This window comes from Myotis yumanensis, unplaced genomic scaffold, assembly GCF_028538775.1.
Source record: "Myotis yumanensis isolate MYYU_CA2020_CCGP unplaced genomic scaffold, mMyoYum1.0.hap1 SCAF_6, whole genome shotgun sequence".
NCBI lineage: Eukaryota > Metazoa > Chordata > Mammalia > Chiroptera > Vespertilionidae > Myotis > Myotis yumanensis.
Window position 1 is genome coordinate 95,137,670 of NW_027223757.1, and position 144,179 is coordinate 95,281,848.

The 144,179-nt window shown below is 41.8% G+C and overlaps 1 protein-coding gene across 8 annotated transcripts; it reads left to right on the forward strand.

Annotated features, from left to right (window-relative positions):
- The first annotated feature begins 9,650 nt into the window (after positions 1-9,650).
- On the forward strand, positions 9,651-70,155 carry LOC139012656 (butyrophilin subfamily 1 member A1-like). Of its 8 annotated transcripts, XM_070418830.1 has the most exons (13): positions 9,651-9,779; positions 9,991-10,067; positions 14,266-14,458; positions 54,598-54,711; positions 58,394-58,411; positions 61,017-61,064; positions 61,368-61,388; positions 62,121-62,141; positions 66,969-66,989; positions 67,804-67,830; positions 68,310-68,336; positions 68,897-68,923; positions 69,100-70,155. In XM_070418830.1, the coding sequence occupies exons 2-13, from the start codon at positions 10,065-10,067 to the stop codon at positions 69,669-69,671; spliced, it is 1,092 nt and encodes a 363-aa protein (XP_070274931.1). In that variant the 5' UTR covers positions 9,651-9,779; positions 9,991-10,064; the 3' UTR covers positions 69,672-70,155. The 8 variants fall into 8 exon arrangements, with proteins under 8 accessions (XP_070274931.1, XP_070274934.1, XP_070274930.1 ...); XM_070418833.1 differs by lacking the exon at positions 9,991-10,067; XM_070418829.1 differs by lacking the exons at positions 9,651-9,779; positions 9,991-10,067 and adding an exon at positions 13,999-14,081.
- Positions 70,156-144,179: the final 74,024 nt, after the last annotated feature.

Genomic DNA, 144,179 nt, shown 5'->3' on the forward strand with positions numbered 1-144,179 from the left:
GGGGTAATGGGGAGATGAGGACAAATATCCTTAATCAATATAGAAATTAAAACAAAAAAAATTTTTAAAAAGAACTTTGGTAATAAAATGAAGAGATGGATTTGGAATACAGTTCAGGGGTGTGGCAGGGAGGAAGTCTGTTAAATCCTCAGGTAATGGATGTAGAGATCCAGAAGGTCTGTGTATTACGTTAGTGCATTAGAAAAGCTTGGCAGATCCTGTTAGCTGTCCATTTGTAGCCAAGCTGAGACTTCCTCACATTGTCCAGGTTCTTCCCAATTGGTAATTCTCCCTCAGTTCTTTACTTATACAGCCACCAATGGGTTATTTTGGGATGAATAAAAGTGTGCAAAGGTAATCATTTTTAAACTTAGCTCAACGTCTGCAGAAATTATATATAGTGATTTATATATAAAAAGTAGTAGCAGCTGATAGGGTTCTAAACCAAGAAATAGGTTCACCCGTGGTTCACAGCTTCAAAGCCAGTAGCCTTACTACATAGGAGAGGCTGGAGAAGACTGTGGAGAAGTCATGGAAGATGGGATGTTCAAGGAACCATGACAATTCACTTTATTTTCAGAAGATCCAAATGGTATTTGTATCTATTTTACAAGTACCCTTCTCACAATTAGTAATCCAAATCATAATTAAGACTGAGTAATTTTTAAAAAGCCAAATTGACATTATACAAAGTTTCATACACGGTATTTCATTAAATCTTACAATACCATGTGAATTTCATATTATCCCCATTTTAATGATGAGGAACGTGAGGCAAAACGGATAAACTAGAACATAGATAAACTAGACTTCACCCTCCAATCTGTTTAGCTCCAGCACTTCCTATGTCTACAGAAAGGGTTAGGAACACAACCTTCCTGGCACTAGTAAATTCAAATGTGTGAGTGCCCTGTAGATAAACATCCTTTGGCCATTGCCATGCCATGACCTTGCATCTCAGTCCTCTTCACTGGGGCTTCATCTCATGGCAAGCTGTCACACTGATGCTCTCTCACACACACTCCTTATGGAATCTACACTAATGAAAGAGAAACATGCAAATTAACCATCCCGCCCCAATGTCCACAAGCCACGCCCACCAGCCAATCAAGAGTGAGTATGCAAATTAGTGGGACAAAGATGGCCATGGCCACAGAGCCAATCAGAGCAGTGGGAAGCTTGGGTCGCCCCAGCAAAAAAGGGAGCCAAGCTTCCCCTCCTGCCCTGGCTGGGGCTGAAGGGGGGGCCTGTGAGCACAGGAGGCTTGGGTCACCAGGGCCGGTTGCTAAGGGAGGGACCTGCAAATAGCCCTCAGCCCTCACCCAGGCTGGCCAGGCCCCCCAGCGGGGACCCCCACCCTGAAGGAGGTGTGGCCAGCCTGAAAACGGCCCTCAGCCTCTCACCCAGACTGGACAGGCTCCCCAGCAGGGATCCTCACCCTAGGGGGCATGACTGGCTTGCAAACCACCACAGGCCCCTTGCCCAGGCCGCCCCGCCCCCTAAGGGAACCCCCCACCCTGATCTGAGACACCCTTCAGGGCAAACCAGCTGCCCCCCACCCTTGCACCAAGTCTCTATCTATACTAATAAAAGGGTAATATGCTAATTAGACTGGGAGACCTTCCAGGAGACCTTCTGGACAAAGCCATAGTGGCAGGGCCGAGGTAGAGGCAGTTAGGATCCAAGAGGGGAGGGCAGTTGTGGGTGATCAGGCCAGTGGGTGACCAGGCCAGCAGGGGGGGAGGGGCACGTGGGCATCAGCAGGCAAGCAGGGGCGGCCAGTTGTGGGTGAGCAAGCCATCAGTGGGGGTCAGTTGGGGGCAATCAGGCTGGTGGGGGGGCGCAATTGGGGGTGAGCAGGCCGGCAGGGAGGGAAGGTGGGGGCAAGCAGGCCAACAGGAGGGGCAGTTGGTGGTGATCAGGCTGGTGGGGTGGGGGGCAGTTGGGGGCGAGCAGGCCGACAGACAGAGTGGTTAGGGGCAATCAGGCAGACAGCCAAGTGGTTAGGAGCCAGCAGTCCCAAATTGTGAGAGGGATGTCTGACTGCCGATTTAGGCCTGATCTCATGGGGACCCCTCAAGGGGTCCCAGATTGAAAAGGGTGCAGGCCGGGCTGAGGGACCACCCCCCTCACCCCCCGCCACATGAATTTCATGCTCCAGGCCACTAGTCTATATATATATATATATGGCTAAGCAACCATCCAACCATCCAACCAGTAGCTATGGTGCACAATGACCACCATGGGGTAGATGCTCAATGCAGGAGCTTCCAAGCTGCGGTGACTTGGAAGTGGCGGTTCTCAGGTGATGCACCTGGAACCAGAGAGGAGAGAGCCCAATTCCAGGTGTGTCACCTGAGAACTGCCTTCTCACAATCCATGACCTCTCAGGGGATGTCAGAGAGCTGGTTTCAGCCCAATCCCCACAGGCCAGACTGAGGGACTCGACTTGCTGGAGGGATCCCGTTGACTCCACAGACACCCTTCATGCCACGGCGTCACCCCAGGTATGGTCATTAAGGGAGGGACCATGGGAGGTTGGCTCCAGGGTATGTCCTGCCCATCTGGCCCAGTTCCATCCCACCTGCCACCTTCTAATTAATTTCCTTTCAATGTGCACAAATCCGTACACTGGGGCACTAGTATTAAACATAGAATGAAACAAAACAAAAACCCCACAAGAAGTCACCTCTTATTAAGAGACTGAGGCTAAACTTATGGTTTTGGAAAATCCACAGGGCATAAAAGTCAAGCGCTTTGTTTTGGAGATTTTTTAAATGTCACAAAATCCAGTAACTTCATAGGATGAGCACTTAGACATTACTCGCCTGGCTGGAGTTAAAAGAATTTCTCCTTTTGTTTTGATGAAATGCTTCTGCAATCTCACAGACAGACACATGAGGGACATTTAAACTGTTCAGCAGGCTATACTTTACACCACAAAATACCTACTCAGTCAAGAGTAATGCAATGGTAGGGGGGAAAGGCCAACCCTTAAAATCACATAATTTTGACACAGACTTGAAATTTTAATGATTATCAATAAATCTAAGATCATGGGAAAGTTTAAAGGTTGAGATAAAAATTATATAACCTACATACAGAGATTTTCTGAATAATTCAAGACAGAAGTAATGAATATAGCAGCAAATATTTAATAAAATCAGGTCTGAGAGAAGGTTCTGGGCAGATGATTCTACAGAATCCTATATAATAAAAGGCTAATAAGCAAATTGTCCCCTCAACCAGGAGTTTAAATGGGAATTCAACCATAAGTTCAACCAGGGGCCAGGGCTGGCCAGCCAACCCCCTATGGCCCTTCCCCCAGTTGGTGCTGCCCCCAATTGGCCCCTCCCCCCAATCAGGGGCAGGGCTGGCCAGCCTGGCCCAATCAGCACCAAATGGGGCTGGCCAGCAGGACCCCACCCATGCATTAATTCGTGCTCTGGGCCTCTAGTTAATTCATAAACTCTCACATGCTAGAATGAAAGGTAGAGCTCACCATCCTCTAAGTCTACCTGAGAACAATGCAGAAAAAAGTGAAAATAGACTGTTAGTATAACAGATACAAGGAACTCTGGGCTGGCTTCTCTACATTTACAAGGTGGCTACAAGTTTTATTTGGTGCAGCCACAGAGTAATGACCTTCAATTTTTTCACAAGCAAGCTCTTATTTTTTATTATCTTATTTCAAAGATGACTTTATATATTCTTTAAAGTCAGAGTATTTAAAAAATAAGTAAAATAAAATATCTTCAGATAGAATCACAGGACTCTGCCATAGCTCTACTCAAAGAGCAACCACACTCTAGCTGCCCTCATGGCTTTTAGTGGCACAGAACAAAGGACACAAGTGAGGCTCCACAGTACCTTCGCCCATGAAGATGGTGATATGTATCATAAAATTTCAGTTAATTGTGGGTGAAACTCTAAATGAGAAGAACAGAGTTCAGAATATTTCCTGTCTGGTCACGGTGAGGCTGGTGTGATAAGAGGGTCCTTGAACAATGCACTCCCATCCACCTCACCTTCCTTGAAGGCTCAGCTTAAGCTGATAGATAAGGAGCAGGAGGCATGTAGATGGCGGCCTGGCCCTGTGCTCCTCAATCCTAGGTCAAGTATAAATTGAAAAAAAATTTAAATTACTGGTTCATAGCCCTACCTTCACTTCTTCCCCTCCTCCCTACCCCCGAGAAATTTATATTTGACTGGTCTGAGGTGGGACATTTGCATTGATACTTCTGGTGCCTCTCTTGGGTAGCTGGGGTTGAGAACTATTTATCTAGAAATAGGGTTAATATTTTAAAGCAGTTGAATAGCCAAATGGACTGAGATGCCATACCTCCTTGAACTGCATAACTCAAAATATGTGTTTCTTAGCAATCACAATGAAGATTGATTCTTAGCTGGTTGGTTAGGCAGAATTTGAAGCTTTTTGTACCCTCCCTCAGCAAGTTTTGGGATTAATTTTATACTCTGTGATGGTTGTGACATGGAAGAAGTCTGCTCATGTGGCTGGCAGTGAGGGGAAGTTGGAGGCAATCAGGCTGGTCGAGGGGGGCAATTGGGAGTGAGCAGGCTGGTGGGCAGAGTTGCGGGCAAGCAGGCCAGCAGGTAGAGTGGTTAGGGGTGATCAGAAAGGCAGGCAGGGGAGCGGTTAAGAGCCAGCGGTCCCGGATTGCAAGAGGGATGACCAACTTCTGGATCAGGCCTAATCCGGCAATCGGACATCCCCTGAGGGGTCCCAGATTGGAGAGTGTACAGGCCGAGCTGAGGGACAACTCCCCATCCCCGCATGAATTCCTGCACCGGGCCACTAGTTGAGATATAAAACTGCAACTCATAGTCACAGATAGCAGTGTGGGGTTGTCAGAGGGAAGGAGTTGATGGGAGATGATTTGACTTTGTGTGGTGGACACACCATGCAATATACAGATCCTATATCATAGAAATGTAGACTTGAAACATATATAATCCTATTAACCAATGTCACCTCAATATATTTCATAATAAAAAGATAGGAAACAAGGAAAAACACAACCACAGTTCATAGCTGACTTGTATTTTAAAGTTGAATGTGGTGGCTAAACAGCAAGATAATACTCATGACCCAACAACTTTAAAAAATGACTAAATTGAAAAAGAATCACATATTTAAAGAAGTAAAAAATCAAAGGAAGAAATATTGACTTGATGAACTAGATGAGCTGATTCCCTGGCAATATCACACCCTCACCCGCTCTGATTAGGGCAAGGGGCAGGGCCCAAACACAGGGATGACCCTGGGAACAGGACAACTACAGAGCAGTGGGCAGGTGAATGTGGAACAATAAGTTAGAAGCTGGAGGCTCCCAAATTCAGGATTATATTTTCCCAAGGGACATTTACTAACTAACTGTTGGGGCAGTGAAGGAGGCTAGCAGGGGAGGGCAGGGAGAAGAGGGGGACAGAGTAAATTTTCTAAAGTTTTTAGATGCTTGGAGAAAAAATAACCCTGGAAAGAAAGGGCCATCAACAATACATATTTGCCAGCTTTGAAACATGTTTTCCAACATAGCAGTATTTTAAACATGTAAGAAAATGAGTATTTGCACTTTTATGACTATGGCAGTATCAGGTTGAGTAGATAGGATTAAAATAACAAGCAAACCTACTCATATTCCCAGCAAAAACACTCTGAAATTACAATAAAAATGTTAAAGTCTATTGTAAATTTTAAAAGTAAAAATAAAACTGTCCCTGTTATTAAAATGCTTCCTCGACATAATCATGCTCAGTAAGAATGGAAAGTGAGAAATAGCATATGAGTGGAAGACTTGACATTCTCTGATAATGGGATAACAGCCACAGGAGAACTTGGAGGAGAGACCATGCATTCAGCTTTGCATGTGCTGAATTTGAGCTACAAGTAAGATGACCATGAGGAGACCTGCTTGAAGAAGTTAACATACCTCTCAAAAGCTCAGCAGCAAAGCCTAACACATTCACATAGGTTATTACTACAATCAGGAGACTGGTTAACATTAACAACGTAAATCACAGGGTGAGAGAAGTAAAGAACAAGCTTGCAGGCCCAGGTCAGAGGACGTGAGGTGTGGGGAGGAGAGTAAGGACGGGGCTGAAGAGAAAGACCCTGTGACTGGCCCATGGAGACCCAGAGAGGCTGAAAAGTGCACTCTTTCTGGGAAATCTAACAGGACCAGAGTGGCATAAACTGAATGACCATGTATGTCAATGCTGTGGAAGTTCAAGGCTAAAAAATGTGGGAGTGGAACATGAAGGAACTGGCTGAGGCACTTTCAGCAGGCTTGCGGGTGGGAGTGAGAATGGATATTAGGTAAGTGAAGAGGCTGAGGGCACCACACTTCCTAAGATATACTGGCTTAAAGGGAAGAAAGAGCAGAATCTAGTAGAGAATAAAGGAAGAAATTTAGTTTGTGACTCTTCTCAATTATTTGTTAATTATGTTCTGTTTTAAAATGGGAGATGACAACACATATGCTTATGTAGAAAGGAGAGCAGAGAGTGAGAGACAGAAGTTACAGGAAAGGTGTCACCTGCAGCGCTTATGGCTGGGGAGGAACGGATGTGATATCTGAGCCCAGGACTGAAGCCAGCACAGAGCATGCTTGGTGGAGAAGACCTGCGAGGCAGAACACCACCGTCACATCTGTGGGTAACAGGTTCACTTGGGCTGCAGTTATGATGACTAATCTGCACACAGAATGTTATATATCGATTATATCCCAATTTATATAGGTGATTACCTCTGGAGAGTGTTTGCCTCTGGAGGCCAAATCCCTAAAACCTGGGAGCAACATCCTGAGAGCAGCGGGTCTGGAGAAGAGGGACGTCCCTGAGTGTCTGGGATGATGAAAGAGTGTGAGGAACCGTGGAATTATTTGGGCAGGCAGACTGTAGAAATTGTTCCAGTGCGATTTAGCCTCTCCTTATGGTCTGTGTTTGTCACCATTTGGCTTTTATGAAAGGGGAGCTCACATACTGCCATATCCCATGAAGTTTGTGTCTAATTGTCACAACCCCAGACTGAGCCCAGAGTCGCCTGTTATCTGTTCAGTTATTAACAAAGGCCATAGCCAATGTTATACATATCAATGCTGAAATCATCTCCCAACATTGTGTCGGCTCTCCCCAAATATATGCTCTTCAGTCTTTCTGAAAGTCCCTCGAACCTGTGTATTCATTGGTTACATTCTTTTCAAGTCTCCTTTTCTCTAATTGTACTTGTGTGCCATTTCCATCTCTGAAATGTACTAATATTTTATCTTAAAACCCTAAAAGATTTTCTCATTTTTCAATACTAAAACACATAAAAAGTGTCTGCCTCAAATTGCTCTCCCAACATGTAAAACAATATCTCTGATTTCTCAACCCCATAGACTAAATAACAAAGGTTAACCAATTCATAACCATATATCTTTACTAAGGTATTGGTTGTGGAAAATTTATTGCTATGATAATTCATGTTCAGGTAATAAAAACATTAACGTTTTTCACATTATCTAATGCAATATGTTCAAAGATCAACAATATCTCAAGAAGGGTGTGAAAAGTGAGAGAACAACAGGAGACAGGCCCCTTATTATCCTCAGCAGAGAATTCACGGAGAGCAAATGGCGATAAAAATTAGCAAACTTTGGGAAATGAAGATGTATGGGTTATTATGAATTACTTTGAAAATGTAGGTGACAATAGAGTGATATAACAATAAGTATAAGGGAACAAGAAATTCATGTGTTCGACTCCTCATTTGTTCAAAATGCATTTACCAGGTTTTTACCCTGTCTCACACTGTGTGAACAGTATAAACTCACACATTTCAAACAAGCTTGCTATCAAGGCAGTGCTCTCTGAGAATTACAAGAGACAATTCCTGGCTTCCTGATTAAATGTGGATTTAATTCTCCTGTTGGAAATAGGTTTTATGAGAAACACTATGTACCCGGAGAACTCAGGGTTGGCATCTCCTGCCCCACTGAGAGGTGTGAGGACTCAACTGCAGGTCTGGCACCAACAGGTGGGACCATGGAGTTCACACTGAAGGCAACACAAACACAAACTCAATGTCTCAAAAGAAAACATAACTCAGCAGGTGCCAACAACTGCAATTCAAGGAAAGCTGCACAGAGAATTGATGCATCTGATGAGGCTCAGGCTCAAATTCGGGAATCTGTCGCCATTGTCTTTTCCAGGCAAGGTCAGGATGTACAGTAAGGAACTCCAGAAATGCCTTTCTCATTACTGACCCTTTCTCAGCCTCCATAAATGTTCATGGCAGAGAATCCAACCCCCACTCCTTCAGTTAGTAATGGCCAAGGCTCCCACCTGAGCAGCTCAATTACAGCCGGTTTACTTGTTAGCAATGCCACATCCTTTTAATGGTTGTTACTTTTTGGTTTATTTTATTTATTATTTAAATTTTTTTATGTTAGCCCTGGAGCTGTCAATTTGGCCAGTAGTAAGACTTATTAGCAATTATTAGGCTCACGGACTCAGAGATGTGGAAAACAGCATCTGGGCATCCTGCTGTCTGTGCAGCTGAAGGCCATAATTTCCTTCAAGTCCCTGAAATTCCCCACAGCAGGAAAGAAGTTTGGGGAGCAACTTCCCCTTCTGATTTCCTTTTGCATGCAAGATGCTCCAATTCTGTTCCTAATCTTGCCCATCAATGCAAAATAACAGCCTCCAAACAGTACAGTTCTGCATTTTTCACCTGCAGAGCGTTTTTGTACCCATGTTTTCTTAAATCTGAGGGATGGGAAGAGGGGTGGGTTTGGTAACTTTTTCTCCCTAAGTAATCCGAATTTTCCAACCTGAGAATGAGGCTCATGTCCGGTATTCCCAGACATGAAACAAACTTCTTTAAGACCAAAGAAGTGCATGATGCTGGCATCTGTGTGGGGGACCAAGAGCCATGAGGGTCAGCTGGGGCCTCAATCAGACACCAAATCCATGGCATCAGGAGATCGATCAGGAGATCTCTGGTAAATTCCAGTTATTTTCCTAGGATTTAGTTCGTCTCCTAAATCAGAGGTAAAACTGAGTGCAAATGACCTAACAGCAAATCAGTGCGGGTGTCTCCTGTGCTCTCACCTAGAGCCCCCAGTAAAGTTCCCATTCGGCTCTGTGGGCACTCAGTGCACAGTGTCCAGGAGAAAGCCTGCTCTCCAAGACTGTGAGTATCTGCATGAGGTTTTGCACGGACAGACCGCAATCATGGGGCTGGAGATGTAAAAGCAAACGTCAGCTCCCCTCAGTACTCTGGGTATATTTTCCATAAACTATAGGACCAATCAGTCTGGATTATAAAACACTGTGGAGGTAGCGTGTACACACATCCCTTACGCTGAACAAGATAAATGCATAAATCTGGGAAGTTGGTATGAGAATGTTTCACTTAAATCTCTACTATATACTGTCATCTTGAAAATGAAAGGAGAAGAAATAAAAGCAGGCAGAAGGGCCACCATTCTTCAGAGAGGTGTGTTTTCCTATCAGCAGATAAATAATATGCAGATTGAACACCTGGCTTTATGGTCATGAGAGGTTCACCATCACATGAACAAAGAGGAACAAAGTGCAAGCTAGAGTCCCCTTTCCTGTGCTTCTCTCCACCTGCTGGTCACGGCACAGGGAGGAAGACAACGGGTCTGACTGAAGCCTCCACTCCAGGTGACAAGCTTCAGTGTTTCAGAGGAGAAGAAATATGTCGGATTTACCCTGAGAAACTGATATTTTTCTATTAATGGTTCAGCCAGGTAAGTTTAAGATGAAATTTTTGTCATGGGATAAAGAGCAGTGCTGGTGTGTGTGTGTGTGTGTGTGTGTGTGTGTGTGTGTGTGTGTGTGTTTATGAAGACTCTGGGAAGGGTCAGTAGAAATAACATAGAATCTAGGGAAATGTCTTAAATTTAGCATCTTTTATGCTCATAATTTGCCTTTTTTGCTCTAATTTATTTCTCTCCCTAGAAAACCTTAAGAATTCTTTTGAAAAGCTGTAATCCTCTTGTTGGGTCACCAAAGGAGGAAAGCAGGAGGCCAGAATGGTGAGGGATTACAAATGTATTCGATCATCCACACATCAGGTGGCTGAGCCTGGATGGCTCCAGCACCCAGTGACAGGAGTCAGCAGATTAAAGGACTTTTGGTGGGCTTTTTCTGGGCAGAGACTTCTTTATGCAGACCCAGAGGGGAGATAATGGAATGTGGTCACAAGTGAAATGTGGTGAATGGGAAATGACCTGAAAAGCCAGTTCCTGGGAGAGAGGTATCAATTCAATTGCTCAATCAAAGCCAACATTCCAGCCTTTTTGTTTTATGGAATAGGGACAAAGGTCATATCTTTTGTAACTACTTCCTGCTGAGTCTGGACTTCAAGATCACAGGGGAATGGACTTTGATAGTAGTGTGCTGGTCAAGGGGTTCAGCAGCATGATTTCCCCCAGTGATTGGTTGGTGCCGCCTCAAGGGCAGTTCTGTTGAGTGAGTTGGGAGGTAAAAGATGGTCCTGAGGCTGTCACAGTGTCACTGGTCGAGCCTGGAGCTGAAATACAACTGAGACCTAGATGTTACCTTTAGAAGGAAAAAGATTAGGGGTCTCAGTTGCCTGACTAGTGACATGAAAGGGGAGAATAGGTTACCCTGGGGGTGAGGTTCTTGTTTTCCCAGTTTTGCCCCTTGCTGGGCACCCACAGTGTTTTGCAGGTCCTGATGCAGGATTTGACAATAGGTAGAGCAGTGGCTAAGCTGCCTATGGCAGTCCCACCCCTGCTGTGATGCCCAGGGTCATTAGGAGAGGGATTATCTGGAGGTTATCCTGGGGATGGGGTTCTTGTTTCCCCAGTTTTGCCCCTTGCTGTTTTTACTTTTAAACCTTAAATTGTTACATTAAAGACTTTTACTTTCTTTCAAACTGAGCAACCATCTAGGTTGCTGCCCAGAAAAACAGGTAGGAGAGAGACATGCTTGTCAATATTGCAATGCATACATCTCAAGTAAAAGTAACTATCTTTTTACTTATAGTGTCTCATTAATGGTGAGATTTAATGCTTGAATAATGACTTTTCGTTTATTCTGTAAATAGTACTGGAAGAGATTTTTGAATTCCTTCTTTTTAAGCTTAAATTTACTTCCAAACAGCATTCTTTTTGGCTACTGCTCATTTGCATATGTATGCAAATTTTACTTTGGACCTTACTAGAACCAGTTGCTCATAAAATATTGGCTTCTCAAATGAATGAGTTTATATGAGATCTTGATTATATTGTGAAAAGCTAACTTACCAAGTAATTAAAGTCTGCTCCTTTATTGAAAAGCAAAGCAAGCAAACCTATACATGTGACCCATGAAGTACAGATGCCACCTCCTCCCCACAAGCCAATCTGAAGAGCAGGCTGGGTCAGGGGGTCTGAGGCATTATGTGCGCTCCTGTCTTAAAATTCTGCTGCTGAATATTCTGGTTAAGCTTAAGAAGTATTCAGCAACCTTGTCCTGCGGAGCTTAGGTGCTGAAACCTCAGGCTTTCTTGCTCAGAGTAAAATAGCCCTTTTACAATTCTTGTAAATAGTTAACTTTAGAACTAATTTTTTTCTTGCAACATTTCTCATTACATACTCAATCTTCACAAATTTCACACTTTCAAATTAGCCTTCAAACCTTCTTTCTATGTCCTTCAAAAATGCATAACCATGCCTCAGACCTTTCATTAAGTACCTTCAGCAATTTGTACAGACCTGTTCTTTCTTTTTTCTTTAAAATGTATTAGAATTCTTCACTCTTAGAAACCTTAATTTTTCAGTGATCACCAAAAAGTAAACAGCCAACATTTCTTAGATCCACATTTATTATCACACTTTAAGCACACTCTTACTTTCAAGAAAATATACATTCAATAAAGTATAAGAGAATTTCTGTAATAAAAACTAAGAGCAGGCGAATGAAAACATGTCTAGAAATCAATGTTTCAATGTGCTTTTTTAAAATATTTAAATGTTTAACATTTAACCAAGCAATGCTTCAAAGTCTTTAAGCATTTAGACTTTAGGTGCTGTGGCTAATGGCTGTGAGACTAATCCATCAACCCCCATAATAGAGACTGAGGAGTGGACAAGGTTTCCAATAAAGACTTTGGAAAATTACGTATAGGTATATGAGGCTGGAGAAAAGGCAGGGGGAGGAGGGAGCAGGCCCCACAGCCTGTTCCCAGGCCTCTACCTGCTTGTATTCAAAGCTGCCAGATTTTTTCCTTAGAGATAACATGCTAAGCTTTGGAAGATAATAAGTTCAGCTTCTGATAATAGCCAGACTGTTAAGAAAGCATGTGCAGTAAAGAAGTTGTTCTGTGGGAAGGGTGGAGTGAAGGGTGGGGAGTGAGAAGGTGCTGAGGTCAGAACAGTTTTCAGAGCATTAAAGGGGAGAGAATGGTTTTCGGATCTAAAGGCTCAGTGAGGGGGTCCCTTCACCATGTCATGTCATAGAGGAGCTTTGCAAGAAGACTAAAATTGTGAACCCGGAGGCGAGAGTACCCTTGCAGTGAGCCTGAGGAAGGAGAAAATTTTTGTTCAGATAAGGGGATAGTCATGGAAGAGAATAGGCATTTACAGCCCCAGGAATGGCTCTGACTTGTGGGGTGAGACAGTGAAACTGAGATAGGTGACTGTGGTTTGGGACAACTGGATTTTATGAGGGAATGCATAGTAGCCCTGGCCAGGCACCGAGGTAGAATGAGAAGAGTGAATGGGGGTAGTTAGTAAGATGCAGTATAGAGGAGAGGTGGCCAATGGCTGTGAGACTAATCCATCAACCCCCATAATAAAGACTGAGGAGTGGACAAGGGTCCGAAAGAATTTGGAGAGGGCAGAATAAGTGACCCCAGTGTCAACTAAAAAGGAGATCGGTTTACCTGTCATCACATTCCTTACCCGAGGCTCTGTCCTGGTGATGTAAGTCTGTGGGGGCCCTGTCAGGGCCTGGGCAACTTCTTCAGTGTCCAGTTCCAGGAGGTTTGGGAGCTCCAAACCTGATCCAGAAGGCAGCCTTGCTGGCCTAGCTGAGGTCTGACCCAGAAAGGCCAGACTGCAGTCTGATTTTCAGTGGTCTTCCCTTCAGCACTTCGGTCAGGGCCCAGGCTGAGGTCCCTATCTTCCTGGAACCCTCCCAGGTTTCCAGCATCAAATGTGTCTTCTCTGAAGGAGGAACGCAGGAGACCAGAATGGTGGGGGATTACGAATTTATTCAATCATCCCCACATCAGGTTCAGGCTCAGCACCCAGTGACGAGTCAGCGGCTTTTAAAGAACTTTTGGCGGGCATTTTCTGGACGGAGACTTCTTTATGCATACCTGGTGGGGAGATAATGGAATGTGGTCACCTCAAGTGAAATGTGGTCTCAGCAAAGGGAACGCCCACAGTGAAATGACCGGAAAAGCCAGTTCCCAGGGGAGGGGTATCAATTCAATGGCTAGATCAAACCTAACACCTCTCCAATCTGAAATATGAGGCTGTAATCTTAGTCTGATCCTGAGAACTTGCCTGGCTCAGTCACTATTGGTTCTGGATCCCTTTTTTGTCCTTCTATCATTCCTACATTCCTCAGTTCTCCTTCCATCAGGGACATTTATTTCCTGTTAGATGAGAACACCCTGCACCCCATTCTCTTTTTTGTTGTTGTTTTATTGATTATTTCACAGAGAGGAAGGGAGAGGGAAAGAGAGTTAGAAACATTGATGAGAGAGAAACATCGACCAGCTGCCTCCTGCACACTCCCTACTGGGGATGTGCCCGCAACCAAGGTACATGCCCTTGACCGGAATCGAACCTGGGACCCTTGAGTCTGCAGGCCGACGCTCTATCCACTGAGCCAAACCAGCTAGGGCCCCATTCTTGATTTCAATCACTCACCCAAAACCCATGGAAGAATTCATTCAGACAGACCTTCTAAAGATCTGAAATCTTCCCTATTATTTCCAGATTCTTATACCTCCTTCAGGAAGAAAGACGAGGATGAGAGCAGGCCTGTGATCAGACAGGGCTTCTCTCACTGCCATGGGCTGGTGCTGCCAGGTGAGGTCACCTTGCCCAAAGCCCACACTTGAGCCAAGGGCGCAGCTCCTCCCACCCCAATGCAGTTCTCCATTCCCCATTGCAGACCAAGCCCAGGCAGCATCTTCCCCTGTGTCCCAGGCAATGGTGGGCGTAACTTCTGAGGAAAACGGATCTGGGTGTTGATTCTCCTGTTTTCTTGCAGAAAAGAAGTGAAGAAAAACGCTATTTTCATCAAAGTGGGAGTCAGGAAAAACTTCTCAAGATTCTGTTTTCCACATTTTACATCATAATGACTAAGTTACACAAGAACAAGTTAGCTGCCCTTCTACTAATCATGGGGATCATGTTGACAACTTTGTTTTACCAAGTAACTTCTGAGAATCCCGAAGAAAGAGGTAAGTTTGAAAATGAGTGAAGTGAGTATTGGCCAGGTAACTCAGTTGGTGAGAGATTTCTCTTGGTACACCAAGCTTTTAGGTTTGATCCCTGATCAGGGCACAGGCAAGAATCTACCAATGAATGCATAGATATGTGGGAAAATAAATGGATCTCTCTCTCTGTCTCTCTCTCTCTCTCTGTCTCTCTCTCTCTCTCTCTCTCTCTCCAATGTAAAATGCTTATTTTAAAAATTGAGTGAAGTGTTAGAGTTGGATATTTTGGGCACTGAACTTGTGAATAGAGCCAACAACACTTTTAGACCATGTTTTAGTGTGTCTGGAAAGATAGTAATTTCCACAGAAGTGATCATATAATCTCTTTCTTATACCCAGCAATTCACTGTGCACAGCAAATCTGTATTAACGCTGGGAATCAACATTTGTAAGGTATAATCTCCAGAATCTGCAGGATCCCCAAACTCTAATTCAGGAAAAATGATTCAATATATAGGAGATGTTTAGGTAATGGGAAGGAAACCTTTGCAAGATGTAGTGGCTGTTTTGCTTTGAAATACATCATGGACTATCAATGCTGATGAGATGTCTGAATGGATTAATTAGGCAGAGTTAGAACTAATCTGTATGAGCTTTAAACAGTCCAACTGCAAAAGACCCTTCTCATGATTGTGATGATGAAGAATTATTGTGCCTAAAGTGCACGCACCCACAGGGGGGAATGTTGTCTCACTCACTGGGGCATCCTGCACAGGAAAGATCACATGTGCAAGAAGTTACTGAGGAGATGCCAGGACCAGACAAATGGTGGGAATCAGGGCCTTAAAATGATTATTTTCTGCCCCTTTCACTGCCAAGGATAATACTTCTTGGAAAAACCACACATTTCTATTCACCCATCACCACCTTCCTTCAGTTCCCTGCTTTCAGAAGTTGGTGTCATGCTGCCCTCCCTTAGTCTCCTGGTTGGGTTTCCTTTCCCATCCCCGTCCCTCCTGACAGCAGTGTGCGCTTTCTCCCAGGGGCCCATGCAGAATAAACTATTTAGTTAGGAAAGTTACCAAGAATAAACTGAAGTCTCATCCCATTCTTTTCCAAAGATACTTTGGTTCTTAAAAACTAGATTACAAATAAAATTGAATGTTATTTCACATTTCCCTAATAATGAGTTGTTTCATCCTTCTGATAAATTAATCAGTATTCAGAATTTGATATATAGACTTTTTAATTTATTTTATTTTCTTCCTTTTTTTCTTTATTGATTAAGGTATTACATCTGTGTCCTTATACCCCCTTCCCCCACCCGCACTCATGCCCTCACCCTCCTGGTGTCAGTGTCCATTGGTTAGGTTTATATGCATGCATACAAGTCCTTTGGTTGATCTCTCCCCCTCACCCCCACCCTCACCTACCTTCCCTCTCAGGTTTCATAGTCTGATCCATGTTTCTCTGTCTCTGGATCTGTTTTTGTTCATCAGTTTATGGTGTTCATTATATTTCACGAATGAGTGAGATCATGTCATATTGATCTTTCTCTGACTGACTTATTTTGCTTAGCTTAATGCTCTCCGGGTCCATCTTTGCTGTTGCAAACAGTAGGAGTTCCTTCCATTTTGGAGTAGCATAGTATTCCATTGTGTAGATGTGCCACAGTTTTTTAATCCACTCATCTGCTGATGGGCACTTAGGCTGTTTCCAATTCTTGGCTGTTGTAAATCGTGCTGCTATGAACACAGGGGTGCATATATCCTTTCTGATTGGTGTTTCTAGTTTCTTGGGATATATTCCCAGAAGTGGCATCACTAGATCAAATGGGAATGCCATTTTCAATTTTTTGAGGAAACTCCATACTGTTCTCCATATTGGCTGCATCAATCTGCACTCCCACTGCCCTGCAAAGATGGTTCCTTTTTCTCAGCATCCTCGCCAGCACTTGTCATTTGTTGATTTGTTGATGATAGCTATTCTGACAGGTGTGAGATGGTACCTCATTGTTGTTTAGATTTGCTTCTCTCAGATGATTAGTGACTTTGAGCAGGTTTTCATATGGCTCTTGGCCTTCTGTATGTTGTCTTTCGAAAAGTACTATTTAGGTCCTTTGCCCATTTAATAATTGGATTGTTTGTCTTACTTTTGTTGATTTGTGTGATTACTTTATATATTTTGGATATTAACCCCTTATCAGATATACCACTGACAAATATGTTCTCCCATAGAGAGAGTTCCTTTTTCATTTTGGTGGTGGTCTCTTTTGCTGTGAAAAAGCTTTTTAGTTTGATGTAGTCCCTTTTGTTTATTTTCTCTTTAGTTTTCATTGCCCTAGGAGCTGTATCAGTGAAGATACAGCATATGTCTGAGATTTTGCTGCCTGTGGATTCCTCTAAGATCTTTATGGTTTCCCACTTTACGTTTAAGTCCTTTATCCATTTTGAGTTTATTCTTGTATACGGTGTAAGTTGGTGATCTAGTTTCAACCTTTTTGCAAGTGTCTGTCCAATTTTCACAACACCATTTGTTGAAAATTGAATATCTAGATTCCACTGTATGCTCTTGCATCCTTTGTCAAGAATTAATTGAGCATAATGGCTAGGGTCAATTTCTGGGTTCTCTGTTCTCTTCCATTGATCTATATACCTACTCTTGTGCCAGTAACAGGCTGTTTTGAACACAATGGCTTTGTTGTATAACTTGATATTTGGTATTGTGATTCCTCCAACTTATTCTTTCTCAGGGTTGCTGCAGCTATTCAAGTCTTTTATGGCTCCATATAAATTTTTGGAGCATTTGTTCTGGTTCAGTGAAGCATGCCATTGGTATTCTAATAGAGATATCATTGAAGCTATAGATTGCTTTGAGTAGTGTAGACATTTTAATGATGTTAATTCTTCCAATCCATGAACATGAATACTCTCCCATTTGTTTGTGTCTCCTTTTATTTCTTTGTTTTATTGTCCTATAGTTTTCCAAGTAAAGGTATTTTACCTTCTTGATTAAGGTTATTCCTACATATCTTTTTGTTCTTGTTGTTGCAATGATAAATGGGATTATTTTATTTGTTTGTTTTTTGTTTCTCTGAGAGTTCATTATTGATTTATAAAAATGCAACTAATTTCTGGATATTGATTTTCTATCCTGCTACATTGCTTAATTCATTTATAAGGTCTAGTAGTTTCCTGGTAGAGTCTTTAGAGTTTTCTATGTACAATATCATGTCATCTGTGAATTCAATTTTACTTCCTCCTTTGCATTTTGGATACCTTTTATCTCCTTATCTGAATACCATAGCTAGGACTTCCAGTACTATGTTGAATAAGAGTGGTGAAAGCAGACATCCTTGTCTTGTTTTTATTCTTAAGGGAAACACTTTTAGTTTTTGCTTATACTATATAATAAAAGCCTACTATGCTAAGTGTCTGATCATCCAGTTAGACGTTCAACCAATCAAAGCTTAATATGCTAATGATATGGTAAGGTCGCTCAACCATTCGCTATGACATGCACTGACCGCCAGAGGGCTGACTTTTTGACCTGTAGGTTAGCTTGCTGCTGGGATCAGGCTGATCCGGGACTGAGCGAGACTGGCTGGACACATCCTGGAGCCCTCCTGCAGTTCCTCCCATCTGGCCAACCTCCCGTGTCCCTCCCTGGCCCCGATCATGCACTGGTGGGGTCCCTTGGCCTGGCCTGCAGCCTCTCACAATCCCGGACCCCTCAGTAAATGTCGGAGAGCCAGTTTTGGCCCCATGGCAGAATAACTGGTCACTATGATGCCCCCTGACCACCAGAGGGCAGACACTCAATGCAGAAGCTGCCTCCTGGTGGTCAATGCACTCCAACAGGGGGAGCCCCACTCAGCCACAAGTCAGGCTGATGGCTGGCAAGCGAAGTGGTGGTGAGACAAGCCTCTCCTGCCTCCACAGCAGAAATAAGAATGTCCGACTGCAGCTTAGGCCCATTTCCCCTAAGGAGCAGGCCTAAGTTGTCAGTCGGACATTCTCCAAGGGCTCCCTGACTGCGAGAGGGCATAGACCAGGCTGAGGGACCCCGCCCCCTCCCCGAGAACACGAATATCCTGCACCGGGACTCTAGTTGAGTATGATGTTGGCTGTAGGTTTGTCATATACGGCCTTTTTTATGTTGAGGCATGATACCTGTACTCCCACTTTGTTGAGAGTTTCTCTCAAAAAAGGGTGCTGGATTTTGTCAAATGTTTTTTCCACATCTACATTTATTGGTATGTGATTTTCATCTTTCATTTTGTTTATGTGATGTATCATACTAATTGATTTGCGAATATTGCACCAGGCTTGCATCCCCAGAATAAAACCCATTTGATCATGGTGTATGATTTTTTTAATATATTGCTGGATCCGATTTGCTAACATTTTGTTGAAGATTTTAGCATCTGTGTTCATTGGGGATACTAGCCTATAACTTTCTTTCTTTGTAGTGTCTTTATCAGGTTTTGGAATAGAATAATGCAGGTTTCACAAACAGGGCTTGAAAGTGTTCCTTTCTCTTGAATTTTTTGAAATAGTTTGAGGAGGATAAGTGTTAGTTCTTCTTTGCATGTTTGGTAAAATTTTCCTATAAATCCGCCCACTCCAGGACTTTTGTTTACTGAGAGTTTTTGAATTACTGCTTCGATTCCATCAGTTGTTATTGGCCTATTCTGGTTTTCTGATTCTTCCTGGTTGAGTTTTGGAAGATTTTATGTTTCCAGAAATTCTTCCATTTTGCCAAGGTTGTCCTGTTTGTTGGCATATAGTTGTTACAATCCATTGTATTTCTGTGGTGTCCATTGTTATATCACTCTTTTTATTTCTGATTTTATTTATTTTAGTCCCCTCTCTTTGTTTCTTGATGAGTCTAGCTAAGGGTTCATCAATCTTGTTTATCTTTTCAAAGAACAAGCTCTTGGATTCATTGATTCTTTCTACTGTTTGGGATTTTTTTTTTAGTTTCTATGTCATTTATTTCCACTCTAATTTTTATTATTTTCTTCCCTTTACTTCCTCTGGGCTCTTTTTGTTCTTCTCTTTTTAATTAATATAGTTATGTGATTAGATAGTTTATTAGTGCTTTTTCTTGTTTCTTGAGGTAGGCCTGTAATGCTATGAATTTCCAACTCAGGACAGCTTTCGCAGTGTCCCATCAGTTTTTGGTGGTTGTGTGTTCATTTTCATTTGTTTCCAGGAAGTTTTTAATTTCTTGCTTGATCTCATTGGTAATACATTCATTGTTTAATAACATGCTCTATAGCCTTGATATATTTGGGTGCTTTAGGGTTATTTTTACTGTAGTTGATTTCTAATTTCATTTCACTGTGATCTGAGAAAATGCTTGATATGATTTCAATTTTCTTGAACTTGTAGAGGCTTGTTTTGCATCCTAACCTGTGGTCTATCTTTGATAATGTTCCATGTGTGCTTGAGAAGAATGTATATTCTGTTGATTTGAGATGAAATGTTCTGTAAATATCAGTTAGGTCCATCTAATCTAGTGTGTAATTTAAGGCCTCTATTTTCTGGTTGATTTTTTTGTCTGGAATATCTATCCAGGGAAGTTGGTGGATTATTAAACTCTCTTACTATGACTGTATTGCTGTTTTGTCTGTCCCTTAAAGTCCATGAAGAGTTTCTTTTTTATATTTTGTTGCTCCTGTATTGGGTACATATATGTTTACAAGGGCTATATTTTCTTATTGAATCATTCCATTTTCTATTATATAATGGCCTTCTTTGTCTCTTGTGATGGCCTTCATTTTGAAGTCTATTTTGACTCATATGAGTATTGTTACACCAGCTTATTTCTTTTCTTTCCATTTACGTGGAATAATTTTTCCCATTCTTTCACTTTAAGTCTGTGTGTATCTTTTGTTCAGAGTTGGGTCTCTTGTAGACAGCATATGTATGGGTTATGTTTTCTTATACAGACAGTCACCCTATGTCTTTTGTCTGGGGCACTTAATCCATTTACATTTAAGGTTATTATTGAAAGGTATTTATTTATTGCCAATTTTTTTTCCTTTATGCCTATGATTATCTCTCTCTCTCTCTCTCTCTCTCTCTCTCTCTCTGTCTCTCTCTTTTCTTCTCCTTAAAGCAGTCCCTAAACATTTCTTGCATTACTGGTTTGGAGGTAATGTACTACTTTAACTTTTTTTTTCCTAGAAATTTTTTTTTTATTTCACCTTCAATTTTTAATGATAATTATACTGGATGCAGTAGTCTTGGATTTATTCTCTTGCTTTTCATTACTTTGAATACTTTGTGCCACTCCTTTCTTAAGTGTTTCTATTGAGGAGTCAGCTGACATTCTAATGAAATCTCATTTGTAGGTAATTTTCTTTCTCTCTTGCTGCCTTTAAGACTCTTTCTTTGTCTTTAACATTCTCCATTTAATTCTGATGTGTCTAGGTGTGGTTCTCTTTGGGTTCACCTTGATTGGGACTCTCTGTGTCTCCAGAACTTGTGTGACATTTTCTGTCACCAGGTTGGGGAAGTTTTCTGTCATTATATCTTCAATCAGGTTCTCTGTTCATTGCTTGCATTCTTTCCTTTTGGTATTCCTATGACCTGTATGTTGTTGCTTTTTATGGTGTCCCAGAGCTCCCTTAGGCTATCTTCCAGCTTTTTTATTATTTTTTCTATTTGCTGCTTTAATTTGGTATTTATTTCTACCTTGTCTTCCAAATTTGCTTTGATCCTCTGTTTCAGCCAACAAGGACCTGATTCTGCTTATGCCTTTAGATCATCAATGAGCTTGATATTTTTCTTTATAATATTAAGATTTTTCCTCTACTTGTGATGATGTGTTAATCCACATGAAGCAAGTCTCATTTATCAGAGTGCATGTCCCTCCTACTTCTGCTATTAGTATGTTTAGGACCTGTTGATTCTGAAGGACCATGGATGCTAAGGGGTTTAGTGATTCCTATTGGGCTTCAATTGCCCCTACCATAGCCTTCCAAAACTGGTAGATTAGAGGGTAAGGTTAAGGACAGACCTTTCAAGCAGGAAAATCCCAGCAAACCAAAGTAAGCCTGGCACAATGGAATGACCAAGAGCTGGTCTCTGAAGAAGGGGGTTGTCATGGGTGTATTTGACCCAACCCCAATCTTCAAATCCTGAAGTGAGGCTGGGGTGGGGGGGTGGGAGGACTCTATCTCTCTCTTTTTCCTTGAAAAAGTTGTTAATGACTGTTCAAGAAAGGATCCCAAACTAGAAAAGGTGCCTGATGATATCATTTCTGTGGTTTTAAGAAATGTCACCAATGGGCCCTAACCGGCTTGGCTCAGTGGATAGAGCTTCCACCTGCAGACTAAAGGGTCCCGGGTTTGATTCCGGTCAAGGGCATGTACCTTGGTTGCAAGCACATCCCCAGTAGGGGATGTACAGGAGGCAGCTGATCAATGTTTCTCTCTCATCGATATTTCTAACTCTCTATCCCTCTCCCTTCCTCTCTGTAAAAAATTAGTAAAATATATTAAAAAAAAAAAAAAAGAAATGTCACCAATGGGACTGCTGCTACAATGATACATAAGCCCTACCAATTCCTGGGAAATGTAAGATATAGCCATTCACTAAAAAGGAAATAAAATCCAGTTCCTATGAGAGAGAGCTCCCCACATATGTCAAAAGGAAAAAAAGTGGAGTAGTTAAATCCTGAGGACATGAAGTGGGAGTTGTTAGGGGAAAGGTAATAAACTCCCAGCTAGTTTCTATCATAAGTTCTAGTTCCACCAAATTTGGTAGTCCCACAGGCTAGATGTTTGGGAGAGAGACTACATATGGTGCTTCTAAATATTTTTTATAAAATATTGCTAGGATGGGTTAACAATTGTGATTGATTGTGGGGATGATCACAGGCCCTGTGATCCCACAACGTAATAAAGAATAACCTGCTGGACTAGTCAGTTTGTTTCAGAAGTCCTTGACCCACTTATTTGGGTATTCCCATGAGACATTGTGTCTCTCATAGAAATGACTACCTCCTTGAGGTTACCAGAAAAAGCTTCCCCAAATGGTGGCATTTCGCATATCAGATGAGCTAGAGATAATTGAAAGGAAAAAAAATTCTAAAGACTATGGTGTGATTGCAATACTCCCAGGAAATCCATTGCCATAAGGGACCTGTTGAATCATATGACTTAAAGCAAAATAAATAGAAGTATTTTCCATTATTGCGGATATTGCCCCTACCCTATACATGTGTGAGTGTGTCTCCTTGCTCACTGGTGGACAGCTGGTTGACTCTGATATACTGGATGGCCCCTTCCCTTCTCTTGGAGTATGGGAGGCACTTCTCCATTTCAAGCCCAGCCAGGATCCATGTTTGAGCTGTATGTTCCAGGGACAAGGGAAGAGCCACCAATGGGAATTGGACAGGGTGTGTTTGATTGGACACTTTGGGACAAACCCAGCAATTAGAATAATTTCCCACCTTGGCCATAAATGATGGAGCTGGGGCCATGGGGTGGAAATATCCATAACCACTATAGGTTGTGAGGAAAAGAAAGAGCAAAATATTAAATTCAATGGAGCCATTGTTAGAAGAATTTTGAAGTTGGATCATAGAGTAGTGTGATTCCCCTGCTCCAGGTGTACAATTTAAAAGTATACAATCCCCAAAAATCTATAAGTGTGTAAGTCAGACCAAACCCTGTCTGGAGTGCTAGGGACTTTAATCACCCAGAACAGTGTTTCCTTCTAAAGGCTGTGTTCAATCATTACTGATCTGAAATCTATGGGGTTTGCTGGGGCTCTCCAGAAGAGGAGTTTCAGGTCCTCCAGGGCTCACAGGAAAACCGGTGACTGATCTGGTGTCATTGGATGTTCTTCCTGGTCTTCCCCCTCCTCAGCTGTACCTGGTGTCCAAGCTTTCACTCTCGAGTAGTGAATCCAGGAGTCAATCCCACTGACCTTGACTGCAGTGAGTGTAGACAGGATTACTGTATATGGCCCTTCCCAAAGTGGGCTGAGGGTGGATGGAAGTGAAGGGAGAGACTTTAACAGTACTACATCTCTAAGGGAAAAGAGAGATTTGCCAATTTCCTTGGTGCAGGCTTCAGCGAGCTGTTGAAAACTCTGCTGAAACCTGGCCAGGACAGGAATATCTAAGGGGGTTTCTCAGGTCCTCCCTTGCTGCATAAATCTGAAGTATAATCTTCACAGTCATGACTAATGTCTTCACCCTCTTCTTGGAGGAAAGTGGCTAGATTAACAGTGGGTTAAGTTTTTAACTGGACAGCTGGTCCATCTGATAAGAGTGCCTGATATTTGAGAATGCAGCTGTGTGAAAGCCAAAGTCCTCCCTTAAAGGCTAACAGAGTGGCTACATTATGAGGAGTATAGACAGTTAAATCTCTCCCCAAGGTTAAGTTAGTGGCTGCTGGTTCCCAGCAGGGCTACTGCCACTACAGCTCAGATGCAGGATAGCCAGCCCTTAGCTATGATGTCTAATTCTTTCTCAGGTATCCCACTGATGGGGCCTGAGTCAAGACCACCAGGGAGATGTCTCCCCTTCCATTACATATCGATTGAAATACTAGCTGGTGGGAAGGCTCAGGGCTGAAGCCTGAGGGAGGCCCTGCTTGAGTTGCTTAAAAGCGAATTCAGCTGCTGGCTCCCACTCTAGCAAAGTTAATTTCCCTTTATGAGCTTCTTTAATCATCCTATATAATAAAAGGCCAGCGACCATAAGCATAACAACCGGAATGACCACTCGACCAGTCACCTTGAGGTGCATTGACCATCTCTCGGTACCTCCACTCCCTGGCCCATGAACCGTGGTGGGAGGAGTGGTGAGTAGTGAGTGGTGGTGGGACAGGACTGGGGACTGGCGAGTGGGGTTAATGGCTGATCTCTTGGTCCATCCCTCCAAATTGCAGGCTCCAATAGATCAGTGATGGTGAAAGGGGGACCTGGGATAGGTGGCAGGATGACCAGGCTGACTGTCAGGCCTTTGGGACCCCCAGGTCATCCCTGGCTTCTCGGGGGCTCCGGCTAGTGGGAAAGCGGGCACCGGCAACTTCACCTCCATGCATATGTAGCTGCTTGGGGGCCCAGGCCAGTGGGAAAGTGGGTGCTGGCAGCGTTTGGCCTGGGGACTGGCGAATGGGCAGAAGATGTCCCTGATTACAGGCTAGGCCTAGGGACCCTACCTGCACGATTTGGTGCGCTAGGCCTCTAGTCTGATATAAGGGACTAGCAATCTCCCCATACCCTGGAAGACATAATCTACAAAATCCTGTTATGTATCAAGGTACGGGGAAAGGGGAAGGAATAGGCTTGACCATATCTTCCCCCAAACCCTAGTTCCTTTTGTTAAAACCAAGCCCGTATTTGTTACAGATGACTGGCTAAGTTGTGCCTTAAACCTCAAGACTTTATTACTAAATTGTTTAAATCCTTATTGTTGAAAGTATTAAATATGTCACTTTTTTCCCCAATTGACTCCCTCAACCCACCCCCACCCCCCACCCCAGGCCTTCACCACCCCATTGTCTGTGTGCATGGATTATGCATATATGCATACAAGGTCTTTGGTTAATTACCTTCCACCACCCTCCTTCTGAGATTCCACACTCTGTTCCATGCTTCCATGTCTCTAGATCCACTCTGTTCATCAATTTATTTTGTTACTTAGATTCCTCATATTAGTGAGATCATGTGATACTTCTCTTTGTCTGACTGACTCATTTCACTTAGCATGATACTCTCCAGGTCCCTCCATGCTGTCTCAAAGAGTAAGAGACTCTTCTTTTTAACCACTGTATAGTATTTCATGTTATAAATGTACCACAGCTTTTTTGTTATCCACACGTCTACTGAAGTGCATTTGGGCTGTTTCCAGAATTAGCTATTGTAAATTGTGCTGCTATGAACATAGAAGTGCATACATTCTTTCTGATTGCTGTTTCAGGTTTTTTATGAAATATTCCTAGAAGTGGGGTCACTAGGTAAAATGGCAGTTCCATATTTAGTTTTTTGAGGAAACTCCATACTGTTTTCCACAGTGGCTGCACCAGTCTGCATTCCCACCAGCAGTGTGCTAGGGTTCCCTTTTCTCCTCATCCTCACCAGCACTTATCATTTGTTGATTTGTTGATGGTAGCCATTCTGACAGGTATGAGGTGATATCTCTTTGTCATTTTAATTTGCATCTCCCTGATGTTTAGGGACTTGGGCCATTTTTTCACATGTCTCTTGGCCATCGGCATGTCCACTCTAGAGAAGTGTCTATTCAGGTCCTTTGTCCATTTTTTAATTGGATTGCTTCTTTTCCTTTTGTTAATTTGAATTAGTTTCTTATATGTTTTGGATATTAATGCTTTATCAGATCTGTCATTGCCAAGTATGTCCTCCCATGCCGTGGGCTCCCTTTTCATTTTATTGATGGTTTCTTTTGTTGTACAAAAGCTTTTTATTTTTATATGCTCCCGTATGTTTATTTTCTCAGTTTCCTTAGCCCTGGGAGATGTATCTGTGAACATATTGCTATGAGAGATGTCTGAGATTTTGCTGCCTATGGTTTCTTCTAGGATTTTTATGGTTTCCCAACTTACATTTAAATAATTTAACCATTTTGAGTTTATTCTTGTGTATGGTGTAAGTTGGTAGTCTAGTTTCATTTTTTTTCTTTTTGCATGTATCCGTCCAATATTCACAGCACCATTTATTGAAGAGATTGTCTTGACTCCATTGTATGTTCTTGCCACCTTTGTGAAATATTAATTTAGCTTAATGGCTTGGATCAATATCTGGGTTCTCTGTTCTGTTCCATTGGTATATATGTCTGGCTTGTGTTTTGAGTGTAGTGGCTTTCCAGTATAAGTTGATTCCTCCAACTTTGTTCTTACTCAAGATTCCAGCAGCCCTTCAGAGTCTCATTTGGTTCCAGATAAATTTTTGGAGTATTTGTTATAGATGTGAGAAATATGCTGTTGGTATTTAAATAAGGATTGCATTGAATTTGTAGATTTATTTGGGTAGTATGTACATTTTAATGATACTGGTTCTACCAATCAATGAACACAGTATATTCTTTATTTTTCCTTTTTAAAATTCTTTATAGTTACAGTATTAAATATATCTCCTTTTCCCCATCCCCATTGACCTATCCACAGCTGTTCCTACCCTCCACCACATGCCCTCACCCCCCTATTGTCTATTCCCATGGGTTATGCTTATATGCATGCATACAACTACTTTGGTTAATCTCATACCGCCGCCTTTCCCCTGCCTTCCCTCTGAGGTTGGATGATCTGTTTGATGTTTCTATGTCTCTGAATCTATTTTGTTCATCAATTTATGTTGTTCATTATATTCCACAAATGAATGAGATCATGTGATATTTATCTTTCTCCAACTGGCTTATTTTGCTTAGCATAATGCTCTCTCGGTCCATCCCTACTGTTGCACATGGTAAGAGTTCCTCCTTCTTTACAAGAGCGTAATATTCCATTGTGTAGATGTAGCACAGTTTTCTAATACACTCATCACTTCATGGGCACTTAGGCTGATTCCAAATCTTAGCTATTGTAAACTGAACTACTATGAACATAGGGGTGTATGTATACTTTCTGATTGGTGCTTCTGTTTTCTTGGGATATATTCCGAGAAGTGGGGTCACTGGGTCAAATGGAAGTTCCATTTTTAACTTGTTGAGGAAACTCCTTACTGTTCTCCACAGTGGCTGCACCAGTCTGCATTCCCACCAGCAGTGCACGAGGGTTCCTTTTTCTCCACATCCTCACCAGCACTTGTTGTTTGTCGATTTGTTGATGATAGCCATTCGTTTTGATTTGCATCTCTCAGATGATTAGTGACTTTGAGCATGTTTTCATATGTCTCTTGGCTTTCTGAATGTCCTCTTTTGAAACGTGTCTATTTAGGTCCTTTGCCCATTCTTTGATTCAACTGTTTATCTTCCTTTTGTTAAATTGTATGAGTTCCCTATGAATTTTGGAGATTAAACCCTTATCAGAGATAATATTGGCAAATATGTTCTCCCATGCAGTGGGCTTTCTTGTTGTTTTGTTGATGGTTTCTTTTGCTGTGCATAAGCTTTTTATGTTGATGCAGTCCCACTTGTGTATTTTCTCCTAAGTTTCCATTGCCCTAGGATTTATGGTATATCGTTAAAGATACTGCTATGACATATGTCTGATATTTTGCTGCCTATGCACTCTTCTAAGATTTTATGGTTTCCCATCTTACATTTAAGTCCTTTATCCACTTTGAGTTTATTTTTGTGTATGGTGTAAGTTGTTGGTCTTGTTTCATTTTTTTTGCATGTATCTGTCCAATTTTCCAACACCATATGTTGAAGAGATTGTTTTGACTCCATTGTATGCTCTTGCCTCCTTTGTTGAATATTAATTGAGCATAATGGCTTAGGCCAATCTCTGAGTTCTCTGTTCTGTTCCATTTGTCAATATGTCTGTTCTTGTGCAAGTACCAGGCAGTTTTGAGAACAGTGGCTTTGTAATATGGCTGGATATCAGGTATTGTGATCCCTGCAACTTTGTTCTTCTTTCTCAGAATTGCTGTAGCTATTCTGGGTCTTTGTTTATTCCTTATGAATATTTGGAAAGTTTGTTCTAATTCTGTGAAATATGCCATTGGTATTTTAATAGAGACTGCATTGAATCTATAGATTGCTTTGGGTAGTATGGGCATTTTAATGGTATTGATTTTACCAAGCCATAAACATGGTATATCCTTCTGTTTGGTTATGTCTTCCTCTATCTCTTTTTTCAACATCCTATAGGTTTTGGAGTACAGGACTTTTACCTCCTTAGTGAAGTTTATTCCTAGGTATCTTAATTTTTTTGGTGCAATGATAAGTGGGATTGTTTTTTAGTTGTTCTTTCTGTGAGTTCATTATCTATACTAATAAAAGGGTAATATGCTAACTAGACCAGATGTCTTCTAGACATCCTTCCAGATGTCCTTCTGGACAAAGCCATGGTGGTTAAGGCTGAGGCAGAGGCAGTTAGGGACAATCATTCTAGCAGGGGAAAGCAGTTAGGGATGATCAGGCAGGTGGAGGAGCAGTTAGGAGCATCAGGCAGGCAGGCAGAGTGATTAGGGTCAATCAGACAGGCAGGCAGGTGAGTGGTTAGGATCCAGCGATCCCAGATTGAGAGAGGGATGCCCGACTGTTGGATGTCCCTGTGGGATTGGGCCTAAACTGGCAGTCGGACATCCCCTGAGGGGTCCTGGATTGGAGAGGGTGCAGGCCAGGCTGAGGGAAACCCCCCTCTGCACAAATTTCGTGCAACGGGGCTCTAGTTGTTGTATAAAAAGGCCATAGATTTCTGGCTGTTAATCTCATATCCTGTTACATTGCTGAACACATTTATTAAGTTTTTTGGTAGAGTCTTTAGGGTTTTCTATGTACAATAGCATATCATCTGCAAATAATGACAGTATACTTCTTTTTCAATATGGATGCCTTTTATTTCTTCTTCTTGTCTAATCACTATGGCTAGCACTTCCAGTACTCTGTTCAACAGGAGAAGTGGAAGTGTGTATTCCTGTCTTTTTCCTGTTCTTAGGGGAAATAGTTTTAGTTTTGCCCATTGAGTATGATGTTGGCTGTAGGCTTTTATTATGTTGAGGTATGATCTCTCTATTCCTACTTTGCTGAAAGTTTTTATAAATAAATGGTGTTAGATTTTGTCAAATGCTTTTTCTACATCAATTGAAATGATTATGTGATTTTTGTCTCTCAATTTGTTTATGTGACGTATAATGTTTATTGATTTGCAGATATTTTACCAGCCTTGAATCCCCAGAATAAATCCCACTTGGTCATGAAGTATGATCTGTCTAATACAATCCTAAATCTAATTTGCTAGGATTTTGTTGGGGATTTTAGCATCTATGTTCATCAGGGATATTGGCCTGTAATTCTCTTTCTTTGTAGCAACTCTATCTGGTTTTGTGATTAGTGTACTGCTAGCTTCATAGAAAGAGCTTGGAAGTGTGCCTTCCTCTTGAATTTTATGGAATAGTATGAGGAGGGTATTTTTTTAGTTCTTCTTTAAATGTATAGTAAATCTCCCCTGTGAAACCATCCCCACCAGGGCTTTAGTTTGCTGGAAGTTTTTTGATTGCTGCTCCATTTCATCAGTAGTTACCAGCCTATTCAGGTTTTTTATTCTTCCTGATTGAGTTTTGGAAAATTATATACTTCTAGGAATATGTCCATTTCCTCTAGGTTGTCCAGTTTGTTAGGATAGAGTTGTTCATAGTATTTTTTTACAATCCTTTTTATGTCTGTGGAGTCAGTTGTTACTTCACCTCTTTCATCGCTGATTTTGTTTATTTGGGTCCTCTCTCTTTGTTTACTGGTGAGGCTGGCTGGAGGTTCATCAATCTTGTTTATCCCTTCAAAGAAGCAGCTCTTGGTTTTATTGATCTTTTTTATTATTTCTTTTGTCTCTATGTCCTTTAGTTCCACTCTGATCTTTATTATTTCCTTCCTTCTGCTTTCTCTGGGCTTCTCTTTTTGCTCTCTTTCTTATTCTTCAAGTTGTAGGGTTACATAATTATTACCATTTTTTTCTTGTTTTTTGAAGTAGGCCTATAGAGCTATGAACTTCCCTCTCAGAACTGCTTTCACAGTATTCCATAGATTTTGGATTCTTGAGTTTTCATTGTCATTTGTTTCTAGGATACTTTTTATTTCTTTTTGATCTCTTTGATAACCTAGTCTTTGTTTAATAGCATACTACTTAGCCTCTAAGTGTTTGATTTTTTCATTGTTTTTATTGTAGTTGATCTCTAATTTTATGGCATTGTGATCTGAGAAGATGTTTGAGATGATGTCAATCTTCTTGAATTTGAAGAGACTTTGCCTGTGTCCCAATATGTGATCTATATTTGAAAATGTCTCATATGCACCTAAGAAGAATGTATATTGTGTAGCTTTGGGGTGAAGTGTTCTGAAGGTGTCAATTAATTCCATGTGATCTAATGAGTCATTTAGGATTGCTGTTTTTTTTGTTGTTGTTGATTTTTTGTTTAGAGGATTTATCCAGTGGTGTAATGGGGTATTAGAGACCCCTACTATGATGTTATTGCTGTCAATCTCTCTCTTGATATTTTCTTGAAGTTTTTTTTTTAATATATTTGGGTGCTCCTGCATTGGGAGCATATATGTTTACCAGAGTAATATTCTCCTGTTGTATCAATTTCTTTAGTATTATGAAGTGGCCTTCCTTATCTCTTGTTATGGCCTTCAATTTGAGGTCTATTTTATAATATATAAGTACTAGTAGCCTGGTGCACGAAATTCGTGCACTGGGGTGAGGGGGAGAAAAAGGGCCCCTCAGTCTGGCCTTCACCCTCTCCAATCTGAGACCCCTCAGGGAAGGTCCAACAACCTGTTTGTGCCCACACTTTTAACAGATAACAGCTCCATTGTGGTTTCTTTCTTATGCTTAAACCATTGGAATTAGTAGGTATTCAAATTGTGTATACATTTTGGGGGGACACCCTGTATATCTCTAGTCAGCAGTGAAAGAAACCAACAGCAGATTTGGAACCCCCAGACAGGGAACCTCGCTCACTCCCCACATGTCTCCCCACTTCACTTTCCACCTTCGTGGGCAGCAGGAGGATCAACGTTTTCGCTCATTAATTCTGAAAAGCACTTCCTGCCACCCGCTGCCCACACCCCCAAGCAAGTGAGGTAGGCCCCAAGCAAGCGAAGCTCAGTCAGGGCAGCCTTCGCTCATGGGTGCTGGCACCCAAAGTGCACATTCCTCCTTTACAGTCACCCCGACTATCCCACTGTTTCCCTGAGGACAGAATTCCTCTCTGCCTCTGGGTTCTTGATCTTGAACGCTGAACAAAGGCACCTCAGCGAGGGCCACCCGTGCCCACCAGGTGTGTCTGTCTGCACCTGCTCCTGCCTCAGCACCTGCATTAACCCCCCAGAGGTGATCTCCTAGCTGCACTGGCCTCCGTGGGAACAGGGCATCACCACTCCGCCCTCTCACTGTCATCTCACAGGCGCCCACCCTCAGCACCCAGAACACCCAGACACTCTCCAAAGGACGTGAGCACATCAGAGGGGATGTGTGCACATCCTGTGGGGGTGTTAGGCATGCCATGTTGATGGAAGTGTGGTGAAGAGGCAGGGGGAACTTGTGCATGCCTTGGTTTGCAACTGTTGCAGGCATGGGAGGGTCACAGTGTGCTGGGGGATGTTCGCACGCCAGGGGGGTATGTGCACACCAGAGGACTCTGGCTTTGCAGATCCGCAAACCCCCGTGGTGCAGCCAGGAGGATGTCAGTCTGGCCCGCCATGGTGGCTGTCCCTGCGATCCTGCACCTTCTGGGCCAGGAGGCGGATCTTGCGCAGCCACTCCTGGGCGCTGATGGCCTGCAGGCGCTACTTCAGCTCAGCCTGCAGGCTCTGCTTGGCGCGCTCACAGCTGTCACCACCACCATGTGGGGAGTACAGGCCGACCTCCACCGGCCTGCCTCCCCTGTCCAGAGGCTCTCTGTGCTGCTCACCTGCCCAGAGCGACTGGGGCTGGGCGGAAGCCAGGCGTCCTGCCCTGCCCAACCCCGGCCGATCTGCCCCTGTGCAAGCTGCTGCCCTGCCAGGAAGGGTCACGGATCCAGGTCCCGGGACCACGGACAGCCTCAAGCACTGCCCCCGCCCGGCAGGGTCACAAATCTGGGTCCCGGGACCACTGAAAGCGTCAAGCGCTGCCGCCCCGTCCACCAGGTCACGGATCCGGGTCCCAGAACGCTGACAGCCTCAAGCCTTGCCCCCCGCCTGGCAGAGTCACAGATCCAGGTCCTGGAACAGCAGACAGCCTCCCACGGCGCCGCCCACCTGCCAGGTCACGGATCCAGGTCCGGACTGCGGACAGCCTCAAGCACTGCCCCCCGCCCGTCAGGGTCACAGATTCGGGTCCTGGACCACGGACAGCCTTGCCCACTGCCGCCTGCCTTCAGTATGCAAATTAGCCGCCATCTTGTTGCTTCAGGGTGGGGGTCCCCACTGGGGTGCCTGGCCAGTCTGGATGAGGCAGTGATGGCTATTTGCAGCTGGTCACACCCCCTTCAGGGAGGAGATCCCCACTTGGGTGCCTGGCCAATCTGGGTGAGGGGCAGAGGGCTGTTTTCAGGCTGGCAGGCGACTGAAGCTCCCAATCTCTCCTTTTTATCTTTTTTCTTTTATTCTGGGATTTATTTACCTTCTATGGCTGTCACTGGAGCTGAGAGCCGGCTTTAGCTCTGAGGCTCCGCTGCAGCTCTGAGACCTTGGCTTCAGCTCTGAAACCTTGGCTGCTAAAAGCAGGTTTCTGGGCTTTGTTTACCTTCTGTATTTGAAACTTTGCTGCGACTCCAGCTCTGAGATCCCAGCCAGCTGAAAGCAGGTTTCTGGAGTTTGTTTAGATTCTATAATTGTAACATAGTTGCTTAGAGAGCAAGCTCAGAGGCTGGCAGCGGCAGGCGGGGAACCTTGGCTTCCTCCATCACTGGAGCAAGCAAGCCTCCTGTTCGCTTCAGTGCCTGGCTGCTGGCCGCCATCTTGGTTGGCAGTTAATTTGCATAAGGATATACTGATTAGCCAATGGGAAGGGTGTTGGGGTTATGGTCAATTTGCATGTTTCTTTTTTATTAAATAGGATTGCTACCCCAGCTTTTTTTTTTTTCATTTGCCTGAAAAATATTTTTTCCATCCCTTCACTTTCAGTCTCTGAGTCCCTTGTTCTGAGGTGAGTCTCTTGTAGACAGCATATATATGGGTCATGTTTTCTTATCCATTCAGCCACCCAATGTCTTTTGATTGGAGCATTTAACCCATTAAATTTAAGGTTATTATTGATAGGTACTTGTTTGTAGCCATTTTTATTCTTTATGCCTGTGTTCCTTCTTCTCTTTCTATTTCTTCTTTTTACAACAGTCCTTTTAGCTTTTCTGGCATTGCTGGCTTAGTGGTAATAAACTCCCTTAACACTTTTTTGTCTGTGAAGCTCCTAATTTCACCTTCAATTTTGATTGATAGCCTTGCTGGATAGACTATTCTTGGATTCAGTCTCTTGCTTTGTATCACTTTGTATACTTCATTCCTGTCCCTTCTAGCCTGATGTGTTTCTGTTGAGAAATCAGTTGATTGTCTAATGGGAGATCTCTTGCAAGTAGCTTTCTGCCTCTCTCTGGCAGCCTTTAAGATTCTTACTTTGTCATTGACATTTGCCCATTTAATCATGATGTGTGTTGGTGTCAGTCTTCTTGGGTTCATCTTATTTGAGACTCTCTGTACTTTTTGGACTTGTTTGACTTTTTTCTTCCCAAAGTCAGGGAAGTTTTCTGTCATTATTTCTTCAAACAGGTTTTTTTTCTTTGGTCAGCTTCCTCTACTTCTAGCACCCCTCTTATGCAGATGTTGTTTTGTTTTGTGTTGTCCCAAAGCTCCCTTAGGCTCTCCTCCTGCTTTTTAATTTTTTTTTCCAGTTGCTGATCTACTTTGGTGTTTTTCACTACCTTGTCTTCTAACTCACTGATGCAGTCAGCGTCTTCTAGTCTGCTGTTGAAACTTCCCATTGTGTTCTTTATTGCCACTGTGTCATTCTTCATTTCTTCTTGATTCTTCTTCATTACTTCTTGGTTGTTACACAGATTGTTGATTTTGTCTTTCATCATTTTTAGCATTTTTCTAACAATTTTTCTGAATTCTTTCTCTGACAAATTGCTTGCTTCTGTTTTTGTTTATTTCCTTTTCTGGCGATTTCTCCTTTTCTTTTGAATCGGGGTTTTTTTTTGTGTCCCCATTTTTGCTGTTACTTTGTGGTTGTTTCTTTGTATTATATCAAACTGCTATATCACCCTGATTTTTTGAGTTTGTCTTATATATTAAATGTTTTAGGGGACCCAGTGGTGCAATCTCTCAAGTCTTCTGTTCTGGGTATTCTAGGCATGACCTACTTGGGATATTTGGGTTCTCTTGGTGTAGTTGGGTCTTGAGTGGTGTTGTGCCCAGATTTCAAGGCTCCCAAGAAACCACATCAGGGAGCCAATTCGATGTAAAAGCATAAGAATCTGTATTCAAGCTAGCTTGGGCTCCCCATCCACCAGGCTTACAGACACCAAGGAAAGCCAAATGGCTGAGCGCCTGAACCCCGCCTGAAGACTGGTTATATGGGGGGGGGGGGGGGTTGGAGAAAGGGGAGGAGAAAGAACTGTGCTCTGCCACCTGGGTGTGGCTAGCAGAGTAGGACGTGGCCCCTACCCTGGGGCAACCTAGCCCTCGCCCTTTCATTCCCCCCTTTGTCTTGGAACTCCCGGCTCAATCATGAGACGGACTGATTCCACCGTTGCTAGAGGCCCTTACTGGGCATATTTTAACAAATGGTCTGGTGGAGGGGAAATTATTTTAGCTTTAGCAACTTCTATTGAAATAGGATTTTTCTTCTTAAAATTCCTCCATGGCTATCAAAAAGCCAAATTAAGATTAATTTATCTACTGTCCTGATGTTTGCATAAACACAACAAGAATGGTAACCGACTACCTTTGCTGGAATCTCATGGTTGAATTTTAATGTGCCCCGTAGGGCCAGGAAGCCATGCCACCCAGCTGCCATCAGGCCCGCCTGCAGTATCTGCTGAGTTAGGTGAATCCCTCACCTGTAGCAACTCCACCTGAGCCCACGCTCCAGGCTTTAAGGCCCATCTCAGTAGCCCTTCTACCCGTTGCGGTCCAGAGTGTGTGGGGGGTTCCGCAGGAATGTAGAGGCATCCCTACTGCTTCCCTTTTACTCTTACCAACCGCTAGTGATGGTAGGGCATCGGCCTGACATTCCAGCGCCAGCCATCTTCAGGGCTTCCAAGCAGGATACCAGGCTTTCTTCGTGGCATTTTTACTGGCTTCAAGTCTTTAGAGCTTAGACAGGGCTCTTTAAAACATGATACTCCAGTTAAAGTTTTCCGTTAATAAAACCACTATTAGGAACCGGTCTTATTGAATCTATGCAAAGAAATGTATTGCCATGTTAGCATTGCCAAATTTCGGAGGAATTATATAAGAAGAAAGACATACTGCTCTACTCTAAGATTTTCTGACTTTCCTTGCCAATTCCTTTTAATTGTTGGCATTAAACTTTTTTTCTATGTATAACCATGCCTCAGATCTTCCACTCTAAATAGGCTTTTTTCAGACTACCCCTGATATGGGCATGGTCACAAAGGCCTGCAAGCAGTACACAGGCTGCCAACTGTTAGCTGTCTCTCAACAGAGACCAAAACCTGATGGGCACTGTTCCCTGCCCAGGTGGGCACCTGCCCTCTTGGCAGCTAGGCACCCTTTACTTTTTGGGGTTCACCCCACATAGTACCCTTTCAGGACAGCCAACATACATTCAAACCTGCAAGAGAACTAAAGGTCAATATAACACATCAATATAATGAAACATAATATAGGCATCATGGCCGCTTTAGGCAGCCACATCTTCTGCTACTAAACATGTGATACTAAAGTCTATTCTTGACCTTCCTATGAATTGTTCTTGTCTTTTTGGAGCCATGTCCATGAAGACGCAGGCATTATCTAAGTTTATTCAATGTTACCAACATCAGGCAGGTCGATCACGCCGTAGCTTGACGAAGTCTTTCCGGATCATGGATGGGTCAACTGACCGGACGTGGGTGTGATGGGCCTAGGTCGCACGTGCAGGGCTGCCAGGGCCTCGTCTATGGCAGACAGTTAGTCAGGCAGCAGGTCCAGGAGACAGGTGGCCAGAAACACACCCCCGGCAAAGCAGCTTACCAGGCTCAGGACTTTCTGGCAGAAGGCTGAGGCTTCCAGGCTGGCTCCCGGTCGGCGTGGCACACAGATGGGCACCAGACTGCAGATGAGTGTGAGCACCAGCAGGAGCACCAGGGCCCCCAACTTCACCTCCAGGCCCACAGGCAGTGGGGGAGCCGAGGCTACTGCCTCTGGGCGACACACCAGGAGCTCTGGTTCTCCCCAGGGCCCCATGGTGGCCGGCTGCTCCAGTGACTCTCAGACCTCGCGAGGGTTCCACTCCATGGCCCTCACCAGGTTCAGCAACCAGGCCTCTTTCAAGGGAATGCACTAGGACCAAACCCTTTCAGTACATTAGACCAGCTTCATTCCCGCTTATTTTTATAGATTTCAAGGCCCATTGTTTTTCTTAATCAGTACTGGCTTGTATTATCTAATTCAGCACAGGCAGGGGGAAAGGCCATTAAATCTTTGCTTTGAGGAACTGTGAGCCCTATCCTTAAATGTTACTAGAAAAGCCATAAAATACCTTTTAAATTACCCCAGAATTCCAAAATCCCAATCCAGCACAGAATATTACATAGAAAATCAAAGTTTCCAGTAGACAACAGAGATGCTTATAAACATTAAATAAATATTTACACTTATACCTTTTCAGTGAACAAGTATCTTTACAGTCTTGGGCTCTTGAGCAGATAACAGGAACACCGCCCCCAAGTCCCCTGATGGGGGCCTGACAGGAACAGATGCAGGGGCCTTTCCCACATCCCAGGACAGGATTCTTGACCTATGTCTCATTCAGATAGAAACGGTTTTCATCACAAACAAACAAATCCAAAATCAAGAAAATCAAGGCTAGAAGTACCCTCTGATGTTTTAGGGGTACCAAGGAAGGAGAAGTTCCAGCCCTTCTCACAATCCACCACCAGTGACCAGTTCTAGCTTTTTAATATTCATTTAACATTTCTTTCCTTCCATTATATCAAAGCCATGCTTTTTAGTTAGTTAGAACTTTTAGCCTTAATTTTTAGGTGACATGTAAAAAATTAACATTCCTCAGATTAACAATACATTTAAATTTAATAATAAGGATACATATTTAAGCAATAAGGACAGATCAATTTATAGAAACCAGTTTCTACCTGAAATAATCGTACTTTAGAAATTGGATTACTGTTATTAGTTCCTTTTAATGACTTTGATATAACCTTTAATTGTCTTTAGTTTAAGGAAAGCAGGGTTTTCTAGATTTAAGAGATTAGTTTAAAAATAAATCCGCGAAGCAAGCACGCTTGCAGCCTCAGAAAACTTTGCCTTAAAGCTCCATCCCCGACTAAATCAGAGGGCGGGGCCTTTGCTGTTTCAAGATGGCAGCCCCCAGGGGCAAGGCAACCCATGCGGCCAACATGGCGGCAGCCAAGTTATGCAGCTTCTAAACTGTTATTTCAAAGGAGCCACCTCTTGGCTGCTTGAATGTTGGTTGGCGAGAGGTGTAGCCATTGAAATGCAAATTAACATTTCTAAAGATGACTGCAGGCGGAACTGGACCACCTGCATGCTAGGGGAAGGGCGTGTCTGCCCTGCTCTCCAGCAAAAAAAGGGTGTAGCTTCAGACTTAAAAAAAGATTTTAAACTTTTAGCTGGTAAGTTAAATATTTAGTCAACCAATAGATTTAATTCTGTTCTTTAGATTTTTCATCAGGTAAATTAGAGTAAATTACTTTTTTTATTTCCAATGGGCTTTGGAAAACCACATTCGAGCCCGGCAAACAGATTCTGGCCTTTCTGGTCTTTTCAGATGTAAATTGACCACATTCTTTAGGACCATCTTTTTAAGGCCAAAACAGTCTCGGGTTTTTTATTTTGTACACAGCAAAAGTTAGGTTCAGCTCAAAACTATGCGCATTCGTTTTTAAACTGGCTTTTTCCCCTTACATGTGCATAGAAATCCTGGATGCATTTTAAAATTTTTACATTTCTAGCTGGGGCGATCTCCATGGGAAGAGGCCGGCTCGCATCCAGAGCCGCAGCTGCCCCCGGCCTCCCGGGCATCCGGCCCTCAGGCTCCGCGGGGGACGCCCCCTCCGGTGAGCGAGGCGCCGGCCCCGCCCCCCGCGCTCCACTCACTCGCCACAAGCCCGGGGCCAACGCCGGCCAACGCCGGTCGCTGCCGCCGCCGCCGCCGCCGCCGCCGCCGCCGCCGGGCTTCGCTAACGAGCTTGTCCACGCCCGGCCCGAGCTCTCAAGGCCGCCCCCGGAAGGCGCACCGCCGCTCATGGAGCCGAGCGCAGGCCTAAGCTGCGGGGCTTGGGTTGCCCGGGCTGCCGCCGCCTCTCCCGGCCTCTTCCAGGCTCCGCCGCTTGGGCTCCGGCTCCGCCCCAGCGCCCGCCGCCAACCAGGCCGGAGGCCAAGCCCCCAGGGCCGCCGCCGCCGCAGCCGGGCCACCCGGGCCCCCGGCGCGGCCAGGCTCCAGGGCAGCCGCGCGCTGCTCCTGCACACCTGCCCCCGGCTGCAGAGCAAGCGGCTCCTGTGGCCTCAGGCACAGTGATACCTGCTCACCTTCCCTGCCTGGGAGGCGCGCGGGCGGGCAGGGACCCCTTCCCAGCTTTTACACTCACATATTTTCACCAGACATTCATTCAGAGTTTAAACAATCCATTCAATTTCTAACAACTTCCCAATTCCTGAGGGAGCTCTAAAGCCTCCCGCAATCTCCTTGAAATGATCAATTATAATACCCAAAAGAGCAGTCTGAGTCCGTAAGTCCACAGAAAACAAAAACACAGACAGACAAACAGGGCCCGAAACAGCCTTCCAATTCCATGGAAGAAACAGACGGCGGCATTATGCTAAACCGTCTCAGATTGGGGTTTCTACAGACCTCCCGACTTCGGGAGCAAAGCTACAGATACAGATGGAGGATCGAGGCGTCCCCCGACTCCTCCCGCCCTTTGACCCTCATGTGCGTCCACGGTCAATGTGGGCGAATACAGATTTCAGAAGTGAGCTCACACAGAACAGACAAACACAATACACAGACACTTACCGCGGCCATGCAGATTCTACGAATTGGGGAAGTCCCTACATGGTCTTGGGAACCCCGGGCGAGCCCCCAAATGTTGTGCCCAGATTTCAAGGCTCCCAAGAAACCACATCAGGGAGCCAATTCGATGTAAAAGCATAAGAATCTGTATTCAAGCTAGCTTGGGCTCCCCATCCACCAGGCTTACCGACACCAAGGAAAGCCAAATGGCTGAGCGCCTGAACCCCGCCTGAAGACTGGTTATATGGGGGGGGGGGGTTGGAGAAAGGGGAGGAGAAAGAACTGTGCTCTGCCGCCTGGGTGTGGCTAGCAGAGTAGGACGTGGCCCCTACCCTGGGGCAACCTAGCCCTCGCCCTTTCAAGTGGTATTACATGGAGTGTCCTCTCAGGGTGTCTGGTTATGTGGCTTGCACTCTACCATGTTTACTGAACAGCACAAAATACAACTTGGCAAGGCACGACAAAGGGAACAAAACACAAATGTACTCATGACATCAATAACACTAATAAAAGTGACCACCAGAGAAAAGAGAATTAGGAGAGAGAAAAGAAAAAAAGATAAGAGAGAAAAGAAAAAAAAAAAGATATATGAGGAGAAAACACCACAAAATAAACAAATAATCCAATAAATGCAAACAATAAGCATCCAGAAAAATGGGGGGACAGAATCTGTAGAGGCAGAGCTTATATACAGAAAGTAATTTTAAGGAACTGAATAAATTGGGGAATGACCATGGTTCAGTATGGAGGAGGTGAAAAGAGAGTGAGTGGATAAGAAAAGGAAAATAAATAAATCAATCAAAAATTTTTAAAGTTTATCTATTTATTTATTCATTCATTTTTGGAAAAGAAAAAGAGAGGAGAGAGCAGATAGGCTTGAGTTTAGTGAGTGAAACTAAACAATTAGGAGAAGAAGAGAAGAAGAGAGGACAGGAAAAACAAACACGTAAAAAATTGACTAGCAAAGAAAGAGAAAAGTGAAGAGTGTATGGACTTGGAACAGGGAAGAGAAAATTAGGTATACAAGTAAGTCAACAATGACTACAATAATAATAAAATGTCACTAAAGCAGACAAAGAAGATAAATTTTAAGTAAAGAGAAAAACTAAAGCATGGACAGGAGAATAGAAAATAGGACGAGGAAGAAAAGTGTGAGGAAAAAAGAAAAACTAATATAAAATAAAATAACTACATAAAAATAGAATAAAGAAAAAATAATACATAGAATAAAAGATTTTAAAAATACAGGAAAATAATTTTATATAAACATTGATGTGTTGTTCGCTTCAGCTGAGTTTTGATGCCCTAAGGCAGTGGTCAGCAAACTCATTACTCAACAGAGCCAAATATCAACAATACAACTATTGAAATTTCTTTTGAGAGCCAAATTTTTTAAACTTAAACTATATAGGTAGGTACATTGTTATTAATTTAATTAGGGTACTCCTAAACTGGCCTTTGCTAAAAAACGTTCTCAATCTGATTGAGGTATGTTCGCTGAGGTCGACCCCTTCCAACTCTCCCATCCACACTCATCTTGACTGGCTCATTCAACTCATGAATGAATTGCAGGCGTCTCCCGCCCTCCCCAGCGCTGCACATCCCACAGCCTGCCTGCACTGTCTCTCTGCCCGACACCCCCCAATTCTGAAGGACTTCTTCAAAATAGACTCGCAGAGGCCGAAAAACTGACTTCTGCGCATGAGCCACGAAGTTTCAATAGCACTGTACGTGCATGCCCGCATGTGGTATTTTGTGGAAGAGCCACACTAAAGGGGCCAAGGAGCCGCATGTGGCTCTCAAGCCGCGGTTTGCCGACCACTGCCCTAAGTTGGTCTAAGGCACCACTCTTCTGTTCTGTCTTCTACTTCTTAGTTTCCTGTTAAATAGTCAGCACTGTGTTAAAGTTCCAAGCAATCCACTGCTCCTCTGTTTGTGTCTATCTCCACAGCCTTGCCTGCAAGCAGGCAGGGTCAATCTGCTGGCTTTGCCTGTCTGCCTACTGTCAATCTTAATCACTCAAACTTCTGTTTCTGACAGGGCTTTAGGTGGGGGTGGTATTGTACTGCTTTCCAGGACTGAAAGTCCCCCTCCCCCCCAGTCCCTGAGGGCTCTTTGGGACTTTTCAGAGTCTTTGTTTCCTTTGTAAAGCTCAAGGTGTATGGTAGGTGTGGCTATATTAGCTGCCTTGAGGCTGCTGGGAGGGGCTGGCTCTTCAGGAGAATAATGGCTGCTTAAGTTTGGAGGGTCAGGAATGTCTCAGTGCTGGATTCCTGGTCACCTGTCCCTGTCCTGCTGTCCTCCAAGGCCTCTCCCTAGACTCCCCAAATCTGTACCTCTACCTGGACTACAGCCTCGGATGAGTGTTTATAATTGAAAGGTCCTATGAACTGAGTTTAGCGAATTAAAGCAAAGACAAAACAGAGGCAAAACAACCACATGACTGCAAGTTTCTCTGCCCCTGGCACCTGCACTGGCACCGCATAAGACCGCCTTTGAGGGCACAGCCCCTTGCAGCTGTGAACTTACATCTAGATTCCCCAGCCATGAGCAGCCCTGTGGAATTCCTGTCCACAGTCAGATGTTATGTCTGTTCCCAAGATTTGCAGACTTGGTGCAGTGCAGCTTCCTTCTGACCCTTTCAGCCTAGTAGTCACACTTCTCTTTCCAGCACAGATCCTAGATCCTACTGATCTCCAGGCATCCTCTGTCCTTCCAGATGTGAATTGTCTCGCCAGCTGTGTCTAATTTGCCAATTTCAGGTGGAGGTTACTCAATTCTATCTCCTCCAGGCAAAGCGCAGGACACATCTGCCTATTATCCACCATTTTTTCCTTCAGCAAGGTTCCATTAAACATTCAAACACAGTATATTTTTCCACTTGTTTATGTCTTCCTCCTTCTCTTTTTTTCAAAGTCCTGTAGTTTTCCATGTAGAGTTCTTTTATCTCCTTGGTTAATCTTATTCCTGAGTATCTTATTTTTTGTTGGTATGTCAACAGTAAATGGGATTGTTTTTTAGTTTCTCTTTCTGAGAGTTGATTATGGTTGTATAAAAATGCCATAGATTTCTGGGTGTTAATTTTGTATCCTGCTACATTGCTGAATTCATTTATTAAATCTAGTGGGGTTTTTTCCATGGTGTCTTTAGGGTTTTCTATGCACAATATCATGTCATCTGTGAATAATTTGAGTTTTACTTTCTCATTTGCAATTTGGATACTTTTTGTTTTCTTCTTCTCTGTGGCTAGTACTTCCAGACTTATCTATACTAATAAAAGAGTAATATGCTTATTAGACTGGACATCTTCCAAAGGTCCTTCCAGACAAAGCCACGGTGGCAGGTACCGAGCAGAGGCAGTTAGGGGCAATCAGGACAGCAGGGGGGAGCAGTTAGTGGGGGATCAGGCCGGCAGGGGGGAGCAATTAGGGGCAATCAGGTCAGTAGGGGATAGCAGTTAGAGGGCAATCAGACCAACAGGGGGAAGAACTTAGGGGGCGATCAGGCCAGCAGGGGATGAAGTTAGGGGGCGATCAGGCTGGCAGGGGAGGACAGTTAGGGGCAGTCAGGCCAGCAGTGGAGCAGTTAATGAGCGATCAGGTTGTCAGGCAGAGGCAGTTAGGGGCAATCAGGTCAGCAGGCAGAGGTGGTTAGGGGCGATCAGGCCAGCAGGAGAGAAGTTATTGGCATCAGGCCAGAAGGCAGAAGTGGTTAGGGGCGATCAGGCCAGCAGGAGAGAAGTTATTGGCATCAGGCCAGAAGGCAGAAGTGGTCAGGGGTGATCAGGCAGGCAGGCAGGGGATTGGTTAGGAGCCAGGTTTCCTGGATTGCAAGAGGGATGTCTGACTGCCAGTTTAAGCTCGATCCTGCAGGGGTCCTGGATTAGGGTGAAGGCCCGCGTGAAGTACCCCCCCCACCCCATGAACGAATTTTGTGCACCAGACCTCTAGTCCTATATAATAAAAGCATAGCATGCAAATTTTCCCCTCCGCCAGATTTCTTCTAGTTCTTCTGGGTGAAGGGAGGGAGGCCCTGTTGCTGGCAGGCAGCTGGGGAAGAGAGGGAGTACCTGGCCAGCAGCCAGCAGCTGCTAGGGACCCTACCAGTGCATGCACTGGGCCTCTAGTATCAAATAAGAGTGGTGATATTCCTGTCTGCTTCTGTTTCTTAGGTGAAATTGTTTTGTTTTGCTCCATTGAGTATGATGTTCACTGTAGATTTGTCATATATGGCTTTTATTAATTTGAGGTAAGATTCCTCTAGCCCCAGTGTGCCAAGTGTTTTTATCAAAAATGGGTGTCGAATTTTGTCAAATGCTTTTTCTGCATCTATTGATATGATTATGTTATTTTTATCTCTCAATTAGTTTATGTAATGTATCATGTTTATTGATTTGCAAATATGATACCAGCCTTGAATCCCCAGAATAAATCCTACTTCGTCATGCTAAATCATCTTTTAAATATACTGCTGGATCCAATTTGCTAGACTTTTATTGAGGATTTTATAATCTATGTTCATCAGGATACTGGCCTATAATGCTCTTTCTTTGTAGTGTCTTTATCTGGTTTTGGGATTAGGGTCATTCTGGCTTCATAGAAAGAGCTTAGACATGTTCCTTCCTCTTGCATTTTTTGGAATAGTGTGAGGATGGTAGGTTTTAGTTCTTCTTTGAATGTTTGGTAAAACTCCCCTGTGAAGCTGTCCAGACCAGAGGTTTGTTTGCTGGAAGTTTTGTGATTACTTCTTCAATTTCCTTCATAGTTATCAGCCTTTTCAGATATTTTAATTCTTTCTGATTGAGTTTTGGAAGACTGCATTTTTTTAGGAATATATCCATTCTTACTAGGTTTTCCAGTTTATTCGAATATAGTTGTTCATAGTATTTTTTTACAAGTATTTTGTATGTCTGGAGGTCTGTTGTTACTTTGCCTCTTTGTTTTCTGATTTTGTTCATTTGGTTCCTCCCTCTTTGCTTCTTGATGAGTTTGGCTAAAGGTTCATCAATCTTGTTTATCTTTTCAAAGAACCATCTCTTGGTTCTATTGTTCTTTTCTATTATATTTTTGGTCTCCACGTCATTTGTTTCTGCTCTGATCTTTATTATGTCCTTTAGTCTTTTTCCTCTGGGCTTTTTTGTTGCTCTCTTTCTAATACTTTTAGTTGTAGATTTAGATAATTTATTACCAGTTTTGCACGTTTTTTGAGATAGGCCTGTAATGCTATGAGCTTACCTCTCAGAACTACTTTCACAGTTTCCCATAGATTTTGGATTGTTGTTTTTTCATTGTCATTTGTTTCCAGGATGTTTTGTATTTCTTCTTTGATCTCTTTGGTAACCCAATCATGGTTTAATTACATGGTATTTAATCTGCAAGTGTTTAATATTTTCTTTATTGTAGTTGATTTCTAATATTATGCCATTGTGATCTGAGAAGATCTTGATATGAGTTCAATCTTCTTGAATTTGAAGAGACTTTGCCAGTGTCCAAATATGTGAAAATGTCCCATGTGCACTTTAGAAGAATGTATATTTCCTACTTGTGGGGTGAAATGTTCTGAAGATATTAATTAATTCTAAGTGATCTAGTGAATCATTTAGGATTGCTGTGAGGGTTTTTTTGTTGATTTTATCTATAGGGGATTTATCAAGTGATATCAATGTGGTATTCAAGTCTCCTACTATGATTTTATTGCTGTTGATCTCTCCTTTGATATCTTCCAGAAGTTATTTATGTACTTGGGTGCTCCTGTAAATGTTCATATATGTTTACCAGAGTTATATGCTTTTATTGTATCCATTTTTTTAGTATTATGAAGTGGCCTTCCTTATCTATTGTTATGGCCTTCAATTTGAGATCTATTTTGTAATATATAAGCATTGCTACCCCACTTTTTTTTTTTTCATTTCCATTTGCCTAAAAATGTTTTTTTCATCCCTTCATTTTCAGTCTGTGTGAGTCCCTTGCTCTGAGATGAGTCTCCTGTAGACAGCATATATATGGGTCATGTTTTTTTTTATCCATTCAGCCACCCAATGTCTTTTGATTGGCACATTTAATCCATTAACATTTAAGGTTATTATTGATAGATACTTGTTTGTAGACATTTTTATTCTTGATGCCTGTGTTCCTTCTTCCCTTTCTATTTCTTCTTTTTACAACAGTCCCTTTAGCATTTCTGGCATTGCTAGCTTGGTAGTGATAAACTCTCTTAGCCTTTTTTGAATGTGAAGCTCCTGATTTTCCCTTCAATATTGAATGATAGCCTTGCTGGATAGAGTATTCTTTTTTAAAAAATATATTTTATTGATTTTTTACAGAGAAGAAGGGAGTGGGATAGAGAGTTAGAAATATCGATGAGAGCTGCCTCCTGCACACTCCTCACTGAGGATGTGCCCGCAATCAAGGTACATGCCCTTGACCGGAATTGAACCTGGGACCCTTGAGTCTGCAGGCTAACGCTCTATCCAGTGAGCTAAACTGGTTAGGGCAAGTATTCTTGTATTCAGACCCTTGCTTTGTATCACCTTGTATACTTCATTCCCTTCCCTTCTGGCCTGATCTGTTTCTGTTGAGAAATCGTTTGATAATCTAATGAGAGATCCCTTGTAGGTAACTCTCTGTCTCTCTCTTGCAGTTTTTAAGATTCTCTCTTTGTCATTAACATTTGACATTGTATTTACGAAGTGACTTAGTGTGGGCCTTTTTGAGTTCATCATGTTTGGGACTCTCTCAGCTTGTGTGAGATTTTTGTTCCTCAAATCAGGGAAATTTTCTGTCATTATTTCTTCAAGTAGGTTTTCTAATTCTTGTTTCTCTTCTTATCTTTCTGGCATCCCTATTATACATATGTTACTTCATTTCATCTTGTCCCAAAACTCCCTTAAGCTCTCCTCCTACTTTTTAAGTTTTTCTCCAATTTCTATTTAGATTTGGTGTTTTTCTGCCCTGTCTTCTAACTCACTACTAATTGGTTCCGTGACGGAGCTCATAACTCAAATTACTCGTATGTCAAATCATTGTCACGGTCGCTGCACCAACTAGCGGTGAGGTCTCTGAAGCTGGCTCATAAGGAACCCGAATTTTAGCCCGCAACTCAAAACAAAAAATCGGCCGAGAGATAGTTCGTGTCTAGAAAAAACTCATTAGTTGGGACACTCATAAGTCAAGGCCCCACTATATTTTGGTCCTTTGCTTCCTCTAGTCTACTGTTGAAAACTTCCATTATTTTTTTTTTTATTGTTACTATGTCATTCTTCATTTCCTCTTTATTCTTACAGTAGAAGCCATATGAATGAAGTTCGTGCAGGAGTCTCAGCGTACGCAGCCTCTGTGGCTTGCCTCGCCCCTCACAGCCCCGGCTTTGTCCAGAAGGTCATCCAGAAGGATGTCCAGAAGGTCGTTCAGCTGTCTGATCTATTTAGCATATTACACTTTATTCTTATAGATAAGTTATTGACTTTCTCATCCACCCAGTTATGAACTGTATGACCCTTACTCTGAATTATTTTTCTGATATATTGCATGCCTCTGTTTCATTTTCTTCCTCTTCTGTTGATTCTTCCTTCTCTTTCCTTGGGGTTTTGTTTCTTTGTCTTCCTATTTTTGCTGTATCTTTCTGGCCCTGGGCACTCTGCTTGTGGTTTGAGAGGTTGAAGACCCTATCAAGGCAATGGTTCAGAAATCATGATCCCAGAGGCTTGGTCTACCTTGACTTTCACACCTTTATTTTCTCTGCTCTGAGTTGTATCCCCTTCTCCCTCAGTTGCCTGGTCCCTCAGTTGTCTGCTTCAGATCCTCAGGGTGGTGGGAGAGCATGCACAGTTCTTTTAATGTGTGACTCCCTGTGAGGACCCAGAGCCCTCTGGCATGCAATTTTCTGTGAAGCCCCAGAACCTGTGGCCAGGTGGCATCCTAGGTTCCTCTGGCAGCGCACTTTTTGCACAGTCCTTTGGCCCCTGGCTTGGCACGCTGGCTTTCTTCAGGCTGCCCCTGCAGCATTTTCTTGTTGCCTGGAGTGGGTCACCTGTTGGGTTGCTCTAGGTAGCCACTCAGGATAATCTAAGATACCAGGGTTAAGGGGGTGTGGGTTGCTCTGGCTTGCAGAGTCAGAGCTCTACTGTGGCTTGGGATGGGCCACACGCTGGGTTACTCCAGGTTGCCCCAGCAGGCAGTCCCTTGGCTCAGGTGGAGTGGTTACAGGTTGCTCTGAGTCTCAGAGTCCTGGTTTTCTTGTAGCCCAGAGTGATGTGCATGCTTGGTTGCTCCAGTTTGCCCTTCCCCAATGTGGACCAAGGGCAAGTTTCTCTGGGTCACACAGTCTGTGCCCTCCTGTGGTCCAGAGTGAGGTGCTCACTGGGTTGTTCTGAGTCACACAGTCTTTGCTGGCCTGTGGCCCAGAGTGGGTCATGCACTGGGTTGTTCTGGGTCACCCCAGCAGGGCTATTTCGGGGTCTGGTTGAAGCAGGAGCCGGTTTCTCTCAGTTGCACTGTCTGTGCTCTCCTGTAGCCCAGTGTAGGACATACTCTGGGTTGCTCCAGGTCTCCCGGGCATCTGGTCCTGGAGTTTAGGGTGGAGCATGTATGGGGTGGCTCCAGGTCAGGGTAGCAATACGGTTCCTGGGCCCAGGGCAGGGGTGGGGCACAGGGTTCCCCCTGGCTTGCACTCACTGAGGGATCCTGGAGACAGATCCTAGGACGCTGGGTCCCAACAGGCTGATGAGGAGGCCTGGTCCAGGAGATCACTAGCCAGTGCTCCCTGCAGACATCTGGGAGCCTGCTGAGAGGCACTGTGCCACTCAGTGCCAGGGCATGGAGGTGGTTCCAGGTGGGTTATGTCTGGCAAGCGGCATTCTCCAGGTGTCCTCTCCCCTTTCTTATTGAAATTTGTCTCCTTAGCTGTGTCTAATTTGTTAATTCAGGGTGGATGTTCTCCAATTTTGTCTATGTTTTTTTTTAGACCTACAATTTCAGGTTTGACATTTGGGTCTATAAATGTAATTAAATTTGTATACAGTTCAAGGTTTAGACCACAGCTTTTAATTTTATATGGATATCCATATTTATTTATCTATTGTCTTTTTACCTTTGATGACAGTCACTTGTTTATATGTGCTTAGGTAAGTTTAACTGCCACTCTGTCTTTACTACTGTACCTTTATAATAAATCTTTAGTTGCAATAATAATGCTCTCTCAAGTTTATTCTTCATCCTCCTTTTTGTTTTGGTTATTCAAAGTCTTGAATTTTCATGTGAATTTTAGAGTAATGTCAATTTCAACAACATAAAAGTATACTGGGATTTCAATTGATATGTTGAATCTGTAGATCAATTTGGAGAGATTTGATATTCTAACAAATTGAATATTCTAATCCATAAACATCCATTTATTTATGTATGATCATCAAGGTATTTAAGTCTTTTTTATTATTTTCATCTAGTTTTCATGCTGAGGTAGTTTTTTCACATGCATGTGCTGTTCAACACTCGCTGGAGGAGTCAGGGTGGTCCCTTTGCAGATCTATGGAGGTCTTTCTTTGTGCATCTCTCTTCTCTTCTATCAATGCCTTGGTCAACTAGGCCCTCAATTCTTTCCCCTCAATTCAAGGAGTCTCCAAGTCTCTGCCTATATTCATCCCTTTGTCTCTCCCACTCATTCTATTGGCTTTATCATAATTTATTTCATCTTGCTTTTTACATCTTACCTTTTTTCCAGACTATACTTATGCAGTTTGGATGGAAACTTTATTCAGAGAATAATCTGTGTCGATTTTAGGTTTTATCTTCATTTTTTCTTATCTCTGGTGATAAGACATATTGTGCCAGGGGCAGGGACCATGGGAGAGAAAAATTGCTAATTATCTCGCTAGAAAAGCAATGTGTTATGATTGAACCCAGCCAGGTGTGACCCTGCTCATAAATTTTAAGTAAACTTTTTACCCTGCCAGTACTAGGAACGGCTAATGAACCGCTTTGCATTTTTTTTTTCTTTAAAAAAATAAATACTTTGAAGTCTTTTCAGATAAAAGGTCTTGCTGTACTTTCCGTCTGCACTGCAAGCTGTGAGGCTCTTACGGGAGGGACACAGCTGGTAGTCATCTGGCCAGCTTAATAAAGGCTCTTAAAATTTAAATTCTGAATTGATGGTCTAGCTCGTTGAGCTAACCCATAACATTATAGATAAAGTAAATATAGTTTGTGTTATTTCATCTTCACTGGAATCAGAAATCTTGAACCAAATTTAAAACTATTTCAACCAACCAACATTTTTAATAAAATTTTAAAGCATATTTTGTGGAGTTGTGGCACTATTAATGTAGAAATACAGAACTTTCTTTTAAAAATAAAGGAGTTTTAACTGTGATTTTAGAAAATAAATTCAAATTGTGAACAAATTTTATGTTATGTTAATGTGAACAGTTCTTTCCAAATACATTGGAAAAGTTAGATATATGTGTAAAAGAATCCAAGAGTGACAAGCAGCTTTGAAGTGTGTCATCAATGAGTTTTCTCAAATAAAGTGTTAAGGAGGACATATTGAAATAATCTGGGAAACTGATTTTTAAAAATCAATATTTATTCAAACTAAACCTGAGATAAAAATGTTTTGACGGACTGGATTGCGAAAAGAAGTAGACCTCTTAATACAGTCTGTCAATAAATATTCTGAGAGTAGCCTTCAAGGTTTATAGGAGCGTGATCTCTCTTCTGAGGCTAGGGGAAAAGAGGCCTTGGGTAAGTAAGTAACATCCATTTGACAAGGTATAGGTAAGTAGTGTTTGCTTAGAGGAAATTCTAATATCAATTAGTATAAATGGAAACCCTTGGAAAAAATGTTTGATGGTATTTATTAACTTTCTGTAAAATAAAGAGCCTGAAAAGAGATTGGCAAAAATGGGTTAATTCAGAAAACAATATCTGAATTGAATGAAAATGAGAATATGAGAGCAAAATGGAAGGTTTACATATTAGTGATATGGAATTTTTGAGCTGGAACCCTGATTCTTTGTCTTCCGGAGTTGAAGAATGAATCCACGGACAGAAGGTGCTATAGCAAAGGTGGAGCTTTATTGAAGAACAGATACAGACTCCCACGTGGAGAGGGGGAAAGATTCCCACTGAGTTCCTTTCCCCTGCGGCCTTATAAAGTCTGCAGATTCTGGTGCCTTGATACCCCTCTGCTTGGTAACTATTTCCTATCTGCCTCTTTTTGTTTGGACTGACTGACTGACTGTGGGGCTTCTAGACAATTTATCTGCCTCTGTTTTGGGACTTCCCAGGGAGGAAGTAAAAACTCAGACTGGAAATAGGGTCCAAGTTTAGGGGCAGAAGTGCTCAGTAACTTCTGAGCTCAAAGGTTGAACCTCACATGGGACATGTGAGGCTTTTCCTCCCCTCCTTCCTTATTGCTTTCCTATTCCCTTTGGGCTTTCTTCTCCTTCTGAATGCGGGGCTTCCTTCCCTTTATTTTGTAAATATAGACCTTCTGCTATTCCCAGCTCCCTCATTCTATGCAAATGTACCTGTTGCAACTTTTCAGCTCCCCTATTCTATGGAAATCTACCTTCTGCTGCTCTGCAGCCTGTGTTTCTTCCCTGGTCCTCTTAATTTCTAAAATTTCCTAAAACCTGTCTTTTTCACCCCCCAAAATTCCTGTTTCATTAATTTGCAATTATGCATTACATAGATAAGTGAGATAGGTGTCCCAGGAAGAAGGGGCATTTGTCCATGGAATCCTTTGAGATAAACTTTGACTGTGCAGGTATCCGGACATTTAAAGTAGTTGCCAGCAAAAAGATTCCTCTTGTAACGCCCTGGACGCAAGCCGCTGTCACAAAGAACCAAGAGACGCTTCTCATGCAAAAAGGAAAGGGTTTATTGTTTCCAGCATGCTGGGGCCCGCAGCATACTCTGAGCACAGAGCAGCGGCCACGAGCCCCGACCAAGAGTTTAAGCACACATTATATATTTTTTAGCAAACGGGGGAAGTAACCTGAGGTCATTCCCTGGAGATCTGGCGCCGTGTGAGTTAATGCCTGTCTGGTTTCTTATCAGGTTGTTTGTTCTGCAGCCATCTCCCGTAACCTCCCTGGCTGCAGCTGTCTCCCATAAAAGTTGTTTGTTCTGTCTGCCTTTTCTGACCTTCCTGATTATATTGGCGCCTCTCACTCTGAGCTGGCAGGACCAAGAGTTGGCTTTTCCTCCAACCTTATATTAGTATAATTATGGCTGCTGGAGGCATTATGCCACACAAATAGTTACAGTTGCAATTCACACGCAATTTATTCTCCTTTTAACATTGCAGTGGGCACAAAGCTTATCCGCACACAGCACACTGTTATTCACAAAATTCCTGGCGCTGTGGGTACAAGCTTAGGTGGACCCCAAAATGTGGCTTTCCTCTCGTGGCAATTTCTGCTGCATATTACTACAACAGTAGGAAATTAAGAAGTAGAAAATATAAGAAGTTAAAACGTAGAATGAGAGGTAATTCGAATTCTAGTGGGAATATTGATGTAGAATGACTCAGTTTTCCATTCCACATTTAGCATAGCCTTGACTCTGTCCCATTAAAGATCTCTGCAAGTTCCCTTTCCTAGTTCAGTTCTCTTTGGTTAAACTAAATTAATCAAGCACTTACTGGCCATTATTGTGTGACTGCACCTGACCTTTTAAGGAAGAAAATTTCTGGAGACTCAACCGTATCTTCTAACTTTGAGTGAAATTTTCTGAGCACAGAAAGTGCATCGATATATATAAATAGTTAAGTGACCAGATGACCAGATTACCAGCTGACCAGATTGTAGCAATGACACGCACTGACCATCAGGGGGCAGACGCTCAATGTAGGAGCTGCCCAGGGAAAGCAACTTTGCAGAGTGCCCTCTTGCACTCCGGGACCTCTCGGGGGATGTTGGATGGACTGTCAGGTTCGCCCCAATCCCCACAGGCAAGGCCATGGGACCCCACTGGTGTACGGATCCGTGCACTGGGCCTCTAGTGTTTTGATAAGTTTCCCATAGCAATTAGTGTAACGTTGTGACAGTAGTTGATGTTCAAACACATGATTCTGCTGTTTTGAGAAGGAAAGTAGGGGGGCAACTTTAGAGGCTTACAGCCTAGTTCAGTATCTACTTAAACAGTAATTTTACTTCCCCATTCTGACTGACTTTGGATCAAAGTCCCTGAACTAGCAGTGCTGGGTAATAAAGGACCTTTTCCTGATCACTCTGCTGCCGGTTGTAGTTCTCTTGGGCCATTTGCCACAACAATCTGACCAAAGACACAATTCTCAATCCTACCCATATGGGAGCAGAAAACTACAAGGTGCTCTTCTGGGGTGAAAGAAGACTGAGAATGAAAACTGAGTCTAACTCAGGGGTGGGCAAACTTTTTGACTCGAGGCCCACAATAGGTTCTTAAACTGGACCGGAGGGCCGGAACAAAAGCATGGATGGAGTGTTTGTGTGAACTAATATAAATTCAAAGTAAACATCTACACTAATAAAAGAGAAACATGGTAATTAGCGTACGACCGCTACCCTTTTCATTGGCTAATTAGTGAGTATATGCAAATTAACTGTCAGCCAAGATGGCGGCTAATTTGCATATGTCGGCTCCAAGCCACAGACTGAGGCTTTAGGCCTGGGTAAAGGAGGAGCCAGCCAGCGATCGTTGAGCCAGTGATGGTTGATGGCGGTGATGGCAGGGGGAATCGGGGTGGAGCCAGCCAGCGATCATAGATGGCAGAGGTGGAGGGGAGCTGGGGGTGCCCTGGCCCAGGCCTAAAGCCTTGGCCAGAGGCTTTAGGCTTAGGTCGGGGAGGAGCCAGCCAGCGATTGTTGATGGCGGCGGAGGTGGGGAACCAGGGCGGAGCCAGCCAGTGATCAGCTGAGGAGGGAGCTGGGGGTCCCCAGTCCAGGCCTAACGCCTTGGCCAGAGGCTTTAGGCTTGGGCCGGGGAGGAGCCAGCCAGCGATCGTAGATGGCAGGGAGCTGGGGGTGCCCCGGCCCAGGCCTAAAACCTCGGCCTGAGGCTTTAGGCCTGGGTCAGGGAGGAGCCAGCCAGCGATCTTCCGCGGCGGCAGCGATAGCAGCGAGCTGGGGGTGCCCTGGCCCAGGCCTAAAGCCTCTGCCAGAGGTTTTAGGCTTGGGCCGGGGAGGAGCCAGTCAGTCCACGGCGGGAGCTGGGGGTGCCCCGGCCCAGGCCTAAAGCCTCTGGCCGAGGTTTTAGGCCTGGGCCTGGGAGGAGCCAGCCAGTGATCCTTGATGGTGGTGGCGGCCCGAACCAGGGCGCAGCCAGCCAGCGATCCTTGATGGCCACGGTGGCTTGGAGCTGAGGGTGCCCTGGCCCAGGGCTAATGACTCGCCAGAGGCATTAGGCCTGGGCAGGGGCCAAACCAGCAATTGGTCTGAACTACAGAGGAAACACCTTTTCTGACTGTTGATTGGTTAAGCTCCCTGTATGCCACTGGTAATATTCTTAGTAACTTGGGTAATAAGAGTCCAAAAAGTGATCTAGGGTTTTTTTTTTTTACCACACTCCTGGAGAAAAAAATGAAAGTCTGCTGCTGGAGGGTTAAGAAATGTCATATCCTGTCCTAGCCAGTTTGGCTCAGTGGATAATGCCTCGGCCTGCCCAACGCAGATTCTGGGTTCAATTCTGACCAAGGGCATGTACCTAGGTTGCAGGTTCCTCCCTGGCTCCGGCCCAGGTCAGGGCTCATGCAGGAGGCAACCAATCAAAAGTGTTCCTCTCACTTTGATGTTTCTCTCTGTCTTTCCCTTTCTCTTCCACATTCTCTAAAAATCAATGGAAACATATCCCCAGGTGAGGATAAAGAAAGAAAGAAATGTCATATCTTATGAAAGACACTTCTTGAAAATGCCTAAAGAAAGTTGTCATTTTTTCATAGTAAAAGGACTGGAGTCCTTGTTGATGAAAACACCTTGGTGGCTGCGGTGACTGGCAGTGGCTGCAGCAGCGGGGTGATGGGCCTGGTGCCTTCCCCTGATCAGCCCGGTTGCCTTCCACATAGGGAGGCCAGACACTGTGGCTTAGGCCCGCTCCCCAAGGGGAACAGGGAATAGGACATCCCCTGAGGGCTCCCAGTATGTGATAGGGGGCAAGCTGGGCTGAGGGAACCCCCTCCCCAGTGCACAAATTTTTGTGCACCGGGCCCCTAGTCATTACATAAAAGGGTACAGTCTTTTATTTCAATAGTTTTATTCATTTCAAACTGGCCGGATCCAGCCCGAGGGCCGTAGTTTGCCCACGGCTGGTCTAACTGCATGTATACATTTCGTTTTGTCTTTCAGAAACTTGTACAAAGAACAATCAAATTATCATTATTGTCCTTGTAATCATCTTGATTTTCCTCGTAATCATCGTAATAATTTTATTATGTATATATTCACATCCCAATAAAAAAGGTAAGATGTCAAACATGGAAGGCAATAAATTATGAGTGGGACAATGAAAATGGGATGTTAGCTGTTTAGGAAAAATAATGAAGATCAAAATAATAATAGAAGGTTTTTCTTCTATAGCATATTCCAAGTGAATAAACCCTAAGTCTATACATGACCATCTTTGAAGATAAAAGAATATTTTTGTAGTTAAAATGGTTACTACTGAAAAATAGAAACCAGGAAGCTGCGAGAATTTTATGCAAATTTTATCTTAAAGTCAAATTTCCACCTGGTCCTCAATGATCTCAGCCTCTACAGCTGAATAACTGGATTCTTATCTGAAGTTTGAAGGGCTGTCACTTAAATTACATAAGACTTTGATGTCTGTCTCACTAGCAGAATCCCTCCCTTACTATACTTGACAAAGCAAGTTGCCATTTTGAGGAAAACCCCATGGCAAGGATCCCATGGCAGCCTCAGTTCAACAGCCAGCTGGGAATTGAGGCCCCCAATCAAATGGCCATCCTGTTGGAATTCTGCCTGTGGCCATATCAATGAGCTTGGAAACAGATCCTTCCCTAACCAAATCCCAGTGGTGGCAGCACCTGATTGCAGCCTCCTGAAAAACCCTGAGGTACAGGACACAGTAAAGCGATACCATATTCCTCACCCACAGAAGCCATTAGATAATAAAGGTGTGTTCTTTTAAGCCGCTGAATTTGTGTCACTTGTTATTTAGAAATAGAACTAATATAAGCTTTATTAATAATTATCCTTGGAAAACAGGCATAATTGTGGAATAGATCAAGCAGAATAAGACATAGAAACATCCTAAATAAAATTATGCAGTGAAACTAATGATGTTTTTTAAATGAAAGTATTTGTCTGTTAAGTTTAATTCACCTACTCTTTTAAAATACGTTTTAATAGTCTTTTTAAGTTTTAAAGTTTGCAGTTGACTCTCAAAATAGCGACAGTATTATTCAGTCTGCAACAAAGTTAAACAGACAAATTATTTATTTTCATTTCATTTTTCAATTACAGTTTGTATTTAACATTATTTTGTGCTAATTTCAGGTGTACCATATAGTAGTTAGAAAATCACCTACTTTGCAAAGTGTTCCCCACGATATTTCAAGTTCCCACCTGGAACCGCAGTTATGACAGTACTGTCCACTATGTGTCTAACATCCCAGGGACTGTTTTGGAGCTACCAATTTGTACTTCTTAAGTCCATCACTTTCATCCCTAACCCCAAACTCCTAACTCCTCTGGCGTCCATTAATCGGTTCTCTGTATCTATAAATCTGTTTGTATTTTATTTGTTCATTTTGTTCTTTAGATTCCACATATAAGTGAAATCATATGGCATTTGTCTTTCTCTGACTTATTCCACTTAGCATAATACCCTCTAAATCCATCCACGCTCTTGCAAATGGTAAAATGTTATTCTATTTTATGACCAAGTAATATTCCATTATATATATGTATCACAGTTTCAGAGAGGAAGAGAGAGGGAGAGAGAAAAAAAACATCAGTAATGAGCGAGAATCATTGATTGGCTGCCTCCTGCACACCCCACACTGGGGATCAAGCCCACAACCCAGGCATGTGCCCTGATCATAAATTAAACCGTGACCTCTTGGTTCATAGGTCAACGTTCAACCATTGAGCCACTTGGGCCATGCTCTACCACACCTTTTTTATCCGCTCATCTATTGAGGGGCACTTGGGCTGCCTCAATATATTGGCATTTGTAAATAATGCTGCAATGAAATAGGGGTGCATACATTCTTTCAAATTAGTGATTTGGGTTTCTTCATATATTTATCCAGGAGAGGAATCTCCGGTTTTAGGTAGTTCCATTTTTAATTTTTGAGGACTCTCCATGCTGCTGATTATAATTCCTGCACTAATCTGCATTCCCACCAATAGTGTTCAAGGTTCCTTTTTCTCCATGTCCTTGCAAACACTTGTTGTTTGTTGATTTATTGATGATAACCTGACAGGTGTGAGGTGGTATCTCATTATGCTTTTAATTTGCATTTCTCTGATGATTAGTGACATTGAGAATCTTTTCATATGTTTATTGGCCAACTGTATGTCCTCTTTGGAGAAGTGACTATTCAGGCCTTATGCCCACATTTTAATTGGGTTGTTTGATTTTTTTGGTGTTGAGTTACATGAATACTTTACAAACTTTGAATATTAATCCCTTATGGATGTATCATTGGTGAATATCTTCCACCATTCAGTAAGTTGTCTTTTCATTTTGTTGATGGTTTCCATTGCTGTACAAAACCTTTTTAGTTTGATGTAGTCCCATTTGATTATTATTTCTTTTGGTACCTCATGGCCCAGCAATCCCACATCTGGTCATTTGTCTGAAAAAGAAGAACAAACACTATATTCACTGCGGCACTACTTATAAAAGTAGCCAAAATATGGAAGCAGCCTAAATGTTCATCAACAGATAATTGGATAAAGATGTGATATCTATACTAATAATAGCCTAGGTGGTCATCACGCCCTTACGTTGTCACAAGATGGCCATCACAAGATGGCTGTCACAAGGTGGCTGCAAGCATGGTAAGCCTGGGGGTTCCGCAGCTCCGCGTGGTGTGGAGAAGGCCCCGCCTCAGCATCTCTGCCGCCTTGCCCAAAGGAGGTGGGCCCCTGCAGAGGAGGCGAGTAGTGGCAGGGGAGGGCAGTTGTGGGCGGTCAGGCCAGCAGGGGAGGGCAGTTGGGGTCCATCAGGCCAGCAGGGGAGCTGCTAGGGGGCAACAGGCTGGCAGGCAGAAGCGGTTAGGGGCAATCAGGCAGGAGGGCAGGCGAGCAGTTAGGATTGTGAGAGGGATCCCAGATTGGAGAGAGTGCAGGCCTGACTGAGGGACACCCCCACCCCTCTAATATATATATATAATACTCAGCTATAAAAAAAATGAATCTTACCATTTTCAATACCATAGATGGATCTAGAGTGTATTATGTTAAATGAAATAAGTCAGAGAAAGACAAAAATCATAGATTTTACTCCTATATGGACTCTAAAAACAAAGTATCCAAAAAACCAAAACAGACACAAACTCATCTAGAGAGCAAATTGATGATTGCCAGATAGGCGGAGCATTGGAGAGCTGGGTGAAAAAAATGGAGGGATTACAAAGCACAATTTGGGAGTTACAAAATAGTCATGGAGAATACTGTTGTTACTATGTATGCTGTCAAGTCGGTACTACACTGATCAAGGAGTAAGTTATTTAGATGTCAAGTCACTATGCTGTACAGCAGAAACTAATAGAATATTGTATGTTGATTATATTTGAAATATTTTAATTTAATAAATAAATAAATACAGCCAATGACCATACTAAAGCTAACCAACTGACCAATGAGAACATAAATATTGTCAAAAGGGTTTTATAAATTAACCAACAAAACTAATATTCCCAAATGTTACAATACCTCAACAAATTAACTCCATGTCCCCCTTTTAATTTATTGTAGAATATGTCAGCACAATAATGAGCTATGAGCCAGTGTGTGCATGTGTGTGTCGGGGGGAGAGGGGGGGAGGGGGGCAGGGGTGTGTTCATCTGAAACCTGGTGAAATTATGATTAAATATTAATTCATTAGTAAATTTAAATACTCTTTGTGATTCTTTCCCATGCACCTGACACTAATCTTTCCTTTTTATTTCAGAGGTCAGGAACAAATTAGGTAAAATTTCTGATATCTCTTTAGTATTTTTTTAATGATGATATTATTTTCTTTATTGATTAAGGTATTACATCTGTGTCTTTACCTCCCCCCCCCCCCCCCATTGCCCTCCACCTGCCCACTCATGCCCTCACCGCCCTGGTGTCTGTGTCCATTGGTTAGGCTTATCTGCATGCATACAAGTCCTTTGGTTGATCTCTCTCCCTTACCTGGACCCTTCCCTACCTTCCCTCTGAGGTTTGATGGTCTGATTGATGCTTCTCTGTCTCTGGATCTGTTTTTGTTTATCAGTTTATGTTGTTCATTATATTCCATAAATGAGTGAGATCATTTGACCCAGTGATCCCACTTCTAAGAATATATTCCAAGAAACTGGGAACACCAATCAGAAAGGATATATGCGCCCTTATGTTCATAGCAGCACAATTTACCATAGCTAAGATCTGGAAACAGCCTAAGCACCCAACAGCAGATGAGTGGATTAGAAAACTATGGTACATCTACACGATGGAATACTATGCTGCTGTAAAAAAAAGAATACCTTTACTCTTGATCTCCTTCAAAACATCTGCTTTCTCTCCCTCTCTGGCATTTCCTGCCTTTCAACTCTGTGCCTTCCATTGACCATTCCCTCTCCTGATGTCTGCTCTTCTCACCCGAATTTTGGGATTGAACTTCTATTTTGAATTCTGGCCATTTCAGTTTCCCTACCTTCCATCTCTTCCTGTTCCTCCTTTTTTAATTTTATACAAAATTATTTCCCTGTAAACATTGGCTGCTTCTGTCTTGCCAAGAATTGCCAGTTCCATTAAGAAGTTGGTGAGATGAAGGGTGTTAAGCTCATAGACACATGGCTCCTATCATATTTATTTCTGGAAAACGTCCAAAATTAGTACCTCTGTCAGGTATTCTAATTTGGAGGGCCCATTATTATGCAGCTGATACTTCTCCAAATTCTTAAGAGACCAAAGGAGATTCCAAACTTGCAGAGTCAAGTTTCTCAGCCCAGTGTCATTTCAAATACCCTGTTGTAATTAAAACTAGAGGCCCAGTACATGAATTCATGTACCAGTGGGATCTCTTGGCCTGGCCTGTGGGATCAGGCTGAAACTGGCTCTCCGACATCCCCAAAGGGGCCCGGATTGTGAGAGGGAGCAAGGCAGGCGGAGGGACCCCACCAATGCATGATTGGGGCCCGGGAGGAACGTAGGAGGTTGGCCAAATATGGAGGGACCGCGGGAGGGCTCCAGGGTGTGTCCAGCTCATCTCGCTCAGTCCTGATCAGCCAGACCCCAGCAGCAAGCCAACCTACCAGTTGGAGCGGCTGCCCCCTGGTGGTCAGTGCACATCATAACAACTGGTTGACCAGTCGACTGTCTGTCCCCTGGTGGTCGGTGCTTGTCATAGCGAGCAGTTGAGCAGCCTTAGCATATCATTAACATATTATGCTTTGATTGGTTGAATGGCCAACCAGACAACCTAACACTTACCATATTAGACTTTTATTATATAGGATGTTATTCATCAGTCAAAGGTGAATTGCCCTTGAATATATAACCCAGGTGTTCCAAGGTTATCTAATCATATATAAATATTTTACATAAATTTTCCTGACTTATAAATATCCAACCATGCAATTTTTTTTTATTCTTTTGCATTTACATTGACTCAGTTATCAAATGACAGACTGCACTTTTTAAAAACCATTTGCAGCCCTAGCTGGGTAACTCAGTAGCTAGAGTGCCATCTTCATGCACCCAGGTTGCGGGTTTGACTCCTGGTCAGGGCACATATTAAGCATCAGCTGAAGCTTAATATCCCTCTTTCATAATGAAAATTTCAATCATATTTTCATTTCCTTGGGAATGGTCTCTAAGAATATGTTTCTTGTACCACAGCTTTTCTATCCACTCATCGCTGATGGGCAGATGACCTGTTTCCAGAACTTGGCTCTTGTAAATAATACTGCTATGAACATAGGGGACATATATTCTTTCTGACTGGTGTTTCGGGATTCTTAGGCTATATTCCCAGAAATGGGGTTACACAATGAAGTACTACAAGGCTGTAAAAAAAAAAAAAAAAAGGAAAAAGGAACTCTTACCTTTTGTGACAGCATGGAGGGACCTGGAGAGTATTATGCTAAGTGAAATAAGATAGTCAGAGAAAGACAAACACCATATGATCTCACTAATATGTGGAGTCTAATGAACAAAATAAACTGATGAACAAAATGGAACCAGAAGCATGGATTCATAGCACAGATTGGCCAGTGCCTGAGGGTGGGGGTGGGGATGACAGGATACAGAATGTGAGAGGATGAGCTAAAGAGCATATATGCGTACCCATGGACACAAACCATGGTTTGGTAAAGGCCAAGAAAGGAGGAAGATTGAGGTGGGCAAAAAGCAGGAATGGGGACATTTGCAATAGTGTCAACATTACAAATTTTAAATTTAAAATGAATATATTTATTTAGTGTACAGTGCAAGGTTCATATGACCAGTGCAACAGGTACAGTTCTGGACAATTGGGTGTCTTTACTATATGATTCCTCATAACTGTCTCATGTAGGAATTCATGTTTGCATTTTATTCTGAAACAGGTTATAGTCTACTGACAGAGGATCAATCGGTACTGAGCCTCCCAGAAGGTCTGTCCTAGCTCCCTCATGGGTTTATTTCCTCGTTTAGTTCCTTTTGCACAAGGCATGAAGGAGGAAAAATGTTGCCTCTGATGGGTGAGATGTCCTTTGGAAACTTTTGGTTGCATTTTTCACAAGGATGCAATTTTTAATTTGCATTCCAGAGTGAATTGCAAAAGGGGTACCAATTTTGTTAAACTCCCTTCAACTAGAGAGTGAACTGTGAAGAGGGTACCAATGTTATTCTCCATCCTTCCCCATGTTGTGTTTTCATTTCACATGAGTTGTTTATTTCTCCCTTTTGCTTTTCAGCGGAGAATGAGCAGAGAAAAGGCAAGTACCAATATCACTCAATTCTTTGAACTCCTGACTTAAACGCTAAAAACTGAAAAGTGTTTACATAACTAATTTTAAAAGTTCTATCTATTGACAGTTAAGCTATGTTATAATTGTGTGAAACTCAAAGATTTAAAACCATTAGATTTCCAAAAAGATTTGTGTCCACACATTATAGTCATGCACTTTCTCAATGATTATAATAACTACTAAAAAGACTTTTCTAGAATTAATAGACTATCTTTTAATTGTACAAAGTAGATTTCACTGAAAGACGACTTGCTTAATTTAATATACATGGAAAAATTGGCAAAACTAAAATACCAATTTATATATACTACTGCTAAGAAAATTATTTTATTACATTAAATAAGTGTTGGAACAAAATTATTTTATTACATTAAATAAGTGTTGTGGTTCAAACCTTGAACTTCCCAAATACCTCAAACAACCCATAAAGAAATATGTGTGGGGTACAATTCTAGGTGTGCTCTCTCTACCACTTCAGCAACATTTTCCTTTTATTTAGTCACTTGAGAAAATTCACATATTTTTCTCTCTTTTCTAAGGAAAAAGAATTGGTAATTTTTATGTTTCCTTTTGTTCCCTGCTTACTCTTTATTCATATTCACTGTACCACTTTACTTTGCAGTGGCAAATTTTAACGGATCTTAATTTTCTGTGTTTATTGCCTTTATATTTACAAAAGTTTTTCATTTTCTTTTTCAGAAGAACTTCAGCAACAACTTGGTAACTTTCCTCCGACTGGCATTCCATTAGAGATGTGTTTCTCTGAAATGATTTTTTTCTTGTCCATATCTTAGTCTCTAAATCATTACCCACCACCATCTTTGCTCTTTTTATTTTATTTTTTCATGAATGTTAAATTATGCTATCCATTTCTTTTTTGCTTCCTGGGATTCTCCCACCCCCTGCCTCTACCCTTTCCATTCCCTGTTCTTCACTGGCTATCTCTCCCTTGCAGAAGCTTCCTATAACTGCATTTCAAGGCGGGTGAGCTGAAGATCAGGTTAGGGAGCTTGTGCTTGCTTCCATTCGTGATACCTTATGGAAAACTGCCTTTTACTTGGATTCTCCAGCAGGGCCTCTGGATGGCATGCCTATTGCTGTGCACACAATAATATGCTAATTCTTATAGGAAGGAATGGGACTTCAAAGTTTCTGATGTATGTTTTTTCTTCTATTGGACTTTTAAACACTCTGAACATACAGACTGCTGGCAAGTTGACCTTGAGACTTGCTCTTCTACTTCCGTTGACTATATTCTCACATGGTACAACATATATCAACATTTTTACATGATTGTGCCTGGTTATTCGCTCTTTCCAACCGTAGTTATGACTCCACTTTCATTTTTATTCAATTGTTTATTAATTCACCAAATTCCTCTTCCTTTGGAATCTTTATACGTATGTTTTTCACCCAAGTAAATTCTCTAAAATCTAAGGTTAGTTTCTAAGATATTCCCACACCACTCTTTAGTACCCCACTCAGGAGTTATTTCACTCTTTCTGTCCCTGTATATCAGATGACATTTTTATACAATTGTACCGATGATTTTGATAGAATGGACTTTCCCGAGTTGTTCTCTATTTACAGAAGGGTCGTGACTGGCCATGTTGTAGAAACAGGCATTAACAGATGTGGGGCTTTAGTTGCATCTCTTCACAATGTTTATGAACTCTCTCTCCTACATCTAACTCTTAGTGTGTTTAGATGTCGACTTCTCAGTTAGGAGACAGGCACAGTAAAGATCCAGTGAGAGACGGAATCTCTGTCAGAGAATCCCAGTCCTTTCTCTCTCCTGCATTCAGCTCCCATGTGAATTGATTAAGAAATGCTTCCGTCAAGAATGACCTAACACAGAAGTCCAAGTGCAGTTCCACTAGAAATTACTCGATAGACTAAAACATTGTGAACACGTGCACCAGCACTCTCACCCTGTATTGTCTAGAGGAACTTTGTCTCAGTATCCCCTTCCCTAGCGTTTGTGGCCACTTTGTACAGTGTAGCTGCCACAGTGATGAAATTGACCCATATTTTTAAAGGTAGCCAATGACTAAAGTTAAACCGACTAGCAGGAACATAAACTTTCAGAAGTCAAGAGTATCTTAATTACCTACCGAAGGAATATTTTAAAACTTTGTTATTTCACTAAATTTACTCCATTTTCCTCCTGTTTATTTACTGTAGAATATCTTTGGACAGTAGTGAACTCTGAGCACCTGTGTGTGAAGGGAGGGTGATGTGTGTGTGTGGGTGTGTGACGCAGTGTGTATATGTGTGTGGACATGCATGTGTGTGGCCTTGTATGTGCGTATTTTTTACATATGTGTGTGTTCATCTGAAACCTGGTAAAATTATTATTAAATATGAATTTATCAGTAAATGTTAATTCCCTTTGTGATCCTTTCCCACTCACCTGACATTGGTCTTTCCTTTTCAAATAAGGCTCAGAACAAACTAGGTAAAACTTCCAATATCCCTTTACTCTTGATCTTCAAAGCATCTGCTTTCTCTCCCCCTCTGACATTTCCTGCCTTTTTACCTGTGCCTTCCATTGGCCTTTCCTACTGATGTCGGCTCTTCCCACCCTGATTTTGGGACTGAACTTCTCCTATTTTGAATTCTGGCCCTTTCAGTTTCCCTACCTTCCATCCCTTCCTGTTCCTCCTTTATTCATTTTATACAAAACTAGAGGCCCAGTGCACGAAAATCATGCACTGGGGGAGTAAGGGTCCCTAAACCTGGCCTGCATCCTCTTGCATTTTAGGACCCCTCTGGGGATGTCCGCCTGCCAGCTTAAGCCTGCTCCACTCAGGGACCAGGCCTAAGCCAGTAGTGTGACATCCCTCTCGCAGTCAGGGGCTCTCACATTCGGGGCTCTCATAGTCCAGGACCCCTCTCTCCTTACCACTCCCCTGCAGCAGAGGCAGGAGAGGCTCACGCCACCACCGCTGTGCTTACCAGCTGTGGGCCCAGCTTTTGGCTGAGCGGCACTCCGTCTGTGGGAGGACACTGACTACTAGGGGGCAGCTCCTGCATTGAGCATCTGCCCCCTGGTGGTCAGTATGTGTTATAGTGACCAGTCATTCTGCCATTTGGACAATTTGCATATTAGGGATTTATTATATAGGATTATTTCCCTGTAAACATTGGCTGCTTCTGCCTTGCCAAGAATTGCCAGTTTCTTTAACAGGTTCGTGAGATGAAGGGTGTTAAGTTCATAGACACATGGCTCCTACTATATTTATTTCTGGAAAATATCCAAATTTAGTGCCTCTGTCAGATATTCCAAGTTAGATATCCCATTGTTATAAAGCTGATACTTCTCCAAATCCTTAAGAGACCACAGATGATTCCAAATGCAAGAGATGACAAAAGATTCCAAACTTGCAGCGTTGAGGTTCTCTACCCATTGACTTTTGAAAGCGTCTGTTATAATTAACTAGAGGCCCAGCGCATGATTAAATCATGAGCATATAGGGTAGGGTCTCATAGGCCTAGCCTGCCATCAGGGTTATGTACGCTGCCCCATGACGCCTCACATGCTCCGCGGACGCTGCCAGAGCCCCGTGATGCTCTGACGATGCTGCTTGTGCCCTGGGGGTGGGTAGGGGGGAAGCTGGAGAGGTGTTGTTTGGTTGTTTCAGTTGTGACACCTCTTGGCCATTTATTATTATATTTCATATCATTTATTAGTCAAGTGTGAACTGGGGCATCACTCTTCTACTCCCCTTGGAAATATGACCCTGTCCCAGGTGTTCCAAGGTATCTAAGTATTTTGCATAATTTTGTGACTTTAAAAATATCCAACCATGTCAATTTTATTCTTTTGCATTTTTATTGACACAGTTATAAAATTACAGACTGCATTTTAAGAATAATTACATATCTTAAGACATGTTGAAAAGCAATATAACTCTCATTGGGATTTTTTAGGTTAAGGGCACAAGACACAATGACCTCGAATTTTTTTAAAAATAACAATAATTTATTGCTTAATATCCTCCTTTTCCAATGACAATTTCAATTATAATTTTTGTTTCCTTAAAGATAGTCTTTTGAATATATCTCTTTAATGTACATAGAAGATTTCATATGATTAATGCATCAGAAAGTGTTGCCTTTACTCATCACCATTTAAGCATCTGTCTCATATATGAATACATGTTTGCTTTTTAACTTAAAATAATATGAAGGCCCAATGAAAGAGAAATGATTGATGGTGTTCACCTCAGGTTCTATCCACCTCCTCTCAAAGTTTCATTTCTTAATTTAAAGAAATAAATTAAGGGGTATATATTCACAAAGGATATATCTATATAAATAAAAGGCTAATATGCAATTTGTCCCCTCGGGAGTTTGACTGAACAGGAGTTCGACCGCTCGCTATGATGTGCGCTGACCACCAGGGAGCAGCATGGAACAAAGAAAGGCCCTTGTCAGCAACTGGCAACCAGGGGAAGGAAGGCCCTGGCTGGCAGCCAGAAGGCCCTGATTGGCCCTGATCACTAGCCATGTCTAGGGACCCTCCCTGTGCATAAATTTTGTGCACTGGGCCTCTAGTTTGTTGATAAAAAAATTATGTGTTGGGAAATTTTCTACTTACATGTAAGTTAATGGGCTAATGTTTTTACCTTCTGCAATAGATAATAAAATCAGAGAGTACAAGTTTTTAAAGTTAATTTTGAAATCTTATCAACTGAAAACTAAATTAAATTTGATTGCAATTCAGTTAAATATAAAGAATTAGAAATCATCGGACTTACAAAATGATTTTACCGAAAATGATTTTTATTTGCTTTTTCAATGGTGGTTATATCTTCTAAAAATAATTTTTCAGAACTTCTATATATAATTAATTACCATTAATTATACCAGCAATGTTTTCAATAAAGACATCTTGTTTAACAGGACATAGAAAGATTTGCACAACTAAAACTCAATTTCAATACACTATTATGAAAATAACAGTTGTTACAACATTATTTTGTTAAATCCATATTTTGGTTTAAATCTTGAATTACTTATATCCTTAAAAATTTCATTAAAGCCCTAACTGGTTTGGCTCAGTGGGTCCCAGGTTCTGAAGGGTCCCAGGTTCTATTCTGGACAAGGGCATGTACTTTGGTTGCAGGCACATCCCCAGTAGGGGTTTGCAGAAGGCAGCTAATTGATGTTTCTCTCCCATTGATGTTTCTAACTCTCTATCCCTCTCCCTTCCTCTTTGTAAAAAAAATCAATAAAATATATTTTTTAAAAATTTCATTAAAGCAAAAAACTTATGTGATAAAATCCTATTTATCTTTCTGTCACATTTTTACCATCTTACTTTTATTTAGTCAATTGTGAAAATTCATCCTCCTCTCTCATTTTTCTAAGATAAAAATGTGCTTTTTTTTATTAACTAGTTTTTGTTTTTGCTTGTTTGTTTTTTCTGATTACATTCATCCTGCTAAATTTCTACATACCAAAAAATGTTAACTCATTTTTGTTTTCTGTATTGGTTTTCTCAACATTTACATGTGTGTTTTTTCCCATTTTACTTTTCAGAAAAACTTCAGAAGGAACTTGGTAACTTTTTTCTGACATTCTTTTTATTGATGTATTCCTTAGAAAAATTATTCTCTTTCCCCCCTTTCCTTCCCTTTGATATATTTTTGTGCTTCTACCTTCTGAATATACACCATAATGTTATTATAAGGTTGGTGATATGCTATTATAATTTGGTAATGCAGTTATTCCATTACATAGAACGCTTCCTTTAACTTGGGCTCCCCCACATGTGCACTGAGATGGAGTGCTATTGTTTTATGTGTGATGTTGTCCCAGTTCTTAATGGAAGGGTTCAAACTCCAAAGCTCCTGAGTGAGATAGTTCCTTCTGTGCTGGCCTTCCTCACATTTGTCTAGACTCATGTCAAATATAACCTTGAGACTTGCTTCTCTTGACCATATTCTCAAGTTACCCATAGTACACAAATATTTTTGCATGATTCTTCCTGGTTATTTTTCTTAGTTATTACTCTTAATGTTTGTTTAAATTCACTTAATAATTAATGCAACAAGTTATGTTTCCTTCAGGGTTTTTTATACATGCATTTTTCACTCAAGTAAACTTAATTGACAATTTATCTCTAAAGTCTAAAGCCATTTTCAAAGATATTACTATCCTCTTACAAGAATTATTTAAATCCTCATGTATTCTTAATTTGTAGACGTTTTTAGGTGGAATAAACATTAGAAATTTCGTTCATTATTTTTGAAATGGGCATTACCTGGCCAATATGCAGACACAAACTTTGTTGAATGTATGGCTTTAACTGCATCTTCTTAATGAAGTTGAGGAAACCTGTCTCATATTTGTGTGTTTGTATCTTTTATCTCAGCTTGGAGGAAGACTCAATTTAAGTCGGGTGAGTAACGATTCCTCTCAGAAAGCTCCATTTGTTTGTCACTCGGGTCCTGCCCTGGTAGCAGTAGGAGAGGAGGCAGAAGTACAACCAAGTGTCTATAGTTGACAGAGCAGCATTGGAAACATCTTCTTTTTAAATATCAATAAATTCTGTCTGAACTGCAAACTGCACATGATTCTGCATGACCTTTCTCCTCTCCTCTTTCTTCCTTCCTGTCTTCATTTCATGCTCCCTCCTTCCACTCCTCTCTGTCGCTCCCACCTTTTGTTGCTTCTATGTTTCCATCTGTCCTACACCTGAACATTATTATCATGCTTGAAAAAAATGGATATGAATGTAATAGAAGACAGAAGGAGAAAGTTCAAAGGATTCAGAAGAAATGGGACAAAGACGGGGAGAAATGGAAAGACAGTGAGAGAAAACAACAAAGGAACAAAGCTAAGGCTTCCTGTTTTGTTTTTGTTTTTTGTATTTTGCAGTTTGGATGAAGGCGCCATTGTATGCTGGTGAGTGACATGGACTGTGATGAAAGAAATCTTATATCAAAAATTTTTAGTTGAATACTGTGTGTGCAATTCTGAAAATCAAAGAAACCCCAAAGTATACATTCCATGAACTCAATAGATTATTCAATATTTTAACAGATAAGAATGTGTTTAAAACTTTACATTTTAGCAGATTTTATTTATTATTTTCATCTCACATTGTCTTAAGCATAGGTAGAGTGTTCATCATCTGCTAAAAATTTAGGAAACTAAAGCAAAAAAATAAGTTATTTGGTCAGACTCACCATATGCCCTATTTAGTCTCAAACATCCTGCATAGATTATAGATATTTATCCTATAGGAATGTTGGGTGAGGAGCGGATAAGAATGGGTCAGATCTTCAAGTCAGACATAATTTAGAAGATGGTACAAGAGCCTCTAGTATATTACAGAGTGTTATCTTTGGCTGCTATTATCTTGAATTAACCCCAGGGAATTTATACTCATAGAATTCTGGACAGACAGGCAGCTTATCTTTCAAATGGTGGGTCCTGATGTTCATTTGTTCTGTTCCTTTCAGATTGGAGAAAAGAATTGTTTGAAGCTGGTGGGTCTGTGATGGTCCCGGAGGGACCCTGATCCTTGTGGGGTGACCTTGGGGAAAGATGGGTGGAGGTGAGCTGGGTCTACCCAGGGCCAGAGCAGATCTCACAGAATGGGGACCCTCTGGCCCAGGTAACTGAGACCTTCCTTGAAGACATGGCGGTCCACTTGTCTTTGCAGTAAATGTGATCCTGGATGCAGCCACTGCCCATCCTGCCCTCCTGTGTGAAGATGGGAAACGAGTAACCTGGCGAGAGCCTCGTCAGGATCTACTCGACTCCACACAGAGATTCGACTCCCTTCCCTGTGTGCTGGGTCAGCTGGACCTCAGGAGAGGGAGATCCTTCTGGGAGGTGGAGGTTAAGAACGCACGTTCCTGGGACCTGGGAATTTGTAGGGATAATGTCATGAAGAAAGGGAGGGTTACTATGTCTCCACAGAATGGTTTCTGGGCCATCAGGCTCTATGAGGGGGAGTACTGGGCCCTCACTTCCCCAGAAACCCCTCTTAGTCTAAAACAAAGACTCGGTAAATTGGGGATATTCCTGGATTATGAGGCTGGAGATGTATCTTTCTATGACATGACAGATGGGTCCCACATATTCAGCTTTCCCAAGATCACATTCTCTGGTGCCCTAAAACCTCTGTTCAGGCTTTGGTCATCTGACTCAGGCTCCCTAACCATCTGCCCGGGTGAAAGAATAAGAAGAACGTCTGATGTTTTAATTGATATTCCTAATCAACTCTCATAAGAAAGTATTACTTTGGGCCCCAATGATGACAGAAACTGATTTTGTCCTTCTTCTTACTGGTTCATGTTCAAAATGAAACTCTGAGACACTGATGATTTCCCTCATATCAATTCCTCCTTCTTCCTTAGTTAGACTCCTCTCATTATTGCCTTGTCCTAGGACAGCCTAATATAAATGTTAGATTTCCTAACCTCCCCTGCTGCATGTGACTAAATGATGGCCCCTGATTGTAAGGTGAATTATCCTATATGACTCCTGAAATGTGTCCTTAAGGGAAATTGTGTCCTTCTGTCCTTTATTTTTTGTTGGCTATAATGTTTCATCATGGATGGAACTCAAAACACATCTATGACTATGGAAAATGACATGGATGACAGAAAAGACAGAATGAGTTTGGGTATTTGACAACATCATTGAAGTACTCTATTGCCCAATTCCAGAATTATTTTCTGTGAGAAATAAACTTGTATATCTTTAAGATGTTTATATGTTGAATATTTGTCTCTAGTGATTGAATCTGACTGACTGATGAATTCTCCCTTGGAGGATGGTAGCTATGACATCCACAGTTGAATATTCAGGTGAACCCCGAAGTGTAAAGTCCTGCTCCCCCAGTGTGTCAGTCTCATTGGGGCCTCTCACTTTCTCCTTACCCGTCAGTCACTCCTGACTTCACTCACTACCCTTTTCTCTATCAGTGCCATGGTTCATACTGTCAAGTATTCTATTGCTAATAAATGGAAATCTGGATGTTGTTGTTCTTCTGTCACATCAGCTTGAAAAAACAATATCGATTAATCTAGTTATCTATTTCTCATGCAGGCAGCTTACCACGCTACAAAGATCTACACATACAAGAAGATTGCACAGTCACTATCACAGCATGGACACCAGCACTCTGGTACTCCTCACATGCATCTCCAGCCATTTGCATTTCCTTAGTTTTGTGGTCAATTTTATTAAACATTTCACTTTCTTTTAAATTCCAACTCTATTGAACCCCTTTTCTAAGTATTGTTGTATGCCCATGGTGAATAATAATAATTAAGGAGGAGGAGGAGGAGATGTCAAAAGGAAATTGTCTCAACTTTGTAATAACTAATATAACAAACCTATTTGAGTCAGCATCTCTCAACTACTCCTCCCTCAGCATTACCTTAAGGCAGTGGTCAGCAAATGCGGCTCGTGAGCCACATGCGGCTCTTTGGCCCCTTGTGTGTGGCTCCTCCACAAAATACCATGTGCAGGCACACACGTACAGTGCGATTTAAACTTTGTGGCTCATGCACAGAAGTCAGTATTTTGTGGAAGAGCCACACTCTAGGGACCAAAGAGCCTCATGTGGCTCGCAAGCCGCAGTTTGTCAACCACTGCCTTAAGGGAAGCATCCCTCTTCCTTTACAGGGATCACCACTCCTTCTTTTCTCCATCCATCCTGTACTATCCTCTCTGCTACTAGAATCCATCAGTTACTCCTCTCAGCTTTTATCATAGCTTTCTTTCCCATTAGTATTAAAATTTTTAAAATATTTCTCATCTTAATTTAAAAACTATACAATTTTTCATCAACTCTGTATTCTCCTAGATATGCTCCTAATTCTCTTTTATAATCAAACTTTTCCAAAATCTACACTAATAAAAGAGAAACATACAAATTGGTGTCACTCTGCTACGCCCACCAGACAATCAGATGAGCATGCAAATTAACCCAACAAAGATGGTGGTTAATTTGCATATGCAGGCGCGGACCTAAGACTGAAGGCTGAAGAGGCTTGGTTTCTCCACTGCGGCTGGAGTGAAGGCCTGGGCACGGGTACTGTAGGAAAACCGGTGCCTGCAGCCAGGGGAAGGGAAGGCCTATTGCACGAATCTCTTTGTGCAACGGGCCTCTAGTAGTTATATAAACAGTCTATATCTTTTCTGTTTCCCATTTTCTCCTCAGCATACACTATGATATAGGTTGAATTGTACTCCCCCACTCCAAAATTCAAAATTCATGGGTTGAATTCCTTACCTCCAGTGTTAAGAATGTGACATTATTTGGAAGTAGGGTCATCACAGATATAATTAATTAAGGAGAGGTCATACTGGAGTAGGGTGGATCCATAATCCAATATGACTGGGTCCTTTTAAAAGGGGGAACTCTAGACACTGACATGCACACAGGGAGAACATGACGCCAAGATTGGAGTTTTGCTGCCACAGTCAAGTAATGTCCCTGGTTACTGACAAACCATCAGCAGTGAGGAGAGAGGTATGGGACAGAGCCCTTCCTAGTCCATTCAGAGGTTCTGTGGCCCTGTCGGTACCTTGATCTCAAACTTGTAGTCTCCACAACTGTGAGACAATAGACTTCTGTTGTTTAGGCCGTTCTGTTTGGGGTTGTTTGTTACAGCAGCCCTAGCAAACTAATGGACTATTTTTATTCCAATAATTCCACTGAACTTTTCATACTAACGCCACCATTCTCACAGTGGCCTCAGTGGGTGCAATAGCAGAGAGGTGACCCATATGTGTCTGCTGTTTATGCCCAGGTGCCCCTGAAGAGGCGGCTTGGAGCTCTGGTAGGTTGTGGGACCAACCGAGTGCAGCCCTCAGGCACTAAGTGCCAGGCATCAGGCAGTCAAGCTACACACCCACAAAGTGCCATCAATCCTTCTAAAACAGTTTTCTACAGTTCAGTCAAAACGTTCCCAAAATAAGATTTGAACCCAACATACTATCCAAGCCTCATCTTCTCATTTTATGGTTAATCTCTCATAGATTTTATATGCTTAAGAGACAGAATCTAAAGAGAGGAAGTCCCCTTATAAATCAGCAGGCTTAAAGCAAAAGCCTACACCCTCCAAAGATAATTTCCTTTAACTCCTATCAAAACCACTCATCCTTCAAGCCTGGCTTTTTGGGAGAACAGGATTCAAACAAGGAGAAATAAAGTTCCACCTCCAGAGCAGTACTGCTCCTTCTCTGTTTTGTCATTCAAAACCCCTAATTCATGTTTTATCACAAATTCTGTTCACAGTTGTACAGTAATCTCTTGGGATAGAGAAACCTGGACTATATGCTAATGACAAAGTAACTGTGTGCTCATACTGAACACCAAACCATATGCAATGCATCCTGGGACTGGCATCATGGGCACCGTGACACAGCCTCATTGTTTGCACGTCAGAGAGCCACAGGTCCACTTTAGCGCAGTGTCAGCCTGACCCACATTTCCCAAATGACATGAGAGTCCGATTTACTATAAATATCACCTCATTGCTCACTTTGGTACAAGAGACCTGGGTTGAGATCACAGCCTTTCCCTGGCCAGTGTGGATCAGTTGATTGAAACATCGTCCCATGCACCCAAAGGTGGTAGGTTCAATGCATGTCAGGGCACATACCGGGTTGTGGGTTCGATCCCTAGTTGTGGTCAAGGCATATGGGGTCAGGCAACAGCCAACCCATGTTTTTACTCACATGGATATCTTCACTCTTTCTTCCTCTAAAAAAAAAAAAAGAAAAAGAGGGAGAGAGAGAGATCATTAAGTCTAGAGAAATGATTGACTATGAAGCAATAAGGGGAGAGGGGGAATTAAAAAATTATATAAGTTGCCTTTGGCCCTCCCCCTTCCATTGATGATTTTGTTTTTTATTGTATTTTATTTATTTATTCTTTTATTTATTTAAATTCTTTATTATTTGAAGTATTACATATGTCTCCTTTTTCCCCCATTAACCTCTCCCAACCTGCCCCCACCCCTGAGTACAAGCCCTCACTCCCCTAATGTCTGTGTCCATTGGTTATGCTTATATGCATGCATACAAGTCCTTTGGTTAATCTCATACCACCATCCCCTGCCTTCCTCTGAGGTTTGATGGTCTATTCCAGTGGTTTTCAACCTTCCTAATGCAGTTCCTTTAATACAGTTCCTCATGTTGTGTAAACCCCCAACCATAAAATTATTTTCGTTGCTACTTCATAACTGTAATTTTGCTACTGTTATGAATCGTAATATAAATATCTGATATACAGGATATATTTTCATTGTTACAAATTGAACATAATTAAAGTATAGTGACTAATCACAAAAAACAATATGTAATTATATATGTGTTTTCCGATGGTCTTAGGTACCCCTGTGAAAGGATTGTTCGACCCCCAAAGGGGTCGCGGCCCACAGGTTGGCGATCCACAGGTTGAGAACCATTGGTCTATTCGATGCTTCTATGTCTCTGGATCTATTTTTTGTTCATCAGTTTATGTTGTTCATTACATTCCACAAATGAGTGAGATCATATGATACTTGTGTAGATGTACCACCGTTTTTTAATTCACTCATCTGCTGATGGGCACTTAGGCTATTTCCAAATCTGAGCTATTATAAATTTTGCTGCTATGAACTAGGGGTGCATATATCCTTTCTTATTGGTGTTTCTGATTTCTTGGAATAAATTCCTAGAAGTGGGATTACTGGGTCAAATGAGAGTTCTATTTCTAATTATTTTATATATTTTTTCCTTGTTGATTAAGGTATTACATATGTGTCCTTATCCCTCCATTGCCCCCCCACCCCCAAGAACAGACATATAGATGAATGGAATAGAATAGAGAACCCAGAAATCCACCCAAACCACTATGCTCAAATTATATTTGACAAAGGAGGCAAGAACATACAATGGAGTCAAGACAGTCTCTTCAACATATAGTGTTGGGAAAATTGGACACATACATGCAAAAAAATGAAACTAGACCACCAACTTACACCATACACAAAAATAAACTCAAAATGGATAAAGGACTTAAACGTAAGACGGGAAACCATAAAAATTTTAGAGGAATCCACAGGCAGCAAAATCTCAGATATGTTGAAGCAATTTCTTCACCATTTTTGATTTTTTGAAGAAATTCCATACTATTTTCACCAGTCTGCATTCCCACCAGCAGTGCAGGAAGGTTTCTTTTTCTCCACATCTTGGCCAGCATTTGTCTTTTGTTGATTTCTTGATGATAGCCATTCTGACAGGTGTGAGATGATACCTCATTGTCATTTTGATTTGCATTTCTCAGATGATTAGTGACTTTGAGCATTTTTTAATATGCCTCTTTGCCTTCCATATGTCCACTTTCAAAAAGTGTTTATTTAGATCTTTTGCCCATTTTTTATTAGATTGTTTATCTTCCTTTTGTTAAGTTGTATGAGTTCCCTATAAATTTTGGAGATTAAACCCTTATTGCGTGTAACATTGGCAAATATGTTCTCCCATGCAGTGGGCTCTCCTGTTGTTTTGTTGATGGCTCCTTTTGCTGTGCAGAAGCTTTAGTCCTACTTGTGTATTTTCTCCTTAGTTTCCATTATCCTAGGAGATGTGTCGGCAAACATATTACTATGAAAGGTGTCTGATATTTTGCTGCCTATAGATTCTTCTAAGGTTTTTATGGTTTTCCATCTTATGTTTAAGTCCTTTATCCATTTTGAGTTTATTTCTGTGTATTGTGTAAGTTGGTGGTCTAATTTCCTTTTTTTTAATTTGCATGTATCTGTCCAATTTTCCAACACCATTTATTGAAAAGACTGTCTTGACTCAATTGTATGCTCTTGTCTCCTTTGTCAAATATTAATTGAGAATAATGGCTTGGGCTGATTTCTGGGTTTTCTGTTCTGTTTGATGGGTCTATATGTCTGTTCTTGTGCCAGTACCAGGCAGTTTGGAGAACAGTGGCTTTGTAACATAGCTTGATATCTGGTATTGTGATCCCTCCAACTTTGTTCTTTCTCAAGATTGCTGTGGCTATTTGGGGTCTTTTTTTATACCATATAAATTTTTGGAGAGTTTGTTCTAGGTCTGTGAAAGATGCTGTTAGCATTTTAATGTGGATTGCATTGAATCTACAGATTACTTTGTGTAGTATGGAGATTTTAATGATGTCGATTCTACCAACCCATGAATGCAATATATTCTTCCACTCGTTTATATTTTCCTCTATCTCTTTTTACAATGTCCTGTAGTTTTCAGAGTACAGGTCTTTTACCTCCTTACTTAAATTTATTCCTAGGTATCTTACTTTTTGTGTTGCAATGGTAAATGGGATTTTTTTTTTAGTTTCTCTTTCATTATTGGTGTATAAAAATGCCATAGATTTTGGGGTGTTAATTTTGTATCCTGCTACTTGGCTGAATTTGTTTATTAAATTTAGTAGTTTTTTGATGGAGTCTTTAGGATTTTCTATGTACAAGATCATGTCATCTGCGAAAAATGACAGTTTTACTCCTTCTTTTTCAATTTAGATGCCTTTTATTTCTTCTTCTTGTCTGAACACTATGGCTAGCACTTCCAATACAATATTGAACAGGAGTGGTGAAAGTGGGCATCCATGTCCTGTTGATGTTCTTAAGGGAAATGGTTTTAGTATTTGCCCATTGAGTATGATGTTGGCTGTAGATTTTTTATATACAGCTTTTATTAATTTTAGGTGTGATCCCTCTATTCCCACTCTGCTAAGAGTTGCTGTTTTTTTTTTATCAAAAAACTGGGTTGGATTCTGTCAAAAGCTTTTTCTGCATCAATTTATGATCGTGTGGCTTTTGTCTTTTAATTTACTTGTGTAATGCATCATGTTTATTGATTAGCAGATATTGTACCAGCCTTGCATGCCCAGAATAAATTCCACTTGGCCATGGTATATGATCTTTTTAATGTATTGCTGGATGGGATTTGCTAATATTTTGTTGAGGATTTTAGTATATATGTTCATCAGGGATCCTGGCCTGTAATTATCTTTCTTTGTAGTGCCTTTATCTGGTTTTGGGATTAGGGTAATGCTGGCTTCATAGAAAGAGCTTGGAAGTGTTCCTTCCTCTTGAATTTTTTGGAATAGTCTGAGGAGGATAGGTTTTAGTTCTTCTTTGAATGTTTGGCAAAATTCCCCTGTAAAGCCCTATGGACCAGGAGTTTTGTTTGCTGGAAGTTTATTATTATTATTATTATTATTATTGGCTCAATTTCATCAGTAGTTATCAGACTATTCAGGTTTTCTGATTCTCCTGATTCAGTTTTGGAAGATTTCATTTTTCTAGAAATCTGTCCATTTCATCTAGGTTGTCCAGTTTGTTGGAACAGAGCTGTTTGTAGTATTTTTTTTATATATATAATCCTTTGTATTTCTGTTGGGTCGGTTGTTACTTCACCTCTTTCATTTCTGATTTTGTTTATTTGGATCCTCTCTCTTTGTTTCTTCGTCAACTTGGCTATGGGTTCACCAATCTTGTTTATCCTTTCAAAGAACCAACTCTAGGTTTATTGATCTTTTGTATTGTTTTGGGGTCTCTATGTCATTTATTTCCTCTCTGGTCTTTAATATTTCCTTCCTTCTACTTACTCTGGGATTTTCTTGTTGCTTTCTTTCTAGTTCTTTAAAGTGTAGGGTTAGATAACTTATTTCCAGTTTTTCTTGTTTTTTCAGGTAGGCCTATAGTGCTATGAATGGAATCCTCTCATGACTGCTTTCACTGTGCCTATATATTTTGAATTGTTCTGTTTTCATTGTCATTTGTTTCCAGGGTTTTTTTTAAATCTCTTCTCTGATCTCTTTGGTAACCAGTTTATTATTTGATAGCATGCTATTCAGCCTCCAAGTGTTTGATTGTTTTTTATTATTTTTATTGTATTTGACTTCTAATTTTATGCCATTGTGATCTGAGAAGATGCTTGATATGATTTCAATCTTCTTAAATTTATAGAGACTTAGCCTGTGTCCTAATATGTGGTCTATCTTTAAAAATGTCCCATATGCATTTGAGAAGGATGCATATTCTGTAGCTTTGCCTTGAAATGTTCTGAAGTGAACTGCGTCCAGCACAGCCATGGGTGAACCTGAGGAGGGGCAGTGAAGGATTAAAGAAAACAGACAAGAGAACATAGTTGGGGCCAGGTGGATCACTGTGCCTGGATGAGGAAACAGTGACCCGGCCTGTAAGCAGGATCTTTATTTTATAGTCAGATCACACAGAGCAAAACAAGGGCAAGATGTTTTACAATGTTCTTGCCAGTTTCAAATCTGCTTCTTTCCTGTTGTTGCCATTCTCTGCTTTGTTTTGGCGGCACTTGCTGCACCTCCCACAGCCCACATCCCTCAGCTACCTAGGACTGCAGGGTCGGACTATAAAGTCAAGCTTATAACCATAGCCTTTGGCTATAACTGTGCTGGGAGGGCTTTGCTTTCCAAGTTGGGACTTTGTATGTGGCTTTGCCACAAGTCAGTCCGAGGTTTGATCCTGTCCAAACGCTGTAGCCGCTATCCACACTGAAGATGTCATTTAGTTCCATCTTGTGTAGTGAGTCCTTTAGGATTGCTATTTCTTAGTTGATTTTTTTCTAGAAAATGTATCAAGTGATGTCAATGGGGTATTAAAGTCCTCCACTATGATTGTATTGCTATCTATATCTCCCTGGATATCTTCCAGAAGTTGTTTAAAACCCTTTACACTCCGAACCATTCTGGACATTGGCTACCAGCTACTCGACGCTACTTTGCGGTGGAAACGTGCATTTACAGACCCTCGTATTATTTAGTATAATTTTGGAACCAAGTAACGTATTATAATGATATTGGACTTATATGAATTGGGTGACATCGAGGAATGTATATTTGCAAAAAAAAACCCAATATTTTATTGTTTATAATTTTGTACAGTATGATAAGTTTTGTAACACTCCCCAATATGCATTGCAGGCTGATTAGTGCATGTATGACAGTAATAAGTGGTTTGACGCCTGCCACCAGGTGTTTTCCTGTTAGAACACACAATGCAGTCCCGTTTTCTTTGTCCCACATCGGGAATATGTAGTTTATTGTTTAATCTGACACAAAACCTGCTGACATTTCTTGTATATATCTTAGTAATTTTACGATATTTTGATTTAATTTCTTGTGCCATTTCAAGATAAAACTTCAGGGAAACATGAATGTCTCAAAAAGTTGCGTTGAAATAACTCAATTCCCCGTAATCACTAATAAACTGCAATGTCCCCTGAGAGGGGACATCCGAGTGATATGCTAGAATTCCGATGTCCCCTGAGAGGGGACAGCGGAGTGCAAAGGGTTAATGTATTTGGATGCTCCTGTATTGAGAGCATATATGTTTATCAGATTTATATACTCTTGTTGAATTGATCCCTTTAGTATAATAAAATGGCCTTCCTTATCTCTTATTATGGCCTTCCCTTTGAGGCCAATTCTGTTAGAAATAAGTATTGCTACTCCAGCTTTTTTCTTTCTTTCTTTCATTTGCCTGAAATAATTTTCCCATCCCTTCAATTTTCAGTCTGTATGAGTTCTTTTTTAAAAATATATATATTTTATTGATTTTTTTACAGAGAGGAAGGGAGAAGGATAGAGAGTTAGAAACATCGATCAGCTGCCTCCTGCACACCTCCTACTGGGGATGTGCCTGCAACCAAGGTACATATCCTTGACCAGAATCAAACCTGGGACCTTTGAGTCCACAAGCCAACACTCTATCCACTGACCCAAACCGGTTAGGGCTGTGTGAGTTCTTTGTTTTGAGGTGGCTATCTTGTGGATAGCTTATATATGGGTCATGTTTTCTTATTCATTCAGCTACCCTACGTCTTTTGATTAGAGCATTAAATTCATTTATATTTAAGGTTATTATTGATAGGTATTGTTTGTTGTCATTTTTATTCTTTATGCCTGTGCTCTTTCTTCCCTTTCTATTTTGTCTTTTTACAGCAGACCCTTTAGAATTTCTTGCATTGCTGGCTTGGTGGTAATAAACTCCCTTACCTTTTTATGTCTGCAAAACTCCTGATTTCCCCTTTAATTTTGAATAACAGTCTTTCTGGGTACAGTATTCTTGGATTCAGTCCCTTGATTTGCATCACTTTGTATACTTCCTTCCATTCCCTCCTGGCCTGATGTGTTTCTGTTGAGAAATCAGTTGATAGTCTAATGGGAGGTCCCTTATAAGTAACTTTCTGCCTCTTTTTGTCAGCCTTTAAGATTTTTTTAAAAATATATTTTATTGATTTTTTTACAGAGAGGAAGGGAGAGAGATAGTTAGAAACATCGATGAGAGAGAAACATCGATCAGCTGCCTCCTGCACATCTCCTACTGGGAATGTGCCCACAACCCAGGTACATGCCCTTGACCGGAATCAAACCTGGGACCCTTGAGTCCGCAGGCCGACGCTCTATCCACTGAGCCAAACCAGCTTCGGCAGCCTTTAAGATTTTTACTTTGTCATTACATCTGCCAATTTAATTATGATGTGTGTTGGTGTTGGTCTTCTTGGATTCATCTTATTTGGGACTCTCTGTACTTTTTGGACTTGTGTGACTTTTTTCTTCCCAAAGTCAGGAAAGTTGTCCATAATTATTTCTTCAAACAGGTGTGTGTGTGTGTTTTCCATTATTTTAAATTTTATTGGGGTGACCTTAGTCTACATGAATATATAGTTACATGTGTGGATTACTATTTTACAAATCTGTATATAGGACCATGTGCCCACTACCCAAAGTCAAATCTTCTCCTGTCACCTCATATTAGGACCCCTTTCTTCCTCCACCCCCCTCCTTCTGGCAACCACTAAACTGCTGTTTGTGTACATAAGTTTCAGTTTTATATTCCACATATGAGTTAAATCATATATTTCTTAGCTTTCTCTGTTTGACTTATTTCACGTCTCATAATGTTCTCAAGGTCCATCCATGTTGTTGTAAATGATGCTATTTCATCTTCTTATGGCCATGTAGTACTCCATTGTGTATATATACCACATCTTCTTTATCCAGTCCTCTATCATAGGGCACTTTGGCTGTTTCCAACTCTTGGCCACCATGAATAATGTTGCAGTGAACATAGGGGTGCATATATTTTTGTGTATAAGTGATTTTGAATTCTGGGGGTATATGCCCATGAGTGCGGTTATTTGGTCATATGGTAGCTCTATTTTTTGAGGAATCGCCAGACTGCTTTCCATAGTGGTTGTACAATTCTACATTCCCACCAGCAGTGAATGAGGGTTCCCTTTTTTCCACAACCTCTCCAACACTGTTGTTGCTTGTCTTGTTTATAATAGTCACTCTAACTGGTGTAAGGTGATATCTCATTGTAGTTTTAATTTGCATTTCCCTGATCGCCAGTGAAGTTGAACATCTTTTCATATATCTATTGGCTGTTTGTATGTATTCTTGGAAGAGGTATATTTTCAGGTCCTCTGCCTACTTTTTGATTGGATTGTTTATTTGTTTGGTGTTGAGTTTTATGAGTTCTTTATATATTTTGGAAATTAAACCTTTGTTGGAGCTACTGTTTGCAAATATCGTCTCCTGTCTGGTTGGCTGCCTATTTGTTTTGTTGTCTGTTTCTTTTGCTGTGCAAAAGCTCTTCAGTTTGATATAGTCCCATTCATTTATTTTTGCCTTTACTCTCCTTGCCTTTAAAGTTAAGTCCATAAAATGTTCTCTACCACCCACGTCTATAAGTTTGGTACCTATATATTTTTATGTGACTTGTAGTTTCTGGTCTTATGTCTAAGTCTTTGATCCATTTTGAGTTAATTTTTGTACATGGGGACAAACTGAAATCCAGTTTCATTCATTTGCATGTGGCTTTCCAGTTTTCCCAGCACCATTTATTGAAGATACTATCTTTACTCCAATGTACATTTCAGGCTCCTTTGTTGAAAATTATCTGTTCATATATGTGTGATTTTATAGCTGGGCTCTCTATTCTGTTCCATTGATCTGTGTATCTGTGTCCCTGCCAATACCATTGATTATCATAACTCTGCAGTATACTTTGAAGTCAGGCAGCATGATACCTCCAGCCTTGTCCTTTTTCTTTTTTTTTAACCAGGTTAAGACCTAGATTTTTTTTTTCAGTTTTTTTCAAGAAAAACAATTTTATACATAATAATGTTACATGCAATAAACCTTAATATTTCAAGAAAATGATTTTAAATATGATAATGTTACATGCAATAAACACCAATTATTCAAGAAAAATACCTCACATATAATAACATTACATGCAATAAACATTAATATTTCAAGAATAAAAGGATTTTAAGTATAAAAATATTACCAAAACTGTACTAACATAGTATGGTATCACAAAAGTTGTAGGAAATATTAAAAATATGAAAACAACAGGATTACCTCTATAATATACTAGTATATTTTTTCCTCTGGCTCTATTTTTGTTCATCAGTTTATGTTGTTCATTATATTCCACAAATGAGTGAGATCATATGATATTTATCTTTCTCTGACTGGCTTTTTCACTTAGCATGATGCTCTCCAAGTCCATCCATACTGTTGCAAATGGCAAAGAGTTCCTTCTTTTTTACAGCAGCATAGTATTCCATTGTGTACATGCACCACGGTTTTCTAATCCACTCATCTTCTGATGAACATTTAGGCTGTTTCCAAATCATATCTATTGTAAATTGTGCTGCTATGAACATAGAGATGCATATATATCCTTTTTAATTGCTGTTTCTGATTTCTTGGGATATATTCTTGGGAGTGGGATTATTGGGTCAAATGGGACTTCCATTTTTAATTTTTTGAGGAAACTCCATACTTTTGTGAATGATCCATGTGCACTTGAGAAGAATATGTATTCTGCTGCATTGGGGTGAAATGTTCTATAAATGTCTATTAAATCTATCTGATCCAGTGTGTTCTTTAGAGTCTCTTTTTCCTTGGTAAGTTTTTGTCTAGAACAGCGGTTCTCAATCTATGGATCGCATCCCCTTTGGGGGACAAATGACCCTTTCACAGGAGTCACCTAAGACCATCAGAAAACACATATATAATTACATAGTGTTTTTGTGATTAATCACTATGCTTTAATTATGTTCAATTTGTAGCAATGAAATTGAGGGTCACCACAACATGAGGAATTGTATTAAAGGGTTGCGGCATTATGTTAGAACCACTGGTCTAGAACTGTCCAGGGAAGTCAGAGGGGTTAAAGCCTCCTCCTATGACTGTATTGTTGTCAATTTCTCCACTAAAGTCCTCTAGAAGTTTGTGGGGTTTTTTAATATATGTAGGTGCACCTATATTGGATACATAAATGTTTACCAAGTTATATCCTCTTATTGGATTGATCCCTTTAGTATTATGTAGTGGCCTTTGTTGTCTCTTGTGATGGCCTCCATTTTTTTCTTTCTTTATTGATTAAGGTATTACATATGTGTCCTTATACCCTCATTGCCCCCCTCACCCCACTCCCTTTCATGCCCTCACCCTCCTGGTGTCTGTGACCATTGGTTATGCTTATATGCATGCATACAAGTCCTTTGATTGATAAAGTCTATTTTGTCAGATATGAGTATTGCTACTCCAGCTTTTTTTTTTCTTTTCCATTTGCATGGAAAAATTTTTTCCAGCCCTGCCATGACCTGCACAGCACGGTTCAGGATCTGAAGGAGGGGCCAACACACAAATGAAAATTCTAGACAAAAATATGAATTATTAAGGGGTGGGGGCCAGGTGGAGCCTCTTTCTTAAAGAGACACTAAAGAGTCCTGGCATAGTCTGCTTTTATTCAGTTTTAGATACACATCTTGCCCTCAGTAAAGCACGGCAAACAGGTAGCAGACAGAGAGTCTCAAAGTTCAGTAAAGATTAGTAAGGTCCAGTAAACATTTACTTGGAAGCTATCAGGTCAGGAAATTGCTTTGAGTCACCGCTATCTCCACATGAACAATTGGTGCTTAGTGTAAGCCCTGCTAACGCTCAAGGTCATTGGCCTCCCGTGTTCCTTGGTGCACACTCATGACAGTGTTGGCATGTGGTGGCTTCCCACACATCCCTTCACTCTCATCCTGTGTGTGTCTTTTGTTTTGAGGTGGGTTTCTTGTAGATAGTATATAGTTGGGTCATGTTTTTGTATCCATTCAGCTACCCTACACCTTTTGATTGGAGCATTTAATCCATTGACATTTAGGGTTATTATTGAGAGGTACTTATTTATTGCCATTTTAATTCTGTATGGCTAGGATTCTCTCTCTGTTTCTTCTTCTCAGCAATTCTTACAGCAGTCCCTTTAGGATTTCTTGTAATGCCGGCTTGGTGGTGGCAAACTCCTTTAGCCTTTTTTTTGTCTGGGAAGCTCTTTATTTGACCATCTATTTTGAATGATAGCCGTGCTGGATATACTAATCTTGGTTTCAAATCATTGCTTTCCATTACTTTGTGTACTTCATGTCATTCACTTCTGGCCTGTAGAGTTTCTGATGAGAAATCAGGTGTCAGCCTTATGGGAGCTCCTTTGTAGGTAACAGTTTTCTTTTCTCTTGCTGCCTTTAAGATTCTCTCTTTGTCTTTACTTTTTGGAATTTTAATTATGATGTATCTGGGTGTGGGTCTGTTTGGATTTTTCTTGTTTGGGGTTCTCTGTGCCTCCTGAACTTATGTGACTTTTCCCTTTACCAGGTTAGGGAAGTTTTCTACCATTATTTCTTCAAACACCTTCTCTATTCCTTTCCCCCTTTCTGACTCTTCTGGCACACCTACTATTCTAATATTGTTACATTTCACATTGTCCCACAGGTCCCTTAAGCTGTCTTCCTGTTTTTTAATTTTTTTTTTCTTTTTGGTTCTCCAATTGCGTGATATTTTCAACTCTGTCTTCTAACTCACTGATTTGATCCTCAGCTTCCCCTAATCTGCTGTGTATTCCTTCCAATGTGTTCTTCATTTGTTATGTCATTCTTTATCTCAGACTTTTCTTTTTTCATAGTTACTGTGTCTTGTTTCATACTGAACTCTGTTTCAGATAAGTTTCTTATCTCTGCTTCATTTATCTCTTCTGAAGAATTCTCTAATTCTTTTATTTGGGGGTTGTTTCTTTGTTTCCTCATTTGGTTGTCTGTTTGGGTTTGTGACTATGTATTAGGTAGATCCTCTATACTCTCAATCTCTAGTGCAGGACAGTGTTAAAGGCTGTTTCTGACTAATTGGATCAGACAAAGACTCAAAGCCTCCAGAGACCACCTCTGTCTACCAACTAATAGGACTTGAATTGCCCCCAGGCAATCATCCTCAGGTGTGGCAAGAGTTTTTTCAACAGGGTACAGCAATTGCTTCTGCCTGGAGGCTAATTGTTACTTTTAATCTTTTAAGTGGCTTCAGGGCAAGGTGTTTTCCAATAGGGGTGTCAACTGTCTTCCCCCGAGGCAAGGCAGATGTCTATGTGGGATAGATGTCCTTTGCTGTGTGAGGAAATGACTCAGCCCAGGAAACTTGGGGTGTCTGCCTTCTGAGCTCTATCCCCCCAGTCCCCAGTCCTGGGTTCTGCTCTCACAACTCCAGTCCACTTCAGCTTTCCTCTGTCAGTGCACAAGGTGGGTGGCTCCACAGGGAATTTTTGTGGTTGGCCCTTCAAGTGGGTGCCCGAACTTTCAGCTGCCACTCCCTGGCAGACAGCACCCCACAGCTTTTCACAGCTAGATATTATGTGGGTACCCTCCTCAGATTTGGTGCTCTCTGTTGGGAAGCCCAGCTTCGAGATTAGATCCCAGAGTTCTCAGTGGCACCACCTAACACCCACCACCTCAGCTGAGATATCTCTCCAGGACTTCAGTTGCTGTTTGTGGGTGCCTGGCAAGCCCTTTCGCACCTCGGCCCCTCCTACCAATCTCTATGCGTTCTTCATCTTCAGTCCTTGGGTATCATGTTCTCTCTCCATTGATTATTCAGGAAGCCTTTCCATATTTCAGTTGAAATTCTAGCTTGTTCCTGGGAGCATGTCCATGCAGGATCCTTCTATTTTGCCGCCATTTTTAATCTCCAGCCTTGTTCTTTTTTTTTCAGGATTTCTTTGGCTATTCTGGGTCTTCTGTGGTTCCCTATAAACCTGAATATTTCTTGTTCTATTTCTTTAAAAAATGACATTGGGATTTTGATGAGGATTGCATTAAATCTGTATATTGCTTTGGGTAAAATGGCCATTTTAACTATGTTGATTCTTCCAATCCAATGAACACAGGATATTTCAAACAGGTTTTCTATTCCTTGCTCAGCTTTCTCTCCTTCTGGCACCCTTATTATGTGGATGTTGTTTCGTCTGTGTTGTCGCAGAGCTCTCTTAGACTCTCCTCCTGCTTTTTTTTTTTCTAGTTGATGCTCTGCTTTGATGTTTTTTCTATCTTGTATTCTAACTGGCTGATTTGGTCCTCAGCTTCTTCTAATCAACAGTGGAAACCTTCCATTGTGTTCTTTATTGCACCTATGTCATTCTTCATTTCCTCTGGTTCTTACACATGTTGGTGAATTTCTTATCCAAATGTTTGAGCACCCTTATAATCATTACTCTGAAATCTTTGACAAATTGCTTGACTCTATTTCATTTAGTTCCTTTTTGGGTGATCCCTCCTTTTCTTTCATTTGGGTGTTGTTCCTTTGTCTCCCCATTTTTTCTATTCCTTTGTAATTGTTTCTATGTATTAGTTCAAACTGCTATGCAACCCAGATTATTTGAATTGCTCTATGTAGTAGATGTTTTGTGGATCCCAGTGGTGCAGTCTCTCAAGTCTCCTGGGCTTGGAGTTCTAGGGAGGCCCCTACTTGTGATATTTGGGTTCTCTTGATATATTTGGTTATTGAATGTTATTGTCCCATATGTGGATGGAGTCTCCTCTCAGGGTGTCTGATTATGTGGCTTGCTCCCTACCATGTCAACCATTGTGTAGGCACTGACCAAAAAGCACAAAAGACAATATAAGACACAACTCAGAAGGAACAGAACACAAATGTACCCAAGACACTTATAACCACAATAAAAGTGACCATCAGAGAAAAGAGAATTAGGAAAGAGAAAAGAGAACGGGAATGATAGTGCGGGGCGGGGGGGAAGAAAGACTATGGGGAGAAAACACAACAAAACAAAGAAATAAACCACAAAGCAGAAACAAAAATATACCCAGAAAAAGAGGGGGTGGGAGAATCTGTAGATGCAGAGCTTCAATAGATAAAATAAGGTTAAAAAACTGGATCCATAGTGGAAGGACAATGGTTTAGAATAGAGGAGGGAGAAAATAAATGAAAAGACAAGAAGAAAAAATAAAAAGATTAACTTCTTTTCATTGTTGAAAAGGTGAATAGAGGAGAGAGCAGATAGGCCTAAATTTAGGAAGTAAAACAAGATAAAATAATAGGAGGTGAAAAGAGCAAGAGAAGAGAGGGAAAAATAAATATTGAGTAGTAAAAAGAAAGGAAAGAGAAGGGGAAATGGAGTAGGAGCAGGGAAGAGAAAATTAGGTATATGAATAAACCAACAGAGACTAGAATAATAACACATCAAAATAACAGATAAAGAAGATCTGTTTTTAAAAGGGAAAAAAAGAAAGTGAAGAGAAAAACTAAAATGGGGAAAAGAGAAGAAAAATGGGTGGAAAGAAAGGGAAGTGAGGAAGAAAAGGGTGCAAAAAAGTAAAAAATGAATATTTAAAATAAAATAGGATAAAATGAAAAATAAAAATTTAAAAATAATAAAAATTAAAAAGTGAAGTATTATTCGCTTCAGCCAAGTTTTAATGCCCCATAGAAGCTGGTTAAGGACCCCACTTTTCTGTCTGCTAATTCTGGGCTTCCTGTTAGGTACTTTGATTCTGGCCGCTGTCAGGCACTGTCTTTTGGCTTTTAGCTCCCTGCTTAAAGCTCCAAGCCGTCTACAGTTCCTCTGTTTGTGTCTCTCTCCACAGACCTTGGCTGCAAGCAAGCCAAGTGGGACCAATCTGCCTTCTTTGCCTGTCTGCCAGCTATCAGACTTAATCACTTAAGCATTTGTTTCTGACAGGGATTTAGGTGGGGTTGGTGGATTTTAGCTAGACTATGTTTAGTTTTAGTAGATACTACCGAACAGTTTTCAAAAGTCGCTATAATAATTTGCACCCTAAAGGCAGTCTATAATAGTTCTAGTTGCAGTTACATTCGAAAGATACCCCAATTGTTGGTTTACAAGTTAGTGCTTAGAGGGCATGGCATTAAAGATGATTGACTTCATTCATCATGAATTTATTTAATTAATTAAGAAGCCAACCTTAACTATATTACCATACCTATTGATGCATAACAAATTACACCCAAATTTAGCAGCTCAAGACAACAAACATTTATTATCCCACACAGGTTTGAAGAAAGGAATTTAGGAATGGCTTAGCCAGGTGGTTCTAGTTTAAGGTCTCTGTCAAGATTGCAGTCAAGCTGTTGACCATGGTTGTAGTTATTTGAAGGCTTCTTCAGGGCTAAAGATGTGCTGCCACAGTGTCTTATTCATAGGTTGTTGGCAGAAGGCCTCAATTTCTTGCCATGTGGTCTTCCTCAGGGGGCTGCTTATGGCAAGAGAGGTCAGACGGTTAGCAATATTCATCACCTGCTACTTTAATTCTCCTTTGCCATGTAACCTAACATACTCTAGATTCTGGGAATTAGGACATGGACATCTTGTGAGAGGGTGGGCATTTGCTTACCTCTTTCTATATATCAGTCTATCTATATTCCAATCAATATATCCAACTATCTATGATCTTAGCATTTCTTTTTCTTTTTTTAATCTTAGCATTTCTTTAAAAGGTTTCCAGTCCACCTGCATCATTCAAACACTGAGAACTGAGAAAAGATGCTTGAACCCTGTGCCACACTCACTGATATATGTCCACTCTGGATTCACAAGAGTCTCTTAGGTTTTAGTGCTTCCATCAATTTTGAGAATGTTCAGATTAAATATGAGGATCCTTTTACAAATTAACACCATTAGATGCTGTTGCCAATTCTTCAATGTCTTGCCTCCACTTGCCTTATGACTATTTTTGTATAGTAGGCAAATAAATTTCTCTATTATTCTTTTCACCATATTATTCACTTCCACACTCATCATCAATATGTTATCAAAATGTCACAAAAGGTACCCTTCTTTAATATAAGAAAACTTGTAGAAATAAATTAATGGTAAAAGGTTATTGAACAAAGATGTCTGGATTATATAATCAGTAGCCTTTAAGATTTAGTCAATAAGGATTAAAAAATATTTTTATTGTTGACAGTGTGATTATGTTCTTAGGAATTTCTCTTTTGAGTTTTAGAAATGATTAAAGAGACCACTGTATTTTTGTAAAAGGTCAGAGAAACATGAGGGATGTGTCAGAGGCAGCATGCTTCGGATTTATTGAGTTATCAGCACCCTCGGAAATACTAACAATTTTAGAGCAGGAGGTTTTAAAGGGAGATCAAATGATGGAAATGGAATGCAAACACTTCAATTTCATGACAGATTGGTGTCACTTTCTAAAAACAAAACCATAAATGCTAAGTGCAGGGCCAATGCAATTTATAAAATTTTCTAATTCTGCCTCTCCCCATTATTGCCTCACAATCAATCATTCTTCTATCTAGACCAGTGGTTCTCAACATGGGCACATGCTCCACAGGGGGGATGTTTGATTTTTAAGGGGGGCAATTTGAGAATGAGTTATTAAGAGCAAATTGTTTGCATTTCTTATGGTTCTAGGAGCCTCATATATAGTATATAAATACATATTGTGAAATATTTATCTATTTCAGTTCTCAGTTATATGTTTTGAAACTTTATTTGCTATTTTTTATATCACTTCATTTTATTATTTTTTAAACAATTTCTGTGATATCTTCCTCAGTACTTCAACTGTCCTTTTAATCTTTTTTCTTTCTCTTTCATGGATGCCATGTTCTTTAGAAGCTTGTTTATACCAAGTTAATGGCATTTTAGGCTTCCTCCAAATGAATAGGAGTTCAGTTTTTGAATAATAAGAATTATATGTCATGGGAGGTGGACCATCAGGATTTTAGAGATGCTTAGGTGGGGCATGGCCAAAAAGAGGTTGGGAACCACTGCTCTACACTTAATGTTCCTTTATTTTTCTATAGAGGTAGAGAGAAAGAGAAAAAAATATCCATGTGAGTGAGAAGCATACATTAGCTGCTCCCCCAACACCATATGTACTTCGACCCCAACTAGGGATCGAACCCACAACCTGGATATGTGCCCTGACATGAATTGAACCTACCACCTTTGGGTGCATGGGACAATGCTCCAATCAACTGAGCCACACTGCCAGGGCAAGGCTGAGTCTTTTCAAGTGCCCTGTGATCTGAACCCAAGTCCCTTGTACCAAAGTAAGCAATGAGGTGATATTTATAGTAAATTGGACTTTCAAGTCATTTGGGAAATGTGGATCAGGCTGACACTGCACTAAAGTGGACCTATGGCTCTCTGACATGCAAACAATGAGGCTTTGTCATGGTGCCTGTGATGCCAGTCCCAGAATACATTGCATATGGTTTGGTGTTCGATATGAACACACAGTTACTTTGTCATTAGTGTACTAGAGGCCAGGTGCACGAAATTTGTGTGCCGGGTTGAGGGGGCATCCCTCAACCTGGCCTGCATCCTCTCCAATCTGGGACCCCTCAGGGGATGTCCAACTGCCCTGTGGGATCAGGCCTAAACTGGCAGTCGTACATCCCTCTCACAATCCGGAATTGCTGGCTCCTAACCACTCACCTGCCTGCCAGCCTGATCGTCCCCTAACTGCTCCCTTGCCAGCCTGATTGACGCCTAACGGCTCCCCTGCTGACCTGATCGCCCCCAACTGCCCTCCCCTGCAGGCCCAGTTGCCCCCAACTCCCTTCCCCTGCCAACGTGATTGCCCACAACTGCCCTCCCCTTGCTGGCCATTTTGTGGAGTCCATCTTGTGAGGGACATCTTGTGGTGGCCATCTTGTGATGAAGTCACCTAGGCTTTTATTATATAGGATAGTCCAGATCTCTCTATCCCAAGAGATTACTGTACAACTGTGAACAGCATTTGCGATAGAGCATGAATTAGGGGTTTTGTATGACAAAACAGAGAAGGAGCAGTACTGCTCTGGAGGTGAAACTTTATTTCTCCTTGTTAGAATCTTGTTCACCCAAAATGCCAGCCTTGAAGAATGAGTGGTTTTGATAGAAGTTCCAAGGAAAATTATCTTTGGAGGGCATAGGCTTTTGCTTCAAGCCTGCTGATTTTTAAGAAGACTTCCTCTCTTTTTTCTGTCTCTTAAGGGTATAAAACCTATGGGAGATTTACCATAAAATGGGAAGCTAAGGCTTGGATAGTATGTTGGTGTGTTTGTGGTTTTTTTTAAATGTACGGCCCCTGCTCTGGCTGGTGTGCTCAGTGGTTAGAGTTTCATCCCATGTACTGATCTCTCTCTCTCTCTCTCTCTCTCTCTCTCTTCTTCTTCCTTACTCTCTCTAGAATCAATGAAAAAAAAAAATCCTCAGGCAAGGATTTTTTTAAAAAAGCATGGCTCAAAACATAAGGTTTCCTAGCCTGTCACAATGGAGTAGAAAATTTTCTACTTTTAAAAAGAAAATAAGAGTCTTGCCCTTGCCCAAAAAGTTGCTATATGGCTGTATATCAAGAGTATTTAAATTATATGGACCTCACGTCAATCAACAATGCGTAATATGTGTACTTTAGGTACTGGTTAGTAATATTAACATTACGTTTCCTCTTCTTATCCAAATGCCTAAATGAAAGGACAAGGATGCCTTTAATCTATAAGCCTTCATTACCGCCAGAGGCAAACAAAGGGGATGCTTGCTATTCATTACTCTACACTTCTTAAACTATAACCTCAATCAAGTCAAATACACTGAAAGTTACATATCTGAACTCTTTTACATTATTTCTTTTTCCTTATTCTTAGTTTAGAATTCCTATTGTGCGTGATCAGTTTTCTAAATTAGATTAAATGTCCTCCACCCCCTGGGGCTGTAGAGAAGGCCCATAAGTAGTTTTGCTAACACGTACGCTATATCATATTGTGGACAATTTCAATATTTTTAGCAAAGGATCCTCCAGAGAAATAGAATTTGAAGGTACATATAAGGTAATAAATTAAATAGATTTATTTAAGGGAATTGGCTCACACACTGGCAGGGGGGCCAGGGGGCCTGACAATTCTGAAATCTGTAGGATGGGCCAGCAAATTCATGTAAGAGTTGATGTTGAAGTCTTGCGTTCAAAACTACAGGACAGGCCAAGCGCCAGAAACTAAGGCAGAGTTTCTATGATGCAGTCTTAAGGAATATTATTTTTTCCTTGGAAAATCTCAGTCTTTGCTCTTGAGACTTACAACTGATTAAAGGAGCCACACAGATTATGGAAAGTAGCCTGCTGTACTTAGTCTTGTGATTGTAAACGCTTATCACATAAAAAAAATCTCTCACAGAAAATCTAGACAGGTGTATAGCCTAGCCAAGTTGACACATAAAGCTAGCCATCACAGGGTTAATAGTTTTGTTGCTTTATTTTGAGTTTGGGTTCAGATTTTATGAGGATAGTAGTAGCTATGAGTGTATTATCACAGAATTACCATGTTTCCTCCATTCAAATTTTGCTGTCAGTTTACATTTATTCTACAGTTGGAGAGTTACAACTCAGAAACCACGCTGAGGTACTAGTCTATTTTATAAAATGTTATGTAATTAAGTCCTAGTGATTCTATTATGATGTACTATTACCCAAAATTATATAATTAATCATTATAATTGACTATTGGACTTATGATGGTTCTAATCACTTTGTAGTATAATAAGAATGAAACTGTGTCAATAGATGGGTCCACTGAAATAAATTGTGGGGTGATTGTTGAAATACTAGTAATTTAAATTTATATGTGTAAAAACTTTAAATGACTCCTTCTCCATCATCAACCTAGAGCATAAAATAGACTAAATAAGGATTTCAATTATTGAAGTTGATTTTAAAAATTAAGGTAGTCCCAAGCTGCCCAGACCTGGAAGGTGAAGCATCCTGAAACTGGAAGACATCACTGTCTCCCCGAGGCTGACTACTTAGCCTGAAAAATAGCATCATGGACAGTCAGCCTCCAAGACTGAAATGAAGTGTGGCTTTGTGAATTCTGTGGGATTTAGAGTCAGAAACTGCCATTTGTTGGCTGGGTGAGTTCAGGTGCCTCAGTCTTGAAGGTTTTCATTGTGAAGGTTATTGAGGATTAAATGAGTTTGTACTTGTAAAGTACCTATTACAGAGCCTGATAGTTCATAGATGCTCAATAAAAAAGGGGAGCTATTACTCCCCTGTTCTCCACACTGGCCAGGAAACCCCGTCCACTGGCTCATTCTTCCTATCACCACAAACATCTGATTTTGCCTTACTATCTAACCCTAACAACTCAGTTTACCCTTCATTTATATTCTTAATATAAATATAGAAATTTGTCTCATTTTTAATCATCAAGCATGTATTAAGTGCCTGTTCTATAGGAGGTTCTCAGACACAAGCATTACAAAGATAAATGAAATACAAGCTCCGACCTCACAATCTCTGGAAAATTAAAAATTATTCCAGAGCCCAGAGAGAGTAAGTTTAAGGTCCTCCAAATGTCCTGATATCTTCCCAGAGTCTTGAGCCTCCTCCTCCTTTCCTCTTGCCTCTCTCAAGTTCTAGTTCTTTGTTATGACACAAATTCCGGAACCTTCATAGGCCACACTTTTATAGCCTGCTCAGGTCTGATCAACCTGAGCCACACAATTCCTCTGTGACTCTCTGCACCTTTGTCTACAAGGGCTTTCCCACATCCAAGTTCATACTGCTCAGAAACAGTGAGCTTGGGTGTTAGTTTTATCTTGACCTCCCTCTGACAAAGAAATCCAGATGACACAGGACCCACTGAAGACAATACCCGGAAAATGGCAGTCTTGGGTATGGACTGACTCCCCGAAGCCTCCTTGACACTATTGGCTCAGGAATTTTCTCTTTGGGGCCATAACTCAACTCTTTACCTTTCTTGCCTGCTCTCTTTCAAGTTCTCTTCTTTCACTCTTATTGATTCCTCTGGGAGCCTGAGTCAACTCAGCTTGATTTCTCCTTCAATTTCTGGAGTTTGAACTGCTCAAAGAAAATAACCATCATTCAGAGCAACAGGAAAATTCCTTAGCCTATTATCTCACTTCCTCCAATATTGCTCACTTTCTAATCTGCTCAATTTGTCTTCTTATTTTCCTCATAATTGGAGATTATCTTCTATAGCTAGAGCATCTCACACATCAGTCAAAGGGAGTACTACTTTCCAGAGGTTTGATCTGAGTATACCACCTGGTTATCTCTTCTTTCCCTAAGGATCATTCCACATCAGTTACAAATTCTGTGTTGCATGATAAATGCCAAATTGATTATTTGCTGTTCATTTAGTGGTCCATGACGAGCATATTTTTGAAGGTTGATTTGGCAGGAGATTTTTTATCACATAACCTAACACCTAAAAGATTCAGTAGACATCTTATCTCCATTCCAGGGAGTAAAGATTATGTAGCTTAACTACCCGCCTGGCACTTAATGAAGAGGTTGTACCCCCTCCCTAACCTCAGGGAAAAATCCCCACCTGGGGAAACAACCTTTCTCAGAGAGGTGACCTTGGTTAAAACACATGGCACTAAGGGGAGCAAACATATTAAGAACAATATGCTATATATGCCAGGTCCCTTGAAACATATGCTGTGCAGATGTTTCTTTCCTGCAGCGACTGTGTCAAGCAGCAAGGATGGACCGGCTTCCGGCAAATTCCCCCTTTTTTATTTTTTAAATGATAGCGCATGCAAATCAGTGGCCACCTCTCAGATTGGGCTGTTTAAGCCTCGGAAAAAGACTGGCAAACAATGACAATAAGCATAGCTATAAACATAGTGGATGAAGCGCACAAGGAGCCCCATTCCTTAGGAGGTTGCTGGCCTCTTCAGTCAAGAGATTTCAGCTGTCCTCAAGTTGTTGGTTTGGTTGTCCTTGTTGATCTGGCTAGCGGGTGGCATCATTGGCGACGGGCTTCCCAAAGCGTCAGCGAGTTGAAGGGCTGCATCACAGGGTCCATCAGGGCCGTGCTTGATGGTGGTGTCGGTGTCCGAGGAGGAGTAAGCTGTGCTCTCTGGGTAAGCTGTTATGGAAGATGGAGGGTAGTAGAGAGAAAAAGAAGAGAAAGCAAAAGAACGACAAGGCATGGAAGTGTTTAGAAAAAAGAAGAAGAAAGGGAAGAAGGCAGCATCCTGACACAGCCCTTTCCTTCAGCTGCCCCTTTCCCTGTGGTCCAAGGTAGAAATGGGAAACAAGTCCTGTTGCAGTGAGAGGGCAGCTGCTGTCAGCCAGTCTCTGTCTTTACCTGGGTCCTGATCTGAGCTGGGCCAAGTCTCTTTCTATTATCTGGGTCCCGATCTGAGCTGGGCGTGGGAAGCGGGAAGCAGCCATGGGGGCATAGCCTACCAAGGAGACAGAACTGAACCTCACATTACCCTGCTTGGCCCCGGAGGATGGATGGTTAGTCAAAGACGGGTAAGATTCCTCAGGGAGGAACAACCTAAGACAGGCACAGTCGCAGAGGGGCCATCAGGAGAGAACTTGGGGGTCAACAGAGGTGGGGAACAGATCCTCACCCCCCCAACTATGCAGGGGCTTGAACACTCGCCCCTTATGAGGGAGGTCTCCTGCCCCCATGGCTCCTTCCCGCTTCCCATGCCCAGCTCAGATCGGGACCCAGATAACAGAAAGAGACTTGGCCCAGCTCAGATCAGGACCCAGGTAAAGACAGAGACTGGCTGACAGCAGCTGCCCTCTCACTGAAACAGGACTTGTTTCCCATTTCTACCTTGGACCACAGGGAAAGGGGCAGCTGAAGGAAAGGGCTGTGTCAGGATGGTGCCTTCTTCCCTTTCTTCTCCTTATTTTTTCTAAACACTTCCATGCCTTGCAGTTCTTTTGCTTTCTCTTCTTTTTCTCTCTACTACCCTCCATCCTCCATAACAGCTGACCCAGAGGACACAGCTTACTCCTCCTTGGACACCGACACCACCATCAAGCACGGCCCTGATGGACCCTGTGATGCAGCCCTTCAACTCGTTGACACTTTGGGAAGCCCGTCGCCAATGATGCCACCTGCTAGCCAGATCAACAAGGACAACCAAACCAACAACTTGAGGACAGCTGAAAACTCTTGACTGAAGAGGCCGGCAACCTCCTAAGGAATGGGGCTCCTTGTGCGCTTCATCCACCATGGTTATAGCTATGCTTATTGTCATTGCTTGCTAGTCTTTTTCCAAGGCTTAAACAGCCCAATCTGAGAGGTGGCCACTGATTTGCATGCGCTATCATTTAAAAAATAAAAAAGGGGGAATTTGCCAGAAGCCGGTCCATCCTTGCTGCTTGACACAGTCGCTGCAGGAAAGAAATATCTGCACAGCATATGTTTCAATGGACCTGGCATATATAGCATACTGTTCTTAATATGTTTGCTCCCCTTAGTGCCATGTGTTTTAACCAAGGTCACCTCTCTGAGAAAGGTTGTTTCCCCAGGTGGGGATTTTTCCCTGAGGTTAGGGAGGGGGTACAACCTCTTCATTAAGTGCCAGGCGGGTAGTTAAGCTACATAATCTTTACTCCCTGGAATGGAGATAAGAAACGCCCTAACCTTTGTAATAGAAATTGACAGGATTAAAATCGGGTGGTATAAATACGGATGTAACAAGACAATAATCATTAGATCCTCATCAGATCCTGATCAGTTCCTAACCAGAACTCCGACCAGAGCTTTGGCTGGAGATCCTGGCTAGAGGTCCTGACTAGGCTGCTGATCAACTGAAGGCTGTCTTCGTGTCATTCCTTCTTTGCCGACTCCGTCCACACCTTTGGGGACCCCTGGACCCGCTGGGATTGGACCCCAGCAGAGCATGTATGGGGTGTCTCCAGGTCAGGGTAGCAGTATGGTGCTGGGCCCAGGGCAGGGGTGGGGCACAGGGTTCCCCTGGCTTGCACTCACTGAGGGATCCTGGAGCCAGATCCTAGGATGCTGGGTCCTGGCAGGCTGATGAGGAGGGCTGGTGCAGGAGATCACTGGCCAGCGCTCCCTGCAGACATATGGGAGCCTGCTGAGAGGCATTGTGCCACTCAGTGCCAGGGCATGGTGGTGGTTCCATGTGGGTTATGTCTGGCAAGCGACATTCTCCAGGTGTCCTCTCCCCTTTCTTATTGAAATTTGTCTCCTTAGCTGTGTCTAATTTGTTAATTCAGGGTGGATGTTCTCCAATATTTTGTCTATGTTTTTTTTTTTAGACCTACAATTTCAGGTTTGACATTTAGGTCTATAAATGTAATTAAATTTGTATACAGTTCAAGTTTTAGATCAAAGCTTTTATTTTTATATGGATATCCATATTTATCTATCTACTGTCTTTTTACCTTTGTTGACAGTCAGTTGTCTATATGTGCTTAGGTAAGTTTATCTGCCACACTGTCTTTACTACTGTACCTTTATAATAAATCTTTAATTGCAATAACGATGCTCTCTTAATTTTTTTCCTTGTTCTCCTTTTTGTTTTGGTTATTCAAAGTCTTGAATTTTCATGTGAATTTTAGAGTAATATCAATTTCAACAACATAAAAGTATGCTGGGATTTCAATTGATATGTTGAATCTGTAGATCAATTTGGAGAGATTTGATGTTCTAACAAATTGAGTATTCTAATCCATAAACATCCATTTATTTAGGTATAATCATCAAGGTATTTAAGTCTTTTTTTATTACTTTCAGCTAGTTTTCATGCTGAGGGAGATTTTTCACATGCATGTGCTGTTCAACACTCGCTGGAGGAGTCAGGGTGGTCCCTTTGCAGATCTTTGGAGTCCTTTCTTTGTGCCTTCTCTTCTATAAATGCCTTGGTCAACTAGGCCCTCAATTCATTTCCCTCAATTCAGGGAGTCTCCAAGTCTCTGCCTATATTCATCCCTGTTGTCTCTCCCACTCATTCTGTTGGCTTTACCATAATTTATTTCATTTTGCTTTTTATATCTTACCTTTTTTCCAGACTATACTTATGCAGTTTGGATTGAAACTTTATTCAGAAAATAATCTGTGTTGATTTTAGGTTTTATCTCCATTTTTTTTTAAATCTCTGGTGATAAGAGATATAGATAAAATAAGTATAGTTTCTGTTATTTCATCTTCACTGGAATCAGAAATCTCGAACCAAATTAAAAGCCAGTTCAACCCACCAACATTTTTAATAAAATTTTAAAGGATATTTTGTGGAGTTGTGGCACTATTAATGTAGAAATGCAGAACTTTCTTTTAAAAATAAAGGAGTTCTAACTGTGATTTTAGAAAATAAATTCAAATTGTGAACAAATTTTATGTTATGTTAATGTGAACAGTTCTTTCCAAATACATTGGGAAGGTGAGATATATGTGTAAAAGAATCCAAGAGTGACAAGCAGCTCTGAAGTGTGTCATCAATGAGTTTTCACAAACAAAGTGTTAAGGAGGAAATATCGAAATAATGTGGGAGACTGATTTTTAAAAATCAATATTTATTCAAACTAAACATGAAAATAAAATGTTTTGACGGGCTGGATTGCCAAAGGATGTAGACCTGTTAGTACAGTCTGTCAATAAATATTCTGAAAGTAGCCTTCAAGGTTTATAGGAGCGTGATCTCTCTTCTGAGGCTACGGGAAAAGAGGCCTTGGGTAAGTAAGTTACATCCATTTGACAAGGTATAGGTAAGTAGTGTTTGCTTAAAGGAAATTCTAATATCATTTAGTATAAATGGAAACCCTTGGAAAAAATGTTTGATGGTATTTATTAACTTTCTGTAATAAAAAGAGCCAGACAAGAGATTGGCAAATATAGGTTAATTCAGAAAACAATATCTGAATTGAATGACAATGAGAATTTGAGAAAGAAATGGAAGGTTTACATCTTAGTGATATGGAAGTTTTGGACTGGAACCCTATTTCTTTGCTGGAGTTGAAGAATGAATCCATGACAGAAGGTGCTATAGCAAAGGTGGAGATTTATTGAAGAACAAGTACAGATTCCCACGTGGGGAGGGGGAAAGAGTCCCACTGAGTTCCTTTCTTCTGTGGCCTTATAAAGGCTGCAGATCCTGGTGCCTTGATACCCTCTGCTTGGTCACTATTTCTTATCTGCTTCTGTTTGCTTGGACTGACTGACTGTGGGGCTCCTAGGCAGATTATCTGCCTCTGTTTTGGGACTTCCCAGGGAGGAAGTAAAAATTCAGACTGCAATAAGAGTCCAAGCTTAGGGGCAGAAGAGCTCAGTAACTCATGAGAGCAAATGTTGAACCTCACATGGGACATGGGAGGTTTTTTCCCCACTCCTTCCTTACTGCTTTCTTATTCCCTTTGGGCTTTCTTCTTCTGAATGAATGAAGGGCTTCCTTCCCTTTATTTTGTAAATATAGACCTTTTGCTGTTCCCAGCTCCCTCATTCTATGGAAATGTGCCTGTTGCAGCTTTTCTGCTCCCCTATTCTATGGAAATCTACCTTCTGCTGCTCTGCACCCCTGTGTTTCTTCCATGGTCCTCTTAATTTCTAAAATTTCCTAAAACCTGTGTTTTTAACCCCCCAAAATATCTGTTTCATTAGGTTGCAATTATGCATTACAGAGATAAGTGAGGTAGGTGTCAGAGGAAGAAGGGGCATTCATCCAGGGCATCCCTTTGATACTGAATTTGTGGACTGGAACCCGGATTCTTTGTCCCCAGGAATCAAAGAATGAATCCATGGACAGAAAGTGGTATAGCAAAGATGGAGATTTATTGAAGAACAAGTACAGAATCCCACGTAGGGAGGGGGAAGAGTCCCACTGAACAGACTCCCAAGTAGGGAGGGGGAAAAGGGTCCCACAGAATGACTCCCAAGTAGGGAGGGGGAAAAGGGTCCCACTGAGTTCCTTTTCCCTGTGGCTTATAAAGACTGAAGTTCCTGTGTCCTGATATCTCCTGTGATTGGTCAATATTCCCCTTGGAGTTGGTCACTATAGCAACCCCTGAGCTCCAAAGTCAAACCTCACATGGGACATGTGAGGCTCTCCTCCCTCATTGTTCTCCTAATTCCTTCTGGGCTTCCTTCCTCCTTCTTTATTTTGTAAATATAGACCTTTCTTGGCTACTTCCATTTCCCTTGTCTTATGGAAATATACCTGTTGCTGCTTCCTTGTCTTATGGAAATGTAACTGCACCTGGCTTCCTTGTGTTATGGAAATGTACCTTCTCCCAGTCTGCAGCCCATGTTTCTCCATGGATCCCAATTCTAAAAAATCCCTAAGCCTGCCTATGTTCCCCCAAATTCCTGCTTCACATTGAGATAAACTTCAACTGTGCAGGTATCTGGACATTTAAAGTAGTTGCCAGCAAAAGACTCCTTTGAGCTGGCAGGACCAAGAGTAGGCATTTTCCTCTAACCTTATATTAGTATAATTACGGCTTCTGGAGGCATTATGCCACACAAATAGTTACAGTTGCAATTCACACGCAATTTATTCTCCTTTGAACATTGCAGTGGGCACAAAGCTTATCAGCACACAGCACACTGTTATTCACAAAATTCCTGGCATAGTGGGTGCAGGCTTAGCGGGACCTCAAAATGTGGCTTTCCTCTAGCTGCAATTTCTATATATTACTACAACAGTAGGAAACTAAGAAGTAGAAGAAAAATATAAGAAGTTAAAAAGTAGAATGAGAGATAATTAGAATTCTAGTGGGAATATTGGTGTAGCATGACACAGTATCCCATTCCACATTTAGCATAGCCTTGATCTCTGCAAGATCCCTTTCCTAGTTCAGTTCTCTATGGTTAAACTAAATTAATCAACCATTTACTGGCCATTACTGGGTGGCTGCACCTGACCCTTTAAGGAAGAAAATTTCTGGAGACTCAACCTTATCTTATAACTTTGAGTGAAACTTTCTGAGCACAGAAAGAGCATCGATATATATAAAAGGCTAAGTGACCAAATGAGCGGCTGACTGGATGGTAGCTGTGCAACGCTCTGAGCACCTGGGGGCAGACTCTCAATGCAGGAGCTGCCCAATGAAAGCAACTTTGCAGAGTGTCCTCTTTCGCTCCAGGACCTCTCGGGGGATGTTGGATGGTCTGTCAGTTTCGGCCCGATCCCCACAGGCCAGCCATGGGACCCCACTGGTGTATGAATCCGTGCACTGGGCCTCTAGTGTTTTGATAAGTTCCCCATAGCAATTAGTGTAATGTTGTGAAAGTAGTTGATGTTCAAACACATGATTCTGCTGTTTTGAGAAGGAAAATAGGGGGGCAATTTGGGGGCTTACAGCCTAGTTAGTTCAGTGTCTAGTTAAATAGTAATTTTACTTCCCCATTCTGAATTATTTGGGCAGAGCTGCAAAGCCCACCCCGAGGAGCCCGCCACAAGAAGATATATATATATATATATAAACTGCTCCACATTGTCAGTTCAGGCTTTGGATCAAAGTTCCCTGAACTAGCAGTGCTGGGTAATAAAGGACTTTTCCTGATTCCTCTTGTTGTAATGTGCCCCGCGAATCACAGAAAGATGCCTCAAGAAGTTGAATTAAAGAGTCACATTTATTGCAATCCAGGACTATGAGGGGCCATTCCCCAAATCTCATAGTAATAAGATGGTAGAAAAACCAGACTTATATAGGCAAAAATTACAAAGGTATTGATTACATCCCAGGGTTTGGAATGAGGACCCTGGTTTGCACAAAGCAGTTACAGAAGCGAGATTGAGCCGATTAGTTATCTACAAAGATTAATTATAGTTTTTGGGTCTTGGGACCACTGAGTTGACAGAAACACATTATCTAGGGCCCTTGGGTAACCTGGATTAAACTTAGGCATGTTATCTAAATTACAGTTTTGGGTCTAGAGCCCTCTGACCTTTGGATAACTGTGCTGTCCTTCCCAGGTAAACGAAAATGTGTTTCTAAGACTAGTATAACCACAACCCATGGGATATTCACATTACAATCAATAAGGCATTTAATCAAATGGGATGATTTATATAATTCAGAAATCAAAATAACTTGTCCATTGTTAAACAAAGCAAATAGGTACCATACTACACTCTGCTGCCAACTGTCTTTCTCTTGGGCCATTTTCCACAACAGTTTGACCAAAGACACAATTCTCAATCCTACCCATATGGTAGCAGAAAACTACAAGGGGCTCTTCTGTGCTGAAAGAAGACTAAGAATGAAAACTGAGTCTAACTACATGTATACATTTCATTTTGATTTTCAGAAAATTATCCAAAGAATGATCAAATCATCACTATTGTCCTTGGAATCACCTTGATTGTCTTTGTAATCATCAGTATAATAATTTCATTATGGATATATTTATGTCCCAATAAAAAAAGTAAGATGTCAAAAAGAGAAGGCAATAAATTATGCCAAAGCCAATGAAATGAGTGGGAGAGTGAGAATAGGATGTTAGCTGTTTAGGAAAAATAATGAAGATCAAAATAATAAAAGAAGGTTTTTCTTCTATAGCATATTCCAATCAAATACACACTAAGTCTATATATGACCATCTTTTGAAGTTAAAAGAATATTTTTATAGTTAAAATGGTTACTACTAAAGAATAGAAACCAGGAAGATGTGAGAATTTTATGCAAATTTTATCTTAAAGTCAAATTTCCACCGGGTCCTCAGTGATCTCAGCCTCTACAGCTGAATAACTGGATTCTTATCTGAAGTTTGAAGGGATGTCACTTAAATTACAAAAGACTTTGATGTCTGTCTCACTAGCAGAATCCCTCCCTTACTATACTTGACAAAGCAAGTTGCCATTTTGAGGAAAACCCCATGGCAAGGATCCCATGGCAGCCTCAGTCCAACAGCCAGCTGGGAATTGAGGCCCCCAATCAAATGGCCATCCTGTTGGAATTCTGCCTGTGGCCATATCAATGAGCTTGGAAACAGATCCTTCCCTAACCAAATCCCAGTGCTGGGCAGCACCTGATTGCAGCCTCCTGAAAAACCCTGAGGTACAGGACACAGTAAAGCGATACCATACTCCTCACCCACAGAAGCCATTAGATAATAAAGGTGTGTTCTTTTAGGCCACTGAAGTTGTGTCATTTGTTATTTAGAAATAGAACTAATATAAGCTTTATTAATAATTATCCTTGGAAAACAGGCATAATTTTGGAATAGATCAAGCAAAATAAGACATAGAAACATCCTAAATAAAATTATGCAGTGAAACTAATGATGTTTTTTAAATGAAAATATTTGTCTGTTAAGTTTAATTTACCTACTCTTTTAAAATATATTTTATTGGTCTTTATAAGTTTTAAAGTTTGCAGTTGAATCTCAAAATAATTTCAGTATTACTCAGACTGCAACAAAGTTAAACAGATAAATCATTTATTTTCTTAATTTCATTTTTCAATTACAGTTTGCATTTAACATTGTTTTGTGCTAATTTCAGGTGTACCATATAATAGTTAGAAAATCGTCTACTTTGCAAAGTGTTCCCCACAATATTTCAAGTTCCCACCTGGAACTGCAGTTATGACAGTACTGTCCACTATGTGTCTAACATCCCAGGGACTGTTTTGGAGCTACCAATTTGTACTTCGTAAGCCCGTCACTTCCATCACCTAACCCCAAACTCCTAACCCCTCTGGCATCTGTTAATCAGTTCTCCGTATCTATAAATCTGTTTATATTTTGTTTGTTCATTTTGTTCTTTAGATTCCACATATAAGTGAAATCATATGGCATTTGTCTTTCTCTAACTTGTTCCACTTAGCATAATACCCTCTAAATCCATCCACGATCTTGCAAATGGTAAAATTTTATTCTTTTTATGACCAAGAAATATTCCATTGTATATATGTTTCACAGATTTTTTAAAAATATTTTTATTGATTTCAGAGAGGGAGAGAGAGGGAGAGAGAGAGAGAGAAACATCAGTAATGAGACAGAATCATTGACTGGCTGCCTCCTGCACACCCCACACTGGGGATCAAGCTCACAACCCAGGCATGTGCCCTGATCATAAATCAAACCGTGACCTCTTGGTTCATAGGTCGACACTCAACCATTGAGCCACTTGGGCCATGCTCTACCACAGCTTTTTTATCCGCTCATCTATTGAGGGGCACTTGGGCGGCCTCGATATATTGGCATTTGTAAATAATGCTGCAATGAACATAGGGGTGCATACATTCTTTCAAATTAGTGTTTTGGGATTCTTCAGATATATACCCAGGAGAGGAATCTCGGGTTTTAGGTAGTTCCATTTTTAATTTTTGAGGACTCTCCATACTGTTGATTATAATTCCTGCACTAATCTGCATTCCCATCAACAGTGTTCAAAAGTTCCTTTTTCTCCATATCCTTACAAACACTTATTGTTTGTTGTTTTATTGATGATAACCTGACAGGTGTGAGGTGATATCTCATTATCGTTTCAATTTGCATTTCTCTGATGATTAGTGACATTGAGCATCTTTTCGTCTGTTTATTGGCCAGCTGTATGTCCTCTTTGGAGAAGTGTCTATTCAGGCCTCATGCCCACCTTTTAATTGGGTCGTTTGATTCTTTTGGTGTTGAGTTATATGAATACTTTATAAACTTTGAATATTAATCCCTTATGGATGTTTCATTGGTGAATATCTTCCGCCATTCAGTAAGTTGTCTTTTCATTTTGTTGATGGTTTCCATTGCTGTACAAAATCTTTTTAGTTTGATGTAGTCCCATTTGATTATTATTTCTTTTGGTACCACATGGCCCAGCAATCCCACATCTGGTCATTTATCTGAAAAAGGAAAACGAATACTATATTCACTGCAGCACTATTTATAAAAGTAGCCAAAATATGGAAGCAACCTAAATGTTCATCAACAGATAATTGGATAAGGATGTGAGATATATATCCTATATAGTAAAAGGGTAATATGCTCTCAGGGTACATTTTGAATCTCTGATCTTTTGACAATAAAGGTTGCCTGGAAGTAGAACATTTCCTCTGATTGTTGATGGGCCTTTAGAACTTGTGGTTCCAATCTCAAAAACGTGTCCAGTATGACCCCAGAATAAAGATATTGAAGTATTATTAACATTTCTGTCTTCCTCACTTTCTGAAGTCATGCCCTCACTTTGGAGGAATTGTTTCCTTCTTTATTTTATTTAGTCAATAAAATGAGGAAGAAAAAGGCAAGTCTTGTTCCTGTATTTTCCTGTGTACCTAGGGCATGGTATCTTATTCCTTATACCGGACTTCACTGGTAACTTGAGGATGATGGCTCAATGACCATCATCCTCAACTCTAAGAGCAGAGTAATTTTGGATAATATTTTTGGATAATATTTTCCTCATTTTCTTGTCACTAATTGATGCTCTCCATAGTCATTTATTATTCAATTTTTCCCCTTTATAATTTCTGTGATTCGTGCAAATGTTACAATCTATGCAAACAGTTTCTTTGTGGCCAATGTTATTTTACACATACCTCTAAACTATGGCAATTCCTGTGTGACTGACATGTCAGGTTTGTCCAAGACCTGCTCAAGTCCTGTGACTTAGAACTCACTTCACAGACATTTAATATTTTCATTCATTTCATGGGATGTAAGTAATATAAGGTTAATTGTGGCCTAGGTTAAAGTGGAAACCAACATCAAAGAAGGTTATGTTCAGTGCTTGATGTAGATGTCAATGGAGAGTGTATAATCCTGTTTAACCTCCAGAAAGTAAATGGTTTTATATCCTCTAATTCAGTGACTTTGTCTAATTTATACAACAATGCTATGCTGTTACCTGAGTTGACTTAACATATATCTTTGGTAGCAACCACAGAACTTACTAAATTGTGCAAACTAAATAATAAAAGCCTCAAAAATGATTAAGACCTAATATTTTTAAATTTACGTTTCCATTCAGTAAAGTACTCACTTTATTTTTTGAATCATATTCTTGGACAAAAGTGAGCATTCAGTCACTGTGTGTTCATGCGCCTTCCAGTAACACGTGTGTGTACATTTATCTTCATTCTTATAATTTTAATTTTAAAAGTAAATTTTTGATTAACATTTAATTGTCTATGTTTTTGTTACCTTGATTTTACATGGGTCTTTCCATTTTATTTTTCAGATAGTCTTTGGAATAAATTTGGTAAATGTTTGACAACTCTTTACACTCATAACTCTTTAAATAACTGCTAACATTCCTGCTTTTTATCTTCCCTTTGGTTTACCTTTTTTCCTTCTCACTCCAATATTTTGGAAGAGGCCATGACCCATGTGAACTTCTCTCCATCTCTTTTGCCTGACATTGCATCCTTTCCCATTCCTTCATTTTCATTCCATACCATTCCTTTTCCATAAACATTAGCTTCTTATGTCTCCATTGATTTGTCATAGTTTCATTACGAATTTTGTAGTGATGAAGGGGATGAGGCTGAAAGCCAAATCTCTTTCATCCTATGAATAGTTTCTGAATACAATCTGTGACATAGACTCTCTGTTCTTTGTTGCTCAAAGGGACTTCCTTCAACTACTGTTCTTTCAAAGTCTATAAAAATTCAGATGTTATGTCTTTGTCTAATATGAGTTTTCAGGTAAATTCTCTGATTTGCCTTGATCATATTATTCAAATACTAGAGGCCAGGTGCACAAAAATTTGTGCACTCAGCGGGGAGGGAGGGTCCCTCAGCCCGGCCTGTGCCCTCTCACAGTCTGGGACCCCTCGGGAGATAACGACCTGCTCGCTTAGGCCTGCTCCCGGGTGGCAGAGGGCAGGCCCAATCCCTAGGTGCAGCCCCAGGTCGGGCTCAGAGCAGGGCAATTGGGGGGTTGTGGCCCCGCCCCCTGTCACACACAGAGCCACAGGGCGATCAGGGGGTTTGGGCACTGCCCCCTGTCACGCTGATCCCGGTGCTGGGAGGCCTCTCGGCTCTGCTGATCCCAGTGCTGGGAGGCATATTACCCTTTTACTATATAGGATAGAAGCCTGGTGCATGGGTGGGGGCGGCTGGTTTGCCCTGAAGGGTGTCCTGAATCAGGGTGGGGGTCCCCACTGGGGTGCCTGGCCAGTCTGGGTGAGGGTCTGAGGGCTGTTTTCAGGCTGGCGGGTGACTGAAGCTCCCAACTGCTCCTTTTTTTCTTTTTCTTTTTTTTATTCTGGGCCAGCTTTAGCTCTGAGGCTTGGCTCCATCTCTTAGGCTTCTGCTGCTGAAAGCAGGTATCTGGTTTGTTTGGGTTCTATAATCGAAACACTGTAACAACTCCAGCTCTGAGATCCCGGCTGGCTGAAAGCAGGTTTCTGGGGTTTTGTTTAGCTTCTATATTTGTAACAATGTTTCAAACTGCAAGCTCAGAGGCCGGCAAGGCAGGCGGGGAACGTTGGTTTCCTCCATCACTGAAGCAAGCAAGCCTCATGTTCGCTTCAAGCTACCTGGCTGCCTACCGCCATCTTGGCTGGCAATTAATTTTCATATCGCCCTGATTAGCTAATGGGAAGGGTAGCGGATGTACAGCTAATTACCATGTTTCTCTTTTATTATATAGGATTCCCAGATATAGAAATATTTCACACAATATTTTGTGGACATGTAATTCTTTCCGTTACAGTAATTTTATTTCTTTTTTTGCTTTTTCATGGACACAGTTATTAGCTATGCACATTGTAATTCTTTTTAATGTGTTTAGAAGTACTCCATACCTTCAGTGAAGATCATTGATAATGTATCTCTCCAGTATGAAATTTTATGTTAGTGATATAAGAAGATGTTATCCTTGCATTACCCTAAAGGAACTTTTAGTAAAACACTAATTAAAAAATTAAAAGTTTTACATACCCATTCTAATGATACTTTATAATTATACTTTTGTTTTCAGGAGAAATAGAACTTATCAATATATCCCTACAGTTTGTAGTAAGCTACAGAAGGCTACTGCTGCAATAACACATTTGCATAGATAGGACCTTTCCTGTGTCCTCATCACTTTTTAAGTACTTATCTCAGATATCGGTACATGTTTTAATTTAAAGGCCCATGCAAACTCAATGACTGCTGTTGTTTAACCCAGAGGAATTCCTAGTCCACCTCCTCTTATGGCAACATTTTGAATCTTAGCTCCTTTGGCACCAAGCAGTGTATGGAAGCAAAACTATAAGCTCTGATTTGTGAGGTAGACTTTCAACATGTGGTTTCAATTCTCATAAATACGTGTCATTGGAATCCCACAGAAAACTAAGCATTGTTTCAGATTTTTGTACTCACCCCTTATGAACCTTGTGCCCTCATTTTCTATGAATAGGAATGTTCTCCCATTTATTTTTCCATTAGTGGGAAGAGAAAAAAGCTTGCCTTTAACCATTTCACTGTGTACCAGTCATAGTCACATTGTTTCTTGTATCTTTGTCTTCCACTCGCAACATCTTCCTCAGTACACTGTGCATTTAATGTACATGATTTGTCCTGTTAATCTTCCCACTGAAGTCGCCTTCTTCAGTTGTTATTCAATTTCCTTGATTTTCCTCCTGTGATTTCTCCATGACTGCTGTTGTTTAACCCAGAGGAATTCCTAGTCCACCTCCACTTATGCCAGTGGTTCTAAACCTTGGCTGCACATTAGAATCACCTGGGAATCTTTTTAAAATCCTTATTTCTGGGCCTCATCCTCCGGAAATTCTGTTTCTTTTTACTAATGTTGTGGCCTCACCCCATAACAAAGAAACAGAATTTCCAGAGGATGAGACCCAGAAATCAGGATTTTAAAAAGATTCCCAGGTAATTCTAATGTACAGCCAAGGTTGAGAACCACTGCTCTATGCAAATATTTATGTCAACTAACTTTTATTAATTTTATATATCTAAAGCATTGGCATCTGAAAGTTTCTACTGAGTGTGTATGCATCAATGTATGCTTCTTCATTTTATTTATAACCACCTTCAGCCTGATTTGATAATTAAATATTTTATTTTCATGTGATTTAATTAAGAAGTTCTACATTAAGGCATAAATGAAAGTTGATTATATATATTTTGAAACACACAAACAACTTGTTATAACTAGCAAACCAAAGGATAATAGCCCAAGTTATGTCAAAGAGAGCAAGAATATTATCAATAGGTAATTATCACAACACATATTCCAATATTTTATTTTAATTAAGAAAGTATATTAAATGCCTTTTGTGAGTGTAGAACAATACTCTCTGAACAAAAGGGAGTTCTCATCAACCTTGTATGTGCATGTTTGTTTATTTGCATTCAAATAGGCAAAATGAAAATGGAAATTTTGCAAGAAATTTTATTTTTATAGGTGTTTGTTTTCTAGTATATTTACATTGATCTCTTAATTTTGTTATTGAGAAAGACCACAGAAAAAGAATATTAAACTTTCAGGTACCCATTATTCCCAATACTGTTTAAACGATGGATATCATCTTTCCTTAACGTTTTCTGACTTTGACACTGTCTGCCAGCCATTGACATAAGTTTTTTTCTAGATTTCTACCTGTCTCTGAATTCTCCCACATTAAATCTCTCGACTTCAATTTTCCAACCTTCCACCTTTTCTATTTCTTCCTTTTTATTTTATCCCATGCAATTTTCCCTACCAACACGGAATTATACTGTTTTCCAAATCTGTTATACTTTCTCTAAGAAGTTGTTAAAATGATGGGCATTAGGTTGATAGGCCCATGGTTTGATTTTTTAAAAATCTTTGAGGAACACATTAAAAGATTGTGCCAGTGTCAACATCCATACTGGAGTGCTCATTTCTATACCTCTGAAAGATTCCTAACCTGAAGGGATGCAAAAATCGCTAAAATTCTGAGTATATTTTGATCATACATTGTTTGACAAAGCCTGTGTAAATTATATTATCATAAATAGATCAAGAGTGAACTTGAGGTATATAATTTTCCCTGTCCTTGTACTCATGGTCCAAATGATTTCAATGTACAAATATTGCCCATGAGTGTGCTTGGATGATTTGTTCCAAAGAGTAACTCTTTTATGGTTTTTCATTTTCAAAAACAAAATTCGCATTTTGGAAAAATCATTTCTGCTTAATATTTGTAGGTGTATTTCATATTGCACAGAGGGGTATTCTAGTTCCTTTGATGTTGTTATTTCCAATCATAGCCCCTTGTGGAAATTAAATAGCATTTCCTCAAATTTGTAGGATGGTCTTTGAACACTGTGGGTTCAGTTCTCAGAAACACATGTCAGCATCAATGGGCATAGAGGCTATTATACTTGAGTGGAAGAAGTCAGACAGAGAAAGACAAATACCATGGTTTCACTTATATATGGAATCTAAAGAACCAAATAAACAAAACAAAAAAAACTGAGGCAGATTCACAGATACAGAGAACATTTTGATGGCTTCCTGCAGGCAGAGGGGTGTGGAGAAGTGTGTCAAAAAGGTGAAGGTATTAAGAAACACAATTTGGTATTTGCACAGTAGTCTTCGGGATGCAAATTACTGCATAGGGGACACAGCAAATATTATTGTAATAACTACGTGTTGTGCCAGATGGGTATAGATTTATCAGGCACATCACTTTGCAAGTTATATCTATGTCTAATTATTGGGTTGAACCAGTAAAATTAATGTGATATGGTACATCAATTTAAAGAAGAATTAAAAAGATATTTTAAGCTCTTTAAGAAAGAAAGATATTTAAAAAGTCATGCATGTGAGTTTAGGGGAAGAGACACATATAGAAACTTTGAAATCTTTGTGCCCCTTTTGGACACTTGTCTTTATTTGAAAATAATCCTTGCTTTCTTCCTTCTACTATGTGAGGGGAAAAAAGGCAAGTGAAAATTTTAATAATAATAATATAACTGATTTTATCTCTGAGGTTATTTTTTCTTTACTGATGACACTATCACAAATGTCCCCCAATGGAAGTCAATTTGACATAAATGTTTTTATATCTATTCATGTTTCTTGTAACTTCTTCTTCAACTACCAGTGATCATCAGTCCAAACTTAACATTAGCACATTTTTACATAATTTTCCCTTCCTACTCATCTTTCAAACTGAAGGTTTCCATGTTCCCTTGCTATTCAATTATAACACATTATTGCTTGCTTGAATTCTTTGTTGTGTTACCTATGCAGACATTCCTTTTGAGTCACCTAAATTCAATTTTTTCTACATCTTTACCATGTATTTATACTGAGTGAGGCTGATGTGTCAAAATTTGTCCAGGATTTGGCGATGGGATTGCATTTACCCAACGGATTGTCATGTAATACGTCATTTCTCTTTTTTTGCTTCATGGGCTTTAGCTTAAAAGTGTTCTATTTAGCTGGCAGTTAAAATAGAAACTCACCTAAGACAAGGTTGGTATAAATGTTGTAAATAGAGTGGTCTAGGAACATAACCCTGTTGTTCTGCTAGAGGCTTAGTTCAAGATCCTCTAATGTACTGTTTGTGGCCTCTGTATACAACATAGCCGCTGAAAAGACTGCATCTGACTATACACATTATTTAAACCAAAACACTTATAAATCTTACACATTGAAAGATAAATCCTAACTAATGTCAGAAGGGATGAGATACTTTTGTAGGCATCCTTGAGAAATATTATTTATTTCAGTTAATATACTGATTTTATAATCACTTATATTTTGAAAAGAATACTCCCTGGAAAATACTGAGTTCTCATCCACTATTTCATTCTCCTGTGTGTCTGAGGTAGTGTGTATCTTCTGCTATGTTGTGCATGTGTGTTTATTTATAGCCTGATACACTAAATTTAAATATAAATATGTATGAAATTTGAGTTTTATTCCTATTTCTTTAACACAAGATTTACATTCTTCTCTATTTTGCTTTTTAGAAAATCCTGTGAAAACATCTGGTAAATGTTTATAAAATCCTTACTCATAACTACAATAACATGGCTGCTTTCTATTGACTTAGTTCCTTTCTTTTAATTTCTATGTCATATGCAGGTGATGTATCATACTACTTGACTGTTAGTTCCAAATATTTTTATTAACCAATATCATCCCAATATATTTAATTTTTAAATTTTAAAAGAAAAATAGAGATGCAATATTAATAATAAACACTAATTAATCTCAAAAGGGATCATCAAAATTTTAAGGTAATTACCTGAATTAACATTCACATAATTTGCTCAATTCAGAGAATTCTCTCATTTTTCCCTGTTTAATTACCTCAATTGTGAGCTTTCAGTCTCTTTCTAATTTCAGGCAAGTGTGTATGCACCTGTGTATATATGTATGATAATTTGTTTTGTATCTGAAACATGTAAGTGTTGATGTTGGTGAATTTTGTAGAAGAAATTGAATTTTATTCATATTTGTTTCCCATGATATTTACAATTTCACTTTTATTTTTCAGAAAAACTTCAGGAAAACTTTGGTAAGTTATTTCTGACAATCCTTAATTGCCAAACATTTTAAAACAATGGGATGTGTTTACCATTATCTGCCTTATTCCCCCTTGACATTCATTGGTTCACCTTTTTTTGAAAGTCTACTCCTTTCTTCTCAAATATTTTTGTCTCTATGCTTCTCACATATTAAGTTCCATCTATTTATTTTCCATAACTTCCATCCTTACCAGTTTTTTCCTTTTCCATGTCATACCTGTCCTTCCATACAAACTTTGGCATTTTCTGGTTTCTAGAAACTTGCCATACTTAGTGTGAATCTTCTGAGGTGAAGAGGGTTGTGCTAAAAGGCACAGGATGTCGACTCTCTATATTCTTTCTGTAAAATACCCATTAAAGTAGGAGCTCGGCCATTTTTTACAAGTTGAGGCCCATCTTAAGTAAACTGAGCAATGAGAAGATTCCATATGCGATGAGTGCCTTGGAACCCTCAACTGTCCTGGAAACATGTTCTAGGCTCTGATGACATTCACTGACAAAGTGTGACCTAAGGACCACTATTTCTCCTCCCTGGTGCTCATATTACCCATTGCACAGATAATTTATGCAATAGTTTCTGGCTTTTTTGTTTCCAATTACATTAAATGTTCTTTATTCTTTTGCAATTTTATTCGCTCAATTATTAATTCGCAGCATTGCAAGAGTTTTTTTATGTTTGAAGAAGTATGTTACATCTTAAGGAAAGTTTATGTGAGATGTATCTTTAGCTCAGAATTGTGTATTTGGATGACATAAGAAGCTATTTGTCATAGCATAATTCCCAAAGGTTTTTCATGGAGGCCGGATAGAATCATTAAACGTTTTATGTCTTTTTTTTCTAATATTATATTTAAATATGTTTTAGTTTCTAGATACAATGGTATTTGGAAAGAGAGTTCTTTATGATCATGAGCAGGATTCATTTGATGACTGATATAGGTACAGGTGTTGATAGCAGGGTGCTTTTACTATATACAGGCTTCTGCATCACACTTTAAGGGCCTGCCTCAGGTATGTGCACTTATGCCATTTAGTCTGAAAAAGTGAAAGATAGATATAGTTTATCACAGAGAAAGTGTTCCTTTTCAACTCTCAAGGATCATCTTCCTTACTCCACAACAAACGTACATCATTTTTTTCAGGTATTGTTAAGATTTCAACATATTTTTATCATCTTCATTTGTTACTGGGTTTCCCCTATTATTATTTCTCTGATGGTCCTGTCCTTGCAATGTATGAAAATATTTCATTTCTGACAAGAAAATTTTAGTAATTACTTCACTGCAAAATGTGGCTGTTTTTAAAGTGTCTGCTCTGAAAGTTGTGTTCAGTATAGCTCCAGGCCATACAGTGTAGACCTCCCCTCGTACCCATCTCCATCCATACAATGTAGATGTCCACTTCCCCATCCCCACTCAGCCATTACTGCAATTTAATACTTCACCTCCCTTGCCTCTGCATTGCTTATGGTAAACTGTATTCAGGCATGAGTTTAAAATCAGGTTCACACACAAAAAAGTTATGTTTGAACCATTGGACAAAACATTGAGAATAGAGGTACCAATTGACCTAATCTGCGTAATCAATAGGAGCAGTAGTTCAAGATTTTATGAATCATACTTTGTGGCACTTTTATATGGCCAGCTACCACAATAGAAGAACTGACCATATACATTTAACCGCAACCAGAAATCATATTGAAATAAAAACCTTATTCTAATGGCTGAGTAGTATCCCACTGTATATAGGTACCACTTCTTTATCTGATCATATATGGAAGGACTGTTGGCTTGCTTCCAGGTCTTGTCCACTGTGACTAATGCTACAGTGAACATAGGAGTGCATATATTATTGGGAAGAAATATTTTTCAGATTGTGGGGCATAGGTATCCATAGAAGGTGTTGCTGGGTCATATGGGATTCCTATGCTTCATGTTTGTGGAACCACCATACTGTTTCCCATAGTAGCTGTACCAGTTCACATTCCCACCAGCTGTAAATGAGGCTTCCCTTTCCTGCACAACCTCTGCAACACTTGTTATTATTAGTCTTGTTGATAACTGCCACTCTAACAGGTGTGAGGTGGTATCTCCTGGTAGGTTTGATTTGCATTTCCCTAATCACTAGTACATTTTAGGATCTTTAAAAAGACCTGCTGACCATTGGTGTCTTCCTGGGCGATGAAATACTGTCATTTCCAACAACAGGGATGGATCTTGGGAATATTATGCTGAGCAGACAAACCCAAGAAACATGTGATTTACTCATACGTGCCATATGGAACTGAAAGCACAAAATGAGCACACAATGAAAAAAAACCTCGCAGACACATGAAAGCATGGAACAGACTTCGGATTCTCAGAGGCATGGGGGTGGGTGTGGGGGGACAGGTGGAGTGGAAAGATTAATCAAAGAACTTAAATGCGTATATACATAGCCCATGGACACAGAAAATAGTGTCTTGAAGACCTGGTGTGGTGTGGTGGAAGAAGGGTCTAGGGGGGCAGTAGGACAACAAAAAGTACATCTGTAATACTCTCAACAATAAACACTAAAACAAAACAGTAATAATAGACACACAGGGAAGAGGTGGAAAGCACAGGATAAAGGAGGTGAAATATATGGCCAAGGAACAAGATTTGACTTTGGGTGGTAAGCCCACAATGTCAAAGGCAGGTGATGTATTATAGCAGTGCACTGTTAGTTCCACATAATTTTATTAACCAACATCATTCCAATAAATTTAATTTTCAAAAATTTTAAAAGAACAATAGAGATACAATATTAATAATAAACACTAAATAATCTCAAAAGGGATCATAGAAATTTTTAAGGTAATTACCTGAATTAACATTCATATAATTTCTTCAATTCAGAGAATTCTTTCATTTTTCCCTGTTTAATTACCTCAATTGTGAGCTTTAAGTGTCTTTCTACTTTCAGACAAGTGTGCATGCATCTGTGTATATATGTATGAGAATTTGTTTTGTATCTGCAACGGAAGTTTAAGTTTACATAGGTAGCTTTCAATATTATTGAATTTTTTGTTTCTCATGTAATTTGCATTAATTTTTTCTCTTTTATTTTATTTATTTCTTTTCATAGTTTTTATTCATTATGGTATTTAATATGTGCCCTTATCACCATATTGCATCCCATTCCCTCATTAGTTATTCCTTTCCATTTTTCAGATAAAATTCTGAAGATATTGCGTAAATTTTCTCCAATATCTCTTTACTCCCAAACACCTTAAAGTGACTGCTTTCTGGTGTGTCCAACATTTCCTGCCTTTTTATTGATTGAACAATTCATTACTTTGTAATTGTCCTAGATGCCTACTAACCTGACCCAGAATTCCTCCAGAAAATCTGGTTCAATATTGCCCAACTCAATCTATTTTTCAACTATATATAAGATACAACAGGGATATTGTAAATATGAGACGTAACAACAGGCAGGTTCAAAAGTAGGTTAAAGTTGAGATAATCAGAAAATAATAATATTCTCTTAATTTTTTATTTATTAATTATTATATTATTTAGCAAACAACTATACATTTACTTTTGCCCTCCCATAATTTATTTAGTCCCAAAGAACTTTTAATAGAGAGCACCCCCCCCCAAATTATAAAATCTTCAAATGAAATTAGGAATGTTTTGTAAGGTAACTAACAGAACTGTATTTCTATTTTTTTTTTTTTTTTTTTGCTTAATTCACTATATTCAGACCTTTCCTCCCTTTTAATTTTGGAACAATTATCTCTGAGCAAATGAGAGCTTTCAGCCACTGTTCCTACATGTGTGTGTTGCATGTTACTCTGTAACATGAAAGGCTTGATGTTCCCTGCATGTTGTAGAAGAAATTGAATTTTATTCATATTTGTTTCCCATGATATTTACAAGTTCACTTTTATTTTTCAGAAAAACTTCGGGAAAAGCGTCGTAAGTTATTTCTGACAATCCTTTATTGCCAAACCTTTAAAAACAATGTGATGTCTTAGCATTATCTGCCTTTTCCCATCTTGACATTCATTGGCTCACCTTTCTTTCGGAAGTCTACTCTTTTTCCTTCAATTATTTTGGTCTGTGTACTGCTCCCATATTAAGTTCTATATTTTTATTTTTCATAACTTCCATCCTTCCCAGTTTCTTCCCTTTTCCATCTGATACCTGTATTTCCCTTTAAAATTTGGCATTTTCTGCGTCCCAGAAAATTGCCATAATTACTGTGAATCTTGTGAGGTGAAGAGGATTATCCTAACAGGCATAGTATTTCCACTCCTTATATACTGTCTGTAAAATATTCATTAAATTAGGACCTTTGCCATTTTTTACAAGGTCAGGGGACCATTTTAAGTAAACAGAGCTATGAGAGAAGATTCCAAATTTGATGAGTACAGCTGCTCCTTCTACTGAGCTGGCACACATTTTCTAAGTTTTGATGTCATTCTTTGATGGAGTGTGACCTTAAGGCCCACTGTTTCACCTCCCCGGTGATCATATTACCCATTCCACAGGTAATTTATACAATCTTTTCTGGCCTTTTTCGTTCTAATTAAATTAAATGTTATTTATTCTTTTGCATTTTTATTCACTCAGGTATTGATTCACAACATTGCAAAAGATTTTTTATGTTTGCAAAAGTATGTTACATCTTAAGGAAAGTTTATGTGAGATGTATCTTTAGCTCAGAATCTTCTATGTGGATGACGTGAGAACCTATTTGTCAGAGCATGATCCTCAAAGGTTTATTCATGGAGCCCTGATAGAATCATTAAATGCTTTATGTCCTTTTTTCCTAATGTTATATTTCAAGTATGTTTTAGTTGAGAGATACAATGGAATTTGGGAAGAGAGTTCCTTATGATCATGAGCAGGATTCTTATGATGACTGATATAGATACAGGTGTTGATAGCAGGGTGCTTTTACTATATACAGGCTTCTGCATCACACTTAAAGTACCTGCCTCAGGTATGTGCACTTATGCCATTTAGTCTGAAAATTGGGAGATCTGAACAAGACCAAAGATTAATATAGTTTATCCCAGAGGTATTTATCCTATAGGTCTGCCATACTTCCCTTTGCCATCTCATTCCTTTAGCACTGATGGGTATGGATGTGGAGGTTACACTGGTTCTCATTGGTTACATGGCCTTAGGATCCTTTGGCTGCACTTAGAAATGTGGGCCAGTTTCAATCCAAGAATAAGCAACAGAACAGTTTCAAATTAGCATCCTCTTCTCTTCCTGACATTGTGCTTGCATCATGTTTGAATGGTTTGTTTCTTTCTTTCACTCTTTCAGATAAAGGTGACCTGGAAAAAAGCAAGTCCCATGAAGGTATTTCACTTTGCACTTACTCAGTTTCATGTTTTTATTTTGCATTTGTTTTCAACTCTCAAAGATCATCTTCCTTACTCCACCACACACATGTACATCATTTTTTAAGGTATTGGTAAGATTTCCACATTTGTTTACCATCTTCATTTGTTACTCAGTTTCCCCCATTATTATTTCTCTGATGGTCCTGTCCTTACAATGTATGAAAATGTTTCCTTTCTGAAAAGAATATTTTAGCAATTACTTTACTGCAAAATACTGCTATTTTTACGGTGTCTGTTCTTAAAGTTTTGTCCAATAGAGCAGCACCAGACCATACAATGAAGACCGCCCCCAACACACCCCACTCCAGGCAAACAAAGTAGACCACTCACCGTACTTCATCCCTGCCCAGCCATTACTGCCATTTAATACTTCATCTCCCTTCCTTCTGAATTGCTTATGATAAACTTTGTTCAGGCATGATTTAAAATCAGGGTCACATGCTATAAAGTTATGTATGAACCAGTTGACAAAACACTGGGGATAGAGGTACCCATTAACCTTATCTGCATAATCAATAGGAGCAGTAATACAAGATTCTATAAATCCTTGTTTTTAGCAGTTTTATTTTTTTTTCATTTTTAAATATATTTTACTAGAGGCACGGTGCACAAAAATTTGTGCACTCGGCGGGGGGGGGGGGGGGTCCCCCAGTTCGGCCTGTGCCCTCTCGCAGTCTGCAACCCCTCGGGAGATAACGACCTGCTGGCTTAGGCCTGCTTCCGGGTGGCAGAGGGCAGGCCCAATCCCTAGGTGCAGCCCCTCGTCATGCACAGAGCAGGGCAGATCGGGAGGTTGGGATGCCACCCTCAGTCACACTCAGGGTAGGGCCGATTGGGGGGTTGGGGCACCGCCCCCTGTCACACTCAAGGCAGGGTCTATAGGGAGGTTTCGGCGCCACCCCCTGTCACGCACAGAGCAGGGCCGATCAGGGGGTTGGGGCGCTGCCCCCTGTCACTCACAGAGCAGGGCCCTAAGGGGGGTTGGGGCTCCGTACCCTGTCACACACAGAGCAGGGTCGATCAGGGGGTTGAGGAGCTCCCCCCTGTCATACACAGAGTAGGGCTGATAGGGGAGTTGGGGCACCGCCCCCTGTCACACAGAGAGCAGGGCGGATGAGGGGGTTGGGGCTCCGCCACTGTCACACTCGAGGCAGGGCCGTTGGAGAGGTTATGGCTCTACCCTGTCACACCCAGAGCAGGGCCCGTGGGGGGCTGGGGGTTGGGAAGCCACACCCTGTCACACACAAAGCTGCAGGGCAATCAGGGGATTGGGGGGCTCCCCCCTATCAGGCACAGAGCAAGGCTGATCAGGGGGTTGGGGCACCTTACGCTGTCACGAACAGAGCAGGGCAGATAGGGAGGTTGTGGCCCCGCCCCCTGTCACACACAGAGCCGCAGGGCGATCAAGGGGTTTGGGCGCTGCCCCCTGTCACGCTGATCCCAGTGCCTGGAGCCTCGCTGCTCCACTGATTCCGGTGCCGGGAGGCATATTACCCTTTTACTATATAGGATAGAGGCCTGGTGCATGGGTGGGGGCCGGCTGGCTTGCCCTGAAGGGTGTCCTGGATCAGGGTGGGGGTCCCCACTGGGATGCCTGGCCAGTCTTGGTGAGGGGCTGAGGGCTGTTTTCTGGCTGGCGAGTGACTGAAGCTTCCAACCGCTCCTTGTTTTCTTTTTTTTATTTTTTTATTCTGGGCCAGCTTTAGCTCTGAGGCTTTGCTGCTGAAAACATCGATACAATGTTGAGGTCTGGCTGGCTTTCAGTCCGGCTGGTTTCTGGGGTTTTGTTTAGCTTCTTATTTGCAACATAGTACATAGTTGCTTAGAGTTGCAGCTGAGAGGCCGGCAAGTTAGGCGGGGAACGTTGGAGTCCGCAGTCACTGGAGCAAGCAAGCCTTATGTTCGCTTCAGTGCATGGCTGCCGGCCGCCATCTTGGCTGACAGTTAATTTTCATAAGGATATGCTGATTAGCCAATGGGAAGGGTATCAGTCGTACACTAATTCCATGTTTCTCTTTTATTAGTGTAGACTAGAGGCCCGGTGCACAAAAATTTGTGCACTTGGGGGGGGGGTGAGGAGGGGGGTCCCCCAGCCCGGCCTGTGCCCTCTCCCAGTCTGGGACTCCTCGGGAGATAACAACCTGCTGGCTTAGGCCTGCTCCCGGGTGGTAGAGGGCACATCCAATCCCTAGGTGCAGCCCCTGGTCAGGCTTAGAGCAGGGCCGATTGGGGAGTTGGGGCACTGCCCCGTCATGCACAGAGCAGGGCGGATCGGGAGGGTGCGATGCCACCTTCAGTCACGCTCAGGGTAGGGCCAATTGGGGGGCTGGGGCACCCCCCCGTCACACTCAAGGCAGGGTAGATGGGGAGGTTGCAGCGCCACCCCCTGTCATGCACAGAGCAGGGCCCATCAAGGGGGGTTAGGGCTCTGTACCCTGTCACGCACACAGCAGGGACGATCAGGGGGTTGAGGAGCTCCCCCCTGTCACTCACAGAGTAGGGCCGATAGGGGAGTAGGGGCACCGCCCCCTGTCACACACATAGCAGGGCAGATCAGGGGGTTGGGGCGCTGCACCCTGTCACACTCAGGACAGGGCCAATGGGGAGGTTATGGCTCTACCCTGTCACACACAGAGCAAGGCCCGTGGAGGGTGGTTGGGGCGCCACCCTCTATCACCCACAGAGCAGGGCCGATCAGGGGGTTGGGGCGCCGCCACTGTCACACTCAGGGAAGGGCCGATGGAGAGGTTATGGCTCTACCCTGTCACACACAGAGCAGGCCCCGTGGGGGGCTGGGGGTTGGGGCGCCGCACCCTGTCACACACAGAGCAGGGCCGATTAGGGGGTTGGCGCGCTGCACCCTGTCAAACACAGAGCTGCAGGGCAATCAGGGGATTGGGGAGCTCCCCCCTATCAGGCACAGGGCAGGGCTGATCAGGGGGTTGGGACACCTTCTCCTGTCACGAACAGAGCAGGGCGGATAGGGAGGTTGTGGCCCCTCCCCCTTTCACACACAGAGCCGCAGGGCGATGAAGGGGTTTGGGCGCTGCCCCCTGTCACGCTGATCCCGGTGCTGGGAGGCATATTACCCTTTTACTATATCAGATAGAGGCCTGGTGCATGGGTAGGGGCTGGCTGGTTTGCCCTGAAGGGTGTCCTGGATCAGGGTGGGGGTCCCCACTGGGGTGCCTGGCCAGTCTGGGTGAGGGGCTGAGGGCTGTTTTCCAGCTGGTGAGTTACTGAAGCTTCCAACCGCTCCTTGTTTTCTTTTTTTTCTTTTTTATTCTGGACCAGCTTTAGCTCTGAGGCCTCGCTGCTGAAAACATCGATACAATGTTGCGGTCTGGCTGGCTTTCAGTCCGGCTGGTTTCTGGGGTTTTGTTTAGCTTCTTATTTGCAACATAGTACATAGTTGCTTAGAGTTGCAGCTGAGAGGCTGGCAAGTTAGGCGGGGAACGTTGGAGTCCGCAGTCACTGGAGCAAGCAAGCCTCCCTGTTGGCTTCCAGCTGCCTGGCTGCTGGCCGCCATCTTGGCTGACAGTTAATTTTCATAAGGATATGCTGATTAGCCAATGGGAAGGGTAGCGGTCGTACGCTAATTACCATGTTTCTCTTTTATTAGGGTAGATTGATTTTTCACAGAGAAGAAAGGGTAGGGCTAGAGAGTTAGAAACATCAATGAGAGAGAAACATCAATTAGCTCTCTCCTGCACACCTCCCACTGGGGATGTTCCCACAACCAAGTTACATGCTCTTGACCAGAATCAAACTTGGGACCCTTCAGTCTGCAAGCCAACCTTCTATCCACTGAGCCAAACCGATTAGAGCTGTTTGTGGCAGTTTTATATGGCCATCTACCACAATTGAAGAACTGACTATATATATTAAGCTGCACCCAGATATCTTATTAAAATGAAAACCTTATTCTTATTGCTGAGTAATATCTCATTGTGTATAGGTACGATTTCTTCTTTATCCAAGCATCTATGGAAGGACACTTGGCTTGCTTCCATGTCTTGTCCACTGTAAATAATGCTACAGTGAACATAGTGGTGCAAATATCATTGGGAATAAATATTTTCTAATTTTGGGGTGTAGGTATCTATAGAAGCTGTTGCTGGGTCATATGGGATATCTATTCTTCATGTTTGAGGAACCTCCATACTGTTTCCCACAGTAGCTCTACCATTTTACATTCCCACCAGCAGTAAATGAGGCTTCCGTTTCCTCCACAACCTCTGCAATACTTGTTATTACTAGTCTTGTTGATAACTGCCACTCTAACAGGTGTGAGTAAGTATCTCATTGCAGTTTTGATTTGCATTTCCCTAATATCTAGTGCAGTACTGGACCTTTTCAAATACCAGCTGACCATTTGTATATCTTCTTGGGAGATGAAATACTGCCATTAGCGACAACAGTGATGCATTTTTAGAATATCATGGTGAGCAGACAAAGTCAAGAACCATATGATTTCACTCAGGCGTGGCATATGAAACCAAAAGCACAAAATCAGCACACAAGACAATCAGACATAACTTGACAGAGACAGGAAAGCATGGAATGGACATAAGATTCTTAGAGGCAAATGGGGTATATGCTTTGGGGGTTAGAGGAGAGACAGTTGTGCTGTCAAGATTAATCAAAGAACTTAAATGCATGTATGCCTAGCCATGGACACATAAAATAGTGTCTTCATGACCTGGTGGTGAGGCTGTGGAAGAAAGGTCGAGGGGTTTCATGGGTGGATGGGGGGAAGGGACTTCTGTAATACTCTCCACAATAAAGATTAAAAAGAAAAAAAAACCTCATAGACACAGACAATTGTATGATGGCTACCAGAGGGAAGGGGTGGGTAGTACAGGATAAAGGAGGTAAAATATAGGTGAAGGTAAAAGATTTGTCTTTGGGTGGTAAGCCCACAATGGGATACACAGGTGATGTATCATAGTACTGCACTATTAGTAACACATTATTGTATTAACCAACTTCATACCAATAAATTTAATTATAAGAAACTTTTAAAGAACAGTAGAGATACAGTATCTTATCTAATAAAGAGGGAATATGCAAATTGACTCTCACACTATAACGGCCAAGATGGCTGCCCCCACAGTGGAGGGTGAGTTTCCTTAACAAGCCTTAAGGAGCAATCAGCAGGGACCTGAGACTGCGTGGTGCTTGACCAAGGCAGCGTACCTCAGACCGTGCCCCCCGCCCCAGCAGGGCTTGATGGGGGACCTCTGGCCACACCCTTCACCTCGTCACCAGGCCCGGGGATCTGAGGCAGCACCCACCACCTGGTGGGGCTTCATGTGGGTGTGGCCGGTTGGGTCTGGATCGCGCCCAATGCAGGTGTAGCTGGCCAGGTCTTGTGCGATTTCAAGGTACACATGGGTGGGACAGGACTCTGTCAGGAGGAAGATTTTCATATGCATTTTACTAATTTTTTTCAACTCTGAGACTTCTCTTATAAAGGGCAAATAGCAATATTAAAATATTTCCTCTAATTAATTCCCATTTAATGTGCACAAATTTTGTGCACTGGGCCACTAGTCTATACTAATAAAAGCCTACGTGGTCCTCTCACCCTCGCTCAATGCCCTCACATCAGCACAAGATGGCCATCACAAGATGGCTGCCAAAAGATGGCTGCCCTCACGTTGTCACAAGATGGCTGGCAGCGGAGGCCAGTTATGGGTGATCAGGCCAGTAGGGGAGGGAAGGTAGGGGTAAACAGTCTAGCAGGGGAGGCCAGTTGTTGGCAATCGGGCTGGCAGGAGAGGGTATTTGAGGGTGAATGGGCCAGCAGGGTAGGGCAGTTGGGTAGGACCAGGACTTCAAGGAATGGCAGTTAGGGGCAACCAGGCCAGCAGGGGAGGGCTGTTGGGGGCGATCAGGCCATCAGGGGAGGGAAGTTGTGGGCAATGGGCTAGAAGGGGAGAGCAGTTGGGTGCAATCAGCCAGGCAGGGGAGGGCAGTTAGAGGTGACCCCACCAGCAGGGGAGGGTAATTGGGGGCAACCAGGCCAGCAGGAGAGGTCAGTTGGGGACAAGATCAGGACAGGAGACGAGGGCAGTTGGGGGCAATCAGGCCGGCAGGGGAGGGCAGTTGGAGGCCATTGGGCAGGCAAGGGAGGGAAGTTGGGGACAAATGGGCCAGCAGGTGAGGGCAGTAGGGGACATTTGGGCTGACAGGGGAGCAGTTAGGCATCAATCACGCCAGCAGGGGAGCGGTTAGGGGGTGATTAGGCTAGCAGGCAGAAGTGGTTAGGGATAATCAGGCAGGCAGGCGAGAGGTTAGGAGCCAGCAGTCCCAGATTGTGAGAGGGATCCCAGATTAAATAGGGTGCAGTCCAGGTTGAGGGACACCCCCCCCACCCCCCCGTGCATGAATTTCATGCACTGGGCCTCTTGTTAATAATAAAACACTAAATAATCTCAAAAGAGATCACACACAAAAAATTAAGGTAAGTACCAGAACTAATGTTTGCATAATTCCCTCAATTCAGAAAATTCATTCATATTTCCCTGTTTAATTACCTCAAAAGGGAGCTTTCAGCCATATTTGTGTGCAGGCACGTGTGTATATTTGTGTATATATGTGTGCGCATTGGTTTTATATCTGCATCCTAAGTTTAAATATATAGTTTTCAATATTTTTGAATTTTTTGTGTTTCTAATAAAATTTACATTAATTTTCCCCTTTTGTTTTTCAAACTTGAGGAGATACTGGGTAAATTTTCTCTCATATCCCTTTAATCCCAAACACTTTTAAATGACTGCTTTCTGATGTGTCTAACATTTCCTGCCTTTTTATTGATTGGCCAATTCATTACTTTGCACTTCTCCTAGATGCCTACTAACCTAACCCAGATTTCCTCCAGAAAATGTTTCAATCTTGTCCAAGTCAATCTATTGTTGCAGCTATAATATACAACACTAGGGGCCCAGTCCATGAATTCATGCACCTTGAAAGGAACTGTAGGCCCTGTGGCTGTGGTGGGCAAAGGGGTGGGTCTTGGCCCATCCTCCATGCCCCCACCTGGTCCCTCCTGCCATGCCCTCCAATCCCCTGTCTGCAGGCAGCCCTGCTACTGCAGGCCCCACTCCCACACCCTGAGGGTACTGGCCCCACTCATACCTGCTGGCTGTGGGGAGCAATTGGGGCGGGCACCAGCAGTGGGTGTGAGCAGGGCCAGCACCAGTAGTGGGTACTAGTGGCACCTGCTGGCCTGATCGTCCCTCAGGAGCAGGGGTAGGTGGAGAAGCCCTCAGGGACAATCAGGGCTGGCAGTTGCCTCTCGCACATGGTCAAGGTGCAAAGTGATCAGGGTCAGCGCTGGGCACTGGCAATGGGTGCGAGTGGCGGCTCTGGCATCTGCAGTGGGTGCAGCGGTGTGGGCGCCAGCAGCAGGTGTGAGTGCCCAGCGGGATGGTGGCTGGTGGGAGCAAAGAATTTTCAGTAACCACCAGAGGTATGCCCCAATGACAGTGCCCGGCACCTGGCCTTGGTCAAGCTCACCTGGTCCACCATCCCACCACAGCTGATGTCGCCATGTTCCCCATGTGCCCCCTGGTGGTCAGTGCATGTCATAGGGACTAGTTGTTCAGTTGTTTGGTTGTTTAGTTGTTCTGCTGTTCAGTCTATTTGCATATTAGAGCTTTATATATTTACTAGAGGCCCGGTGCAAAAAAATTTGTGCACTCGGGGCGGAGATGGGGTCTCTCAGCCTGGCTTGTGCCCTCTGGCAGTCTGGGACCCCTCAGGAGATAATGACCTGCTGGCTTAGGCCTGCTCCCGGGTGGCAGAGGGCACACCCAATCCCTAGGTGCATCCCCTGGTCTGGCTCAGAGCAGGGCTGATTGGGGAGTTGGGGCAGAGCCTCCTGTCATGCACAGAGCAGGGCAGATCAGGAGGTTGCGATGCCACCCTCAGTCTCGCTCAGGGTAGGGCCGATTGGGGGTTTGGGGCACCGCCCCCTGTCACACTCAAGGCAGGGTCGATGGGAAGGTTGCAGCGCCACCCCTGTCACACACAGAGCAGGGCTGATCAGGGGGTTGGGGCACCGCCCCCTGTCACACTCAAGGCAGGGTCGATGGGAAGGTTGCAGCGCCACCCCTGTCACACACAGAGCAGGGCTGATCAGGGGGTTGGGGTGCTGCACCCTGTCACACACAGAGCCGCAGGGCGATCAGGGGGTTGGGGAGCTCCCCCATATCAGGCACTGAGCAGGGCTGATCAGAGGGTTGGGGCGCCTTCCCCTGTCACGAACAGAACAGGGTGGTTAGGGAGGTTGTGGCCCTGCCCCTGTCATACACAGAGCTGCAGGGCGATCAAGGGGTTTGGGTGCTGCCCCAGTCACACTGATCCCAGTGCCAGGAGGCCTCGCAGCTCCGCTGATCCCGGTGCTGGGAGTCATATTACCCTTTTACTATATAGGATATAGGCCTGGTGCACGAGTGGGGGCTGGCTGGTTTGCCTTGAAGGGTGTCCTGGATCAGGGTGGGGGTCCCCACTGGGGTGCCTGGCAGGTCTGGGTGAGGGGCTGAGGGCTGTTTTCAGGCTGGCAGGTGACTGAAGCTCCCAACCGCTCCTTTTTTTTCTTTTTTTTTTTTTTTATTCTGGGCCAGCTTTAGCTCTGAGGCTTGGCTCCAGCTCTGAGGCCTCTGCTGCTGAAAGCAGGTATCTGGTTTCTTTGGGTTCTATAATCGAAACACTGTTTCTACTCCAGCTCTGAGATCCCGGCTGGCTGAAAGCAGGTTTCTGGGGTTTTGTTTAGCTTCTATATTTGTAACAATGTTTCAAACTGCAAGCTCAGAGGCTGGCAGTGGTAGGCGGGGAACTTTGGAGTCCTCTGTCACTGAAGCAAGCAAGCCTCATGTTCGCTTCAAGCTGCCTGGCTGCCGGCTGCCATCTTGGCTGGCAGTTAATTTGCATATCGCCCTGATTAGCCAATGGGAAGGGTAGCGGAGGTATGGCTAATTACCATGTTTCTCTTTTATTCGATAGGACTAGAAGCCCGGTGCACAAAAATTTGTGCACTCGTGGGGGAGATGGGGTCTCTCAGCCTGGCCTCTGCGCTCTCGCAGTCTGGGACCGCTCGGGAGATAATGACCTGCTGGCTTAGGCCTGCTCCTGGGTGTCAGAGGGCACACCCAATCCCTAGGTGCAGCCCCTGGTCGGGCTCAGAGCAGGGCCAATTGGGGAGTTGGGGTGCTGCCCCCTGTCATGCACAGAGCAGGGCAGATTGGGAGGTTGCGATGCCACCCCTAGTAATGCTCAGGGTAGAGCCGATTGGGGCGTTGGGGCACCACCCCCTGTCACATTCAAGGCAGGGTTGATAGGGAGGTTGCGGAGCCACTCCCTGTCATGCACAGAGCAGGGCCAATCAGGGGGTTGGGGCCCTGCCCCCTATCACGCACAGAGCAGGGCCCATCAGGGATTTGGGGAGCTCCCCCCTGTCATGCACAGAGCAGGGCTAATCAGGGGTTGGGGAGCTACCCCCGTGTCATGCACAGAGCAGGGCCAATCAGGGGGTTGAGGAGCTCCCTCCTGTCACTCACAGAGCAGGGCCGATAGGGGAGTTGGAGCACCGCCCTCTGTCACACACAGAGCAGGGGGGATTAGGGGGTTGGGGTGCCACACCCTGTCACACACAGAGCCGCAGGGCAATCAGGGGGTTGGGGAGCTCCCCCCTGTCACACACAGAGCAGGGCCGATCAGGGGGTTGAGGAGCTCCCCCCAGTCATGAACAAAGCAGGGCAGATAGGGAGGTTGTGGCCCCGTCCCCTGTCACACACAGAGCCGCAGGGCGATCAGGGGGTTTGGTCGCTGCCCCCTGTCACGCTGATCCCGGTGCTCGGAGGCCTCGTTGCTCTGCTGATCCTGGTGCTGGGAGGCATATTATCCTTTTACTATATGGGATAGAAGCCTTGTGCATGGGTGGGGGCCGGCTGGTTTGCCCTGAAGGGTGTCCTGGATCAGGGTGGTGGTCCCGCTTGGGTGCCTGGCCAGCCTGGGTGAGAAGATGATGGCTGTTTGCATCTGGTCACACCCCCTTAGGGGTAGGGGTCCCCACTGTGGTGCCTGACCAGCCTGGGTGAGGGGCTGAGGGCTGTTTTCAGGCGGCGGGTGACTGAAACTCCCAACCTGTCCTTTTTTCCTTTTTTTTTTTTTTTTTATTCTGGGCCAGCTTTAGCTCTGAGGCTCGGCTCCAGCTATGAGACCTCTGCTACTGAAAGCAGGTTTCTGGCCTTTGTTTACCTTCTGTATTTGAAACAATGTTGCGGTCCTGCTGGCTGAAGCATGGAGTTTTGTTTAGCTTCTATATTTGTTACAATGTTGCTTAGAGTGCAGCTGAGCGGCCAGCAAGGCAGGCGGGAAGCTTGGCTTCCTCTGTCACTGAAGCAAGCAAGCCTCCCTGTTCGTGTCAGCTGCCTGGCTGCTGGCCGCCATCTTTGTTGGCAGTTAATTTGTATATCTCATTGATTAGCCAATGGGAAGGGTAGTGGCCGTATGGCTAATTACCATGTTTCTCTATTATTGGATAGGAGTAGAGCCCTGATGCATGAAATTCATGCAAGAGTAGGCCTTCATTCCCCTGGCTGCTGGGACCGGCTTCCCTCTGGCACCCAGGACCCGGGCCTCCCTCAGCCACTGGCAGGCACCCGGCACCCAGGTATCCCTTGCAAGCCCCGGCTTTGTCCATAAAGATGTTGGGAAGGACATTTGGTATAATCAGCATATTATGCTTTTATTATTATAGATAGATACCTCTGAGTCATTGGCATTTTCAGTGACTGGTGTGAACATTCAGTACAACAAATGCCCAGATCTTTGGATTTAGAACTCACTTTACTTATATTTATTACTTCATGTCTTTCCTTTCATGAGATTTAATGAAGATGAGCTTCATTTGGGCATAAATTGAAATAGAAACCCACATAAAACAAAATTCTGTATTGATAGGTTGACAAAAAATGTTCTGAATCGGGACACTCAGGCACTAAACTCTGTATTTTCTCTAGGAACAAGGATTCAAGCTTCTTGGTTTTGCTGTTTTGGGTTATGTTATACAACATAGCTATAGCAAAAATGAGAACTGACTACATAAATTTAGTAGCAGCCAAAAACCATATAAAGCAAGCACACAGAGTAATAAAAGTCTAAATAAAATTTAAATTAGTCATGTACGTTTTGAAAAGTTAACTACCAAGATAATTATTCCTAAATTTTTTTTAAATTTATTAAATTCACTTATTTTCACATTTTTGGATAGAATATTCTCTAGATGAAAGGGAGCAGCCATCTGCCACTGTTGGTACCTTTATTTTGTACATGATGTATATACATGTATGTGTTTATCTACATCTATGTTTAACATTATGTTCAAATTTTTCAAAAAATTTGTATGCTTGTTTTTTATTGTACTTTCCTGGATTTATTATATATATATAATTTCAGAGAGAGAGATAGGTAGGAATATCAATTATGAGAGAGAATTTTGATCGGCTGCCTCCTGCATGTCCCCTATTGGGGACTGAGCCTGAAACCTTGGCATATGCTCTCATAGGGAATCAAACTATGACCTCCTGGTTCATAGATTGATGCTCAGCCACTGAGCCACACCAGCTGGGCTACACAGATGTTTTTATTTTATTTTCCGGATGATCTTAAGAAATTGTTTCATATATTTTTCTGACAACTCTATATCAGAAAACTCTTTGACTTGTTTCTTGGTGTCTTTGCCATTCCCTGTCTTTTTCTCTATATGTTCTTCCCCCTTCTCCTGGATACCCAATTTTCCACCCCCCATTTTTGGATATGAACGTGTTTCTTATGAACTTATCTCCATTTCTGTTTTGTCATCTTCCATCATTTACCATCGCAACCTATTTGATTCCATACCTTTCTTTCCCTACAACATGGACTTCATCTGTCTTCCAGAGACTTGCCATAGTTTCATGATGAATATTGTGAGATGAAGGAGATTAGGAAAATAGACACATGGTTACCATTCATATATTTCTAGAAAATGTCTGCTAAGTTCTTACCTTTTTAAGTATTCAAGTTGACAGGGCCATTACTATGCTATCAATAATTCCCCAAATTTTATTAAATGAGAGAAGACTCCAAACTTTCATTGTTCTGTCAAAGACTGTGTAAATTCAGATGTCATTCCTTGCTGGAGAGTGAACTCCAGGATCACTCTTCCATTGCCTTTGATTATATAACCCACGTTTTTGCAGTATACACATATTTTGCATACTTTTACAGACTTCTTTCTTTTTATTTCCCACCATTGCATCTCTTCTTTTTTTTCACTTGCATTGACAAAATTATTAATTTTGCAAAATGTAATTATTTTATGTTCGTAGAAAGTCATTATAACTTAATAAAATGTCATTAATAGTATATCTCAATTACAAAGTTTTAATTTCATAGCATGAAAAGTTATCATCCTAGGATATACCTAAAATATGTTTTTCATAAACACTAATATAATCATTACAGGTTTAACATCTTTCTTTTCCTATTGATATTTTTTTCAATTATAAATTTGTTACCAAAATGAATGGAATTTAGTAATATATCTCATTAATCCATAGAACAGGCTTCATATGACAGTAGATACAGACACGGTCATGGACAGATGGGTGTTTTAATGTATACATACTCATCACTTTTTAAGTATCTATCTAATACATGTGAAAGTGTTTGCATTTAATTTTGAGAAAAGGAAAGCCCAATGAAACACAAATTATTAATGCCGTTTATCTCAGATGTTCCAGTTTATCTCCTTCCATTGTGCTATCTTGTATTATTGTGTTAACTAGAGGCCTGGTGCATGACATTTTTGCATTGGTGTTGGGGCGAGGTCCGTCAGCCCGGCCTGCACCCTCTCACGGGGAGTGGGCCTAAGCTGGTAGGCGGACATCCTCTGAGGTGTCCTTACCACTGCACTCACAGCCGTGAGCCCAGCTTCTGGCTGAGTGGTGCTCCCCCTGTGGGAGTGCACTGACCACCAGGAAGAAGTTCCTGCATTAAGCCTCTGCCCCCTGGTGGTCAATGTGCATCATAGTGACTGGTCTTTCCACCATTTGGTCGATTTACATATTAGGATTTTATTATATAGGATTCCTTTTGCACCAATAGGTGGGAGAAAGTAAAATAGTTTTGTCTCTGTTTGATGAAGCAGAGGTATAGATCAATTTGAACCATGTAGCAAATTATAAAAGGATTTCAAATTTTTGTTCTTCCTGGCACTGTGCTCTCATTCTTAATGAACTGGTTCTTTCTTCCTTTTATTTTTCAGGCAAGGATGGACAAAATATAGGTGAGTACAATTAATGTATTTCACTGTGTATTTAATTGCTTCATCTTTTCTCTATATGTCAGCTCCCCCTTCTTCATTTTTGCTTTATCTTTGCCTTCAATTCTCAATGATCATATTTTCAACTAACATACATTTCTATCATTTTGCTTTGTTATCTTCTCAGCTGAAGTCGCATCATCATTTGTTATTCAGTTTCTCTCATACTACCTCTGATTTCTGCTACTGTTGCAATCAATGTGGACAGATCCATTCTGTCAATATAATTTTATTAACAATTTACCTGATAAGTTTTGTACTTTTAATATTTGTGATGTATGAATTTTCTCCAATAAAGACTTAGGTAAATTGGTTTTTAAATCTTCCACTCTCAGTACCTCAAATATCTTTCTTTCAAGTGATTTTGTTTACGTTAGCTCATTTAGGCATAAATTAAAATAGAAATGCAAATACAGGTAGGTTTTGTTCACAGGTGGACAAAAATATTGTGATTAGATGTGTCTGGAAACTAACCCCACATTTTCTTAGGACCAGTGGTTCAGTATTCTCTAATTCAGTGCTTTAAGCAACTTTATACCACATACCTATGCAATAATAAGAATTGACTAATCTATAATAATAAAAGCATAATATGCTAATTAGACCAGACATCCTTCCGGATGTCCTTCTGGATGACCTTCCGGATAAAGCCTGGGCTGTGAGGGAAGCCCAGGTCCCAGGTGCCTTTCAGCAGCTGGAGGGGAGCCTGGGTCCGCTGGGGGTTGGAGAGAAACCTGGGTCCCAGGTGCCAAAGTGAAGCCTGGGTCCCGGGTGCCAGAGGGAAGCTGGTGCCAGTAGCCAGGGGAAAGAAGGCCTACTCTTGCATGAATTTTGTTCATCAGGCCTCTAGTCAGATAATAAAAGTCTAAATAATATTGAGTATTAAAGGTTTAAGAACAATTTAAAGGTAGTCATCATACTAATATTACTAAGTTTTTTTCCTCTCCATTTAATAATTTTTTTTTCCTTTTAACCAACTTTTATGTATGGACTTCTCCTACATTAAGTTATCTCCATTTATGTCCCATTATTCCCAATTTCTTTTTTTTTTCATTCCATATTGTTCATTTCTCCCTTATAAGCATTGGCTTTTTTTTTTTTTTTTTGCCAGAGACTTGTTGTATTTTCACTAAGCAGTGATGAGATAGAAAGCATTAGATTGATATACTCATAGTTTCTCCCCCCCCCCCCCCCCCCCCCGCTCTCTCTCTCTCATGGCTGTCATGTAGTAGAGCCTATCTCTATGTAACTGATACTTCCCCAAACCTTAAGAGATGGGAGTAGTCAACAAACTTGCTGAGTAAGTTTCTCTGTCCATTGTCTTACCAGAGATGTGTAAATTCTGATGTCATTCTTTGGCCAGCTGTGAACATGAGGCTAAATCTTCCACTCCCCTTGATCATATAGCCTAAAGGTTCACAAGTATACAAATATTTCCCTTTTTTATTGAATTTATTGGAGTGACATTGGTTAACACAATTATACAGGTTTGATTTGAAAAATTCCACAGCATATCATCTGTTCACTGTATTATGTGTTCACCACCCCAAGTCAAGTCTCCATCCATCACCATTTAAGCCCCTTCCACCAACCCAACCTCTCCCTCCAGCAGCCATCAAGTTGTTGGAGGGATTTAGCAAAAAAAAATAGAAAAACAGAGCAGTATACAAATATTTTACACAATTTTTCTTGGCTTATTTCCTTCCCACCACAGTGTTTATTCTTTATATTTATGCATTTTATTGGCATAGTAGGTAATTCTACAAAATGCAAATATTTTATGATACAGAAGAATTTTTTAAGTTATACTAGTAAATATAAATTCTATTTTTTTCTGTAAATGACTCGAGAAGCTAACATCTTCAGATGTTTCTGAAAATATAATTTTCCCCTTTATCAATAATATTTTTATTATATTTTGTTTTTAGATTGAATGGTATTTGGGAATAAATCTCTTTAATGTATGTGGCAGGCTTCATATGACTAGTGCTGCAGATGCAGTTTTGGTCAGATGGATGCTTTTACTGTATTCTCCTCAGTGCTTTTTAAAATCTCTGTCTTGTACATGCGTGTGTTTTTGCATTTTATTCTGCAAAAAGGTAGAAGGTTCAATGAAAGACAAATGATTAATATTGTTTGTACCACAGGAAGGCACTTTCTCTCATGATGTCATTTCCTATCTTAATCTTCCTTCTACAAGTGGATGATGGGAGAAAGGCTCAATTCAAGTCCTATGAGTTATGCTTATCTCTCAAAGCTTCTAATCTTCTGTCTTTGTTTGATTCTACCCTATAGCAGTAGAATAGGGTCCAGTAATACAATAAAATGTACTTTAGTCAGCAAAGAATTTAAAGAATTATCTTTCTAAATTTCCATAATATTTTCTAAAGTTCAAGCCACAAGTTCTTCCCAATCTTCTCCTTCCTTCCTCTCTTTATTTTAGCCACACTCCATCGACTCTTCCTCCTCCCTTCTCACCTTTTTTAAAATTAATTAATTCTTTATTTTTTAAAATCTATTTTATTAATTTTTTACAGAGAGGAAGGGAGAGGGATAGAGAGTTAGAAATATCGATCAGCTGCCTCCTGCACACTCCCTACTGGGGATGTGCCTGCTACCAAGGTACATGCCCTTTTCTGGAATTGAACCTGGGACCCTTGAGTCTGAAGGCTGATGCTCTATCCACTGAGCCAAACCGGTTAGGGCAACCCCGCACAGCTTTAGTTGCTTTCCTATTTCTAGCTATCCTTCACCTAAGTTTTATCATCATGTTTGAAAAAATGGAATAGGAAGATATAGTATAGAAAGAGAAGGTCCAAATGATTCAAAAGAAGAAATATGACAAAAACAGAGTTAAATGGAAGAGACAATGAGAGAAAACACAAAAGGAAAGAAAAAAAGTAATGATTTTCTCTTTTATTCTTTTGCAGTTGGGACTAAATCATCATATGCTGGTGAGTGACATGGACTCTGATGAAGAATATGCTATTATCAAACATATCTTAAATTAACACGTAATGTGTGTAAGAAAATATATTGAAAATCAAAGAAACTCCAAAACATACATTTCATTAAATCAGTAGATTATTCAATATATTAACAGAGGTGTTTGAAATATTAAATTATAGTGGTTTTATTTAAATTTACTTTTATTGTTGACATTATTATAAATATCCCCCCACCCCCCATTGCTCACCTCCACCCAGCCCCACTCCCCCTTTCCTCTGGCCATCACCACGCTGTTGTCTGTGTCTACAGGTTCCACATAATGTTCTTTAGCTCATCCCATCATGTTCTTTTATCCATCCCCCTTCCATGCTGAGAGTTGTCAGTGTTCCACATATTCATGCCTCTATTTCTATTTTGTTTGACAGTTAATTTTCTCATTAGAGCCCATATATAAGTGAGATCATATGGTGTTTGTGGAATACTGCATGGCAGTTAAAAATAAAACCTCTTACCTTTTTGACAGCATAGATGGACCTAGAGATTATCATGCTAAGTTAAACAATCCTGTCAGAGAAAGACAAATAGTAGCTTTATAAAAATATTGTATCTCACTTTATGCTCTGATAGATAAAGGATGAGGTAACTATAGCAAAAACATGTATTTGGTTAGACAGGTAGATTCTTTATTTCTTTCAAATTTCCTAAATAGGTTATAGACACTTACCAAATGCAAAGGTCAGATGAAGCACATAAGGATGAGTCAGTTCCTCAAGTCAGATATTACTCAGTGGGCTGTCAAAAGAGATGCAAGTACATGGACAAGTATTTCCATTGCTGCTTTCATTCCTGAATTAATGCTTAGGAATTCATATTCAGATATTCTGGGAGGACGGGAGCTTTATCTTTCAGGTGGTGGGTCTTCATGTTGGTATGTTTCTTGCAGCTTGGAAGAAAGAAGGATTGAAAGCTGGTGAGTGTGTGTTGGTCCAGAGGGACCCTGCTCCTTTGGAGGTGCTGTCAGGGGAAGATGAGTGGAGGAGCGCTGGGTCTGCCCAGAACCAGAGAAGCCCTCACAGAATGGGGACCCTCGGGCCCAGGCAACAGACTTTTCCAGGAAACATGATGGTTCATTTGTCTTTGCAGTAAATGTGACTCTGAACGCAGCCACTGCCCATCCTGCCCTCCTTCTGTCTGAAGATGGGAAGCGAGTAACCTGGCAAGAGCCTTGTCAAGATCTACCCAGTTCCTTGCAGAGATTTGACTCCCTTCCCTGTGTGCTGGGTCAGCAGGGCATCAGCTCAGGGAAATGCCACTGGGAGGCAGAGGTTGGGGACACGCAGTCCTGGGATTTAGGGATTTGTAGGGATAACGTAAAAAGGAAGGGGAGGGTCACAATGTCCCCACAGAATGGTGTCTGGGCCATCAGGCTCTATGATGGGGAATACTGGGCTCTCACCTCCCCAGAAACTCCTCTTACTCTAAAAGAAAGACCCCTTAGTGTGGCGATATTCCTGGGTTATGAGTCTGGAGAAATATCCTCTGTAACATGACAGTTGGATCCTATATTTTCAGCTTTCCCAAGAACACATTTAATGGTGTCCTAAGACCACTTTTCAGACTTTGGTCCTCTGGCTCAGGGCCCTTGAGCATCGTCCATGTGGAGGAGAATTGACTGATGTACTTCATAGGCCAATCCTTTCCTGAGTAATGATGACATTGGGCCCCAAAGATGATCACAATTCTCCCAGCAGCCACAATTATTTTTTTCTATCTTACTGTTCATTCTCAAGATGAAACTATGGCACATAGACTGATTTAAAATTACTCCTATTGCTTTTTCTTGCCTAATTGCTCTGGCTAAGGCTTCTAGAACCATGGTGAATAAAAGTGGGTATCACTGTGTTTCTGATCTTAGAGAAAAAGCTTTCAATTTTTTACTGTTGACAATGATGTTAGCTGTGTCATATGTGGCCTCCAATATGTTGAGGTAGTTTTCCTCTACACCCAGTTAGTTCAAAGTTTTTATCATGAATGCATATTGAATATTATCAAATGCTTTTCCTTCATCTATTGAAATGATCATATGATATTTGTCCTTCATTTCCTTAACATGATTGATTTGTGAATATTGAGCCATCCTTGCACTTGTGCAATAAATTTTATTGATCATGGTGTATGATCTTTTAAATGTTGACTCTATTGTGCTAATATTTTTGATAAAGATTTCTGTACCTGTGTTCATCAGTAATATCGGGCTAGAGTTTTCAACCTTATAGTGTGCTTGTCTGGTTTTGGTATACAGCAATTCTGATCTCATAAAGTATGTTTGAAAGCATTCCCTGGTTGTCGAAATTTTGGAAGAAATTTAGAGTGATTGGTATTAATTCTTCTTGAAGTGTTTTCTACCTGGGAAACCAAATTGCTGACAAAACCTCAAGACCAGCCTCCTGAGGTCCACCACTTGTTTGGGCTTTAATTCCCCACCTGAACTTGTCAGAATTTAAACTCTATTATACAGAATGAGATGAGGAAAGAGCTATTCATGGGGATTCTCTAGCACTGACCCTAATTCTATATGGAAAATCTACAATCATGGTATGTTCTCATTCCCTGAGACTCCAGTATATCCCATCCTCAAACACCTGCATGAATGGACCCATTATGGAAACGATGCTTTAGTGGACCTCATTAGGCATCATTTGAAGGGCCCTCATTTACAAAGGACCTTTCAGAACGTTATCCAAGCCTGTCAGATAGGCACCAGAAACAATTCTAAAACAGAACGTGTCCCTATAGGAAAGGGAGTATAACATAAATGGATATGCCTATTTTGAGGACTGGCAAGGTGACTTCACACAGATGCCTAAAACCATAGGAAACTTTAAATTTTTAGTAGTTTTTGTAGACACTTTTTTTGGATGGGTAGAGGAATAATCCACTAGAACTAAGAAAGCAATTGAAGTAGCAAAACTTCTACTCAAAGAAGTAATTCCTATGTTTAAACTCCCTTATAGCATTCAAAGTGACAATAAACCATTGTTCACTTCAGAAATCTCCCAGAAGGTAGGACATGCACTACAGATTCAATGGAAACTACATGCATCTTGGAGGCCTCAATCTATGGGAAGAATGAGAAAATGAACCACACAAGAAAGACCCTGGTGAAAATATGCAGGACACACATTTGAAATGGGACCAGGTGCTCCCTATGGCCTTGCTCCGGGATAGGTAGGGGAGTGCCCCAAAGCACACTCAGACCCTTGGAGACAGTTTATGGGAGACCCTTCCCAGTTCCTGTTTTAGGGACACCCTCTTTAGATTTAGAACATGAATTGAAAATCAAACAATATGTTCAACACCTAGAGCAAAAACTGACAATTTTGCACAAGTTTGCCCATTGCAGGTCCATCTACCTATCTGACAGGCCCTTACACGCATTCTAGCGGAGAAACCGAGTCTTACTAAAGACCTGGAAGACTCAAGGTCCTGAGCAACAGTTAGCTGAGCAATAGACCAGTCCCTATGATGTCCTGCTGACAACACACTCCTTCCTAAAGCTCACGGGACTCAGTCCTTGGATCCACCCCACACAGATGAAGTGGGTGCCACCTGAGGAGGATTCAGATCTTGCTGCAGCTGCTGATACTGCAAGGGAAAGCTGGGCCTGCACTCCTGAAAGAGTTTTAAAATTCCTCTTTTGGACAGGGACAGCCTCCCAAAGCTAAGTGACAATGTGACTTTTCATTTCATTCTGCATTTTCCAGAAAGGGACTTCCTTGGCAAACTTATCCTGCTATTGAGAGTGACACCCAAAGCCTACTCAGGATTAGATGATGGGGGTCCTTTAGTCTCCCCAGTTTCTGATTTCACTACATTTCCCCCCACACACACTACAGGGCATAGCCCTCACTAAACACTTGATTGTTGGTCTGCACAATAGGTCTCACTTTGGAAGCACCGCCTCTTGCAATATGAAGCACTTAACCAGTTCCGCTAGTTCAGTAGCCCCATCCTCTACACACTGCGTATGCCATCTTCAGAAGACAACAATCTTCCTCCTGTAAAGGCTTCCCTCCATTCTTGACCCCCTCCCCCCACTTCTTTTATTAGACAGTAAGAGTCCCTGGATCCAGGCATAGGTGAGACTATGCCATTTGACAGCAGGAAGAAACCACAGAAGATGAGACCTTCATTCATTTACCCTGTGAGATTGCAAGGATCCAGAATTTGGAAAGGGGGAGTTGTTACCATAGGAGCAGACAGTCATCTGGGGCCCAGGGGAGTGTCTCCCATTGGCCAAGATGGCGTTAGGGGGAGGTTCTTACACTGAGCTGCCAAAAGCTGGAAATATGAATGGATAGGGCCATGGGTACACCAAGAGCCAGCAAGATAATCGGATAGGGGGAAAGCCCACCCTATCCATATAACAGCAGGCTTGAGCAGTTAGAGGAGATGGTCTTTGAGACAGAGGGTGAAGGGATTGGTCTTTGAGACAGGAGCCTGCCATTCTCCCGGGTCATTTGGTTCCTGAATAAATCCTCTTTTCTTTTCCACAAGCACCTGCCTCATGAGTTTGGCTTTCATTGTAGCAGGCACACAAACCTCCATTTTCTGTTCAGTTACATATAGAGCAGCCGCTGACACCTGGAAAGGTTTTCTGAAGCTGACGTGATGTACAGACTCAGAGCCTTTGTGGTTGCAAATAAGGTGAGGAAACTCCAGTTGCTGGATATATTTTCCAATGTATCTTATTATACCTTTATTATTAAAAGATATATTTTTTCCTATGCTAAGAAGTATGTCTAATAATTATTTGTACGTAGCCTGAAGAAGTGGATGTGTACACTTCTCCTATAAGCCTTTTATATCAAAAACTGTCATAGTGTTTACAGCACCAAACCTTTCCTAGCTTGACCTACACAAATAAACCCCTACATACATGTTTATCCTGGTGTTGCAAAGAAACTTGCTTAAGTACCTAATAATCTCATTAGACATTTGGGTTTTCTTTTCCCAAAGAGGTAGAGGTTTGGCATAGAAATGAATGATATTCTCTTGCTTTTGAAAACATTTAGACTTTTGAAAAATCCTCCTAATTCAAGCGGAGTTACCATTGGAGGGTCAGCATGGTGCACTTCTCAAGTCCAGATGTCATAGTCAATAGCAGGGTATCGCTAACTAAAGCCATGGGCCAATTCTAGCCCACAGTATCTTACTGTACACTTTATACTTAGGGATATTTTTACATTTTAAGGGGCCATGAAAAATATAATATGTGACAGAGATTATATGTGGCTCTCAAAGCCTAATACATTTACTTGACCAGTGTGTCTGGTGACTCTAACAGTTGGCATAATTGGCAGGATGGTAAACTGAGGCACAAGGATCTGGAAGATGTGTCGGTCCGAGCAGGAGCCAGTGCTCCCAACGCTGGGCATCACGACAGGTCTCTGGGGTGAGTGCCCCTCAGTCATGGTGACTCTGACACCCCTAGGGGACTGGGAAGAATAGAGTAGGAGCAGCTTGGGGAGAACTGAACTTCCAAGAGCCTGGCAGAGGAGAGGCGGAGCTGAAGTCGCAGCCACCTGGGTGATTTAAAGCAGCCCCTGCCATAGAGACAGCCAGTTGCCAGCAGGACTAGAAACTGAGTCCCCAGGAGCCCTGTGGGGAAAGGCTGAGGTGAGCCCTGCAACCCCCTGGGTGAATGCAGTGCAACAGTGAGGCTGCAGCCTCCCTGGGAAGCCCCTTGTGATTTAGAGTCTCCATCTGCCTGCAGCAGGTTGCAGAGAGTTTCTGGGAGGAGGAGGCTTGGGAGAGACTTTTGCTGGAGAAGCAGGAGCAGGCAAAAGAAGGCGGAGGGCAGCCGAATGCCCACAGCCACCTAAAGCCACCAGGAGAAGCGGCAACTAGAAGCAGGGAAGGCCTGGAGTTGCCTGACACAAGAGCTACTGCCTTAAGGAGCATTTTTCAAAGCGCAATAAAAGACTTAAGCACTTGGCTTGCTGGTTAAAGGGAGACAAGCAGCAGCCCCGGGATCTGTGAAAGTGGCTGGAGGTTCAGTTGGTAAAATTTCCCTGTTTGAAAATGTACTGAAAGGGTTAAGGACTACAACAGCAGTACCTGCTGCTGCTGTGAGAGGAGGGGCTGGACACCCCTTCCTTAGGGGCCAGGGAGAGGCCACAGTTGCTGCTGGAAAAGAGGACAGTGGGACGCGGTGGGGGGGGGGGGGGGGGGCTGCAGAGGGGACCTGATGCCCAAGCCGCCTCAGCCCCCAGAGCGCTTTGCAATGCTCAAACTTATTTCTAGCTGTGTATTACTTGAGTGCATTAGGAAAGCTTGGAAGATCTGGTTAGCTTGAATCTGAACAACCAATGGGTCCGAGCTGCCTGTCACTACTTGAGCCAATTACATAGAGACAGGGTTGAATCATATATGAGCTTTTATTACAATAATGTCAACTGTATGAGAGAGCTTCCAGTTACCTACAAAAATCTGCTCAGTACCTCCCCACCCCCATAAACCGGCTGCTTATATGGGGTAAAGATTATATGGAGAAGTAGGCAAAAGGAATAAAAAAGGGCATTCAAAATACGGTAATGGTTACAGATTACAGGCAATGCTGGCTGGGGGTTTGCAAAGGGCTGGGGGTTTGCAGTTGGCTGGGGTTTGCAAAGGGCTGGTGCCATTGGTTTCTGAAACAAGATTGACAATCTTTCCATGATAATAGGCAGTCCCTGGATGAGGAGGATGGGCCACATTTTCAGGAGAGCTCCCGGATTCCATGTACAACTCCCCAGCCAGATGAGAATGTGCTGTCTCTAATCAGAACAGAACCATCATGGTTAACGGAGCATGATTAAAATTTCTTATGATTATAGCTAGTGTTGTATTTCTCCAGTATTGTATTTCTGCCTCTAACAAGCTGCCCATTTGTAGCCCAGATGAGTCTTCTTCACACTCTCCAAATTCTCCCTAATCGGTCTTCTCTCCCTCTGTTCTTTACCTTATGCAGCTACAAATGGGTAACTTTGGGATGAGGGAAGGTAGACAAAGGGAGACACTTTAAAGATTAGCTTAATTTCTGCAGAAATTATATATAGTGATTTATACATAGAAAGTTGTAGGTTCACCAGTGGTTCCCAAGCTTCAAAGTCAGTTGCCTGACTACACAGGAGAAGCTGGGGAAGACTGTGGAGAAATCATGGAAGACAGAATGTACAAGGAACCATGACAATTCACTTTATTTTCAGAAGATGCAAATGGTACATCTATTTTACAAGTATCCTTTTCACGATTAATAATCCAAATCACAACTAAGATTGTGTTTTCTTTTTTTTATATATTTTATTGATTTTTCACAGAGAGGAAGAGAGAGAGATAGAGAGAGTTAGAAACATCGATCAGCTGCCTCCTGCACAACCCCCACCGGGGATGTGCCTGCAACCCAGGTACATCCCCTTGACCGGAATCAAACCTGGGACCTCTCAGTCTGCAGGCTGATGCTCTATCCACTGAGCCAAACCGGTCTTGGCGATTGTGTTTTCTTTACAATGCCAAATTGATATTATACTAAGTTTCATGCATTAGGTGTCTCATTAAATCTAACAATGCCGTGTTACTTTTTTTCCCCATTTTACTGATGTGGAAAGTGACACAAAACTGGATAAACTAAAAAAATGCTATGTGTAGACTTCATACTCAAACTGTTTAACTCCAGCACTTACTATGTTTACATAGAGGGTTCCTGAACCCAGAGTCTGCAACAGTTCTGATACTAGTAAACTCAAATGTGCCAGTGCCCTGAAAGTAAACAAACATCCTTTGACCGTTGCCATGCCAACACCCTTGCACACCAGCCCTCTTCTATGGGGGCCTCACCTCATAGCCAGCTGTCACACTGACCCTCTCTCACACTCACACACTCCTTATGGAATATTAAAAATGAAATGAAACAAAAAACCTACCAGAAGTCACCTCTTATTAGGTGACTGAGACTACACTTACGGTTTTGGAAAACCCACAGGGGATAAAATTCAAGCCCTTTGTTTTGGACATTTTTAAAATGACACCAAATCCAGTAACTTAAAAGTATGATATCTGAGACATTACTTGTCTTCCTAAATTTAAAAGTATTTCCCATTTGTTTTGATGTAATGCCTCTGCAAACTCACAAGCAGACGTAGGAGGGATATCTAAAATGATCAGCAGACTATACTTTGTACCACAACATATCTACTAGACAAGAGTAATCCAATAGCACAGGGAGAACCTAGCCTTTAAAATTCCACAAGTTGGACACAGAGATGAGATTTTATTGGTTATCAATAAATCTAAAATCATGAAAATGTTTATCTAAGGTTACAAGTTGAGATAAAAGTACTAGATTTTCAGAATAATTCAAGGTAGAAATAATGAAGATAGAAGGAAAGATTAAAATCAGGTACAAGAGGTAGTTCTGACCAGATGATTCTACAGAACTGATTCATACACTCACATGCAAGAATGACAGATAGAGGGAGAATAGAAAATGGTGGCCAAATAAGCAGCAGGGTCATGCACCTCCTCCTAGGGCCAGGCCTGAAAAGCAACTAACATCCACCCTGAATTAAAAAATTAGACACAACTGAGGAGACAATTTTCAATAAGGAATTGCAGAGGATGCCTAGAGAATGCCACTTGCTAGCCATAACCTGCATGAAACCATCACCATGCCCTGACAATGAGTGGGACAGTACTCCAGGCAGGCTGCTACTAGTCTGCAGGGAGCATGAGCAGCCAGAGTGAGCTCCCACACCAGGGCTCCTCACCAACCTGCTGGGACCAAGAGTCCTAGTATCCAACTCCAAGGCCCCCCAGTGAGTGCAAGCTAGGAGTAATCCCATTCCCCACCCCTACTTCAGCCTCTGGAACTGTGCTGCTAGCCTGACCAGGGGCCACCCAGTGCCTGCTCCACCCCGAGCCTCTGGAGCTACTGCTAGGATGACCCAGAGCAGAGCAAGTCACAGCACACTCCACACTAGGCCAAAGGAGTGTATGGACTGTGTGACCCAGAGCAACAATTGCCTTCTCCACTCCAGGCCCCATAGATAGCCCAGCTGGGGTGACCTGGGGCAACCCTTGCCTGCTTCACCCTGGCCCAGGAGGGGTGTCCCAGAGGAACCCAGTGCATGCCTCACTCAGGGCCACTGCGTAGCTCTTACTATGTGACCCAGAGCAACCTATGCCCACTCTATCCCAGCCACTGGGACTGTCCTGCCGGGGCCATCTGGAGTAACACAACGTGCACCTCACTCTGGGCAACAGGAGAGCACAGACTGAGCAACCCAGCACAATCTGCCCCACTCCACACTGAGAGGGGTGAACTGGGGCAACCCAGAATGCATCTTACTCCAGGCTACAATAAAACAAGGACAGTATGACCCAGAGCAACCAACAACTATTCCATCCCTAGCCCAGGGTTTTGCTGCCAGAGCAACATGGAGTAACCAAGCATGAGCCACCCAGAGAAACCCGCACTCGCTTCTTCCCAGCCCCTGGTAGAGTCCTGCAGGGGCTACTCAGAAAAACACAGCTCATGACTCACTCTGGGCCACAGGAGAGTGCTGCCAGGGTGACCTATAGCAAGCCAGTGTGCCTAGCCAGGGGCCACAGGACCACGCTGTAAGTGCAATGTCAGAGAGATTTAGGGTGCCATGGTGCACAAGGTGCCAGGGCTGCAGAGCAAATTGCATGCCAGAGAGCTCTGGGTCCTCACAGGGAGTCACACACCAGAGGAACTGTAGAAGTGCTCCCAACACCCCAAGGATAGGAAACAGACAACTTAGGAATCAGATCTATGAAGAAAGGGATACAACCAAGAGCAGAGGCAATAAAGGCATGAGACACAAGACAGACTCAGCATCTGGGCTAATAATTTCCAAACAATGGCCCTGATAACCGCTCAAACCCCAAGCAGGGTCCCTAAGGCCAGAAAGGGACAGCAAAAATGGGGGGGAGAGAAACAAACCCCCATGGAAAGAAAAGGAGGAATCTGCAGAAAATGAAATGAAGTCATGCAATATGTCAGAAAAAGAATTCAGAGTAAGGGTCATATAGTTCGTAAATTGGATTGATGAGAAAATCAACAACTTATGTAAGAATCAAGCAGAATTCAAGAATGATATAGCTACAGTAAAAAGAAAAACAGGATGGCAGGATTCAACAGTAGATTAGAAGCGAATAACTGAATCAGTGAGTTAGAAGATAGGGCTGAAAACACACACAATCTGAACAGCAATTAGAAAAAAACAATTAGACAGCAGGACAGCCTAAGGAGGTTTGGGACAACATGAAACAAAGTAACATATGTGTAATAGGAGTGCCAGAAATACAAGAAGAGGAGCAAGGATTAGAAAACTTATTTGAAGAAATAATGAAAGAAAACTTCCCTGATATGGGAAAGAAAAAGTCACACAAGCACAGAGAGTCCCAAACAAGATGAACCCAAAAGACCCACACCAAGACA

Excerpts from the sequence above, each read along its gene's own strand:
- LOC139012656 (XM_070418829.1), top strand. Across the intron at positions 62,142-66,968 it reads AGAACTTCAGCAACAACTTG|AAAAACTTCAGAAGGAACTT; the intron begins GTAACTTTCCTC and ends TTTACTTTTCAG. Across the intron at positions 67,831-68,309 it reads GAAGACTCAATTTAAGTCGG|TTTGGATGAAGGCGCCATTG; the intron begins GTGAGTAACGAT and ends TGTATTTTGCAG.